This window comes from Rhinolophus hipposideros (genome assembly GCF_964194185.1).
Source record: "Rhinolophus hipposideros genome assembly, chromosome: 6".
In the NCBI taxonomy this organism is placed as follows: Eukaryota; Metazoa; Chordata; class Mammalia; order Chiroptera; family Rhinolophidae; genus Rhinolophus; species Rhinolophus hipposideros.
In genome coordinates this window covers 7,589,267-7,733,445 of record NC_138052.1, presented here as the reverse complement: position 1 = coordinate 7,733,445, position 144,179 = coordinate 7,589,267, and the positions used below count along the sequence as shown (strand labels likewise).

Here is a 144,179-nt window from a genome sequence, read left to right as displayed (position 1 = left end):
AGTGGACCCAAAGGGGCCAGATAATCACAGAGAAGAGTAGCTAGAGTCCTGCCCAACCTGCCCAAATGACTGCTTCAGATACCTAAACCATAAACTTTCTTTAATAGGCTGATCTGAGTTTTCTGTGATTTGTTACCCAAAACCTCGTAGTCAGTATTGGGGCCTTGACCAAGATCACACAACATGTTGTTGACAGAACTGGCATGTTAACCTGACACTCTCGGGGTCCCATTGACAATCATTTGGACTGACCCTTCACCATCTGGTCATGACCTTTCCTAGGTTTGTTGACAGCTCCGTCTGCCAAACTTCTTGGGTAAGAAGTTCCTATGAACTCACTTTCAATGGGCAAACAATGCTTTCAAAATCAAGTTTCTAAGTGGCTTCTCTCATAAATTGCAAGGGAGAATTTATGGAACTAAGATTTGATGAACTAGTCTACCCCTTCCGGGAAAGCCCGATGTCTCAAAGTCCAGACAGAAGGGATGAGTGGGTCTCTGTCCACACTCTGCTCTTCCCTCCATTTATCAAATGCATACTGAGTGTCTCCTATGGGCAGGCCTTGGGTTAGTTGTGGGCTGCATTGGTACCTGAAGCATATACAGTGCCTGCCTCGTGGGGCTTTCAATCCAGTGGAAGACTTTCTGGATTTGGTGATCATGCAGAGGGTCTGGTGGGAGCAGGAGTACAAGGCAGGAACTGCTCATTCAGACTGGAGAGGGGAGTGAAGGAATCTGCCCGGGCCTGTTCATACTGGGGTTCTGCAAGGAAACCAAGGTCACCTACAGCCGTGGGACACTGTGGCTGCTGTGTGCCCCGTGCGCTGTAGTGGACCGGGTGTTGCTATGCCACGGACAGGATATTGGTCTGAGTGGTTGGATCTCGGGCAAGTGCATTAAATGCTCAGACCCTCAGCTTTCCATATAATAAATGCGTATGCTCGCTTCATAGTGTTCTTGTGATTGATTCCTAAGGTCATGTAGGTCAATGCATATTCTAGTAACTAGCGCATAGTAGGTGCTCCATAGATTTACGTATCATTTTCTAAGGCACCCTGATAGCATCATGCCACCCCCTTCATATTTATATAAGAACACCTGCTCAAAAACAAAACAAAACAAACAAAACAAAAACAAAAACAAAAACCCTGGACTAACCATTATTAGGGGAGAAAAATCGTTATTTCCTGAACCATCCTTCCCCTAAGTCACAAAGTTTAATCTCGAGATTTATTTCCCTACTATGTAGTTTTGGGGAAAATGGTATCATTTACTGCAGTTGGTACGGAGCCTGCTGAGGGGAGCTGGTAAGGAGAAATGAGTTGACCTGCATGAAACCTGGCTCTGTGCTTATTAGCTGCTGTGTGATGTGACCTTGGATAGACACTTCACCACTCTGAGCCTCAGTTTCCTCTTCTGGAAAGTGGACTTCTTTTTCACCTACTGCTGAGAATTTAGGCATAGGATTTGCTAGAGTTGGGTAAAGGTCAGTTTTTCTCAAAGGCAACCTCACTGGATCAGACATTTGTTTTTCTCTGTGTTGTCTGTTTTCTTTGATGTAAATGCATCTTTCCCCCATCAGAGCACTCTGAGATTAGTTAGGAGCAAAGGAACATGACAGAAAGGGGCCAAAGGGACAGGTGGCACCAAGCCATGGCAGAGCCTCAGCCACACTTGGTGACTCTGGCATGGCCAGTATGGCTTCTCAGAGTTGTGAGCACTTTACCTGCCAAGTAAAAGCTCTACTTTTCCAATGACTTGCTGCTCTTCCAAGCTGGTGGATGGCTTCCATTTTGAGCAGAACATGGGCCCTGAGGAAGGCAGCTAGCTCTGCTTCTACATAACCCTCTGTGTGTGGCCTCTCTGGGGAAACTGAGGCAGCCCAGCTCCTGTGCCCACATGACAGTGCTGTTGGAGGATCAAATGAGAAATGGATAGGAATGTACCTGAAGGACGCCAGGTGTCGTCTCTCTTTGGCACTTGAGGCTTGACTAAAGATTGGAGCCATGGGCTCCCTTCTCCCATATCAGCCTCACTCTCCAGTGACGGAAGATTTCTCATCAGATTGAGAAACTGGGATGGAATCGATTTGATGCCAAATCCTAAACAAAACAAAACACAATTGTATTTCCTCCTCATCTGATGGACCGAGGTGAGTGCAGGTCAGGAAGTTCTGATCAGTTAGGAGGACATGGCAGCCGTGGGGCGTGAGCGAGCTCATCCTGCTCTCAGGACACGCAGGGTTGGAGCCACAGCCCATTTCTGAGTCAAGCGGAAGATAACAGATGAGTCTGCCTTCCTATTGTAAGGCCAGAGTGTGAGCGTTCCCCCACAGCCAGGAAATCCCTCAAATGCCAACAATGGACAGAGACAGCAAAGTTACTATAGTTGCCCCAAAAGAGTGGCAAGGGACCACATGTGGGTTTTATTTTTGTGATTTGGTTGGGGGAAGGGTGGCGGTGGAAGAGGCTGCCTCTGTTTTTGAGTGATTTTACTTCCAGAAGAGGATTCATCTACACCTCCCTTCTTGAGTATAGGTGATAGGGAGGAAACAAGTAGAACCAGAGAGCAATGTGTCTATGTGACAAAAAGAGAATTGCAAAAGTAGAGAACCAAGTAGAGGAAAGAGAAGAGAAGAAATGTAAGAAGATAGAAAGACTTCAGAGGAAATTAGCAGAGAAAACAAAAAGCTATGCTGTCAGTGGCAGGCGGTTAAAAAGATGAGATTTCCCCATTCCCATCATGATCACTGAGGAAAGGCAGTGTGCACAGCCAGGAGGCCATGCTGGCTGCAGTGGCTGGAGAGAGCTGGGCATAAGGAGAGAAGGTGAGGACAGGAAATGACAACATGGGAGGAAAAGCCCTGTGCTTCCAGCAGCAGTGGGGCAAGGGCCCGTGAATGAGGGCAAAATGAGACAGAAGGAAAGAAACACCCGCATTGGCACTGCCAGCTGGTATGACATTAGCCTTGGGCCCCAGAAGACTGATGGGAAGGGCCAGGCTTTGTTTTTCTGAAACCACTCTTCTCCCCCCACCCCCACCACCCAAGCTCTGTGTTCTTCAAGAGGATAATAGCGTCTTCCCCCAGGAGGTAGGCACTCCCTGGAGCCTGGAGCACCTATGAGATGAAACAATTAAGTTCACAAACTCATCCTAGAAAAAGTGCCACTTAACTCATTGCTGAATATCACTATGGTCACCTTTGAAATACTCGCCTTTGGAAGCTGTGCACCAACGCTAGCACCTGGTCCACACTTCAAAGCAATTTTGGAACTCTTTTTTCTGGAATGGCCATCAGAGCTGTTGTTGTATCACGGTAGGTGTCCTGAATGTCATCAAAATGTCTTCCTTTCACTATTTCCTTTATTTTCGGGTAAAGAAAAAAGTCACTGGGGGCCAGATCAGGTGAGTAGGGAGGGTGTTCCTGCTAAAAACTCCCTCACAGATAAGTGCCATGTGAGCTGGTGCATTGTCGTGATGCAAGAGCCATGAATTGTTGGTGAAAAGTTCAGGTCGTTTTCGTCTTTTTTACACAGCCTTTTCAGCACTTCCAAATAGTAAACTTGGTTAACTCTTTGTCCAGTTGGTACAAATTCATAATGAATAATTCCTCTGATATCTAAAAAGATTAGCAACATCGTTGCAACAAGTTTGCAAATTTAATTGTCAGACCTCCTGCATGAAAGATTTACAGCTCTCTTGTGTTTTAGGAAATACTAGTTATAAAACAAAATAATTCTCTTCTGATGCAATAAAACTGACTGGGTTCTCAATTCCATGAAAATTGACTTGCCGTGTTGTCAAATTTAGCTGCTTCCCTTTCCTGCAGCTGGTGACCAGGTCCACGTGGCCAGCCTGCATCCCTCTCCTGGGCTGACCCTGCACCCTGAGGGGTCAGAGGGCTGTTGGTAAAGACCTTCTTCCTTTACATGCCCAGTGAGGGGCTCTGCCAGCTCTGGGAAGAAATAACTCCCCGTGTCTCTATGAAGCATTAAAATTGATAGCTGAGAGGCAACTCTCTATTAGTCCTTTTCTAGAGTCTACAGAATTGGTTTTGCTTTTGAAACATAAATTTTTTCTGAAGGCAGAGAAACATCAGTGATTTAATTGAACAGACTGAATACCAGGGTCCTGTTGTGCAGGGTCTCCTGCGGGGTCTCTGCTCCCGCTCCCACCTAAGAATGCAGGATATGGTGAGGCCAAAAAGGAACAGCCACGGAGTGGTATGATGGGGGAGTCACACCACTATGGTCTCACTGGAGGCTGGGTTTACATGATGTGTGACCTGCTGTCTGTTTTGCTGCCAACCAACCGACTCTCCTCGACTCTCCTCCACTCTCCTCGGCTCCCCTCCGTAGCTGTGGCAGTTATATCAGTGGCCAATGGCTCAACAGCCACAGCTGACGGCCAACCAGCCACAGCTGATGGTCATCTACTACCCGAGCCAGCACCTCTCCACATGAGGCCGAGAGCCTAAAAACTGCTCTGTCCCCACAGGTCCATAGTAGGAAAGGTTCTTCTTAATAGAAGAATCCAGAGGTCTCAGCACCACAAAGTGTGTCTCTCACTCCAAAAATTTTAATTTTTCAAATGCTGCAGATGTGTTTTCTCCTGGTATACGTGTGTGTGTGTGTGGGGGAGGGGTGGGTAAGGGAGGGAGGTGCAAGTGGCAGAGACAGTTAAATGCTCTCCAGATTCCAGGAGACACTGCTGGAATCTCCATCTCCGTAGATAACACCATGTGATTGGGTTCTAAGCAAGGGCAGTGATGTGTGTCACTTCTCGGATGGGGCATCCTGACCTCCTGCAGTGCTCCTCCATGCCCTTTTCCCTTTCTGGCAGTTGGAATGGAGGTGACCTTGAAGGTACCTCCGTAGGTTGAGTTCCTTGAAAACAGCCTTTGAGATGGAGACCTGCCATAGGTGGTTATTACAAAGCGATCTCAGGAACAACACATGTAGAGAAGAGCATGGCTGGACAGAGCGACATGTCCCACTGAATTTAGTCCCAGTAGAGACCTCAGCTGATCCCACAGGTGCTGTGAGGCTGAGATGGCCCTTCAGAGATGCCCCAAATTAGGAAAGGGAGTCGGGCCTTTGTATCTCAAGCCACTGGATGTGATGTGGGCTTTCTCCGGGAAGAGGGTAGCCTCAGGTGAGACGGCCCCCTTCAGCAATACCAAAAGAGGATCTCAGCTATGGGTCCCAGCCCCCCAGAGAGAAAACACTCCAGCACCTAGGCTCTGAGGGGAATCTGGGGGCAACCTCAGCACCTACTGTGGAGACATTGGAAACCTGAACTGAAGGTGGCAGTGTTCTGTCAGTCAGGGTCCCTGAGTGACTGTTTCCTTAACTCTCACAAAGGTGGTGCAGAGATAGAGACGTGAGAAAGGCACATCCCACTCTGATTTCCACTGAGATCTTCCCTTTAACATTGTAAATATCCAGTGTAAAGATAAGTTTGTCATAAAGAAAAGAAATTGCAATGACTATTCTGGGAAACTGGTCAAGGAGGAAGTTGCTGAAAGAAAACCTGCAGTGTCCAGGTCTTGCTGCCTTGTGTCTTCCCCCAAATGGCCAGGTTTCGTGACTCAAGCATGGAGATCGATCTCTTTTCTTCTTGTTATTCACAAGTTAGATGTTAGCCTGGGTTTGGCAGACTGAGCTCTTGAGTTTTTTCTGATGTTAGTCTCCATATTTTTAAACAATATGCTTAATCCAGCGTTTCTTCATTTAATGTTACCTAGTATCTATTTATTTCCCACTATGGAAGATAAGCTTCTAATACTCAAACATCAGGCTCTGCATCTACCTCCTGTCTCCAACCATCTCAATAAAATTAATAATTTTTGGTTAAATCAATATTCAATATTCACATTATGCTTTTTATATAAAAAGCTGATGGTATTGGTATTCTGTTTCATTTTTGTGCAATATTTAACTTTCCTAAGAGTTAATTATTGACTTGAAAAGTATTAGTTTTCTCTCTACCTGTGATTAATTCTTCCCATACCTGTGAGCTACTTGAAAGTCTCTCTCAATCTGGCCTGGTAATTAGGTATTCTGTTAGTTCTTGGCATCTTCCCTCGTGGAGCCCTCCACCCTCTAACTTCCATCTGGACAGGTTGCCACAGGCCACCTACACAGTGGTTGCCCAGGGACTTTCCTTCATTATCTTTGTCTGAGCTTTTCAAAAGCCTAAGAAAATATTTGAGATATGAAAACAATTGGCTTCAACAATAAAATTGTAAATTAGAAATAAGCAAACATTTAATTAAATCGCATAATATCATGCCAAGTAGTTAATTGCAACTCAACTCAACTCAACAGTGCTCTCAGCAGCTCTCTGGCTTGGATCTGATCTGCACTCATGGCTGGATCCTGAGAAGTCCCTAAAGGCAGTGTCCATAGGCAATTCTCTAGTTCTTTCACATGGGTAAGAGCTGCTGTGGTAAACAAAAGAGCTGGACATGTTTGGCACTTATTCAAACTTATCCTCACAGAAAAGGTTAACCCGATGGGGAGCTTAGACTTTTTGGAGTTATCTTCTTGCTAGCCCTCTGACTCCTTGCTTCATTTTGTCACCTGTCCCTGTTACCTACCTCACTCCTCTGGTGTGATCACCATATATTTTCTAAAGTTCAGGTCCATTTCTTAGCTCTAGTCTTTATTTCCCCTTCTTGGACAAGGGATTCTACACATGATCTTGCGGGTGTCAATTTCGTTGACCAAAGTGGCCTTCAGCTCATTCCTCCTCCTATGCTTAGCTCCTCCTCCTGTCCCTGGAGGGAAGCCAGATCAAGAAAGAAATCTTTCCAGTTGTTTATTCCAATGAGACTATTATCACATGGCATTCTGGATTTCTTCCCTTTGCATTCTCCACCCTTCTCCACCATGCTTTCAGTACAGGAAGCCGATCTGTATGGACTGCATTATCTAGTCCCTCTTGCCCTATGTTTCCAGTTGCATTTGGCCAATGGAGGCTCTGCAGGTAATCTGTAGCAGGATTAGAGTGAGAGCAGGGGAGCTCCTGTCAGAGTGACCTCTCACGTAGCGTTTTTGGCTTTGGAAGCTGCTCCCTCTCTGTCAGCTAGCACTATAGCTGTTTCTAATGTGAAAAAAAGAGTTATTAGCACAGGCCTTTCTGTAGATGATTATGTTGCTCAACCCGAGGAAAGAAAGAAATGCCACATTCTTCCTATAACTTAATTTTTATTTTGTGTCTCCATTTTCCTGAGAATGAACATATGTGATTTCAGTCAAATTTGTCTTCTTTCATTTTCCTTAGGTCTGGACCTACTTTCTTGGGTTATAAGCTTGGGAATTGAAGATCTCAATGTTATCTACCCATGACAACACTTACTGAGATGCCTCTGATTCTATCTGGTCCTCTCTCCACTCAGGCCATTGCTGAGTTAGCCCTTGTGGTCTCCAGAATTATTTCAGGCCTGCTCTGCTACCTTGAACACAACACCTGACCTTTCCTTTCTGAAGTCTTGACTTTATCTTGGACTTATGCTTAGGAAAGGGGACAAATTGTCTGCTCGGCTCTTAATTATCTCAACCTTAGCTGAGGGTTCTATTATTTTCTACACTGGAGGGATCAGGGCTCCTTTCTTAGGGACTTTCAAAATGTCAGCTCTCCACCTTTCTCCCACAGTAGGAAATTCTTCCCTAGTTTGAGAGGTAAGTGACAGAAAACCCCAATTTGTGTCCTCTTGGATGCTCCTAAATTGATTGTACATGTCCTGAACCATTTCTCTCACTTTCAGGTCCTATAGACTTTGGAAGCTCAAAATCCAAAAAGGGACTGCATGATCCAGGAGGGAAGTTGGAAGGATTAATAGGACCAAGTGGCACACCGAAGAGGAAAATGGATTACTCTTTTAAAATTCTATTCTGCTTCTCCAACTATGCCCAACTCCATCCCCAACTATATCTCTTGGATAACATGAGGGAGAAGTACTAACAAATGGTAATCAATGACTGATTGAGTACTCCACAGCATAGAAGAGAAGAAACTGAGAGTGACATATTGGGGAAGGGAAGGTATGAGAAGGACCTGTTGGGGAGAAGGATGTCTGGTCCATTGGATGGATAGAGCTGAGGTGTACTGAGGGACTTCAGAGAACTGGACTTGGAAATATACACCAGGAATGAGGCCCCAGGTCAGTATTTGTTAGGACTAATATCTGCTTGGAGAGGCTAGAAATAGGTAGAAGCAAAAAACAGTGCCATCTGAACCTGAAAGAGTGAGAAGACAGCCTGTTATCAAGTTTGAAGATTGAACCCAGGGCCATATAAAGGGGCAATAACAACACTAACTTTTATGGAAGGCTTATGATATGTGAGGGACGAAGTGTGGCTCATTTAATCCTCACAACAACCGAACAAGGCATTGTGTATAATTATTTCCACTTTTTTGATGAGAAAACTGAGAGCTTGATGCCTTAATCAGGATCATAGAGTTAGTAAGTGACACACTAGAATTTGTCTGCAGTTCTGTGTGCTTCTAAACCTGGGTCTTAACTACACTTTCTTTGTATTACCTGATCTTATTTTTGCAGCAGAGAAATGGGTGGTTGAGTCAGTGACAGCTTCAGGAGTGAGGTGGTAACAATGGTGATAATAAATAGTGATAATAGAACGTATTAAAAACTATCATCATTGGAAATTTCCTATGTGCCAGAAGTTCCCAGGCTCTTCTACACATCCTCACTTCTCTCCACACTTTCAGAAGCAAAGATTGAGTCACTTGGTTAGGAAGATGTCTTACACAAAGACAAACAATTCCCAAGGCTCCTATTGCCTTCAATATAAGTTTTTAAAATGTAATGGTTCCTCAGTACTTGCTTGTTCTTTGTTGTACTAGGACTCTATTCAAAAGTCACACTACAGTTAAACTTCAAGAGAATTCTGTTGACTTGGACATTAGAAAAAGGTGGAGTAGGCAGCCACAGACTCTTGTTCTACACATACATATTGAAAAACAAGCAAAAATTGTCATAACCAACATTCTCAAAACTCTGGAAAGAGAGTATAAAGCTTGCAGCAGTCAAGTAAATTTTAAATCAAGAAAAATGAACTTAAAAATGCTCCTTGCTTTCAAGGAAGTCTTAAGTGACCACGAGCTAAGGAACAGTGAGCGCACACAACAAAGAACGCAGTCTATGAAAAAAATTGTTTGGAAAAGTTACTAGACAGACTATTATAGTCTTCAACAATTAAGAAAAAAAGCAAACTCTAAGGTAGAGAGAGAATCTCATTTCCAGAGTTACCATACTATAATGTGCAAATGTCCAGTTATCAACAACAAAAAAATTACAAGGTATACAAAGAAACAGAAATAAATGCCCCATCAAAGGAATAAAATAAGTAGAATGAAACTATCCCTGAAGAAGACCAGACAAAGGACTTACTACAGAAAGACTTTAAAACAACTGCCTTAAATATGCTCAAAGAGCAAAGGAAAAACATGGACAAAAAACTAAAGGAAATAAAAAAATAAAGTATGGAAAAATAAGAATATCAATATAGAGACAGGGATTGCTTTTATAATAGAAACCAAACAAAAATTCTGGATGTTAAAAATACAACAATTGAAAAGATAAATAAATTAAAGGATTCAACAACAGGTTTCAGCATGTAAAAAAAAGTATCAGTGAACTTGAAGATATGACGATTGAAATTATCAATCTGAGGAGCAGAAAGAAAAAAATGAACAAACATGAGTATGGCTTACAGGATATGTGGGACACCATTAAGGAGATCAATATATGTATTATGAAAATCCCAGGATGAGAAGACATAGAGAAAGGAACAGAAAGGACATTTGAAGAAACAATAGTTAAAAACTTCCCACCTTTTATGAAAGACCTAAATCTAAACATTCAGCAAGCTCAACAAATTCCAAATAAGGTAAAATGAAAAAAACCCAAACTGAGAGATCATAATCAAACTGTTTGAAATCAAAGAGAAAGAGACAGTCTTGAAAGCAATGAGAGAGAAGTGACTCATTACATACACGGGATTCTCTATAAGATTAACAGCCAATTTCTGAAACAAACAAACAAACAAATAAGCAAACAAGAAACATGACAGCCAAAGAGAGTGGGATGACATATTTAAAGTGCTGAAAGAAAAATAAAATTGTTAATTGAGAATTATTTCTATATCCAGCAAAACCGTCCTTGAACAAAGAGAAGAAAATTAAGACATTTCCAGATTAACAAAAACTAAAGGAGTTTGTTACCACTAGACCTGCCTTACAAGAAATCTCAAGAGGATTCCTTCAGATAGAAATAAAAGGACACTAGACTGTCACTGGAAGCTGTATGAAGAAATAAATGTATCCAGTAAAGGTAAATACACAGGCAAATATAAAAGCCAGTATTGCTGTATTTTTGGTTTGTAAATCCAGGTTTTTTTTGGTATGTGATTTAAAAGACAAATGCACAAAAAATAATTATAAACCTACATTTGTCAACATAAGAAACATCCAAACTTGTAGAGAAATTTTATAAGATTTTATTTAAACCAAAACTGATGGCAATTTCCAGGAAGCAAGATCTCAAATGCTCTGGAGAACAGCAGGTTTTTTTTTTTTTTTTTTTTTTTTTAATGCAATTGAAATTAAGGAAGAAACATAAGGAAGCTTACATGAAAGTCGGAGAAAACAAGGAAAGGATTTGATTACAAGATAGTTAACAAGATTATGTTCTCTCTTGAGGTTGATTACAGCTTATTTCAAAGCTGTGTTAACCTAGATGCACAGAAACAATGGACATAGCTTGCTTAAGGCAAAGATAAACATTTTACTAAAAACGTTATATGCCTGGGGTATGACTACCCCTCATGACCTACCCATTGAAGAAGTTATAATCAGACCAGCCTGTGAGGTTAGTTCCATAGGACCACTTTATTGTCCACATGTTATTGGGCACACAATGCATAATCTATAATACCAACAACAACATAAAGGGAGTATGGAGCTACATAGAAGCAGAGTTTTTGTATGCTATTAAAGTTAAGTTGAAATCAATTCAACTAGATTGTTATAAATTTAGGTTGTTAATGCAATCCCCATATAAGCCACAAAGAAAATATCTTTAAAATATACTGAATAGGAAATGAAAAGGGAATCAGTACAGGTCTCTCTCTCTCTCTCTCTCACACACACACACACACACACACACACACAATCCACTAAACACAAAAGAAGACAGTAATGAAGAAAATGAGGGACAAAAATGATATAAGACATATAGAAAACAAATAAAAAACGACAGAAATAAGTACTTCCTTATCTGTAATAACTTTAAGTGTAAATGGATTAAACTCTTCAGTCAAAAGGCAAAGACTAGCAGAATTAAAAAAAAAACCTAAAATTTTATGCTTTCTTAAAAAGATTCACTTTAGTTCTAAAGACACAAAAAGGTTGAAAGTAGTATAATAGAAAAAGTTATCCCATGCAAATAATAACCAAAAAGGGAGTTGAGATGGCTCCATAATTGTCAGAGAAAATAAACTTTAGGTCAGAAACAGAAGGGACAAAGGATGACATTAAATACTGATTAAAGGTTAAATTCACCAAGAAGGTATAACAGTTATACACATATATGTGAACCAAACAACAAAGCTGAAAGTAGGTATATGAAGTAAACAATGACAGAGTCAAATGAGAAATAGATAGTTCTACAATCATTGCCAGAAACTTTAATACACCACTTTCAAAACTGAATAAAACATAGAGATGAAAGATTACTGAGAAAATACAGGGCATAAACAGCATAATAATCCAATCAGATCTACAGGTATGAGGTGTGATAAAAAATGTGGTGAATGTTTCAATGTAAAAAAATGCATTAGAGTAAAAGACACATTGCTATTAATCCCCCTCAAAAATACTCTACCTTACTTCGAACACACTTATCCCATCATTCTTGTCACTTTCTGGAGCAGTTCTGGAAGTCTTTTTTCATGAGTATCTTTACTTCATCCTCTATCATGACAATGTTCCATGTCTCACAGAGCTTCTTGTACAGCAATTTCGGTCAAATTAAAACATTACAGTGTGTTTTCATCCACCTTACTCACCGGATTTGGCACCATGTGATTTCTGGCTCTTCCCCAAAATCAAAATGACCATGGAAAGAAAAGGTTTTGAATCAATTCAGGACATCGAAGCAGCCATGATTAGCACAACTAAAGACACTCATGAAAGAGGACTTCCAGAACTGCTTCAGAAAGTGGCAAGAAAAATGGGATAAGTGTGTTTGAAGCAAAGAGGAGTATTTTGAAGGGGATTAATGGCACTGTGTCTTTTACTGTAATAAATTTATTTTTATTTAAACATTCACTGTATTTTTGAACACACATCATATATACAGAACACTTCACCCTAAAACAACAGAAGATACACTCTTCTTGAGTGTACATGGAACATTCTCCAGGAGAGATCATTTGTATTGTGAGATTCTCACAATAAAAGTCGCAATAAATTCAAAAACTTTGAAATCATACAAAATATCTTCTGATATCACAATAGCATAAAGTTAGAAATCAATAAGAGAAAGAAAACTGGAAAATTTACATATATGTGGAAATTAAACAACAATTAAACAACTCTTAAGCAACCAACAGATCAAAGACTAAATCACCGGGGGAATTAGAAAATAGTTAGATATGAATGAGAAGTAATACCAAACATACAAAAAGTTATGGGATTCAGTGAAGGTAGTTCTCAGAGGGAAATTTATAGCTGTAAATGCCTATGTTAAGGAAAACAAACATCTCAAATCAAGAGCCTAACTTTATATCTTGAGGAGCTAGAATAAGAACAAATTAAACCCAAAGATAGCAGAAGGAAACAAATAATCAGGATTCAAGCAGAAATAAATAAAATAGAGAATAGAAAAACAACAGAGAGTATCAATGCACCCCAAAATTGATTCTTTGAAAAGATCAATATATATATTGAAAAGATAAATATATATATATTCAGCATAGCTAAAATTTTGTCAATTTGAGAGAGAGAGAGAGAGAGAGAGAGAGAGAGAGAGAGAGAGAGAGAGAGAGAGAGAGAGAGACACACACACACACAGAGAGAGAGAGAGAGAGAGAGAGAGAGAGAGAGAGAGAGAGAACAGAAATAACTAAAAGCATAAATGAAAGTGAGATCATTACTACTGTCCTTGCAGAAATAAAAAAAAATTATAAAAGAGTACTATGTACAGTGATATGCAAACAAATTAGATAATCTAGCTGAAATGGACAATTTCCTAGAAATATACAAATTGCCAAAACTAACTCAAGAAAAAATAGAAAATCTGTGCAGAGTTATAAAAAAGATTGAATCAGTAATAAACAAGCTTCCCAACAAAGGAATTCTAGGACCAAATGTCTTTAACTTGTGAGTTCCACCAAACATTTAAAAGCAAATTAACTTGAATCCTTTCTAAGCTCTTCCAAAACAAAAAAGAGGAAGAACCACTTCCTAAGCAATTTTATGAGAACAGCATTACCCTAATACTAGGTAAAGACATCATAAGAAAAAAATATTACAGACAAAGATACCCTATGAACATAGGTTAAAAATGTCAACAAAATACTAGCAAAGTGAATTTAATAGCATTTTAAAAGGATTATACACCATGACCAAATGACACTGCTCCTAGGAATGAAAGAGTGCTTCAACATAAGAAAATCAATCAATGTGTTACATCATATGATAGCATGAAGAAGAAGAAGAAAACCCTAAACATGACCATCACTATTGGTACAGAAAAGGCAGCTTGACAATTTCAACATCATTTCACTATGAAAATACTCTGATAACTAAGAATAAAAGGGAGCTTGCTTAACACAATAAATGGCATTTATCAAAAATCTACAGCTAACATCATACTCCATGGTGAAAGACTAAAATCTTTTTTCATAAGAACAAGACAAGGATGTCCACTGTTATCACTGCTGATAACAAGAAAAGGACAAGAAAAGGAAATTAAAAGCCTCAAAATTGGGAAGGAAAAAGTAAAACTATCTCAATGCATAAATGACTAGAGTCTATATCTAGAAAACTCCAAAGAGTCCACAAGAAAACTACTAGAGCTAAGAAATGAATTCAACAAAGTTTCAGATACAAGATTAACACAAAATCAGTTGTGTTTTTGTACAGTAGCAATGAACAATTCAAAAAGGAAATTAAGGCAATTCCATATAAATTATTATCTAAAAAAATAAAATGTTTAGGAATAAATTTAACCAACAAAGTTTGAAAATATTTCCTTGCTAAAAATTTCCTTGACAAAGTTAAAATTTTCATACTTCCAAATTTCAACTCTTACTACAAAGCTACAGTAATTAAAACAATGTAGGACTGGTATAAAGATAGAGATATGGAGAAGTAGAATAAAGAGTTCGGAAATAAATCCATATATCTATGGGCAATTGAGTTTTAATAAGTGTTAATTCATTCCAAGAGGAAAATATTGTCAGTAACAAATGGATTTGGGATATCATAATTGTCAATGAAAAAAACCCAAGTTGGACTCCTACCTCACACTTTATACAAAAATTAAATAAAAATAAATCAGTGGGGCTGGCCCGGTGGCTCAGGTAGTTAGAGCTCCATGCTCCTAAATCCAAAGGCTGCCGGTTTGATTCCCACATGGCCCTGTGGGCTCTCAACCACAAGGTTGCTGGTTCAACTCCTCGAGTCCTGCAAGGGATGGTGGGTTGCGCCACCTACAACTAGCAACGGCAATTGGAAGGACAACTTGAAGCTGAACGGCACCCTCCACAACTAAGATTGAAGGACAACAACTTGACTTGGAAAAAAATCCTGGAAGTACACACTCTTCCCCAATAGAGTCCTGTTCCCCTTCCCCAATAAAATATAAAAAAAAATAAATCAGTGACCTAAATTTAAGGACTAAAGTCCTTAAAAGAAAATAGGGGTAAATCTGCATGACCTTTTAATTGTCAAGAGATTCTTAGATATAACATCAAAATCGTGAATCACAAAAAAAATATAGATAAATTAGCCATATAGATAAATGTGCACCAAAGGATATTATGAAGAAGTTGAAATGACAAACTATAGAATGGGAAAAATATTTGTAAATCATATATTTGGTAAGGGTTACTATCTAGAATTTATAAAGAACTCTAACCACTCAACAACAAGACAAACAATCCTAGCTGTTTGTAAAAACAATTGGAAAACAATGGGTGAAGGACTTGGGCAGACATTTCTTCCAAGAAGATATGCACATGGGTCAATAAGCACATGAGAAGCTGCTTGACATCATTCATTACCAGGGGAATGCAAGTCAAAATTGCAATAGGATACCACTTTATAGCCACTAGGATGACTGATTTTTTTTTTTAAAGAAAAATAACAGTATTGGTGAAGATGTGGAGAAATTGGAACTTTTATACATTGCTGGTGAGAATGTAAGAGGTGGTAGCCTCTGTGGAAAACAGTTTGCCAGTTTCTCAAGAAGCTAAGCATAGAATTATAGGTACTCGATTACTCAAAACATCTACTCCTAGTTACATATCCCCAAATAATTGAAAACAGGGACTCATGACTCAAACAGATATTTGTATGCCAATGTTAATTGCAGTATTATTCACAATATCCAAAAAGTGGAAAAAACCCAAGTGTCCAGCAACACATGAATAGATAAGCTAAATGTGGTACATACATAAAATGTAATATTTTTCAGCCATAAGAAGGAATGAAGTTCTAATGCATGCTATGACATAGATGAATCTTGAAAACGTTATGTTAAGTGAAAAAGCAAGAGAAAAAAGGATAAATATTATGTGATTGCACACATGAAATATCTTGACTAGGCCAATAGAGACAGAAAGTAGATTAGAGGTTACCAGGGGCTGAGGTGGAAGGTAGGGAAGAACGTGGAGTTATTGCTTAAGGATTACAGAGTTTCTGCTTGGGATGATGAAAAGTTTTGGAAATATATAGTAGTGATGGTTGCACAACATTGTGAATGTAATTAATACCACTGAATTGTGCACTTAAAATGGCAAATTATATATATATATATGTATATATAGCCAAAAAATGTATACACATTTTAAGAAAGGAAAAACTATTAAAATTGTAATAATATACACCGATAACAAAAGATGAAGACAAGTCACGTTTGACTTCTGCAATTACAAGAGGTGCTCAAAGTGGTTACCATCAGCGTCCAGACACTTCTGATTATGGTGAACTACTGCTTGGGCAATGTTGACCAAAGTGTCCACTTGTATACATTTTTGGGCACCCCTGATATATATATATATATAATTTTAAAAATTAAAACATAAAAAATGAAATTCTGTCACAAACATTACTGGCAGTTGCTGCCCCAGCATATATTCCGTCATTCTTTCTTCCCAGTACACGCCCAGTTTGGGGCAGGAATGTGACCCTTCTGGGTCTATCCATGTAACAAGCACCCAGGACTTAGACCCGATTAAGAGTGGTCCAATCACAATGATCTTGCCTGTGATTGGCTGAGCAAACCAGGTTTAAGCCAATCAGCACATGGGATTCCCCGAGGACTACTACTGGTCCAGCAGGAGTGGTCATGTAACCTAAATGCCCCAACAAGACTAAAGGGAAAATAGGCATTTCATTGTGAAGGTTTTCTTTCTCCTTTCCTCCTGTTGAACACTGGAGGGAGTGCATTTCTTAGCTATATGCTTCTTACTGGAGACATTTATGTGGGGTGGGGTGGGAGTAGTCCTTTGAAGAGTGAATAACTTTTTCCCTTCTACTACATCTCACCATGAATATTCTGAAAGCAATCACGGTCATTCATGTTTTGGATTTATATTATGTAGGTTTCACTGTATGTTCTGCTCTGCCTAAGCCGGGGGAAGCATACTGAGGCTTTGATCAGAGAGTCCCCTGAGATGGGACCTGTTCTTTCTCTGCTACTGTGGAAGGCCAGTCCCCTTCTATCTGGAGCCTTAGGGACTCACTCCAATATCATTGCAAAATAAGTCGCAGGGGCTTTCTGACTTTGGGGAAATTGGCTGCTTATTTGCTATGACATTGCAGAATAAAACAGAGGGAGAAAACAGAGGGATGTGGGTTCTGCTATTCTAACAACCTCATATCCTAGATTCCACAATATATACCTTGGTTGAGCTGCCTGCTGTGTGATTGATTCTGCCTGACTAGTTTCCCAGTGGGTCCCCGCCATCAGAGAGAAGTCGGCAGGGGTCTGTCTGAGCATGCTTATCTGGATATTTGTTTTTCTGTTTTATCTTCTCAGTGGAGGAAGTGGCAAGGGGGCTTATATCTTCACTGTCTATCCCAGCACTTCTTAATCCATTGAACAATGAAGCTGCCACTCACAGTTCTTCCTCTGACATCAGTCAGTTTCCCCGAGGAAAAGATGTATTGTTGAATAAATGATGTGGTAACAGCTAGGTAGTCATGTGGAAAAAACACACACAACAACCAGAACTGCAATATCACTTGAACTCCAAATAAATTCCAGATGGGTAAGAGTTTTAAACAGAAAACCAAAATCAACCAACCAACCAAACAAACAAAAAACCAAGAAGAAACTATGGTGATAAACTTGAACAGCCTGAAAAACTTGACATAGTTTTTGAAATTTATAAAGTGCTATAATTTAGGGAAGAAGAAATAGAAAACTCCAACATTTCAATAGACACTAAATAAATAGAAAGAATAGTTAAATACTCCTTCCCTGCTAAAGACCCAAATCCAGAAAAATGTTAACTCTACTAAACTATCAATGAAGAGATGTTTCTTATCTTATTCCACTTATTCCTGAAAGTACAAAAAGATAGCAAATTGCCCGGCTCATAGTTTAACCATTATTCCAAAACTGTGTAAGAACAGAACAAGAAAATTGTAGACACCTTTCACTATTTAGAACAGACAGAAATTGTAATCAAATCCAGGATGCATTAACACGTTCATTCAACATGTTAAAGAAAAGTTTATCTCAAGAGTGTAAGGATCCTTTTTTTTCACAACAGGCTTGCCCAGAGAATTCAGGTGTAGTGAAAACCACCGCTAAATCTAACCCAAAATGGGAAAGGAAAAGACACACATCAACATCGTTGTCATTGGACATGTAGATTCCGGCTACTGGTCACCTGATCTACAAATGTGGTCACCTGATCTACAAATGTGGTGAGATCGACAAAAGAATCATCAAAAGATTTGAGAAGGAGGCTGCTGAGATGGCAAAGGACTCCTTCAAGTATGCCTGGGTCTTGGATAAACTGAAATCTGAACGTGAGCGTGGGATCACTGTTATCTTCCTGCGGAAATTTTCGACCAGCAAGTATTATGTGACCATCACTGATGCCCCAGCGCACAGAGACTTTATCAAAGACACAATTACAGGTACATCTCAGGCTGACTGGGCTGTCCTGATTGTTGCTGCTGAGGTCGGTGAATGTGAAGCAGGTCTCTCCAAGAATGGGCCGACCTGTGAGCATGCCTTTCTGGCTTACACACTGGGCATGAAACAATTAATTGTTGGTGTTAACACAATGGATGCCACTGAGCCGCCCTACTGCCAGAAGAGATATGAGGAAATCTTTAAGGAAATCAGCACCTACATTATGAAAATTGGCTACATCCCTGACACAATAGCATTTGTGCCAAATTCTGGTTGAAATGGTGACAAGATGCTGTAGCCAAGTGCTAACATGCCTTGGTTCAAGGGATGGAAAGTCACCCGTAAAGATGGCAATGCCAGGGAACCTGTACTGCTTGAAGCTCTGGATGGCATCTTGCCACCACTCATCCAACTGACAAACCTTTGTGTCTGCCCCTCCAGGACGTCTGCAGAATTGGTCATGTTGGTTCTGTCCCTGTGGGCTGAGTGGAGACTGGTGTTGTCAGACCCAACATGGTGGTCACCTTTGCTCCAGTCAATGTTACAACTGAAGTAAAATCTGTTGAAATGCACTGTGAAGCTTTGAGTGAAGCTCTTCTTGGGGACAATGGGCTTCAATGTCAAGTATGTGCCTGTCAAAGATGTTCGTTGTGGCATTGTGGCTGGTGACAGCAAAAATGACCCACCAGTGGAGACAGATGGCTTCATGGCTCAGGTGATTATCCTGAACCATCCAGGCCAGATATGACCTTGTTATCGATTATCACACAGCTCACATTGCTTACAAATTTGTTGAGCTGAAGAAGATTTATCGTCGTTCAGGGAAAAAGCTGGAAGATGGCTCGAAGTTTTTAAAATCTGGTGATGCTGCCATCATTGATATGGTTCCTGGCAAGCCCATGTATGTTGAGAGGTTCTCTGACTACCCTCCCCTAAGCCATTTTGCTGTTTGTGACATGAGACAGACAGTTGCTGTGGGTGTCATCAAAGCAGTGGACAAGAAGTCAGCTGGAGCTGGCAAGGTCACCAAGTCTGCCCAGAAAGCTCAGAAGGCTAAATGAATATCTTCCCCAATACCTGCCACCCCAGTCTTAATCAGTTGTGGAAGAATGGTCTCAGAACTGTTTGTCTCTGTTGACCATTTAAGTTTAATAGTAAAAGACTGGTTAATGATTGTAATGCATCGTAAAACCTTTAGATGGAAAGGAGAATGTTTTGTGGATCATTTGTTTTGTGTGAAGTTTTTAAGTTATTAGTTTTTAAAATCAGTGTTTTTAAATGGAAATAAGTTGACCAAAAATCTGTCACAGAAATTTGAGATCCATTAAAACAAAATTTAATGAGAAAAAAAAGAGATTAAGGATGAGTCACCATTTAAAAAAACTCTTAATGTAGTTATATCACTATATGTAAAATAATTGAATAAAGTTCAACTCCTCATTATTTTCTAATTATAATGTATTAAATAATATACTTACAGAAAGGCATACAAATTATAAGTGTGTAGCTCAATTAATTTTCATAAACTAAAAGCATCCATGCAACCAGCACCCATAATCCTAAATGTCACCCCTTACTAGTAAGTGACTCTCACCCCTGACAAAGATGATACTATCTTTATTTTTTTAAAATTTATTGGGGTGACAATTGTTAGTAAAATTACATAGATTTCAGGTGTACAATTCTGTATTACATCATCTATAAAGCCCATTGTGTGTTCACCACCCAGCGTCAGTTCTCCTTCCATCACCATATATTTGATCCCCCTTACCCTCATCTCCCTCCCCCCACCCCCCTTACCCTCTGGTAACCACTAAACTATTGTCTGAGTCTATGAGTTTTTGTTTCTCATTTGTTGATACTATCTTGACTTCAGATCAGCAGAGCAAAGATACAGCATTTAATAAATGGTATTGGGACAACTGAGTAGCCACGTATGAAAAATAAAGTTGGATTCATAGATTAGTTTTGTGTGGTTGCACTTCCAATAATTGAAGTCCTACTCTTTTGTGTCTGGCTTCTTCCTCTCAACTTGGAGTTTGTCAGATTCATCCATGTTGGGTGTATCTGTAGTTTGTTCATTCTTATTGCTGCGATGTGTTTCATTGTGTGAATATAAGGCATTTTATTTACCTAATGGGTAATTTGATGAACATGATGGTTGTTTTCAGTTTGGAGCTATTAATAATAATAATGCTGCTATAGATATGTTCATACATAGTTTTTGGGAAACAAATGTGTGTATTTCTGCAGTGCATAAGTATCTAAGAGTGAAATTGTGATCGTGGGGAATGCATATATTTGTATATTTAGCTTTATAGATACTGCTAAATAGTTTTCTAAAGTGATGGTCTTAGGTAAAGTGGGAGTCAGAAGCAGACCCAGGATGAGTAGTTCTGTGCATGTGATTTATTAAGGATGTAGTCTCAGTTGAAATGGGTAAAACAGACAGAGAAGAGGAAGAACTCCAGCAAGAGTGGGATTTAAGGCCAAGTTCTATGAGCAGAGCTTAACTGATTCCAAGAGAGGATTTGGGAACCTAAAATTCCTCAGCCTCAGTGTTGTCCCAACCCGAGGGTAGGTCCCTGGGCATTCATACTTCTGCAACTATCAGTCATTGGACTAAGGGCTGCATGGTAGGGGGGCATTTCTGGCTCTCCACCCATGTGGGCAAATTGGTCCCAGTAGCATAAGGCCCATCCTCTGAAGAAGAGTTGTAGGTATGGGCAGTTGGAGGCCAAAGCAGTGAAGCTGGAAGGGAAGCACAGACAGGGGTGGAGGGGTCTGGGTGGAGTGGGACAGTGTCTGCTGCAGTGGCTGTGCCCATCTCTACTCCCAGCAGCAGTTGGCCACATCCTTGTCAAAACTTGTGTTCTGTCTTTTTCAATTTAGTCATTCTGTTAAGTCAACAACCATTTAACAATGAAAAATATTTTAGCAAAACAGAACTAGAAAGGTACTTCCTTGTTTGACAGAGTTTATAAACCAAAAATCTACAATAAAGATCGTACTTACTGCAGAAATTTTAGATGCATTCCCTTTAGAATCCAGAAAAAATTAAGGATGACCTCTCTCGCTGCTAGATTTTACATGGTATTGAAGGTTTTAGAAAATATGATTAGATAAGAAAAGGAAAAAATAATAAATGGAAGAAGGGGATAAAAATCTATTTATAGATGCTTTTATACATAGAAAACAGCAGAATCAGTAAAAAAAATAAAGTTAATACAAAGAGTTATAGGAGCTTCTAGATACAAGGTCAATTTACATAAATCAATCAGCATCAATAACCATTGAAAAATATAATAATATAAAATAAGATAGTCAAAATAGTTATAAAGACTATAAATTATCTATACATTAACAGAGATTACACAAAATATCAATAGAAAAATATGTAAAATTTAAAGGACATAAAAACCTGAATACTCATGATTGAGTAGGTTAACTTAATAGAGGTGTTAGTTAATATTCTTTCCATTATTCTGTCAATTCGGTATAATCTCAACAAATATTCCATCTCGATACTTTGGGGAGTTCAACAGAATTATTCTTAAATGTATACAGAAGAGTAAATATTCATAAATGATTAAGATGATTTGGGGAAACAAGAGCAAGGAGGGGAATTTACCTGACTATTTACAAAGACATATTGCCATAATAAAAACAGTGTGATATGCTGTAAAACCAGGCAAATGGGCCAATGGGACAGACTAGAGATGGCTCAGGGACAAACCCTGCATGGGTTTGTATAACATTTGTGTAACATTTGAAGGAAGATACACATAGGTTGACAAGCAGATAGCAATGGGATAAGCCTCCCTTATCCCATGCACAATAGGGGAGTCCAGCTGCGGTAAAGACCTAAATGTGAAAAGTAAAACCATAAAGCTAATGGAAGAAATAATTGAAGAATAAGTATGATGATCAGGGTCGTCCCTCTTTAAAAAAAAACCACCAGATTGTTTGCAGGAAAGGAAATACAAATGACACTTAAACATACAAAAAGACCTTCAACTTCACTTAGGAGAAGATTAAATTACAGCTGTAATGAATACAACCATTTTCACTTACCAGATTGGCAAAAATGCCAAAGTTCAATACGGGTTCAGTTGCAGACAACAGAATCATCCTATCTGGTTTAAGCAGTGGTTTTCATACAGGAATTAGGTGTTTACAAAGTAGTTCAGAGATCTGTAAGAGAAAAATATAAGGCACTTTCCCAGAAAAAATTCCCACCTCCATAGTCACACTGCCAAGATGGGGAAGGCTGTGGCTACTGCTGCAGAATCACATGAAAACCTGCCACAGTTGCTGTAGAAATTGCTGAATCAGGAAACCATTTATGAATGAAAAAGCTGCCACTACAGTAGCTGGCTCTAGTAGCCCAGCCAAATGGATGCCTCATGCTTTTTTTTCATCTCTATTCACAGGCTGCAGGCTCAGACCAAAGTCTTATGGTAGCACATCTGGTTGGTAGGACTTGAGAGCGCTGTCTGGAGCCCTAGCTGCTAGGGTATCTGGAGGGGTGAGGGTAATCGTTTTCAATTCCCCAGGCTTAGTGAAATAGAGGGGCAGAAATGGAGGTTGAGGGCTAATCCATGGATCCACCAGTGGTTCTCTCATGAATCACTGGGGGAGGTTGCCCTTGCTAGTCTATAGTACACTGGGGGGTCCTGGGCGTGGATATTTGTGAAGGGGCAGTTGTGTCTTTTCTGATCACTCTGTCACAAATATAGAGCTTTATCTTTCTTTAAACACAAATATCGTGTTTATGGGAATCTGCCAAAATGCACCTTTCTTTGCCAGAGACTTTTCGAGTTTGCTACTGAGCCTGGAGACATATGAGATTTATAATGACAGAATCACAGAAACGGCCAACGTGATCTTATTGTACGAACATATGCTCCTATATCTTCCTTACAGGAAAAAATAACAGAGGTGGAAAGAGCCCGGGACTGAGTCAGGAGTCCTGAGCTCTAGTCCAGCCTCTGCTGTATTTCCCCAGGGCAGGAGATACGTTTTCCGTCTGGGCTTCAATGAGATGGAAAGCCAGGACTAGTGTTTCCCCTACATGTTAAAGCCACTCAGTCTTGTGGTGAATGGACTAATAGGGAATCGTATGAAGTGAAACATAAAAAGCAGAATTGCTCTGGTTGAGTTGAGAGGAGCCCCGTGTGAGGAGGCGAGCTGTGACTTTCTGCTCCTCTCAGCTTCTGCAAGGGGCTTGAGGAAGTTCTACAGAGCACATGAGTTGGAAAGCCATGAGACTGGCCCCTTTCCAGGTGACTTTCAGGCCTCAGGTATCGTCTGTCTCTGCGACACCTAAGATTCCAAAGGCCTGTTCCCTCAGAGACAGTCCAGAAACACACCAAATAGTGCCCAGATCCACATACATGGCTCGCAGGCATTTGCTCTAGACCCTTAAGTAGGAAAACTATCCTTTCATTTTATTTTTCTCAATTGAACTGAATCAGGCTGTGTGAGCTGTGTGCCCTCAGTCATTACTAGAGTGCCCTGCTCGGACTCCTGCGAGCATCACAGCCTTGCTGGGGCCAGAGCACCGGGTCTTCTCAGCTGTCTCCACAGTTTCCACTGCTCTTTGGTTCTACCAGCCAGGCTTAGAGATGGGCCTCACTGTCAGTGCCCCATCCACCACTGCCCAAAAGGCTGTATTTCTCAGGTTTGAATCTCCGGGAATACTGCAACTAAATAGAGGGTGGATCTCTGCTCTGTGGAAGCCCCCAAACTCCTGGGGAAAAGCTAACCCATCCTCACCCCATTAATCACCAACTGAGAACAGGTTGAAAAGGCAGACACCGACATCCAGTGTGAAAAGGGTGTCAGGGAAGTGAAGAAAGGAGAGGATTTCAAGAAAAGTCAAATTATGGGATTGCAGATTGGTGCAGCCACTATGGAAAACAGTATGGAGGTATCTCAAAAATCTGAAAATGGAACTACCTTATGATCCAGCAATTCCACTCTTAGGTATCTATCCGGAGAAATCCAAAAATCTAATTCAAAAATCTTTATGCACTCCTATGTTTATTGCAGCAATGTACACAATAGCCAAAACATGGAAACAACCAAAATGCCCATTGGTAGACGACTGGATTAAGAAACCGTGGTACATTTATACAATGGAGTATTACGCAGCCATAAAGAAGAAAGAAATTTTACCATTTTCAACAACATGGATGGACCTAGAGCACATTATGTTAAGTGAAATAAGTCAGACAGAGAAAGACAAATACCATATTATCTCACTTATATGCAGAATCTAAAGAAAAGAATAAATGAATGAACTCATCAGAAACAGTTTTGGAGACAAAGAGGAAAAACTGAGGGTTGCTAGATGGGCGGGGGGGTAGGGATAAGGGGAAGGTGAGGGGATTAGAAAATAGTCAGTAACCACAAGATGGCCACGGGGTTTTGAAAATTAATTTGGGGAACGTAATCAATAATGTTGTAAAGATTTTGTAGGGTATCCTATGGACACGTGTCCCATTTGGGAGACCACCTCAGGGATGATGTAGATGCCTGATCACTGCACTGTACACCTGAAGCTGAAGCTGAACAATAATGAATGCCAACTATAATTTTACATATATATGTATATATATGTGTATGTATATATGTATGTATATACTTACAGAAGCAGAGTACCGCATTAGGAATAGAGACAGTGGAAATGTAATGGTTCTGTGCAATGTCAGAGCGATAGTGGATGGGGGAAAAGGGGTGCACACAGTGTGCGGGATATAAATGATAAACATCTAAGTAAAAAAAAAGTCAAATTAAACAAAGGACTCAAAGGTGCTTGGATTCCACCTGTGTTATTACTTATGCAAAGAGCATATTTTTCCTCTGGACAACTCTGAGGCTTGTGTATTCTCCTAGGTACCAATACTGTTTACCTAGGGATTGCATAATACAGTTTCTCACTGGACAAAATCACAACTCCCATCTCAGAACACACATCAGCAGAGTGTCTCATCAGAACCCGTGATTTCACAGCAGGCATCTGTCGAGATAAATGTATCTTGTTCCCACAACATTTTTGTGACTTTTCCAAAGAGCCATCCTTTACCCATGGAATGCATTTTTAGTTTGGAAGCTTGTTCTAGTCGATAAGAACTTGTGTTCCATCCAGGCTTCAGTGTCCCATGAAGTAGCTCTCTGTTAGCATATAGATAATCAAACTGGCAGCCCCATTTTTCTTTTCAATTTTATGATGCTTGCAGGTCACCTTTGATCAACCAGGACCAAGGACTGAAATCCAGCTCTTCCTAGGGATTGGGTGCCATTCTTTGAACATGTTGATAACGGGCAGATTTAAAATGGGCTTTTGAAAAAGATGCACAATAAATAATTCAAACTGGGACTCAGGGATTGAATATGTTTACCTGGGTAGTGAAATATTTAAATGCCATGTTGCTAAGCTGCTGGTGTGCGTGGATGACATACTTATTCAAGTCTATAAGAAAATTCGAATGACCACAACCACTTTAAATTGATTGTTTATCTGAACCTAGAAGAGTGAAGATGGTTGAGCAAAGCCTCTGTGAGCTTCTGGTATTGTCCCTATTAGATATACCAGGGGTGCCAACAAAATGTATACAAGTGGACACTTTGGTTAGTGTTGCTCAAGCAGTAGTTCGCCGTAATCAGAAGCGTCTGGACGCTGATGGTAACCACTTTGAGCACCTCTTGTAATTGCGGAAGTCAAACATGACTTGTATTCATCTTTTGTTATTGGTGTATATTGAATATTCCAATTTTAATACAGTTTTCCTTTCTTCATATGTGTATTTTTTTTTGGCACCTTCTGTATAAAAGTGATGAAGCTCATCATGTCTTTTCAGAGTCCACCTTCTGAGGGTGACAGGAGGACAGGTGAGAGAAAATTTCTGCATGATGTGGAAATGTCAGAAGCAATCAAGTGGCTCAGATCATGACTGCTGGAGCTGTGACTGGTTCAAGATTATCCTTAACTATTAACTTCCTTAATATTTCAGAGTGTCTATAATAAAAGAAGCATGGTGCATTTAATTTATAGTTATGTAGTCAGAGATTGTTAGACCTGAAAAGGACTTAAAGCTTCTTGAGGGGTTGGTGGTTCACAAGTTTTTGTCCTCTCCAGGCCCCCGGGAACCCCATTTGTGAAGACCCACCTCAGGGACAGAGTTAGTTAGAACCTCATTAAGGAAGAGTCCCCTTCCTGGATAGGGTGTTCCTCTTAAGTCTACCCAGCAGGATTTCAGAATCCCAGTGTGTGTGTGTGTGTGTGTGTGTGTGTGTGTGTGTGTGTGAGAGAGAGAGAGAGAGAGAGAGAGAGAGAGAGAGAGAGAGAGAGAGAGAGAGAGAGAGAGAGAGAGAATCCATTCCCCTCTTTCCTAATGGGAACGGGTGTCTGATTGTCCCATCCCTGTTTCTCTAGTATATGTGCAGTGGGGGCGGGAGGGCAGCTTTTATTTTGGGTTCATGAGTCTCAAACCAAGAGCAGCCACATCTGGACTCAATATATAGACAGTCCTGCATTGTTGCCTGTTATGGAGACCCCTGCAGGAGCCTGTACTTTGAGACTGACACTCTTACCTGAAGGGACTCCTGGGTTATCTCTTAGATACTTGCAGCATGTGGTCTGTATGTGACCCTTGAATAAATCAATGAAGTGCTTACTGAACCAATGAATTAATGCTTAAATTTATCAAAGCCTGCTCCAAGGCCCTGGAAACACAAAGATGAATGAGAGGGTCCATGCCCCCTTACAGGGCTCCCAGGAAGGACTTACATCAGAGGAGGAATGGGGGTGGACAAATATGCACAGAGACTGGAGGAGCTGGGTTGTGAGTGGGAGGTGTGGTGGGTGGCTGCCGGTTTGCATTGTCCAGAGGAGGTGGCCCAGGGGTCCTCGTGGGCAGAAGACCACTGTCTTTGGGCCACGCATGGCTCACAGGGCCAAAACCTTTTCTTTTCTGCAAAACCAGATTCTTCAAAAGGCTCCACTAACTATCCACCAAGGGATAGGGGCCAGCTTCCCAGCCACAGGTGTGTGGCAGATGAAGGGGTGGGAATGGGGGCTGCAGGAGCCGTAGGAACTTTAACGATGTTCCTTAGGGCAAAGTTGTGACTCTGCCTATGGTTTATTGACCTACCTGCTGACTTCTGTGTAAAGCCTGTCTATCCCATGGGAGGACTCATGCCAGGGTGGTGGTACATACTGGGTGACTCCCATATTGGGTGACTCACACAGACACACACACTGGGTGACTCACCCCAGCTCTCTCCTGGAAGAAGTTGTCTGAGCCCTATTTTAATGTGGTGGAAGTACTGTCTTTTCTGGGTTTAAACTCAGAAACCCACTCAAATTGTCTTCACAACAAAAAGGAATGTATTGGATCCTAAAACTGAAAATTCAGGGTAAGATGGCTCAGGCATGGCCAGGCCCAGAGGCTCAGAAGATGTCACACTTGGCGGCATCACTTTGCTCTGGGTACACTTTTCTTGGTCGGGTAGCACAGATGAGCCCACAGCCCTACTTTAATGGGTTCTTAGTACCTGTGACTTCTTCACCCAATCGTCCAAAGAGATCCTCAGAAGATTCTGATTGGCCACATGTTAGCTTTGCCTCAGGGTAGTCACTCTGATTGGCCAGCCTGGTCCCTTGTCCGAAAAGCAGGCCAGGAAGGCAGTGGGAAGGAGCAGTGCTCAGAGGCCAGGAGGAAGCGGTGTCAGGAAAACAAAAATGGCAGGTGAGCCCTATACTCTGGAACTGGAATTTCAGAACCAAAGTTGTGTTCTCAAAGAAAAGGGAACAAGTGACTTGGAAACATTCCCATGGGTTCAGACCTGGGAAAAATTATTTAAAGGCAAACAGAGATGCTTGATCAGTAGAGGTGTCCTTCTTAGCTCTTATGTTGGTGCAGAAGTAACTGTGGTTTCAGACTGTGAATTTTAAATCATTATAACTAGGCTCAAACACATCTTTGTTAATCAAAATAGGAGCTATTACAATCAACACATTTTTGCCAATGAGAAATATGTTTATTCCTGTAGCGTAAAAATCTGTGCTTTGGGATTCGATGAACTCTTGCAAAGCATTTTCTGCATCCTGCTGGTTGTGGAAGCATTTTCCCTGCAAAAAGTTGTTGAAATGCTTGAAGAAATGGTAGTCGGTTGGCAAGAGGTCAGGTGCATGTGGCAAATGAGGCAAAACTTCGTAGCCCAATTCATTCAACTTTTGAAGCGTTGGTTGTGTGACGTGTGGTCGGATGTTGTCGTGGAGAATTGGGTCCTCTCTGTTGAGGAATGCTGGCTGCAGGTGTTGCAGTGTTCGGTACATCTCATCGATTTGCTGAGCATGCTTCTCAGACGTAATGGTTTGCCAGGATTCAGAAAGCTGTAGTGGATCAGACCGGCAGCAGACCACCAAACAGTGACCATGACCTTTTTCTGGTGCAAGTTTGGCTTTGGGAAGAGCTTTGGAGCTACTTCTCAGTCCTACCACTGAGCTGGTCGTCGCTGGTTGTTGTATAGAATCCACTTTTCATTGCACATCACAATCCAATCAAGAAATGGTTCACTGTTGTGTAGAATAAGAGAAGATGACACTTCAAAATGATGCTTTTTTTTGATTTGCAGTCAGTTCATGAGACACCCACTTATCGAGCTTTTTCATCTTTCCAATTTGCTTCAAATGCCAAACAACCATAGAATGGTTGACGTTGAGTTCTTCTGCAACTTCTGGTGTAATTATAAGAGGATCAGCTTCGATGATTGCTCTCAGTTGATCGTTGTCAACTTCCGATGGCCGGCCACTATGCTCCTCATCTTCAAGGCTCTCGTCTCCTTCGCAAAACCTCTTGAACTACCACTGCACTGTATATTCATTAGTAGTTCCTGGGCCAAAGGTGTTGTTGATATTGCAAGTTGTCTCTGTTGCTTTACGGTCCATTTTGAACTCGAATAAGAAAATCACTTGAATTTGCTTTTTGTCTAACATCATTTCCATAGTCTAAAATAAATATAAAATAAACAGCAAGTAATGAGTCATTAGCAAAAACACATAAAGCAAAAAATGCACAATAAAATGATGTATAACATAACCACATTTCTTTAAGAATGTATTCCAATATCAAATGTCAAATTTCAACAATGCAAAGACTGCAATTACGTTTGCACCAGCCCAGTAGTAATACACTCAGAGAGAAGAGGAACCTGAGATTTGAGGGCAGAAGAGAAAGAAACCGAGTTGAGAAACAGAAAGTTCAGGTGTCCTAAAAACATCCAGAAATGAACTCTGAGTAAAAAACACCTCCTGCAACCCTGAGGAATGTCTCCAGAGCCCAGCAGTCCCCAGACCACAGTTTAAACTCTTCATTCTGAACTGTGAATTCCAGCACTTACTGTTAAGCACCGAGCTTGCACTTTGCAAATCATTTCCCCCATCATTTTGTTTTTCCAGCGACACAGGAGTTGCCCTGCCTGTGTACTATCTTATGGTGCCTGATTTCCTTCCATCTTTTTAAAATAATGCATTTCCACTTAGGTTGTGCTGTCCTCTGGGATTAATTAGTGACTGTCGGAGTTACAGGAGGTTTAGGTGACCAGCACCTCTTGACAGATGGCAGCTGGAAAAAAATGGGAAATGATTGCAGAGACAGTAATTATGATTTTCTGGGTATGAGAAGTTTATGAAATATCTCCAGGGTTGAAGCTCCCACATTAAGTTCTTGGGGCCTCTGAGCCCTGTGGCTGGGCAGCAGCCATCCATCTACCTTCTGAACTCTGGTTGGAAATGGCATTTCCTAATACATGGAAGGCCAAAAATAAGTAAATAAATTAAAAAACTGAAAAAGAAAAAATAAAGAAAAGAAAGAAAATAGAAAAATAGACAAAAGAAAGTTGATTTATATGCAAGACTTGTGCTCCCTAATTATGCTCTAGAATTAATTGAATACCCTGTAGCTTTTTGTACTGCATATGCTAATGATGACCAAAAATGGATTCTCGTCTATATTTCTTTATTAACTTATCTTAAAGTGACATATTGTGAATAACTACCTCATGTACTGCTGGACTAGGCAACTTTATAATTTGCAATTCAAGCTGTTTTTTCTATTCAATTTGTTTCGGTAATTTATTTTTTCTAGGAAGGAAAAAAAGACCTAAATTATAGGAACTAACAGTCCCTGTTACCGGCAAGTGCTGGGGATTTGAAGTGAATAAATATGAAATGAGGCGATCACGACCTTGTGTGGGAGCTCAATGAATGGTCATGCTAGTTCAGTTTTATGGACCATATTGAATTAATTTAATTAGGGAATATCACTGCTTGCCTGGTAATTAGCACTGCTGAGATTTCTTTGAGGCCAGCTACAAGGATGGGCAGCGCAGTATATGAGCTCATAATGCCAACTTGCAGAGGTGGACACTGACCCGAGGTGGCCGCTCTGAGACACGAGGCCCCCCAGGATGACAGTGTGGGGGTTCTCACTTTGTCCTCTCACTGTTCCATCCCCTCTCTTCCCTGAGAGATAGACGCAGGGCTCAGGCAGAGGGAGGTCAATGTATTGTATTATTTCTTGCCATATTGCAATTAATTTGATTTTTGTTACAGAGTCTAATTATTAGTGTTCAGCTATGAAAAACTTAACCTTTTGTGTCTAGGTCAGGAAGTACCTGCCCGAACCACAGCCACCTGCCCCCACAGGGCCTGGCCTTACTAAGAGCAGGAAAGAAAAGACTTTGTTGGCTGTGGGTATATCCCCAAGTCCCAAAGTCTTCCACCTGAGAGGTGTAAGGGTGAGTCTCTGGCCAGCAAACTCTCCTTCAGTGACCATTTAAAGCCTTCTCCAGCTCTACACCTCCGGTTGCTTGTGGTACTCCCCTCATCTCCCTTGATGGAGTATTTGGAGGACTTATCAGACAGGAATTCCCTGCACCCCAAGGAAGTTAACAAATTGACCTGGGTCCTGCTTTGGCCCCTACCCTGCCCTTCTTCCTCCCTGCCCCTCCCTCTTTTCTTCCCTCCCTCCCTCCCTTCCTCCTTTCTTCCTTTGTGAAGACCACCCATTGCTCAGGGCCAATTCCTCTGCCTTGTTTTAATTTCTAACCCTTCCTATCTCCTTGGGGATTTGAAACCATTGACTCCATCCCTTCTCTATCCTGTGTCGCCAGACCTCTTTGTGTTGGTTGCTTCTCAGCAGCATTTAAATTCACTCAAATCCACTAATATTAAGAAAATTCTTTGACTCACTTTCTTCAGCTACATTTCATAGCCGTGGGATTTCTCTTCTCCCATCACTTCCTACATTCATTGAAGGTGGCACCTGACCTCATACTTCCCTGAAAACTGCTCTGGCAGAGTCCCCATGGCCTGCTTATTGTTGAACAGGCCATTCTCAGTCTTTTGCCTATGGTGCCTTAGCCTTTGTCCCTCTCAGGGGGGAATAAACATAGTGGTTAAGAGCTTGGGTTCACAACCTCTCTGTGCCTCAGTTTCTTCATCTGTAAAAAGGGGATAGTAATAGTATATATGAAGGTGCTTAGAATACTGTCTGGCATCTCATAAGCACTCACTGAGTGCTATTTATTATCATTATTGACTGCTCCCTCCTAAACTCCATACTTGACCATGCAAATATCTACTTGACCATGCAAATATTTGGATTCTGATCTTAACTCATCAACACTGAGCTCATCATCTTCCCCACTTGTGTCTTCTCCAGTGTTCTCTCTCTCCGTCAACAGATCCATTGAACACAAAGCCAGAAGCCTGGCCCTGGCTTATGTCCCCACCTTCTCCTTTAGCACCCAGGGCTGATCAATAACAAACCCCTCTTCTAGAACTTTCTTAATATTTGTCAACCTCGTCTACTTTTCTTCATCTTCACCTCTAGTTTCTGAGAGCACACTGCCATTGTATCCTGACCTGCCTCTTAACTTTGAATCCATTTTCTGGAGGGGCCTGTTGAGAAACAGCCACATGTATGTGCCCCTGCTTGAACTCTTCAGGGTTACCCACTGCTCCCTAGAGGAAATACATTCTCTGGAGGTCGTGCCAGGCTCACTGTGACCTGCCTCTCACTGTTTCTCTATTCTAGGCTTCTCCATTTGTCCCTTAACCTGCTTTGGGTATAGCCTCATTGAAGTATTTGCAGTCACTTGAACATACACGCTGTTGGAAATGTGACCCAGACCCAGGGAGAAAGTACAGCAGACTCAGCCAGGAACCAACCAAAGAAAGATTTAGAGATGGCACTGGCCTTGACTCCTTTGAAGGAGACTTCCTGGAAGTCCACACACTGTTCCACACACTTGTGGGTCTCACTGACAGGCTTTCTTCTTGCTGCAAGGGAAGCAAGGAGGGTACCATATGAAGCTAAAAATCAGTCTTTACACGGGTCGAAGGGGAGCGAGTAGGGGAGATATAGGCACTGCACCCGTACGTGCGATGGCCCCTGCTGAGCTGGCATGTACAAGTGGAAAGGTGAGCAGTGGGGTGCTCTCGGCCTGGCCTAGGAGTCCAGTTCAGGTGGCCGTTTGGGGGCCTGTCCCTGTGCACCAAGCACCAGGGCTGGGGACCTCTTACTACAGTTCTTGCACTGATGTCCCTCGACCCACTCCCTGTGTCCACTGAGCACGGCTCCTTCCCCTCAGCTGTTCTCTGGGTCTTCTGGGGAGACAAGCTTCCTGGAGTCTGCTGTGACTCCCCAGTGCTGGGCCCCATCTGGCCAGTGGTGAGGGTGGTTAGATATTTGTGTCGGATGGGAGTCAAGTCTGGTGCCTGTTTCCCTTTGGGGGGATACACACCAGTCACCCCAAGGGTTCTCATGGAGCCCCTTTCACTCGGCTTAAGGTGAAGGTAGAAAAAAATGCAATGACACTTCAAAAAGTCTTTCTCTAGAGAAATCTTCACTCAAAGCTGTTACCTCTCTCACCCTATCCCCTGGGCTTTCCTTAGATGAGCGATGGGGTGTTTATTTTGGGTTACCCCCTCTTAAACAAGTAATGCGCAGAGGACAGAACTATAAGCCGGACAGGACCCCCAGAGTCTTAGAACACAGTGTTCTGTTGTCTTTCTTAGCTAGCAGCCAGCGACCCACACTGGAAAGAGAGGGACTGAGCTTGGATCCTGGACTTTCAGAAGGTGCCCTCGTTAGCGGAGGGACACAGCCGTGGGCTCAACTAGTGTCCGGCCCTGCTGCCTCCATCAAGGAATTCAATGTGCCCAATGAAAATAGAATGTCAGCCACAAATATAACAAAACACCTCTCATAGCCACATTAAGGAATTGGAAAGAAGAGGTGAAATCATTATAATAATGTTTAATTAAACCTAATGTATCAAAAACATATTATTTTAACTTGTAATAAATATAAAAGATACTAATGAGATTATACATACATATATGGAGCCAAAAACTGTGTACAAGTGGACACTTGGGTCAGCGTGGCTCAAGCAGTCGGTCGCCGTCATCAGAGGTGTCTGGACGCTGATGGTAACCACTCTGAGCACCTCTTGTAATTGCAGAAGTCAAACGTGGCTTGGATTCATCTTTTGTTATCGGTGTATATTGAGTATTACAATTTTAATACAGTTTTCCCTTTTTTAAAATGTGTATCCATTTTTCGGCGGCTCTGTCTATATTTCTGTTTTTGTACCGAGTCGTCTGAGTCCAGCTTGCGTGTTACTCTGACAGCACATCTCAGTTCACAATGGTCACACCCCAAGGCTCCCCAGTCGCTGTGGCCAGTGGCTGCCACGTAGTGCATGTCCACCTGGCACGAAGGGATGGGGTGATGTTGCCCAGAGGCTTGTTGGGAGCAGTAAAGTAGGTACGTGTTACATGGTAACATTTGAGATAATCACTAAGGGTTTTTGTTTTGCCATATTTTTGTTGGAGCTATTGCTGTCCCATGTGCTCTCTCTATGGGTCCTTGGGGGCAGCATTCATTGGCCCAGAGAACAGAGGCCACACATTACTTAGAGAGAAGTCAATTGCATTTTTAAATACCAAAAGCTATCTAACATTTTTTGAGTCATTCTTTGGTGGCTGATACTTTGGACTTCTTACTGTATTTCTGCACTGCTATTACTCTCCTTTTATAGATGTGGACAATGAGACACAGAGAGGTTCACCAACTAGCCTGAGGTCGCACAATAGCTGGATGGAGGAGCTGGAATTTAAAACTTGACGATTTACCTTCTGGTCTATGCCTCGTATATGTATAGATATATATAAAAAAAGATTTTACTCTCATAAAAACAGTCCTCTTTCTTGCCAAAGCACTTGGGTTGTACAAGTGTTGGGCATTTTGTGGAAAAGATTTGTGCAGTTCCTGGCTTTTGGAACTCCAAAACGAGTTCCAAGAAGTAACAGCCCCCGAGATGTTACATCCAGACCATAAAACGTGTAGAAGGTGGAGCGGGAGAAAGAATGCAGAGAATGGCATGAAAGGTTCTTTTCCAGTACAAAGGGGAAAGGTGACAGGCTGAAAACTCAGGAGTGTAGGGTGGGTTGGAACCAGGTAAGTTTGGGGCGTCCCAGAGCAGGGGATGTGCTTCTGGCTGCAGGCAGGTGTGGATAGGGGTTAGCAGGGTGGGTGTTGCACCTCAGTCCCCACACTTGGGGTGGGCCAGCTCCTGCGCTGCAGTCTCAGTGGACTGTGCGGGGGGGGGGGGGGCAGGGGGACAGGGGCATTGCGGGTGGGGGTCGGGGGAGGGCGCTCTGGTCCCCCCATGCCCATAGCTGGCTGAAGATTCTCAGAAGAGGGAAGGAGGGAGGGAAGCTGAGAGAGAGAATGAGGAGAACGAGAGTGAACGTTTTTGTTTTTTGTTTTTTGTTTCCTTTAAAGGGGCAATCACCTGAATAACACTTGGGCCAGGCGAGGGCAGGAACAGAGGAAAACATTTCTGATGCTTCTTCATCCTGAAATACCAGGGTCAGACGGTTGACTCTGTGCATGCTGCTGGAATTCATCTCAGACAGAGGCAGGCACAGAGAAATATCTCAGCTGAGTGGAGCCATTGGGAAATGTGCACTCCACAGGTCAGGGCTCCAAAGTGCGTGAGTGTGTGCATGAGTGCATGCATGTGCATAAGTCCCTTCAGCAAGGGACAGGCCTGACCACAGCCCCGGGCTCAGGCTGTCCCCTGCCCTCTCCAGGCTCAGGCAGCCTCCTGAACAGGTACTACAGGCCCCCAGTGCCCAGATCGCTCTCCCACTGCGCCAGTCTCATGTGACCCTCTCCCCCACCGCAGTGTTGGCATTGTGGACTCCCCTTGCGAGATGAAGAAACCCCGGCTCAGAGGTAAAGGAACTTACTCAGGGTCGCATTTATTCGGTAGGGTAGCCAGGGTTGGAGTCCAGATTTTTCTGTAAAACCTGTGTATTTTCTACAGCCTCACACTGTCTTCCTAAAGTTCAAAGTGTCAAAGGCTCAAAGTTTATCTGTATAACGCCGGGATCCTCAGCAGGGGAGAGAGTGTCTGAGAAAGTGTCTTCGGTCAGGTGTGCTCTGCAGAAGTTGGTTTCCAAGTCTTCTGTCTGAGCCAGGGCTAAGGGAGCACGGGACAGGGCTTCTGTGTCCTTGTTCTGTTGCGTGCCCTGATAGCTGTGTGTGGCCTGGTCCACAGTATTGGCTGCCATGAACCAGGCTGTTGTCAATCACCCATTGGCAGCAGGGAGGGCTGGACTGAGGAGTCGTCCCAGTGGCTCACGAGAGGCTGAGGCAGGCCCCCACCCCAGCCCTCACCAGGCTGCTGGTGTAGGAGAGCGTGCAGGGGTAATTTCATGGCTGATAAAACTCTCTGTACACCAGACTTCACAGACAAATGAGAGCACGGCTCTTCTCCTTTTTACTATGACATTTATTTTCTCCTTTCATTGAGAGAGGTACGTGTTGCCGCCTTCCTCAGTCCTGCCCCTGCAGCCTGCGAGGGGAATCAGGGTTTTTGTGATCAAAGTGTGGTCACCAGAGAGGGCTCAAATTGCCTGCTCAGGGGCGCCCCACCACGTGGGGGGCCAAGGGGGCCAAGCTTTTGCTGTGAGCAGATGGGGCTCTGTCAGGCTGGTGCGAGGTTGCTGGTGGCTCTGCAGGAACCTAGGCCATTCGGAAGGGGCCTATCCTGACTGGGGTTGGAACGATGGGACTTGGTGTGATGGAGAAATGACCTCGTCAGCTATGTCTTCTCATGGCCATATCCTGCTTTCAGTGAATTCCCCAGGGTTTAGCTCAATCCCTGCCTATACCTGGAGGCCTTCCCGAGAGCCAGCTCACAGCCATCGTCTTTTCCCAGGAAGGTCATCGCAGTCACTCTCCTAACCCTGCTTTCAGCATGTCCTCATTGGAGCCCACTGTTAGCACCATCGCAGAGACCAGGACGCTGCGCTTCTTCTGGGTGTGATCCCCGAGCTGTACGTGATAGAGCTGATGAGCCCCACAGACCGTCTGGTCAGTACCTGGTCTGGGCTGGGTCACATGACTTCACTTTCAGAAGCTACGCTTTACCCGAACGCCCAGCGTATTTGGTTTTTCTCCCTGATTACCTTAGAAGGTACTATATATTTTTTCCTGTGCCCTTCTCCAAGTATGAAATATAGATACCTAGATACAAGCACACACAGAAGACAGAACACACACACACACACACACACACACAACAAAAGCATAAAGAGCTGCCCACAGGTAACACACACAAGACATACACAAAATACACATATGAATACAACCACATGCATATACATTTTAAATTTATTTTTTAATAATTTTTTTATTTTTCAATTACAGATGACACACAGTATTATATTCATTCTAGGTGTACAACATAGTGATTAGACATTTACATAACTTACAAAGTGATCAGCCCCATAAATCTAGTATCCACCTGGCATAGTTATTACAATATTATTCACTATATCTCTATGTTGTACTTTATATCCCTGGACTGTTTTGTAACTACCAGTTTGTACTTCTTAATTCCTTCCCCCTTTACACCCAGCCTCCTAAATCCTCCTCCCATCTGGCAACCATCAAAATGTTCTCTGTGTCTATGAATCTGTTTCTGTTTTGTTTGTTCATTTATTTTGTTTTTTAGATTCCACAAAAAAGTGAAATCACATGGCATTTACCTTTCCCTGTCTGACATACTCAGCTCAGCACAATACCTTTCGGGTCCATCCATGCTGGCGTAGATGGTAAGTTGTCATTCTTTTTTTATGGCTGAGTAATAGTCCATTGTATACGAGGTCTAACAATTAAGTTCGTGAACTTGTTGCAATGATGTTGCTAACCTTTTTTTGATATCAGAGGGATTATTCATTATGAATTTGTAGCAACTGGACAAACAGTTAACCAAGTTTACTATTTGGAAGTGCTGAAAAGGCTGCTTGAAAAAGTTAGACGACCTGAACTTTTCACCAACAATTCATGGCTCTTGCATCACGACAATGCACCAGCTCACACGGCAGTGTCTGTGAGGGAGTTTTTAGCCAGTAAACAAATAACTGTATTGGAACACCCTCCCTACTCACCTGATCTGGCCCCAATGACTTCTTTCTTTACCTGAAGATAAAGGAAATATTGAAAGTGAGACATTTTGATGACATTCATTCAGGACATCAAGGGTAATACGACGACAGCTCTGATGGCCATTCTAGAAAAAGAGTTCCAAAATTGCTTTGAAGGATGGACTAGGCTCTGGCATCAATCCATAGCTTCTCAAGGGGAGTACTTGGAAGGTGACCATATTGATATTCAGCAATGAGGTATGTAGTACTTTTTCTAGGATCAGTTCGCAAGCTTCATTGTCAGACCTCATTATCTATCATCTATCTATCTATCTATCTATCTATCTATCTATCTATCTATCTATCTATCTATCTATCTATCTATCTACCTATCTAATTTATCTATCATCTATCTATCTATCATCTATCATCTTCTTCTGTTGGTTTTGTTTTCGCTGGAATACCTGACTACTACAGGAAGAAACTATCTTTTTAAGGCAAAACCATTTGGGCTGCAGGTGAAAGATGTGGCTGGCCTAAGGCCATGAGGGAGGGCCAGCTTGCCTCCTTGAGTGCGAGGAGGTAGGACATGGGAAAGCAGAGCCTCAATGCCCAGTGCCCTGTGCGACCTGGCCACATTCCATTTGCTCTAAGGGAGCCAAGATGTTCCACCATTTGTTTACACTGAATAAAGAGATGTACAGTAGCATGAAGGATTATTTCTCTGGGGAGCAGTGACCTCACTCCATGGGAACATGGAAAGTGCTGGTTGGCACAATTCCAGGCAGGCATGAAGAATTATTGGCACTGGCATCCTGAGAAGTGAAGCTCTGAGCACTCTCTGGGGCCCAGGCTGGTGGGGGTAACCCTCTTTTATTCCCCCAAGGTGGGCAGTGGGGAGTGACGTACAGGTAGGGAGGGTCTGCAGGACTTGACAGGGCTCTGGAATGTCCTATGCTTCCTTAGCTGACGCAGATGTCATAAAACAAAGGTGAGACCACCAATCCAGAACCTGGAGAGTGGGAGTGGAGAAGAGGAAGGGGAGCTCCGTGGCTGGAGACCGTCCTGAGAGCTCTGTGACTTGGGCGCCTCTCGGCTGTGCCTGCCTTGGATCACGTGGAGCTGGACAGATGGCACCGAGCCCTGGCCCACAGCATGTGTGCACCAAGCCTCAACCCACCAATATTTCCAGCCATTGTGCCATGTCACACACTCAATGGGCCCTGTGTTCAGGTGACAACTAACCCTCTGCTTCCAGAAAGCACTGTGTTCTCTTAAAAGTACACACCTTTTTCCATGCCGTTCCTTCCGCCTGGAGTGCCCCCACCCCCACTAACCCCACTTCTCCTCCCAGTTCCCTTGCTTCCTCCTCTTTCCCAGAGGGTCAAATTCCAGAATTTGTAAGGGCTTGTGTCCATGTCACATCCATACTGAAACCGTCTTTCGACCCTTGACTACCCTCTGCATCCCAGTAAGTTGTATGGTTACTGTAGCTCTTATAACACTGAATTGCAGTTTTCCCTGTGTTTGGATTTTTGAAAGTTGCCTATGAGCATTTGGAGGACAGAGACTAGTACCCTCTGGAGCTGGACAGGCATGCAGTATTCCTGGGTGGACAAATGGTCTTCTCTACACCCGAGAGGCCACGTCAGAGCCAGGAGATCCATGGTCAGAGGGTTCTTGCTAAAACCTGGCTTAAATACCTCCAGCCACTGCAGAGAGCATCCTGGATTCCTAATGTTTCTAGTGGCACCCAAGAGTGAGGATAAGCGGTACCACTGGTCATTTGCTTTGAGAACTTTTGACAGAAACTCGTGTTCCATGGTGAGCCAGGCTGGACAGGTGTGTACTAAAGCTGAAAGTCTCACCAGCCAGCCCATACTCTTACACCTTTAGATAGTTTCCATTCTATGTTTTCTGAGTCCCCCACCCCACCTTTTTTAAAGAATACTGGTCATGACTGGCTACATCAATTTCAGGCCCACTAATGGGTGACCTGCACTACTGGGCAGACTGGCCCCTGTCCTGGCCTCTGTGACTAAGCCACTTCTCTAGAATCAGTATAGCAGTGTGTATGTGTGTCTCATTCCTTTATGTGTGCATGAATTTGTGAGCATGTAGGAGCGTGCGATTGTCTCAGTGTGTGCTGGTGAACATGTTTGTGTGTCAGTTAGTGAATTGTACAGGTAAGTGCTTCCCTTACAATAGAATAGACTTGACAACTTTTCTTTCATTAATCCATCCATCCATCATCCATCCATCCATCATTAGAGTCCCTGCTATGTGCTTGGCTCTATGCTGGGTCACTCTAGACTAATGGTGCAGTCAGGTGATGAGAGGCTACTACCCAGGTGGAATTCATATTCTCAGCACTTTGTAGCCCACACTGGACTCCTGGGTCCAGGAGAAAAGGGAGTGAGTGGGGGGAAGACCCCTGCAAAGACCTCCCACCAGCACATCATTCTCCAGAGCCTGAGCACCAGAGCCTTATCCCAACAGCCTCGGCCCCACAAGCCATGCTCGCCCCATGGGACACACCACCTGCCTTCAGCATCTCCTTGGGACCTTCTGCGTTCACTTGTTCCTTCCTCCCCAGGTGAGCTCAACCCCCAGGCCTCGCTCACTGCCTCTTCTCCACTGCTGTGTGCCCTCTGGCTCTGCACACATATTCCCTCTGCAGGGAGGACCCTGGCCCTCTGGTAAATGGCCAGACAATGCCGATTCTTTAGAATCAGCTCTTAGGGACCTTCCCTGTGGGAAGCCTTGCCTTCCTCTCCAAATCTCCCCAGAGTGCTCAGGAGTGCTTATCCCCATTTTTGCAGAGCACGTGCTGGAACACCCCGCCATCATGTTCTCCCTGAGCATCCAGAGGCCAAAACAGGCACATGCTTCCCCACATCCACTGCCTGGCACGGAGTGGGTGCTCACACAAGTTTACCTAATTGAGTTAGTACCTCCAGAGCTCACGGCCACTGTGCTGACGTGCTGATGCGGGGATTGTTAGGCAGCTCTCAGCAGGTGACGGGGGTAGGGATCAGGGCCTGAGCAAACCTTAAAATGTACCTTTGCTGTCCTCCTGGAGCTTGAGCACCGGCGGTTGCTCAGCCCCGGTGTGAGTCCTGCCTCCACCATGCTCTGGCTGTAGGGCCTCATGCAAATTATTCAACTGACTCATGCCTCAGTTTTCTCACCTTAAAAGTGGACACAATTAGACCATCCTCACAGAGCGGTGTGGTGCAGGAAAGTCCCGTGTGTAGTGTGGTCCTACACCCTAATGCGTGACAGTTACTGTCGCTAAGAAAGGTGGGCCTCTGGGTTACTCCAGCTCCTCACACGTCCAGCCAGCCCCTCTCTCACCACCCACATCCATCTTCCCCCGCACTGGCCTTCCACACAAATCACCAACTCGCTCTTGGATTTCTGTGTTTCTCCTTGGGCGGGAAGGACAAAGCTGATTTAAGTGTGGGGAGCCTGTCGGTGGAGCAGAAGCGGGAAATTAGGATGGAAACCATTACAAATTAAAGCCTGTCACTTCTTCAGCGTCCACTGCCCCCTCTTATCATGATTAAAGTCAGCTCCTTCCCGAGAGGCCCCCACGTGTGCGGCGGGTGTGTGCCCCCTAGCTCCCGTTCTGGGGGCTTCTGCCCCAGGACAGCGCTCCCCTTCTTCTGTGGGACTCACCTGGCGCATTTTTTCCCTCATTCATTCAACAAGTATTTGTGGAGAGCGTAAGAATGTGTCTGGCAGCGTTCCAGGGCCCCGGGAGAGAGCTGCCTCGGAGACCCAATTTAGTTTGACTGGGAATGGTGACCATCGGGCCCTTTCAGCGCTCAGGTGTTACACAGACTGGCTGTGGAGAGAACAGGGAGGGCTGTTCAATCCATCTGCGGAGATCCCAGTGCACAAGGAAGGCTGGTGGCTTGCAAAAGGCTGGAGGCAGAGGACTCTGGCAGGGCAGGGAGGGGCATGGAGGGAGCTGGGAAGAGCCCTGATAGGTATGTCGGAAGGATGGAGTAGAACAACAAAAGACGTATTAGGGGGTAGCAGCCTGGAAGGAAAAGAGCAGAGCCGAACTGAGCAAGGAGCCTCCAGCCCATGGTGACATCTGACCATATCTCCACTAGCCTATGGGACAGGGGAGGGGTTCCAGAGCAACTGCCGTCTGTCCCAGAGTCTTGTATGTCCTGGGGTCCTGTGTTGGGGAAATGACCATGTCCTCCCATCCCTAGCCTGCTTAATTATGGACTGGGGATAGCAGAGGGAAGAGAGTGGCTTTGCCTTAAAAGCTGAGCAGACCTAAAGGAATCAGTGTCAGGCAACCAGCATACCCCACCCCACCCCTGGTGCCGAATCCTTTCTTGAAGAGAGTCTGAGTGGTACATCTCCGTGTCTGCCACAATAAATGAGTTTTGATGGCCAAAAAGAGGGGAAATACCCCTGTCCCCTATATTTTATTCTGGGTCCCAGAAGATCTTGAAGACGTTCTGCTATGGAGGGAAGGCTGGCAGGAGCACAGTGGTCCAGCAGCCTTGGGCTGCCCAGAGGCTGGGAGGTAGGACCTCAGGGGTTTTACCCTACTGTGGGGTTCCTGCTACAGGAGGGACCAGAGGTCATGGAAAGAATTGTTGAGTGCCTCCCAGCCTCAGGGTCTGCAACAGCATGCTAGACAGTAGGGTTGGACAGGAGAGCAGGTGTCCCAGAGCTCCTTACAGGTCAGGGACCAGGGCACAGGTATGTACAGACTGAGGACACTGAGAGGTCAGATTGGGACACTTTGGGCAGGTATAGGTGCTACCATGGAGTTTCCATTAATTAACTTTTAAAATGATAGGGAACATGCTTGGTTCTTATGTTAGACATTGGATGGGAAGGGGGAAAAGAGGTATGCCACTTGTCTTTGTTCCTTGGAACCAATTGTCTGGGGGTTTGATGTAACCTGTGTGCTGACCAGTTGAGGGGTTCAGACCCAAGGCCAAATTATAAGAAGAAAACTGACAACTGAAGGTGGGTACAGTCCTCTCACAGGAAGGGTACAGCAGCTCTGTTAAATTAGCCCTGACACAATTCATGACTGTAAACTCTGGACACAGCATTGAAACAACTATGGAAGGTATGGGAGAGTGACCGAAAGCAGGGGACACTGTGGTGAGGCTTCAGGAGATGAAAGGTGTGGGTGAGGCTTTCCCTGTACCAGCTGGAGCTTGGCAGCAGGGTGAGCCATCAGGATGTGAAAGTGGGGACAGAAAACCCAGAGTCTCACTGGCTTGAAAAACAAGGGGACAAACTTGGGGCAACCACAGCTGCTGGAAAGTGAGGGGGGACATCTCAGAGAGGAGAAAGATGGGGAGAGGGCTCAAATTCTGTGGATAAACTGTCCAGATCTCCCACTGATCTCCAAACCAGGCAAGGAGTCCAGCTGAGCCTAAAGGGGCAGAAGAGATTTGTGGCCACCAGCGTTAGGGAGATGGCTTTCTCAGTGTGAGGCCAGCCAAGCTGACTGCCTTGAAAAAGAGTCAGTATCACGGGACAAAGCGGGTGCAGAGGAGGAGGAAACTTTGCACTGAGGAGCCAGGACGGGACCTGGGATGCTGAGCAGGAGAGGAGCAGGCGGGGAGGGGAAATGGAGTAGTGGCCATCCACTGTTCACAGGGTCACTGTGTGCAGTGGGTGCAAACATGCCATGTGATCTCAAGGGTGACACGGGTTCTCTGAGTTGATGTCACAGAAGACAATTCTCAGCTTCACATAAAGAAGCATTTGCTAAGAAGGAGTCTTGTCCATGGAACCGTCATTGGAAGTCATAGTCTCCCCACAGTGACATTTTAGGGGGACTCTTGTAGGCAGCGTGGGGATAGGAGCAAATTCAAATGGACATACTAGAAAGGCTCTGGGATGGGGCAGTCCCGGGTTTGAATCCCAGTCTGGCTGCAGATACTTCATCCTCAAAAAGGCGAACTTTACCTTCTCAGAGCTCAGATTTGCTGGGCCTGGGACACGAGAGGTGCTCCGTGAGGGTCCAGAAGTCTTGAGAAGGACTTGGGGTGATGGAGGCAGATAAGATGAGGGTGAGGGTGGGCAGGATTTCATGCCATGCACAAGGCTTTGTGGACAGGATAAACAGTCTGATTTTTTTTTCTAAATGACATGTTTCACAATGGTCACAAACAAGGCCATTAACTGATTCGGTTTCACTGCTCATTTACTCTGTGTATGCATTCATTTTAATGTCCATCCATTCAAGTGTTCACTTCCTACTATTTCTGCATCCTGAAGTTCATTTATCCCGTTTGTTACAGAGCGAGTCCCCAAGATATGACCACGGAGCCGAATTGGACAAATCAACAAGGCCTTTATTACAGATTCGAATCTGGGCTCAAGCCTCCACTGACACAGCAGTGAGCAAGAGCCCCGAGCACTGTTTCCCATCCCTTTTTATGTGTCTTGGAGACAAAAAGGGGTGCTGTTTTCTTTCTTTTTTAAGGGGGATGTTCTCGGGGGTAGATTTCCTTAAGGGGATGTTCCCAGGGGTAAGGGGATGTTCCCAGGGGTAGGTTTTCCTTAAGGGGATGCTCTGCTTATCTTTGCTGCAGCAACAGGATATCCAGTTTTGGGGTAAGCTTAACTGGGTACATGTTTTTAACGGAAGATATGTGCGGGTGGCCGAAAATTTCCCACAGCACTTTTGCTCTGACCTGCTTATCTTCCATTGTTAGGTAGCTTGTCTAAGCTGAATTGAGGCACGGGGTTGTTTTTTTTCTTTTCTTGACCTCCTTGTCACACCCTTCACTTCTTTATTGCCTCTTTCACTACCCAGTCCTCTAAGGGGCCGGGGCTTCTTCCTGAGGACGGCGCCGCGGCGGGACCGGACACTGGAGGGCGCGCGCGGCACGCGCGTCGGGGGCGCTCCTGCCGGAGACAAAACCCGGCGTGGCTAGGTTTTTGTTCTTCCCCTCCTGTTGCACCGATGGCGAAACTGTGGCCCGGAGAAGGGGATGGTTTGCCCAGTGTCCCCTAACGCGAGGAGGGTGGAAGGGGGGCTCAGTGCAGCAGGGGGGAGGATATCGCCGCGGGTGGGAGGCACCGGAGCGTCCCCGGAGCCGGCGGCACGAGCGAGCCGGAAACCAGGGTCCGCGTGGCTGCTCTAGGCCGTGGACCCTCCGGGAGGGGGCTGGAATCTGAGCCCCCCGGTCTGGCGCCGCCCTCCACGCAGACCCTGGGCTGGCGGTACCGAGGGCCAAGCGGGTGCGGTGACGGCCCCCGCGGCCCCCGCAGCCCCCGCCCCGCACTTCCCACCCGGGCGGCTCCCGAGCTCGGAGCCCTCGCGCTTCCCGTCCTGGGAACCGTGCGGTCCGCGCTCCAAGGCGGAGGCGCCAGGGACGCAGAGGTCCGCGACTGGCCCGAGGCCGCGCGGCCGGACAGCCGCGAGCAGCCCACTCTCCGGGGCTCGCGGGCAGAACTCGGCTGGGGCGGCGGAGGTGGGCGCGGCGTCCTGGGGGGCCGTCACTGTACCAGTCAGTGCCCTCCCGGGCCAGGGCACAGGGTCTAGGAGCAGTGAGGACTGTGGGTCCTCGCTCTTGTCCCTCCCTTCTGAGGGTCCCTAAGCCGGCTGAGAGCCGAGTGGGGGTGGGGGAAGGTCTGTGGCATGGTGGGGTCCGAGGCTGGCAAAGGCTGGGGCCAAGGCTGGGGAGGGCGGTGCATGGCCTCTTCCCCCGCTGGGACATGAGACGGAAATGCTCCCCTTTCTACTCCTGCTGGCTCTGTCCAGGGTCCAGTGAAAACAGGGCTGACCTGACTTGGGGATTAGGAGCACGCAGCACTGTACTTGTCTCCTGGAAACAGGGTTGGGATGCAGCTGGGGTGTAGCTGCGGAGGGGTTCTCCGTGTGCCTGGGGGAGCTGTTGAATCCAGGTGGGAGCTAGCCCCAGCTCACCATCTCTTTCCCCAAGCTTTCCCTTCTCTGGGCTTCTTCTTTGTGAGACCTAAGCCCCACCCGCATGGCACCCACCAGCCACATGGAGTCCCTTCTCCATCCTCATTCTGCGCTGCTCCTGCGTCACTGGACATCTGCAATTTGTCCTTACTATGGTCCCTCACGTTCTGCGGCCTCTGGGTGGGCTTCCCTGAGCATTGTAGCCGGGAGACCACTTCTGCCCCTTCTGAAGTCAGGGAAACTGCATCCACTCCATGCCCCAGCAGGCTGGCATCACGCCAAGTCTTTACAAACAGTGTCTTGTCTCCTTTAGTCCTGGGACAACCAAGAGGTGGGGATTACTGACCCCTTACAAGTGTAGACACCATGCTTCGCAGGCAGGTGAGGGGATCCCACAGCATTAGAGGAGCTGCGATTTGGATCCGGTGGTCCTGGATCTACAGCTCTTGGTTCTGCCTGGACCACCGAGCTCTTAGCACAGAATCTGAGGTAGCTATTAGCCAGTTGTCTTGTTTCCAGGGATAGGCTCAAGGATCTTACACAATTTTTATCGCCTTTCAGAACCAGAATCCATAGTACTGTTTTCACCTTTGTCTCCTCTGCCCAATTACACTCATTGGCTTCTTTTCCCCGTTCGGTCAACTTTTTCCCTATTTGATCAACCGCTTTGTCTGGTTTCTTGGATATTAATAGCTCAGCCTTCCAGTCCCAGTGAGTGCCCCCTTATTCACTAAGGAGTTGTGTGGGTCCGTCTTGGAAGCATTGTGTCATCAGAAGGAAACCTGGACTGGGTCCCCTGTGGTGGTGGCCTGAGCTCAGCTGGTGCTCAGAGTCAGGATGGGCAAGTGAGGCGGGCAGGACATGGCCTGTGCACACAGATGCATTTGCCCTCTCTGTCACTCCCGGGGCCCCTGCACGGGCCTGGCTCTTCTCCTTGTAAGACTGCCCAGGCCAGAGGGTTTTCTTGACCCCTCATCTCTCTCACCCCGGTTCAATGACTGAGTCCCTTTGACTGCTTTCTGATCATCACCTCGGCCCTCCCTCCTCTGCTTCACGGCTGTAAGATCCTCATGGTCCTCTGTGTCTCTTGCTTCCTAACTGGCCTTCCCTGGCCACCTGCACATCCCCCTCCACACACCTGTCAAAGGGAAGCATTCTCAATTTGGGGATTTCTTCATCATTCCGTCGCTTAAAGCCCATTGTTTCTTTTAGAAAACCCTTATGAAGTGCTTCTCCTGTGCCAGGCCTGAGTCTCATCCACAGGACCAAGCCCAAGTTCCTAGACCCTCAGCAGCAAGGACCCTGCCGACCCCCAGCCTTTCCTGCCTGTCCCTGCCATTTGTTCCATCCCTACCCAGTGTCTTGTGGCTTCCAGCACCCATACCTCTGTACCCTCGTTCACTCTGTTCCCCTCAGGAAAAAAATCTCCCCTCCTGCCACAGGGCTCTTGATCTCCTCCTTTGGTGGAGATAGGTGGGTATTCTTGCCCTATCACTATCTTGTGGTCATGGGTGCCCTCCTTTCGCAGCTCTGCCCCCTGAGGTCCCGCTGCACCACCCACTGCCCTCCTATCCCTACACTGGGTTCTCCAGTTGCTCAATCACTGCTGTTTTTTGACTTCTGAGACATGTACCGGCCTCCAGATCTGCTCTCCACTTTCTCAGTAGTGTCACCTTTCAGGCTGGTGAGCTGCCTGATACATGCTGGCCTTGGGTTTCTTTGACTTCCTCTTCTCTGGGGACCGTCTCTGGGGGTCCAGATCAGTTGTTTATACCCCTCCTCTGTCGAGAACCTCACCAATACTGAGAACCCTCCTCCTCCCAGCCCCTCCCTCAGCTCTCTGCCCACTCGCTGTCCATCAGCCACTTTGAGACCTCCAGGCCCTCTCCATGTCCTCCCTGTGGCAGCAGCCCCTTTCTCGTTTTTCTTGACCCAGATTAGAGTTCTTGGTGTCCTTGAGTGCTTGCTTCCCTGTGCCAGGAGCTCCCTCACCTTCACAAGGTAAAGCCCCACTCCTGGGTGAGCCAGCCCTGCCTTCGCTCTGCTTTCTCCTCACTGCTCCTGCACAGCCAAGCATTGCTGAAAGAGGCACAGGTAGGACAGGTTCACAGTCCCTGACCTCAGCTGGGGCCCCATGCCAGTCCCGTGAGGATGATTGTGCCGGGCACACTGGCTGGGGTGCTGGACCTTACCCACCGTCAGCCGCTCCTGACCCTGATTTCCAACAGGCAAAACAGAGGATGGCAACAGAAGGTGACAGATTTGTCACAGGGCAAAAACAGCCGTGCTGGAAAATCATCCATTCAATGAGCTCTGTTTGCCGAGAAGACTCGATGGCCCCAGGGTGATACGAGGAAAACCAGAACTGGAGGCATTCATGAAGACAGACAAGCCACGAGAGGCAGATCCCGAATGGGCCAGCAGTCAGAGGCACTCAGAGACCAGGGGACCAATTGACGTTACCACCCAAAGCTCCAGGAGGGACATCACAGAAAAGATACATAGCTAGAAACAAGCGTGGATGAGATGTGTTAGGAAAGGCTGAGCAGAGAGGAGAAGTAGGCCCATGAACCCCCTCGCACTGAAGGAGTCAGTGGAGGATGGCCAGAGGGGTATGAGGGGAGCAGGAGACGTAGGTGCCCATATGACCAAGGGAGAGAATGCGGGTATCCAACAGTTAACCGCCCAATAACCCCAGATGAAAAACACATTCCCCAGCTTTTCAGCATGTAGAGTGACCAATAAGATGTAAACATGTCATTAGAGAGGGTTTCTGAGAAAGCCTTTGCCTCTCCTGTCTTCCTCCTTGCTGTAGCCACCTAGAACTTGGGTGCTCCTGTAGCCACCTTGGACCATTTGGCTACTAGAGGAACAAAATCACACGCTAAGGAGAACAGAGCAGGTAGGAACGAGGAGGCTGTGTCTCCAGGGATCCTGGAACACCATGTAGCTTTGGAGAGCCCACCTCTGGAACTACGCGAGGAGGCTCATCCCCCGTTTTGCGGAAGCCACTGTAGTGAATGATTTTCCTAGCAGCTGAGGGCATGGGTCAGGGCAGTGAGGAGATCCTCGGCCTGTGGGCTGTGTACGACGTGGTCATTAGTGGGTTGTGGAAGACCTTGTAAGAGCAGCAGGGGTGGGTGAGGCACAGACCGTCGTGGTCTGAGGGGTGGATGGGATGAGGACATATAGGCAGGGGCAGCAGCTCTTCTGTGCAGGTTTGGCATGTAGCTAAGCAGTAGGCCAGAGCTCTTGCTGCGACAGGAACGCACTCCATTTCATCTTGTACCTTCTTCCAGACCCAGAGGGGCGGGGAGGGAAGGCACCTGAGTGCCTCCCACCTTGTTACTTAACTGAGCTGTATCTCACCCTCTTAGTGGGGCGTGCCTTCCCACGACAGGTAGGTGCTCTGAGGGCAGCTCAAGATCGTGCCCATGAAACGTTCATCTCCGTCCCCAGTGCCTTTTCCATCCCTGACCTGATCCCCAGAGAGTGTGTCTCAGGCAAGTGCAAGGTGGTGGCACCTACAAAGCTCAGGGGTTTGGGTACAGGCTGCTCTGCCTCCTGGTCCTGCCTCTACCACTTACTCTTCCAGGGACCGTGGGCTGATTCGATTCCTTTACTCTCTGACTTCAGTTCTCCATCTGTCAAACAGACTAACATCTTGAAATATCTGTGTGGGAGTTAAAAGAAGTAACATGAGTCATCCTACCTGAGCCTCCCACCCTGGGAACTTCATTGTCTTTGAGTTCGGGGAAGTAGACCCACCATGCAGGGCTGTTCAGCCACGACCCCCCACAGCCCAGACACCACTTCCCCCGACAGACACCTGCTCATGACGGGCCAGGGATCTCAGCTCTGAAATGGCTGTTGAGGAATTTTTCAAGGCAATTTGTTTAATTCACTTTTTTTGGAAATATCTGAGTTCTGAACATAGAATAAGAATTGTTCCAGAAATAATTATGCTGTTCAAATCCCTCACGTTTGGAGCTTTGGTGGAAAAAGATGCAGAGGGTGGGGCTGAGATAGGCTTTCCTGGCCTGGGAAGGCCTGGGGAGCATGAAGGGGCTGGAAGATGTCCAGGGGGCTGTGTGACCACGTCCCATGTCTTGGGGTGCCAAGCATGGGGTGGGTATCAAGAGAAATGAGTCAGGCCTTCAGTGTCCTCCTCCTCCAGAATAAAAGGTCTGGGTGAGAGGAAGGGGAAAGGCAGGGAGGACCCACGTTCTGTCAGCTGCGCCTCTGAGGGGGACTGTGATGCTTCCTCATTTGACCCCGAAGGTCCTGCCAGGAGGATAAGGTGAATGCAGGCTGAGGCTTCGCCAAGCACGGCTCCCTAACGAGACAGAAAGTTATTAGCTGGACCAGATCTGAGCCCCCATCTGACACCACATCTGCTTTTCCCCGAGTGCTACCATGGGCTGCTGTCCCTGAGGAAAGGCGCTGGAGCCTCCAGGAGCAGCCACCCCCTGTGTGTCCCTGGGTCTGCTGGGCCCTGGGGAGGGGGCTTCACTTCCAGGCAGGAGCCCCCAGGACCACAGGACTGCCGCCACCGCCATTTAGAAGAGGAAGACATTTTTAGATCCAACAGAGAAAGAGTAATGCAGTTGTAACAACTGTTGTGAAAGGAAATGTTTTCATTTAATTTTCCACAGAGCAGGCATTCGCTGTGCCATGATGCCACGAAAGGTGGGCAGTCACTGGGAGAAGCATCACAGGGCCCACTGTCTCTTAATTTTAGATGGCCTACATGCTGCCTGTTTGACTCAAGTGCGATTTCAGTCTTCAGGGTCCAGCTGGCTCCATCTGTGCGGAAGACCCTGCTTCCAAGGCTTGCTTATCACACAGCTGCCTGTGGCTCCTCACTGAAAATTGAAGGTAAACTTGGCTTACGCCCCCAACCCCAGCGCCACACGCTAGCAGCTCAGTGAGCACTGTTTGAGCGTAGTAGGCGTTTGGAGTCTAGCCTGCACCCTAAATAAATGTTGAAGCTTTTCTTTAAATACAAACCTGCTTGCCGTTAGAAGTTTTCTTGGAATGAATTTCTACCTGTTTTATACACCTACACTCTCACATCAGGTAATGCTTTTACATGGAAATGTTTAAAATGCATCGCATTCTTCCCAGTTCAGTGAAAAAGTTGACTCCGCAGGCTTGACTCTTTCCTCAATGCCATGTCCGTTGTCCCTGTTCCATGATGTCCTCTCTCAGGTGGCCCTCACTGCTGCTGTCAGTGAGTAGGTTTGGTCAGGACAAAAGAGGGCACCATGCTGGGCAGTTCAGTAGTGACCTCAGGGCAATGAACTGCCCCAGGCCTGCACCTGCAGGCAGGCCATCCCTCCCCTTAGCCTCAGGCCTCCCCTCAGCTACCCATCATCCATCTCAGAGGCTAGTTGTGCAAACCGTGCTGCCAGAGTGGTGCAGAATGAGCACTCAGCAGATGGTGGCTAGTTTTATTATTATTTATTGTTACTCAGCAATCAATGATGACTGCCAGAGGAAACAAAAGAAGTAACATTTCTTCAAGTTTGAAAGAGAGATGATGAAAACCATCAAGAGGTTGAAATAGATTTTAGCAATGTTTCTCCATTTTATCCGGTACTGATGGGCTCCCTGCTGTGAAAGATGAGAATATCGTTGCTATTTACACTTTTCCTGTATACTCTCTTAACACCTTCCCGTTGTTTGTTTTTAATTTATCTGGACACGCAACATCCATACTGTTAATTCTGTCTGTAAGCAGATTTCCTTTAGTTGTTTAGTTATTAATACAGATGTAAACAGATTCTTCGATCACCACCCATTTTTTAATCATTCCCCTATTTCCAAATTCTTTATTTTAATTCCTCTCTTAATTGTCTAGATTTTTAAAACATGGTTTTTAGAGGAGAAACTTATGATTTTGGTAACCTTTGAATTTTTTTCATTTGGCTATGTTTACCTATTATCTAAATGATTTTTTCTTTTTTTTTTTTAAAGACCTTTATTAAAAATATGAGGTCTGACAATTAAGTTCATGAACTTGTTGCAATGATGTTGCTAACCTTTTTTTGATATCAGAGCGATTATTCATTATGAATTTGTACCAAATTCATTTAACCAAGTTGACTATTAACCAAGTTGACTATTGGTTAACAGTTAACCAAGTTGACTATTTAGAAGTGCTGAAAAGGCTGCGTGAAAAAGTTAGATGACCTGAACTTTTTGCCAACAATTCATGGCTCTTGCATCACGACAAAGCACACGGCACTGTCTGTAAGGGAGTTTTTAGCCAGTAAACAAATAACTGTGTTGGAGCAACTCCCTACTCTCCTGATCTGGCCCCCAAGGACTTCTTTGTTTACCTGAAGATAAAGGAAATATTGAAAGGAAGACATTTTGGTGACATTCAGGACATCAAGGTAATACAATGACAGCTGATGGCCGTTATAGAAAAAGAGTTGCTTTGAAGAGTGGACTGGGTGCATAGCTTCCCAAGGGGAGGACTTCGAAGGAGACTGTAGTGATATTCAGCAATGAGGTATGGAGCACTTTTTCTATGATGAGTTCACGAATGTAATTGTCAGACCTCTATAGCTACCATACAATATTATATTAGATTCAGGTGTACAGCATAGTTACTCAACATTTATATACCTAAAGAAGTGATCACCATGATAAGTCCAGCAACCGTGTGACATCATACCACATTATCAAGATAATATTGACTATATTTCCTATGTTGTATATATTTCACCCCATGTCTTATGTATTTTATACCTGGAAATTTGGACCTCTTAATCCCCTTTGCCTTCTCCCCTCTTTTTAATTTTTCAATTACAATGGACATTCAATATTATTTTACATTAATTTCAGGTTACAACATAGTGTAAACATTTGTATAATTTAAGAAGTGATCCCCCTGACTAGACTAGTATCCACTGGCACTATAAATAGTTATTACCATATTATTGACTATACTCCCTGTGCTTTACTTTACACCCCCACGATTATTTGGTAACTACCAATTTATACTTCTTAATCCCTTCATCTTTTTCACCCAGCCCCCAAACTCCCTCCCATATATACCCCAAGAAAAATCTAGTATCCATCTGATACCACACATAGTTTTTACAATATTGACTGTATTCCTTATTCTGTACCCTGCATCCCCATGACTACTGTGTAAGAACCAATTTGTACTTCTTAATCCCCTCCCCTTTTTTCACCCATACCCCAAACTCCCCTCCCATCTGGCAACCATCAAAATGTTTTCTGTATGTATGAATTTGTTTCTGTTTTCTGTTTGTTTGTTTTGTTCTTTAGATTTTATATATAAACAAAATCACATTGCATCTGTCTTTCTCTGTCGGACACTCCACTCAGTACAGTACCTTCCAGGTCCATCCATGCAGCAGATGGCAAGAACCCATTCCCTTCCCTGGCCGAGCAATATTCCATTGTATCTATGTGCCACCTCCTCTTCATTCATTCATCCATCGACGGACACCCAGGCTGCCTCCACATCTTGGCCATTGTAAACAATGCTGCAAAGAACATATGGATTCACATGTCCCCTCTAAGTAGCATTTTGGGTTTCTTTGGATAAATACCCAGAAGTGGGATTACTGGGTCTTTCTTTGTCACTTGTTATAGCCTTTGTTTTAAAGTCTATTTTGTCTGGTATAAGTACTGCTACACCAGCATTTTTTGTTTGTTTGTTTGTTTGTTTTTGTTTCCATTTTCATGAAATACCTTCTTCCATCCCTTTACTTTCTGTCTGTGTGTGTCTTTCAATCTGAAATGAGTCGCTTGTAGGCAGCATATGTAAGGATTTTGTTTTCTTATCCATTCAGCTCTCCTATATCTTTTGGTTGGAGCATTTAATCCATTTACTTGGAATGTAATTGTTGATAGATGTGTAGCTATTGCCATTTTATTATTCATAATTTTGATGTTTTTTTTTTCCATCTTAAAAAAGTCTCTCTAACATGATTTGGTGGTGATGAACTCCTTTAGCATTTTCTTGTCTGGGATGCTCTTTATCTGTCCTTCAGTTTTAAATGCTAGCCTTGCTGGGTAGAATAGTCTTGGTTGTAGGTCTTTGCTTTCTATCACATTGAATATTTCCTGCCAATCCCTTTTGGCCTGCAAAGTTTCTGTTGAGAAATCAGCTGACAATCTTATAAGTTACTAGTTGCCTTTCTCTTGCTGCTTTTAGGATTCTCTTTTTGTCTGTAACCCTTGCCATTTTAATTATGATGTGTCTTGGTGTGGGCCTCTTTGGGTTCATCTTGCTTGACATTCTCTGCACTTCCTGGACTTGTATGTCTATATCCTTTTATATCCTTTGCCAGGTTAGGAAAGTTTTTAGTCATTATTCAAATAGGTTCTCAGTCTTTTGCTCTCTCTCTTCTCCTTCTCGTACGCCTGTGATGTGAATGTTACGCTTGATGTTGTCCCAGAGGTCTGTTAAACTGTCTTCATTTTTTTTTTCTTTTTGAATTCTTTTTTATTTTTGCTATTCTGATTGGGTGTTTTCTGCTACCTTGTTGTCCAAATTGCTGATTCAATCCCCTGCTTTATCTAGTCTGCTGGTGGTTCCTTCTAGTGCATTCTTCATTTCAGTTACTATATTTTTCACTTCTGACTGGTTCTTTTTTTATGGTTTCTATGTCCCTTTTTTAATGCTTGCTCTCTCTTTGTTGAAATTCTTACTAAGTTCCTTGAGCATCCTTATAACCATTGTTTTGAACTATGTCTGGTAGGTTGCTTGCCTCCATTTCATTCAGTTCTTTTCCTGGAGTTTTTTCATGTTCTCTCATTTGGGATGTATTCCTTTGTTTCCTCATATTGGCTGCTTCCTGTGTTTGTTCCTATGTATTAGGTAGATCTGCTATGTCTTCCAGTCTTGGCCAGCTGGCCTGATGTTATAGAGGTCCTGTGGGGCCCTGGCACAGTCTCCCTGGTCACCTGCTCTAGGTGCTCCAGGAGTGTCTCTTGTGTGTATTGTGTGTGCCTTCCTGTTGTAGTTGAGCCTAGATTGCTATTGGCATGTCCATGGGTGGCATTGGCTCTCAGGCTATTTGGCTGTGGGGTTTGGACACATCCACAGCTCATGGGCTGCTGTGCAGAGGGGCTGACCCCACTGAGTGGGATTTGACCCAGTGGGCTCTGAATCCTATTGAGACCACCCTTTGTGTGTGCCACTTGTGGGGCTAATTGGGCAGTGCTCTGCTGTGGTCTGAAGCCAACCTCCAAGTATGTTGGTTCTGGGGCATCATGGGAGGGGCTCCAGGTAGGCTCAGGTCACCCACTGCTTCACTATTTGGGGTCTACCTGGTAGGAGCTACAAAGCTATCATGGTTGTTTTCTGTCTGTGCTAAAGTTGGAGGTGTGTGGGGGAGGGCACGCTGCAAAATGAGGATGTCTGCCACCATCATTGGGCCTCGGGTAGCTCCACAAAAAGCCAGGACACCCCAAGGCTTGTTGCCATCTGCTGCCACCATTAAGATTCAGCCACTGATAAAGGCTCATTGTGTGAGTTAGACTCTCAGGGAATCATCAGAGTGGGAAGAATTGTTATCACCAAGTTAATGTGAATTCTGGTTTGGTGCTAGTGCTGAGCCTGAAGGAACTCAGCAAAAGTCTCAGAGAACACCGAGGCCAGCTGCCGCCCGCCTGGGTCCTGCAGACTCCGATAGTTTTTCAAGGAGTGCATATGGACGGGGCTGACTGCTCTCAGAGAATGTGCTTCTGGCATTAGGGGAGTTAGGTAGGGTGGGGTCCCAGTGAGTCAGCAGGGTGGATCTGCGGAGATCACAAGACCAATCAGATTCTTATTTGTCCATGATGGGGAGGGCTCAACACAGGAAAGATGGCACCCGCCTGCAGGCTGCATGGGAGAAGAAGCTCACACAGGGAAAATTGCTACTGTCCTCTAGTCCTCCCCCTGAAGCTATGCACCTTAGTCTGCCCTCCTTTACCTCTGATAGCCTTTGAGTCACCTTCCCTCTGCTGGAGCTCAAGGTGAGTGCCTGCGAGTGAGAGAGTCTGTGCATGGGCTGTTTAAGAGGATGTCTGGGTTCCCCGCTGCCTTCTGTCCCACCTGGATGGTCAGAATCACCACTGTTTTGCACAGCCAGATGTTGTGGGGGCTCCTCACCCCAGCACCAGTACTCTGGGTTGGGGAGCCTGGTGTGGGGCTGGGGTTTCTCGCTCCTCTGGGGGGAACTTCCATGGCTGAGATATCCCTCCTGATTCCCAACCACGTCACAGAGGTTTGGGGCCAGCCCATTTCGTGTCTCCACCCGTCCTACCAGTCTTGATGTGGCTTCTTCTTTATGTACTTAGTTATAAAACTTCCATTCAGCCAGCCTTCAGATGGTTCTCCAGGTTGATTGTTCTATAATTTAATTGTAATTTTAATGTGTTCACAGAAGGAAGCAGGCACAGTGTTTACCTACTCTGCCATCTTGGATCTCCCCTATTGCCTAAGTGATTTTAAAAGATACCTTGGCTTTACACTTACAAGATATCTTGGCTGGTACTCCACTTTTTTTCTCTCTGGACTTGTTGATGTTGCTCTGCTGTCTTTGGGCATTGCTGATGCTATGGAGAAATTGGAAGCCAGATTGATATTTTTTACCTTCTAGGTTATTGGTTGTCAGTCAGGATGCCTACCTAATTCTTTCTTTATCCTTTAACTGTAATAGTTAAATAGAAAATAAGATATGTTATGTTCTTTATATAAAGACTTCCTTAACTAACATGTGCTTTTTAAATCTATAGATTATTTTTCTCTTTTATTTCAGAGATTTTTTTGTTATCGTCTCTTCTATGTTTTGATTGATTTGTCCACTTCCCCTCACTATTTCTTCCTCAATTTTTCTCTTTTCCTTTTGTGTTCACTATCCAGTCACTTAACCTCATTGAACCTCAGTTTCCTCACTGTAAAATCATGATAACATGACTGTCTCACAGGGCAGTTTCCAGGATTAAAAGACTTAATACATGTAAAGCTCTCAAAACAGTGCTCAACCTAGAGCGAGTTGAGCACATATACAGTTGGTAATGATTATTATTTTTATGATTTTTTATTGTTATTATTAGTCTTAGCAAAGTGGTTACTTTAGAGGATTCTAGAGCCATATTGCCACATTTTAGCTGTGTGATCTTGGGTAAGATAGTTAATCTTTCTGTGCCTTATTTTCCTCCTTGGTAAAATGGAGATAACAATTATCCTGACCTCCTAAGATTATTTTGAGGATTCATACTTGGTATTAGTAAAGTGCTTAGAACAGTGCTGGCACATAGTAAATGCTCTATGTGTTGTTAAATAAATATCTTCTCAAGCCTTTCCTTCAGATGAGCAATTACTTTCAGTGTTGTTTTTTTTGCTGTTTCTTGCTGTTTCCAATGTATTATTAGTTCTGTAATAATGCTGTTTTGTTATTAATTTGCTCCCATATGTCTCTAATATCTCTTTTCTATTGCCTTCTGTTTTATCATTTTGATATCTTGAGTTCTCTTATTATATATTTTGGGCCCTTTTAAGTTGCTCTTTAGTTGAAAGCAGTTGCGGGCCATTTATTGTCACTCCTTGAGTTATGTTTTCTTTCAGGCTGGGTTTTTTTTTTTTTTTGTCTGTTCTGGTGTGCTATGCCCCTTTCCTTATGATGGTTATTTCTGTGTGTGAAGAATGCTTGTTTTTGCTGTTTGCTTGTATAATGGAATCTTGGCTCCAGAGCCTCGACCTGTTCTGTTTAACACTGTGCTGAATTTGCTCCATGATTCGAGGCCTGTTTACTGTTTACTTCCTTCCCTTCAGAGCTTCTGTGTATTCCACGTTTTACTTGGGTTTCTGCAGCCTGAGGGCATGCTGGAGAGTACAGTCTCTCTGAGAGGACTTGGGTCAGAGTTGTCCTCAGATTGCTGAGTTGTTTGATGCTGGACTGAATTCTTCATTCCTGTGAGGTGACTTCAGGTCTTCCGCCCGGCATGGCTCTTTATTTCCATAGGCAGTGTCCATCTCCACATTCACCCATTTCTCCTCAGAAGCAGCAAGCAGTTCCACTTTTCCTCAGTAAGGGAAGGATTACCCCCAGCCCGACAACCTCAGTCTGCTTCATTCTAGGTGGGAGGGTGTTGGTGAGAAGCCTTGGGATTGTGCAGCCTCACCGGTGTCTTCTCTGGGGTGGGGCAGGTAGGACGGGTGGGTGGGTACTGCCTCTCTTCTGCTGCTTGCCGTGGTTTCCTGTTTGGGGCATGCAATGCACTAGGCTACGCCCCACTCCTACTTTGGTTGCTATTGGCAAAGGTTTTTTGAGGGGAGCAGGGACTTTAACTGATGCTTTCATTAGTTTTTGCTTCTGTGGTTAGGTCCCAGGCAGGGCAGTTCTGTGATGCAGTTTCTGTCAGCCAAATCAACTGGAAACCCAACTGTCTTTTGATTAATCTTTCCCTTTTTTTGTCACTGCCTCCCCAGCGATCTTTAAAAGACCGTAACATTATCAAATCTATGGAGCAAGCCAGGAAAGTGCCTCTGAACTTGAATAAGGGCTTTAAAATGTGGCTAATATATGCTCTTGCCTTCTCCCCCGACTGAAGGAAGCAAAACAGCGGCCCTGACACTGGGTTGATTCCAAAGCCCTCCTGTGATTGCAGAGAAATATAAATTCTCTACTGTCTCACAGGCTGGAGGACAGCAAGGGTCAGGTTGGCTAATTTTAATTATATTTAGTTAGCATGTCTTGAAGTTCATAAATCTGACTGCCAATAAATTAATATATCATGCTGAGGGCCTCTGGCCACACATTAATCCACTATGTGGGGAGTGCCACACAGAACAGCAAACTCCCGGAAGCTCAAGCATTTCAATTTCACTGTAAGAACCTGTCATTAAAGAAGCCCACACGTCCCACTGTTCACACATGAGCAAGGGTACTTTGCTGAGTGTGAGCCCAGTCCACTGTACCCTTGCTTCTGCATGGCTGTCCACCCCACAGAGCCTCTAAGATGGGTGCCACGTCTTTTGTGTCTGTAAGCCAGATCCAGTTTCAGGAGGGTGGTTCTTTGGTGTAGGAATGTTATAGTCAGGCTGAATTAAGATGCCCGAGGCCTTGGCCAATGACCTCAGGAAGGAGTTAAAAACACTACCTTTTATAGGTTGGGGAAGATTTGGGCTTGATCAAGGCTGGACAGGGTGAGGCCGCTGAGGTGCCAAACTTGTGTACACCACTTCCATTTGATAATGGGGTCCTGTTGTTCACACCCACCCTTTGGCTTGGTGAGTCAGACAACATCTGGTTCATGACATGTGGCTAAGGCTGCATGGTAGCTTGGTAGCCCATGGTTAAGCATTCAATCTTCACTAAGACCCAGTAGCAAGCCAAAAACAGTTTGTCAAAAGGAGAGTAGTTATCTACAAAGGATGACAGGGCTTTGCTCCAAAATCTTAAAGGTCTGTGCCATAATTCACCTGCCAAAGGCTCCAAACAGCATCCCTGTCTACCACGGATAAGCCAGGAACCACTGGGTCTGTAGGGTCACGTGACCCAAGTGGCAAAGCAGCTTGCATGTCAGCCTGACCTATGGTAGAGCCTCCTTTGCTCAGAGCTCCACTGAAAACTAGCAGTTTGGGTCACTCAGTATACAAACTGGACTCACACACCAAAACGGGAAGTATGCTGCCTTCAACCTCCAAGGAGGTCCCGCTAGGTGTGATGCCTCTCCTTTGGCAGTAGGGGTACTAGATGCAGCAATCTGTCCCTACATGCTCAAAGGGCTGGCTCAACACATCCTAGATCACTGGATCCCAATGACTTTTACTGAAGTGGAAGGACTCTGAGTTTTTGTGGGATTTCCCACTGTCTGGCACATAAATGTTTTACCAATGTGTCTAGAGTCATTGCTACTTCTTGATCACTGGGTTGAGTCAGCACTATGTCATTCATGTAATGGACCAGTGTGATGTCCCATGGAAGAAAAAGTGACCGAGGTCCCTGTGGACTAAAGTCCAGCATTGGGGTGGAGAGTTGATGTGCTCTTAAGATAGGACAGTGAAGGTGTATTGTTGGCCTTGTCAGTTGAAAGCAAACTGCTTCTGGTGGTTTTTATTAACAGGGATGGAGAAAAAAAGCATTTGTCAATGAGTAGTTGTACACCAGGCACCAAAGGATGTGTGAATTTCAAGCAATGAAACTGCATCTGGTACAGAGGCTACCATTGGAGTCACCGCTTGATTAGCGTGTTATAATCCACTGGCTAGACAGATACAAGATCCACCTGTCCTCTGTACAGGCCAAATAGGAGCGTTGACATGGGATATGGTGAAAATCACCACGCCTGCATTCTTCAAGTTGATTGCACAAATATTTGCAATCCCTCCAGGATTGTGATATTGCTTTTAGTTTACTGTTTTCCTAGGTAGAAACAGTTCTAGTGACTTTCATTTGGCATTTTTCACCGTAATAGCCCTCACTTCACAGGTCAGAGCACCCATGTGGGGATTCTGCCACTTTTTGAGTGTGTCTATTCCAATTATGCATTCTGGAACTGGGGAAATAACCACAGAGTGGGTTTGGGGACTCACTGGACCCACTGTGAGATCGACCTGAGATAAAACTCCATTGATCACCTGACACCAATAAGTCCCCACTCTGACTGGTGAGCCACAGTGATGTTTTGGGCCTCCAGGAATTAGTGTCAGGTCAGAGCCAGTGTCCAGCAATGCCTCAAAAGTCTGATCACTTCACTTTCCCCAGTTCACAGTCATTCACAGTCACCCTGAAAAATAGCCATAGGTTTCTTTGAGGGAGGAAGAGAGAAAAATCAACAGTATAAATTTTGGCAGTAGAATGGAGTCCTTCATGGGGATCCGGACTCCCCTTTATTCAAGGGGTTCTGGCTTGATCACTTGGCGTATCTTGAGAATTGGTCGACTATGGGGACTTTCTGTTTTGGTAATTCAAGTCAGGCTTTATACCCCAGACCTAGAATTCTTACACTTGCGCAGATCAAGTCAGAATTTAATAGGATGCCCATGTATTTCTTTTCTAGGGACACATGATCCACTAACCAACACCAATAGTATCTGTGCGTCAGTCTCTTCTGATTGCTGCTTGGACTCAGGTGTCAATTGTGGTCCTTAGTCTAGCATTAAAAGTTGTCCACGATCTGGCTCCCACTTGGCCTTTTAGCCTCAGTTCTCTTCTCGCCCTGTCTTGAACTCTGGCATCCAACAACGCTGACATGTACACACCTTCCCCCTTCCCCCTCTTCCCTCATCTCTGTGCTCTCATTAGTGCTGTCCCCTCTGGCCACCACTCTGCAATTCCACTGTGACCCCCAGACCTCCCTTACATTTGCTGTCCCTACACTTCCCCCCAGTGTTTGGTGCTTGCCAGTGTACTTGTCTCTTCCACAATAGGCTGTGAATTTCTGGAGGAGAGGGTTGTGTGTGACTGTCTTTGTGTCCTGATACAGCCGCCTGCTCAATGGAAGTGTGACTTTGCACTGTGGTGCTGAAAGTGTCTGAAAGATGCACGTGACCCGTCTCTCACTGGCCTGTCCAGGTGAGAAAAGTGGACATTGGAGTGCACTCTCATGGGTTTAACTGAGATGTAAAAGGCACATGCCCAAATTTCACTTAAAACTCTTTCCATTCTGCATATCCAATCAGTGATGCTGGAGTCGCTCTATACCCATCATGGTTCTTCAATTATTTTGTTGTTTTCAATAATCTTTGCTGTCTGTCAACATGATTCCTCATTGATTTTTCTAATTTATCAGGTGTTTCCCACACTACATGAGGCTGGCAGGGGCAGGGTGTGGTGGGGAGTAGCCAGTGCAGAGACTTGTTAGGTTGTGTTCATGCAGAATGTTGGGGAGGGGCTACCCCCTGGCTGGGCACAAGGTTGGTGCTGGGCAAGAATTTTAATAAAGGCAAGAAGTTGGTACTTCTGGGCTCCACCACTTCCCCCACCGAGGGCTGGGCTCTGCTCTTCAGCCCCTGGGAATTCCTGCATCAAGAGGTGAATTATTCAAGAGGATAGGTAGTAAACAAAGAAGTGGAAGAATTCACTTTAGCATTAGTATCTGGAAGTGAGCAGAGATTCCACTGGTGGCAAGAAGCAGAAGCTTAGTGCAGAAACAAGAATAATTACAATGCAAATTAATTTTAACCAGCCACATCTAACCTGAAGCAAAAAAACAGTGCATGTTTTTCCTACTACTTTTGTTAGTCTACTGATTTATTTATCTATCTGTCCTCATCAGGGGCTGGTAATGTAGCATACATATTTATTTATTTGTTTGTTTTATTTTTTAAAGAGATTTAGTGACTTCCTGTTATTTTTAAGGTTATATATTGAATGTTATTTCACAAAAATACATGTGATTTTATTTTGTGTTTGTCCACAAATTCAAACTTACAAAATGCATTTATCTTATGAAGTTGTTTACAATATTAATTTTAAAAGTTATGTCAAGGTTGCAGGAATCATATTTTGGGGGCAATGTAATCTTATTTCAGAGTTTAAAAAAGAGAAGTTATTTCTGGGATCATTTCAGTGAAGAGATATATTAGAATATTGAGGGCAAGGTCTGTTTTGAAACTCCACCTTCTCCCTCCAGCCTCTCTCCTGGCCATGTCCACGTCCCTCAGGAGTCTCAGGAGAGCTGAAGTGAAGGGCAGTGGACCAGGGACCTTGCGACGGTCTTACATCTGTCTAATTCCCCATCAGTTAAAATGTATTTCTCACTCTCTCTTTGACATGAAACTCTTGTTCATGCTGCTGGCTTTCCTTCTAAGGCCCTTTAGCAAACAGATCCTCTCAATTAGAAACAGTCTCTTCTCAAACACCTTATTTCTATCTTACATCATATATCTCATTCTTCATTGTGTTTATATGATTTTGTTTACATACTCTGTCTCTCCAGACTATAAGCTCTCTGACTGTAGGATTCATGATTAATTTGTCTTTGTATTACTCATATAATTACTGCTAATAATCATAAATAGATGGCTTACATATATTTATTGTATGAGTGAATAAATGAATGAATGAATGAGTGAAATCTCAGATCTTAATATTCTGAAAAAAAAAAAGCTATCTGTTACTTATTTATTTTTAACCTAACAATTAGCTCAGGGACAAGCAATTAGACACAGGCATGTTTATTGCTTTTGTCAGGAAGAAGTAACATTGTTGTAATATGAAAAGATCCCTTTACAGAGTCTACCACCATTAATTGGATGTACAAAGAAAAAATTATGTCACGATGTATAAAATAAGCAGTTTGGCTTTGCCCAGAGGTAGTCAAAGAACATTTTGGGACCATGTGTCAAGAAAAGGGCATAAAGTCAGACAGCTAAGAGCATCTGGTAGGTACCACAATCACTCAGGTTTTATACGGACACAAAGCCCTGTTTAAACATGAACTAGACACTGCATATATCAAATAGCTTTTGTAAGATATTGGATGGGGGGCCACTGAGAAACATAAAAATTATTCCGAATTAGACAAATACTTCACGAATAGAAAACAACCGCTGTTAAGGCGAGCTCAGCCAGGAAGGGAGGCAGATGTGTTAACAGAAAATTCTAAATGGCCAGACAGCTGCAAGGATAAGCACTGTGTCCCAGGTCTCAGAGCCCTGAGTCAGCCTGTGGGTGTCAGGGCTGATGTCCCAGAGGTGGCAGCATCTGAGTCGAGAGTTGAAGGAGGAGTAAGAATTTTCTGGAGAGACTAGTGTTTGCTGGAGAAGGACATCCTGGGAAGAAAGAACCGCACAGGATAAGTCAGTAAGTGTGTATGTGTGCGCACCTGCTTTTGTACTCGTGTGTGTGCATGAGTGTATGTGTGTGTGCACATGCACCTGTGGGTGTATATACAAGCACGTGTGTATATGGGGAGGTAGAGGAGATGAGGGAGAGAAAATGGCTCATTTGCAGACTTAGGGGTAGTCTTTTACCCTCAAAGAGCACTCGTTTACTTATCCCCATCTGGTTCTGGAAGGAATACCCGAGGCTTACAAAGGTGGGCCAAGTACAGTCCCCTCAATCACTGAGCACACAATTATCACTTGGCAACCTTGTGCTAGGCTCTGCTCTTGGGGTTGGGGATTCAGAAGTAGACAAAACACATGAAAATACCTGCTCCTATGGGCCAACATGTCATAGGAACAACAGACGATAAACAACGCGGGTTAATTAAACCTGCACGATGTCAGAGAATGACAAGTGCTAAGAAACACAAAGCAAGAAAGAGGGTGGAAGATGTGAAGGACAGGCTGAGGCTGTTCCTTTGAACCAGGTGGCCAAGGAAAGCCCCTTTAAGTGACATTGAGTCAAGAGCTGAAAGAAGGGACCTGTCAAGTGGTGTCCCCAGGTTCCCTTGTCCTTCGACGTGCAAATGCCATTGGCTCCAACCCCAAGAGACATGTATTGCAGACTCTCCCTCCCACTATTAACAGCCAGCTTTCCTGTTTGTGACAGACTTTACTGAAAGAGAGGACAATGGAAGGGTTTCACTTGGCCAGGTTACCTGCCTTCCAGGCACAGCCTGAAAGCTCCTGCTTCTCTTGGCCTCAGGTCCATGGCTGTCACAGGAGGATGTCCTTTAAATAGTCACAACTTACACACACCTTGAGGAAAATCTATTACGAATCTACTCGTACAGCTTGATCTCCCCGGGGCCCATCACATGCTTCTCTGGACAGTTCTGCCAGCCCTCTGAGTTATTCAACCCAGAACAGCCCTGTCCAGTTGGATGTTCTGTGATGAAAGAGGTTTTATATCTGTGCAGTGCTGGAAATGTAGCCAGTGCAACTGAGGATCTAAATGTTTAATCCAATTTAAGGTCAATGAGTTAAAATGTAAATAGACATACCACACTAGTGGCTCCTGTATTGGACAGTGCAGGTCTCGAGTAACACCCTGGGAAGCCTGGAGGTGATACTCTGGGCTGCTTGTTCAGATGAGATTTGCAGCTCATGTCTCAGCCGCTTTAAGGGCTGCCCACCAGGTAAGATAGTCTTCTAAGTGTCTAGTTCCTGGATCTCACACACACACACACACACACACACATACACACACACAGACACCCCTTGTGAAGGTTAAAAATAATACTTTTTCTCCCACCTCCTAAGTTCTAGCTGAGCTAACAATCAAATTAACAGAGATTAACAGGAGAAAAATCAAATTTTAATACGTGCACACAGGGAATTCACATTAGCATGAAAATTTCAAAGAATTTGCAAAATTGGGTATATATGACACTTTGGACCAAGGAAATAAAAAGGGAAGGGGGTCTTAGATTTTGAAAATGAAAAGGGGTGATTTGCAGGAAGAGCAGAATACGCATGGCAGGTAAATTTTTGCTAGGTGACTTAGAAACCAATGGGACATGGGGACATCTAGTCAGTAGGCTTGGAGTTTTCTTGTCTAATACTAAGGCAATTATGCTAAGGTTCCCTTCCATCTGAATCTCTTAGGCAAGAAAGGGTGGATGGTCAAATGGGGAAGACTCTTTCTGAGTCTTTTGTTTTTTAATAACCAGCTTAAAATCAAAATCCCAAAAGTCAACTTTGGAGTGGTAGAATTTTGGTTTCCTTTACTCTCTGGGACAAACATTAATTTTCAGAGAGATTCTAAACTACACCTTTAAGATGGAAGGCTGCTATGCCCACAGTGGAGTTGGAGCATTCATTTACACGCTCTCTTCTTCTTCCTTCACACTGTGCCTAGTAGGTCCTGCTGGGAAGTGGGAATCTGTTTCACTAATGACTCTTAATGACCTCTTGTGTGGCCACAGTAAGGCCAACAGGAGCTTTGAGGCATAGCTTTGGCTGCCTTTGGGGATGGGCTGGTTAAAATAACAGAATAGCCTGTATTGAAAGAGGAACAGAGAAAGATATGGGCCAGGAAACACTAAGCCAGGAATAGGACCCACCATGCAAGCCATGGCAATGGGCACTCTGAGGTGGTACCTCAGATTTGACTGCCTGTAGTGTAGGTATCCCTCTGAGAGAGGAGCCTGGGCAGCTGCACAGGACAAGGGACAGGTTAGTACAGTGATTAGAAGCACAGCCTCTACATCAGAACAATGTCACACCAGTACCAATGAGCACACCTGTGCCTCAACCTTGGTGACTAAATGCCATTCTCCACTTAGAAGAACCAGGGATGCTTGGAGAAGTGAGGATGTTGCATGCAATGGCTAGGACAGCAAAAACACAAGATGAGCATGACTTATATTACAGAGTGTGCAAAAAATCACAGGAACCTGTCAAGGGGACAGGAGCCAGCTTGAGCAGGAGGCTACTGGCCACATCTAGGACAATTTGAGCGTCACAATAAATAATGATAGTAATGGATTATCAGACAAGAGAAAGATAAGAATCCATGAGTCCCTACTGATGGTAAGTGATAAAATGGAGGAGAAGAGAAAATCAACTACGGTAGTAAATCAACTCATAACTGTAGAAAGAGTGATGGAGTTGGCAAGCCACCCCTCCCCACTTTGCAGTGACACCTGATGCAGGTAAGGAGCATCAGTGGAAGCTAAAGTGATGGGTGAAAGTTCGATGACAACTGCCTTTTACATACTTTCAAAGCAACTCCCCACAAATAACTTACAAGTTACAAAGGAAAATAACTTTGTAGTGGAGAAAACTGGCAGATATCATCTTAACCAACGATCAAAGTTAATATCACCAGAAATGGGGCAAATCAACATCACTGAGAACATGTCATCATCTCCAGGGATTCCTGCCAAAAATGTATAATCTGAATTTAATTATAAGAAAGCTTGGACAAACCCAAATGAGGGTGGTTCGGGATGGGGTGGAGCTCTGCACTAGTAAAAAGTGCTGATATAAGACAAAGAAAGACCAAGGAGTCATTTCATAGTAAAGGTGAGTAAAGACATGAAAATTCTTCACCAGAGAATAATAAACGAGAAGAACATTATTGAGAAATTGGTGAAATTTTAATAAGGTCTGTAGCGTAAAAGATATCATTGTAGCAATGTTAAATTTCCTGATTCTAATAATCATATTTTGGGTGTGTAAGTGAATATTATTCTTAAGATTCCCATGCTAAAATATTTAGGGGTAAAGGTACGTGCCAACAAGATACTCTCAAATACAATATTCAAACAGCCAAGAGAGGGAGAGAGAAAGAATGATAAAGCAAAAATAGGGCAAAATGTTAATAATTGGTATATACAAATTCTTTGTAATATTCTTTCAATTTTTCTGTAAATTGGAATTATTAAAAACAAAAAACCTAGCCTTTGATGTCAGGTTGCCTGGATTTGAATCCCAAGCACGGCCACTTACTAGCTGTGTGTGTGTGGGAAAATTACTAAACCTCTCTGGGCCTCAGCTTCCCCATCTGTAACATGTGGATAATAACAACACTCTCTTCAGGGTTGCAATGAGATTAGAGTTGACACATGTGAAACACTTGAGTGTCTGGCACATGGCACACACTGGACAGGTGGTGCCTGCTATTGTTTGTGACTAAGAGAGAAAATCACGGCAATGAGGAAGGTGAGATAAAATATTCTCTTGGAGACTCAGAGTGAGGACGAGTGGGAGGAGGTGAGCAGTCCTCTGGAAGGCACTTTATGTCCTGGGACCCAGGCCCTGGCCCCACCCTACACTCAGTATGGGGGTGGAGATGCACTGCACCTGCATCAAGGTCCCACTTCCTGTTGTTAAGATGAGACACTGTCTATTTTGGAGAACCAGGCAGGTGGCGGGTGAGGTGCTGTTCTGGGACGCTGCTCCTCTAGCCCAGCTGGTGAGAACATGGCATGCTGTGTCCCCTGGCATGGGCCGCTTAGCCATGCCTGAGCAGCAGCTGATGTGTTTGACACCTGAGTTGCATGTGGCACTACCAGATGCCCGGGCTGGCCACTGGTCCCATGGTGGTGCAGAGAAGGGCCCTCACTGCCTTTGGGTCTGCCCCTGTCTAGCTGGTGAACTTCAGCCTGCTACCCAACTCCTCTGACCTTCAGTTTCACCACTGAGGGAACCAGTTTGCCACCCCAAAATATGCCTTTTGGGATATTGATCTTAAGCTGGTTATTAAGAAAAAAAGACACAAAAGGAACCTTTGACCTTCCCCCTTACCGGCCTAAAGGAATTCAGATAGAAAAACCCGCTTAAAAGAAGGGGGCTATTCACCTTAGCGTAGTCCCTTTATCACTTATGGATTAAGTGTGGTGGACCAGGAGAAATCTAGCAGAGCCTGTTTGCTGGACTCCCCTCTGTGTCCCATTGTTTCTGGGGGGCCCTGCAAGAACTTGTTTACCACAGGTTTGCTCTTTCTCATCTCCCTATGAGTTGCCTGCTTTCCTTTTGGAATCTCAGACCCCTCCCTCCCTCTCCTTTGTCCAGAATGACATAGAAGCCTCAACGGCCCATTGTGTTCTGAGGTCTCATAGCCACATGGAACCCCCATGTGTACATATGTAATAAATTTTAAAATTTTATCCCGGTAATCTGTCTCATGTTAATTTATTAGTTCAGCCAGAAGAATTTAGAAGGTAGGAGAAAAAGTGCTTGTTGACACCCACACCACCTACCATAAGGATTATAATACCCACCTCTAGCTATGCACTGTAGCAAATAACAAGCAGGTAATATTTGCTAAGCATGTTGACTGTGCCAGGCATTTGAGGTAGATTATCATTTAATCCTCAAAACAAACCTCTGATGTAGGTACTATCATTATCTCAATTTTAGACACAGGCCCTTGAGGCTTAGAGAAGTTAATTAAATTGCTCAAGGTCACACAGCTAGTAAGTAGTGATGCAGATTCAATCCAGGCTGGGGGGGCACAGGGTGGTAAACACTGTTCTTTTATTGCTGATAATAACTCTTTCCTCATTTCTGAATATTTTTATCCCTCCTCTTTCTCTTTCTCTCTCTCTCCTTTTTCTTTTTCTTTTTCTTTTTCTTTTTCTTTTTCTTTTTCTTTTTCTTTTTCTTTTTCTTTTTCTTTTTCTTTTTCTGTAAAAGTGGAAAAGTGCCCAGAGAGATTAAGTTACTCTTTTAAGATCACAGGGTATACAAGTTGCTCAATTTTGTCTCAAACTTGGCCTGCTGGCAAACGCTTGAGGGGTCCAGGAAGGTGTGCTCTGACTTGGCTAGGATATCAGTCTGGTGGTCCAGGATATGTGGTAAGTTCAGTTTCCCCAGTGTCCAACGTAATGTGTCCTCACCCGTCCTAGGTAGGTGGTAGGTTGGAGACAACCTGAAGGCTGTCATCCCAGACCAAAGCTGCCCCTACCCTCAGAGAGAGGGCTTGCAGCCAGTGCAGCTTCTGAAGTGCCACATGAGCACCTGTGAGAAGGGGCAACCCCGGGTTTGCTGACTCATCTCAAGGGCATTAAGGACTGGTTCTTCCATCCCCAAATCCAGATAAGCAGCTTAAGCAGAGATGAACAGTTCCCTGCACCTGGAGCTGGGTAGGCCATGGAGGAATGTAAGCTCAATTTGGCAGGCCCCTGGCACCCACATGCTCTGGGAGCAGCCGTGAGATCAGAGAGCTGAGTCGTGTAGATGTTCAGGGCACATGTACACTCCCAACCCACTCACCCCACTGATGGACAAGGTTGCCCTTACCTTCCTATCACACACTGACAATGCCCACTACAGACCCTCACTACAAAGCAGTAACTTCCTACCATGGGTGAGAAGGGTGGAAAAACAAATTTACCTCCCACTTTTCTAAATTCTTCAGGCTTAGAAATTAACAATATAATTAACACGAGACAAATTAACAAGAGAATATGTCCAAATTTATTTCAGATGTACATATGGGGGTTACATAAGAATATGAAACCTCAGACACAGGTAGTGATTGAGCATTGGGAGGGACACCTTGGTGGTGGAGGTTCCCCCCGAAGAGTGAGGGTTCGCAGCTTCACACTGGGCTCCCTAGCCCATGGGTCCAGTGCCAGTAAGAGGAGTCCCCACAACATGTGGCTATGGCAGATGAGAATCAGGAGGAATATTTAAGCCACTGAGTTCCTCCCCAGAAGAGCAAGGGACCCCAGGACCAAAATGGGCTCCCCAACCCTAAATACTGGTGCCAGGAAGAGAATCCCTAACAACATCAGGCTGTAAAAATAAGTGAGGATTCCATCTGTTCATCCTGGTGAGACAGAAGGTGGCTGGAAACCCACATGTCCTCTTAAAGGGCTTATGCACAGACTCACTCACTTGAAAGCACTCACCCTGGGCTCTTGCAGAGGGGCAGCCATTTGAGAGGTACCAGAGACATACAGGGAAATACTGAACTGTGTGGCTTCAGAAGGAGGGCTAGAGGGACAGCTGCCATTATTCCCGTGTGGAGTCTGCTTCATGTGTAGCCTACAGGAGATCACCATATTTTCTGTGTTGAGCCCTCCCCCACATGGCCAAATCTGAGACTGAATTGACCTGGTGATCTCCCCGTGCCCCACCCTGGTGACGCCCTGGGATGCTCCCTGCCCATCTCACTCACATCACCCAGAGTCACTCTTGGCACCTGGGTGGCCAGACTTGCTCTGCATGCTTTGGGAGGCTTTTCTAGCGCAGAGGGCCTGCAGTGGATTGTGCAGCTCCCTGGAACACTTTTGGCAGCAGGCAGTTAGTCCCAGCTTGTGCTGCAGCCTTTCTTGGGTGTCTCTTGGAGATCTGGGGGCCCAAGGCAAGAGGTGGCTGGCCTAGGTATTCTTTGGGAAGTTTGTGGAGTGTCCACAGGCTTGCTACTGGTGCAAGAACTGAATCTGCATTAACTTTGTGAATACTACTTGTGCAACCCTGGTGACTCCCTGAGACCTCACCCTGCTCAACTTGGGCAGCATCACCAGCGGCACTGTCAACAATGGGACAACCAGCTCAGCCACACACCTAAGGAGGCTCTTTTAGCAACTGAGCCTTATGGGCAGCAGGCAGATAGCAACAGGCCTGGGGGGTGGGGGCTGGGCATTTTGCTATGCTTCCCCAGGTCCAATACTGTGGCACCCAGCCTCAGTTCACAGCAAGGTCACCCCACAGGCTTCCAGGTCCAGAAGAGGCTGCAACCAACTGCATATAGCTTTATAGCTCCTACCAAGTAGCCCTGGACAGGTCATAGGCTAGGCTAAAATTGGCCTGCCTGGGACCCCTCCCAAGAGACACCAGAAACAACACACACAGAGATCATCTTCACACCACACCAGAGCACTACCTGGTTAGCCCCACAAGCAGCATACCCAAAGGGTGGTCTCAAAAGTCACAAGAATCTGCTGGAATGAATCCCCCTCTGAAGGGTCACTCTCACATAGCAGTGCATATGTTGTGGGCATATCCAATACTCACAGCCAATCAGCCCGAGTCAAACCCACCCACTGATGTGCCAAAAACAATTATGACTCAACTATAAAAGAAAAATACACACAACACACACAAAAGATACTCCTAGAACAGATGGCATAGGTGACCAAAGAGACTGAGCCACTGGACTACACAGAACACATACTACATGAAGCCAGCAGTGAAGACTGACATAGGAGATCTACTTAATACATAGAAATGAACACAGAAAGGCAGCCACAATGAAGAGAAAAAGAAAGATGTCCCAAATGAAAGTATAGAAGAAAACTCTAGAAAAATAATTAAATGAAATGGAGGCAACCAACTTACCAGAGACAGAGTTTAAAATACTGCTTATAAGAATGCTGAAGGAACTTAGAACTTCAACAAAGAGATAACAAGCATAAAAGAGGACATAGAAACCATAAAAAAGAATCAGTCAGAAATAAAGAATATAATAACTGAAACGCAGAATACACTAGAAGTAATCAATAGCAGATTAGATAAAGGAGAGGATTGGATCAGTAATTTAGAAGACAAGGTAGCAGAAAACATCCAATCAGAATGATAAGAAAAAAGAATTTTTAAAAAATGGAAATTGTTTAAGGGTCCTCTGGGACAACATCAAGCATAACAACATTCACATCATAGGACTACCGCAAGGAGAAGAGAGGGAGCAAGTGATTGAGAACTTATTTGAAGAAATAATGACTGAAAACTTCCGTAACCTGGCAAAGGAAGTAGACATACAAAATCAGGAAGTACAGAGAGTTCCAAACAAAGTGAATCCAATGTGTCCCACACCAAGACACATCACAATTAAAATGGCTAAGGGTAAAAGACAAACGGAGACTTCTAAAAGCAGCAAGAGAAAGACAACTAATTACTTACAAAGAACTCCCATAAGACTATGAGCTGATTTCTCAACAGAAACTTTGCAGGTCAGAAGGGAGTGACATGAATATTCAAAGTGATGCAAAGCAAGGACCTACAATCAAGACTACCCTACCCAGCAAGGCTATTGTTTAAAATTGAAAAAGAGATAAAAAGATTCTCAGACAAGAAAAAACTAAAAGACTTCATTACCATCAAGTCAGTATTATAAGAAATGTTAAAGAGACTTCTTTAAGAAGAAGAAAGGGGAAAACAAACAAATAAAAAATCCAAAATATGAATAATAAAATGGCAATAGCTAGATGCCTATCAATAATCACTTTAAATGTAAATGTGTTAAGCGCACCAATTAGAAGACATAGAGTAGTTACTAGCTGAATGAATAAGAAAACAAGACCCATACATATGCTGTCTACAAGAGACCCACTTCAGCTCAAAAGACACACATAGATTGAAAGTAAAGTAATGGAAAAGATAGTCACACAAATGGAGACAAATAAATAAGGAGGGGTAGCAATACTTATATCAGACAAAATTCACTTTAAAACAAAGGCTATCATAAGAGACAAAGATGGATATTACATAATGACAAAGGGATCAATCCTACAAAGGGATATAATCCTAGTAAACATCTATGCATCCAATATAAGAACAACTAAATATGTCAAGCAAATATTGATGGGCATAAAGAGAGAGATTGACAGAAATACAATCATAGTAGGGGAATTCAACACACCATCGACACCAATGAACCATTCTTCCAAACAGAAAATTATCAAGGAAACAGCAGCCTTAACTGACACACTAGACCAGATGAATTTAATTGATATTTTCAGAGCATTCCACCCCAAAGTAGCAGAATATACATTCTTTTCAAGTGTACATGGAACATTTTTTAAAATTTATTTTTATTTTTTTTATAGTTTTATTTTATTTTATTTTATTTTTACATCCCTCACACCGTGAACCCCCCTCCCCCCATCCACCACCACCCTGACCTCACACCGAGCCATCACATTATACACATAAAATTATAGTTGGCATTCATTAATGTCCAGCCTCTGGTGTACAATGCCATGACCAGGCATCCACAGCATCCCTGAGGTGGTCTCCCAAACAGGACACATGTCCATCGGACACCCAACAAAATCCCCAAACACTATTGAATAAGCTCCCCAAAGTAATTCTCAAAAAACCCTGAGGCCATCCTGTGGTCACCAGCCGCCCCCCAATCCCTTCACCCTTCCCCCCATCCCCAACCCCCTCCCCCCCACCCATCTAACAACTCTCGGTTTTTTGTGTCTCCAAAACTGTTTCTGATTAGTTCATACACATATTCTTTTCTTTAGATTTACATGGAACATTTTTCAAGATAGACTGCATATTATTCCACAAAACAAGTCTCAATAAATTCAAGAAGATTGAAACCATATCAAGTGTCCTCTCCAACCATAATGATATGAAATCAATTACAAAAAACCCTAAAAACCCTAGAAATCAATTACAAAAAACCCTAAAAACCACACAAGCACATGGAGGTTAAATAACTTACTACTAAACAATGAATGAATTAACGAGATTAACAGAAAAATCAAAAGATACTTTGAGACACATGAAAATGAAAACACAATTAAATGAAAAAAAGGAACTGGAGTAGCAATACTTACATCAGACAAAATAGACTTTAAAATCTATGGGACAAAGTGAAAGCAGTCCTAACAGGGAAGTTCATAGCAATACAGGCCTATCTCAAGATACAAGAAAAATCTGACATAAACAATCTAACTTTACACTTAAAGGAACTGGAAAAAAGAACAGCAGACAAAGCTTGAAATAAGTAGATGGAAGGAAATAATAAAGATCAGAGTGGAAATAAATGAAATAGAGTCTACAAACACAATACAAGAGGTCAATGAAACAAAGAGCTGATTCTTTGAAATAATAAACAAAATTGATAAACCTTTAACCAGACTCATCAAGAAAAAAAAGAGAAGGCCCAAATAAAATCAGAAATGAAAGAGAAGAGGCAATTGAGACCAGAAAAATACAAAAGATTGCAAAAAAAATAGTATGAACAATTATATGTTAACAAGTTGGACAATCTGAAAGAAATGGATAAATTTCTAGAAGCATACAATCTTCCAAATCTGAACCAAGATAAAACAGAAAATCTGAACCAGCAGATTACTACTAATGAAATTGATTCAGTAATCAAGTCTCCCCCCCAAAAAAGTCCTTGACTTCACAAATGTTCAAAGAAGAACTAATATCTATTCTCAAACTTTTCCAAAATATTCAAGAGGAGTGAAAGCTTCCAAGCTCATTTTATGAGGCCAGCATTACTCTGATTCCAAAACCAGACAAAGCCATCACAAAAAAAGAAAATTATAAGCCAGTATCCCTGATGAACATAGATGCAGAAATCCTCAACAAAATATTAGCAAAACATTAAAAACATCATACTCTATGGTCAAGTGGGATTTACTCCTGGTATGCAAGGTCGGTTCAATACCCACAAATCAATTGATGTGATACACTACATAATCAAAATGTAGGACAAAAATCATATGATCATAATAGTAGATATGGAAAAGGCATTTGACAAAATCCAGCATACATTTATGATAAAAATTCTCAGCAAAGTGAGAATAGAGGGAACATATCTCAACATAATAAAGGCCATATATGACAAACCCACAGCTAACATCATACTCAATGGGGAAAGCTAAAAGCATTCTCCTTAAGAGCAGGAACAAGACAAGGATGTACATTTTCACCACTTTTATTCAACATAGTATTAGAAGTCCTAGCCACAGCAATCAGTCAAGAACAAGAAATAAAGGCATCCAAATTGGAAAGGAAGAAGTGAAACCGTCATTATTTGTGGATGACATGATACTATATATAAAGAATCATCAAGATTCCACCAAAAAAAAAAAAAAAACTATTAGAACTGATAAATGAACTCAGTAAAATAGCAAAATACAAAGTTAATATTCAGAAATTGGTTGGATTTTTATACACCAATAAGTAACTATCAGAAATTGAAATTAAGAAAACTGTCCTATTTACAATTGCATCAAGAAAAATACCAATGGGTATAGGCAGTAAACACTCCAACATTACCCATAATAATTAATATTTTTTCTGATGTATCTCTTCGGGCAAGGGAAACAAACAAAAAAAATCAACGAATGGGACTATATCAAACTAAAAAGTTTTTGCACAGCAAAGGAAACCATTGACAAAATGAAGTCAGTTACTGAGTAGGAGAAGATATTCACCAGTGATACATCTGTTAAGGGGTTAATATCCAAAAAATATAAGGAACTCATACAACTTAACACTAATAAAAGAAACAATTCAATTAAAAAATGGATAGAAGACTTGAATAGACATTACTTCAAAGAGGACATACAGATGGCCAATAGATATGTGAAAAGATGCTCAACATCCCTAATTATCAGAAAAATGCAAATTAAAATCATAATGAGATATCACCTCACATCTGTCAGAATAACCATGATCACTAAATAAAAAAACAAAAATTTTTGGCGAGGCTGTGGAGAAAAGGGACCCTCGTGCACTATTGGAAGAATTGCAAATTGATGCAGCCAGTATGGAAAACAGTTTGGAGGTTCCTCAAAAAATTAAAAGTATAACTACTATAAAGACCCAGCAATTCCACTTTTGGGTATTTATCCGAAAAAAATCCAATACACTAATTCAAATAGATATTTGCATTCCTATGTTCACTACAGCATTACTTACAATAGTCAAGGTATGGAAACAACCTAACTGTACATCAATAGATGATTGGCTAATGCAGTTGTACATAGATATAATGGAATATTACTCGGCCATAAGAAAGAATGAAATCTTACCATTTGCAACAACATGGATGGACCTAAGGATATTATGCTAAATGAACTAAGTCAGACAAAGAAAAAACAAATACCATATGATCTCACTCATATGTGGAATCTAAAGAACAGCATAAACAAAAAAACAGAAACAGACTTGTAGATACATAGAACAAACTGATGTTTAACAGATGGGAGAGAGGCTGGGGGCTGGGTGAAAACGGTGAAGGAGTTAAGAAGTGCAAATTGGTAGTCACAAAATAGTAACAGGGATGTAAAGTCCAATGTGGGGAATATGGTCAATAATGTTGTAAATCTATGTACAGTGTCTCGTGGGTACTGGATTTTTTTTGGGATCACTTCATAAATTGTATAAATGTCTAACCACTATGCTGTACATCTGAAATTAATACAAAATAATTTTTTTTATTAAATTTATTGGGGTGACAATTGTTAGTAAATTTACATAGATTTCAGGTGTACAATTCTGTATTACATCGTCTATAAATCCCATTGTGTGTTCACCACCCAGAGTCAGTTCTCCTTCCATCACCATATATTTGATGCCCTTTACCCTCATCACCCACCCCCCACCCCCTTACCCTCTGGTAACCACTAAATTATTATCTGTGTCTATGAGTTTTTGTTTCTCATTTGTTTGTCTTGTTCTTTTTGGTTTATATACCACATATCAGTGAAATCATAGGGTTCTCTGCTTTTTCTGTCTGACTTATTTCACTTAGCATTATACTCTCAAGATCCATCCATGTTGTCACAAATGCTCCTATATCATCTTTCCTTAACGCCGAATAGTATTCCATTGTGTATATGTACCACAACTTCTTTATCCATTCATCTATTGAAGGACATTTTGGTTGTTTCCATGTCTTGGCCACCGTAAACAAAGCTGCAATGAACATTGGAGTACACGTGTCTCTATAAAGAAATGCTTTTATATTTTTGGGGTAGATACCCAGGAGAGCGATTGCTGGGTCATATGGTAATTCTATTCGTAATTTCTTGAGGAACCTCCACACTGCCTTCCATAGCGGCTGCACCAGTCTGCATTCCCACCAACAGAATACAAAACAATTTTGAATGTCTACTATAATTTAAAAAAATAGTCACGGGTGATGTAAACCACAGCATAGCAAATATAGTCAATAATATTATAACTATGTACAGTGTCGGATGGATAATAGACTTACTGGGGTTATCACTTTGTGAGGTGTGTAAATGGCTAATCACTATGTTGTTTTGTACACTTAAACTAATATAATGTTGTATGTAATCGAAACAAAAAAAGAATGTGAGACCTCAGAACACATTGGGGTGTTGAGGCTTATATGCCATTCTGGACAAAGAAGAAAGGGGGCAGGGTTCTGGGATTTCAAAGAGAAAGCAGGCAACTCACCGGTAGATGAGAAAGAGAAAACATGTGGCAAACAAGTTCTTTCTGGGCCACCTCTTAGGGTTGGGAGGTGAGAGTGGGGTGGGGAGAAGGGTACACTCCGTTATGCTCCACATGTGACCACAGCAGGAGGACCAAGAGGTGAGAGGGTGGGGTCAGCTCCCAGTGAGGAAGATGTTTCCCACACTTAGAACTTTGCACCAGGAGTCACCATCTCCCTCCCCACCATCCCGAGGCTGGCTGGTCAGGTGTGAGGGATGTACAAGGACCAGCATCAACTGGAGTGTGGACTTTAGGAGCCCATGGGTTGGGTTGGAGAGATAGTTTGTCAGACACTCAGTCCTTTTTTTATCAGACTGAAGTCCGGCTGGTTTTCCGTTCTGAATACCTCTTGTGTCTGTCTGCTCCTTTTCATCTCCAAATTCACATGCTCTGAGTGCTAGCTCACTATGGTTATGGCTTCCTGACCTGCCAGCTTTCTATTTGGCCCTTTCTTTATCCATCTTTTGGCCCTTTCTTTATCCATCTTTCTCCCTTCTTCAGTCAGTATGATTGCTTCAAAATGGGAAATGTTAATGTCCCTTCCCCCTCTTCCCCTGCACATGGGGAATGTCCCTTCCCCTTCCTCTTTGCATGGCTTTTTGTCACACTTAAAATGAAGTCTCCAGCCCTGACTATAAGACCCACCTTGCCCCTCCTCCTCTGTTCCCATTCTTCCATGCTGGCCTATGTGACAGCTGGTTCTGATGCTGTCCCACCACAGGGATTTTGCTCATGCTGGTCCTCCCTCCGGATAACTGTCCGCCACTGGCTCCCCTTCCATTTCTCTCAGTTAACTTCTACCCAATCGTTCACTCTTAGCACAGGCATTGCTTTCCATGAAAATCATTCTTGATGTCTCCCCGCCCCCCCATTCTGTCCTCAGTAGTCATGTCCTGTTTTAATTACACACTGTTTATATAATAATTTCTCCCTTCCATGTCTGCTCTCTCTCTCAGGTTGTGAGCTCCATGAGAGCAGGCACCAAGTCTGCTTTGCTCACCACCTAACTAGTTGGCAAAAGAGTGGATGACCAGACATACCTACTGCATAGTTAACTGAGAAATATTTGAGCAAAGGGACCCAGAAGAGGGGAATTTGAGAGGTGAAGGGCTAGCCTGCCCCTGCGGATAGGATGGCTTTCCAGGGTGCATCAGGGTTGGCTTCCAGCAGTCAGTGATGATAGAAGGGTCCTGGCATGGGAAAGCTCGTCTCTTGGGTGCCTCCTCCCTGGTAAACAACTCTCACCTCTCTTCAGTGTAAGGATCTGTGACCTGTTTGGGATGGAGTTACAGGTAAGAGAGAGTGGGCTCAGACCCAGGGGCCAGGCAGGTGGTCCAGACCCTGCACAGCTTAGATGGCTGCGGTCCCCCTGGGACAGGAGTTTACTGTCATTATTTCATTTCTTGAGCATAAATTATGTGGCTAAGAGGGAAGAACTATGTTCATTAAGACAACTGCTCTACATGTAATGTTAATTTGGACAAATATTCTTGTTTCCTTGTAAAAATAATAGTTTACCTTTTCTGAAGATGGCTTGATATATAGCCATAATGAGAAACCAAAAATCTTGCTCAACTATCTCTCTGTGGCTTGAGAGCTTACACCCTGACATCTGGCTGATGGAAATCTGGTCTCATCAGTTACCTGTGCTAAAACCCCAGGTGTATGCTGACTTAGCTGTTCTAAATCAGATAAATATTTAGTCAGTGTCTAGTTCATTTGATCTCCTCCACCCCAAGTTAGCTTATCCCCCATTACAATCTAATCCCAACCTTCCTTTATTAAAGGGGCTTTCTTAGAGCAGAATATTTGGGTGGACTAAGTAATGACACAGAGCAGTGCTTCTCAACACTGTCAGACTCAATACCCCCTTTGTAGAAAATATTTTGTTACACTCCCTTAACTATATGAAATGAAATTCAAAGATAGGAAGACTTACCTGTACACATGATTTTTAAAAAAGTCAATAAAGCCCTGACCATAATAATGTAGTAAAAAGGAGAAATAAAAGGAAAGCAATCTATAATAAAATGCTATGTCTTATAATTTGCAAATGTCAGGCTTGACTCTTAGAAAATATAATGAAGTTATCAGATGTTTGCACCTACTTAAAATGGATAAATGTGGATGAAGAGAAAGGAGACAATGATTTTGTTGAAGATTTTTCTTTATGTTTGACATTTTGAAGTAAGCGCTACAGAAGAATACTTATACACGGAATGTACTTATTCATGGGGTCTCTGTGACAGCCACAAATGCAGATTTATCCAGGTGTTTTGTGTTGGAGATCAGTCAAATACCTTGAAAGGCATTGCTAATGTGACAGGATTTTCCCAAAAGAAAAGCAATTCTTCCCTTGAGTCACATGATTCTTGTATTTGAAAATTCAGTGTATATGAAACTGGGTAAATATGCTTTGTGTCTATATGTACAATGATGTAAAGTTCAAATAATAAACAGGTCTCTCTCCTATATGAATGTCCAGTAGCACATTCAAAGGTGGGTTGAGACCTGTCCACGTAGTGCAGAAGGGCGACCCATCATATCGATAACCTCAAGCACCCAAAGTTCTAAAACACCCCTAATGAGCAGCAATCCCCAGGTGTAGAGCCACTGATGGAGAGTGAGGGTTGGTGTGGCCCAGAGGAAACAATCCTGGGTCTGCATTTCTACCTCTTTCTCTGTCTTTGCCCCACAGGCTATGAGACAACCATACCAGTAACAGCAATAATAAAACTCGGAGCACTCAGGGCCAGCTGGCCACCATGGTAGCTGCTCTACCTTCATGATTAACCCACATCAACCCCCTCAGGTGGGTATTATTATTCCCATTTTAAAGACGGAGTCAGTGAGATGCTGATGTTGGGCAACCTACTTAAGTTGTTAATTCCTTACCTTTCTCATGTATTAAAAGAGGAGAGTGACCTCTATGTATTTTCAACAGAGGAAAAACAAAGACAGTGGATATAAATGTTTTCATACCAATGGGCTATGGAAGTTCTAGTGTAGGTTGATATATCTTAAGTGTGAAATAACTCTAGAGTAATTAGTTCCCTACTGTGTGTGGCACACAGGAGATGTCCACCGGTGATCAAAAAGAAGCATAAAGTGATTTATGTTTCCTGTTACAACCAGGAAGTGACTCTTGCAACCATTTTGGATTCAAAATGTTTTTCCTGTTCTGACAGAAGCGGAGATGGTGGATGGTGCCAATGGGCTGTGGAAGAGTGATCCCTTGGTTTGCAGAGGCTGGGAGCTGCAGCCTCAGGGAACTATCCTTACAAAGGTAGAGCAGCTGATGGCACAGAACAGAGCCTGCTGAGTGAAAGCGCCCTCCAAGAAATCAACAGATACTTAGGGCTCTCTTGTGAGCAAGTGCATAGACAAAACCTAAGGAAGCTCCTTGATTTGTGATGAGGATAGTAAATTAAGAAGTAGATACTCAAGAGCTCATCACCCAGAGCACAATGGGAGCCAAAACCCTCTTTATAAACCAAAGTTGCTGTTTCCCTGGCAAACTCTGTTTAAGTGTCTTTATCAGGTCATTGGTGAAAAGGCATTGGAGGCTGGTATAAAGTATTGAAACTCCTCATTGAGTGTGTGTGTGTGTGTGTGTGTGTGTGTGTGTGTGTGTGTGTGTGTGTGATAAAACATTCTAATTAATTAAGGTGAGGGCTCTCTTTCTCTTTGCTGGAAAAGGAGAAGATCCCTTATTGGTGGATTAGGTGTGGTTTTACTTCTCTCCACTTACCCCTCTTCCTGTTCCAGCCAAAGGAGCTATACGCAGAAGATTCAAGGCTAAATAGAAAAGCAAATGTATTTATTACCAGCCGGACAGCCCCTCCTCCCACTCTGCATTATCTGTCTTCAATTTGCCCAGAGCACATGCTTTGGTTGGCAGGGCCAGAGCACATGTTTGGAGAGGACCCAACCATGACAGGGGAAAGCATGTGTCCTGTCAAAGGGCTAGTGGTGAGCCCTAAATCTGTCACATTGCAATCCCAGGCTCATGTGGACATGGGACACAGGCTAAGTGATGCCCTGAAAGAAGGAATGTCCCTCACAGCTGAAGACCCGCTCTGGGATCTGCCTCCAGGATGCAGAGTAGCAGCAAAGTTCGGAGTCAATCTGCATGAGGAGGCTTGGGGAAAGCCCAGGGTCTCAGGATGAGCTTGTACATTCTGCTCCAGGGACAGATTAGGATGGTGGCCAGACTTTGAATTTTGGATGTGAGGGATCAGCCCTGGTTTTCTGGGGTATCAAAGGAGGGGATCTCAAGGTAACTTTTGACTTGGAGAGAAAAAGAATGACAATTTCAGCTATTTGAAAAGTAAAAGGTGGCCAGAGTATTTAGCTAGAAGTCTGGGAGATCTGCCTACCTTATGCTGCCTTGGCAGAGACCTCTTGATCGGAGGATGGCCTCAGAAATAGATGCTGGCAAATCCTGTCCAAGGTCATTGCCAGGGCTCTGGATTATGACCTCACCTGTGAACTAAGACTTCCCAAGGAGGCATCCCTCTTGTTCCTATGGTAGCAAACCGATAAAAGCATCAAACCTCATGCACTAGCAAAGAGATGGGGACATTTTCTCCTTTCAACTCTCCCCTGTGTTTCAAGCAGCAGAAGGTGCTTTCTGTTTGCTGGTGAGAAGTGGGGATACTTTAAAAGGCTCTGAGCCTGGGTGTTTAGCGCATGGCTAGGGTTTCATTTATGTGTACATGTATTCACCAAGTATTTATTCAGCACTCACGCTACCAGGCACTGTGTTAGGCAGTGCCAACCTCTTGGGAGACAATTCTCCATGGGTCTCTTACATTTCTTGTATCTTGTGAGTGAGACACAATCTGCCCTTTGTTCTGGCCAGTCTTTTGGATGTTTGTATAGCAAGCAGCCCTGGAAGATGGAGATTGTTGCTCCAGAGAAGAGGGCAAGCACCTTCTCAGTAGCCCAACAAAAGAGACCCTGGTTCTCTTAGCTGAGGCTCCTTTTCTGGAACTCAACCCACTGTGTGGGCAAACATCCACCTGGGACCATTTACATTGCTCACTGGGATTTGGAGACAGAGAGAACAGAAGCAGATATGCTGATGTCCATACTCTTGCTGTACTGTGGCCATACACCCTGTCTCTGAGGAAGGAGTCCGTCTTCTGTCATCATCCCCGGAGGTGTCACAAGATGACTTGTTAACTTGCAAGCTGGAAAAATCTCCGTGCCTTCACAGTTCCTCATAAGCTTATATCCTTATTGAATTTTATACTCATTTTATATTCATTTTAAAACATCTTAAAATTCAAATATTTTATCTTCGTTTTGTTGATTAGCACCAAAGCAGAGAAGTTAAGTAACTCTTCCAGGTCACAGAGCTAGTTAGTGCCAGAGGGGAGATTTGTGTTCAACTCTGTGATTCCAGAACCATTCTCTTTGCATGACATGTGGACATGTTAAATTGTAAACATAAAAGTGCCTGTAGTTCTATTTGTGGCACTGAGACAGTTAAAATCCTGTTGTCCCTTAAGTCACCCCATTGTTATGATGATAAGATAGCTCAAGGTAAAAAATGGAAAACAACTGAGCAGCGTCTTCTCCAAAGGAACACAAACAGGATACAAACATCAGGTGTTCATTCCATTAAGGAAACGTTTTTTCTCTCATATTCACATGACAGTTGGCTTGAAGCCCAGCCTACTGCCCTCCCTGTCCTGTGGTAAAAGGATGAGATCACTTTCCCAGCAAGCAGGATGGGTTGGGTCATGTGAAATCCAGACTAAAAGATGGGGAAGCTGGAATAAGGGGCGTGCCCCAGGACAAGGGATGTCTCCTCCCTTTGGCAGGGCCCCACAGTGACAAGCCTTTAGAAGCTCCCTTGCACATCTCCACAGTGCGTGCCCACATGTGTCCTGTTTAACCTGATCATGGCGTAGCCTGATGGTAGAGACTGACCTGTTCCTCCAGTGACTCCCTATGGTCCATAGGTCAAAGTCCCATTTCTTAGTCTGGGGCCCAAGACACTCCATAGACCAGCCTTTGTCTACTGTGCAATGGCCAGGCCTCCCTTGCCCTCTGAAGCTTTCCCTAGGTCCACCTCTTCCCCCAGGGGGAACTGCCTCTCCCTCCTTGGTGTTCCACATTGATCTGTGCTACTTCCTTTACAGCATCTAGACTACTTTAGGTCCCTGTATTTCACGTTTACCTTCTCCACCCAGCATGAACCCCTTGAGGCAGGGTTCAGCGAGGTCATCCCCACACTTAGATGGCTACCTAAGACATGTGTGTGTGGGTTGCAGCTGTATAATCAGACACACACAGGTACATGGTCTATCTGTCTCTGAATCTGAAAATTCATCATTAAATGTTCTTGTTTTGGGGTTCAGCCCTTTTTAAAAACACAAACCAGTCAAGAAGGGTCAGTTCTGACATGATGTCGTCTAGCCAATAATTTTCCTCTTTGATAGGAGGGACCGGGTGGCTGGTTCCTGAGTGCTTGAGGTGTGAATGAGGTATGATCGATCTGAAAGCTACTTCATTCTGCTAACCATCCTGCCAAGGGCCAGTATAGTCTAGGATTCCACTTGGGTACGAACCACCACTCTGAGCTGCCTCTGTCCCAGGCCAGCTCTCACCTGGAATGGGGATGTTGACACAGGAGCCCAGGTCACCATTGGCCAGGCCGTCCTGCTGGCAGAGACCTGGCCTGGGTGCTCAGACCCCAGCACTGGGTCGTTCTAGCATCCCCGAGGCCTGGTGCACCTGATACCCTCCCGCTGATTCACCTCAGCCTGTGGCAGGAAGGAGCCTCCTCTTTCTACCCTGCTGGTCTCTTGGCCCTTAGAAGCTGTCTGGCCTGCAACAAACCCTTCAGTCTTTCTGAGCATCTGTTTCCACAGGTCTGAAGGGAGGATGAGACCATCCACCTGCGAGTGTCACTGAGAGAATAAAAGGAGGAACCATGTGTAAAGGGCTAGGATTTCACATAGAGTGTGCTAGTTCCCCTTCCTTCTTCTTCTAGCCCCCCTTCTCCCCATCTCTTCCCTGTTATGTCCCCCTCTTCCTTTCCTCTCCTCTTTCCTCTTTTCTCCTTCAGAGTTCTTGGAGATTTGGTGTGTGCATTGTTATGCGTATGTGCCAGGCATGCTGCATAGACTTCAGTGTGTTGTTGGGGAGGAATCAAAGATGAGGAAAGTGCTCCCTGACCTGAGGGGAAGGTGCATCATTTATTTGCACACCAGTGTGTATTGCATGCACAAGTGTATGCATACTTGTGTACGGATGTGCACATCAGCTAAGTTGCTTTACTCCTTGGTGTGGTAGCCTTGCCTCTGCAGTTAGCCTAGGCCAACTCCATCCTGGGTGGTATCTGGACTGGTCACCTTGGACAACCCAAAGCTTTCAAGTCACACTGCATATGACTCTGAATGGGCCAGGGGACCCAGTGGGCCAGGAGCAGGCTGTGCTTCCAGACAGTTTTCCAGGACACTGGGTAAGCAAGGAGGGTGAGGACCAGGGGAGGTGAGGGAGATGAGGTGAGGGGCCAGGGAGCCAGGCTTTCATGAGCCAGTTCTCAGAGAGCAGTAAATTCAGAGGGCTGCTGGACCAGAGGAAAGAGGGAGGGAGAGAGGGATGGAGGGAGGGAAGGAGGAAGGGAGCAACGGAGGGAGAGATGGCGGGAGGCAGGGAGGGATGGAAGAAAGGAGGGAGGGAGGGAGGGGTGACCAACATTCCTCTTCCCCACAAAGGCACTAGCCCTCAGGGAGGCCCAGGGGCTCTAGGCTCATCCTTTCCCTGGAGCCTTTTTTAAAGCAAGGCATGTCTATGTGTGGGTTCTGGGTACCTGCTCTAGACAGTGATCTGTGCTTATAATCCTTAAAGATGAGGCCATATACCCACATATTCTCAAAAACCTGAAGGGATGTCACAAAGGGAAGTGATGTTAGAAGTCATTTAGTACTTCCCAAATGTGTCCTGAGGAGCTCTTGGCCCACAAGTTGGTGGTAGGTATTCTGGGAAGAAATGGGATCTCTGGACACACACACGCTGCATTCATCTCCCTGCCCACCCGAGTCACTGACACATGGAACACTAAAGATGCTGGGAAGACTTGCACGGTTTTAACTTGGCTTAACATGTCACTTTCCAAACCTTTCTGTGCACGGAGCACCCTTTGTGTTTGGACTGTTTATCACCATTTTGCCAAGCTACGTTCTATAGATCAGAGTTTGGGACATATGGATAGAGCCAAACCCTTCATTTTATAGATGAGACAGTGGAAAGCCAGCGAGCTTGGGTCACCCAGGGAATGGTCTCACCTTTTGGCTAGGTTCCTTCCATCACCTGCTTCTTTTCTTCTCTGTGTGACTTTGGATCCTATTATCTATCTAGGGAAAGTGACTGAGGACCTTTTTGGTGACTCCCAGATGTAGATGGTGCAGCCTCCAGAAATCTGAACCCAGGGAGTTCCTGGTAGCCGGGCTGTGGTCTTTAATCCTGGAGCTGCTGGTCTCTGGGTGATTGCTGAGCTGCTGGGGGTCTGAGAGAGATTCTCAAGAAAGAGGATGGTTAATAAGTTTATCTTCCTTCTCTGCTATTCGTTTTAAATTACGGTTACTGCTCAGGAAGCATTTAGAAGTGATGCCATGAGGAAATTTGCTAACCAGCACATACACACTGTATATCCTGTACCACTTATCCACGTCAGAAGACATCACTGAGCATGGGACACACTTGTGCCTGCCATCAACCCTGAGAGTTACTATCATGGAGGCATGTCCACTAGAGGAGCGAGAACTTTGAGGTAAGAGAGGTCAAGCAAGTTGACAGGGGTTCCAGGACTAGGAAGGGAGCCAGGGCCCAAACCCAGTAAGTGGGGCTCTACAGTTACTGGGAGACTCTGTGCTCCAACCATTGTTCTTACAGCAAGGATGGGGTTCACTCATATTTGTTTAACAGGTCCATGTTTTCCAATACTGTGCATTAGAGAATCAGTGCTTCAGCCAGAGACCTGGGGGCCGGTGCAACCTATTTCTAGAGTGATATTCCACCCTTACATTTGTTTCATGAAGCTGGTGCCTGTGTGGGGAAACGGAATGCTACTCATGAGTCCCTCCCTCACTCAGTGGGCTCAGGAGCCCCTGTGCTGTCTGGGCTGGGGCCTGACAATGGAGCCAGAAGGGGACTGTCTGGTCCCACCATGCACGTAAACTATCAGAGACACACAGTCATACAGGTGAAAAGCCAGGCCTGGGCGGCGTTTATTCTTTGACAATTATAGTAATGCTAAGTACTCAGTTACATTTCAAATTTATTTCCAATCACTTAGAGCTGGATCAATGGGAGACAAAAGTACCTTTAGCTCTGTCACCTGCTGTTCCCCCAAATGTTAAGGATTGATATTTGATGCCATTGTCCCCCGTTAGCGTACTGATAACTCACTTCCTTGCTTGCCCCACCCCCAGGCTCACCCACCTCACTCACAGCCAGCACAGGCTGTCACACCACACTGATGGCAAACTGCACTGCCCAGGAGGACCCAGACTTTCTGCCTTTGGCAGAGCAAAAACCGCCTTCCTGGGCGGTCACAGCATCCCTGGGTTCCTGGGAGAGGCCTCTTCTGGCTCGATTTCTCCTCCTTTCCTCCCAGCTGTCTGGCCTGGCATCTAGTGTCCCCAGGCCGGGGACATATCTTGGGCCGAGGTGGGTGCTCCTGCAGTCTGCGTGGTGGTGCAGGTGGCAGAGTGAAGTTGTGGAGGAGGAGGCACTGAGGGAGGTGAGGCCTGGTGCCCCTCAGATAAAGTACTCCTTTCTGCTGCTGTCACCGGCATCCTGGAGGGATGGGTCGCCCTGCAGGGCCACATCCGCGCTCTCAGCAAACTCTGTGCCCTTGGCCTCATTGGTGTGGTAAGTGCCCTTGTGCCGGTACATGTAGTGTAGCGTGAGGACGAGGAGGCCGACCAGGACGAAGGCCACAGCGGTGATCACGCCTGCAGGTGGGAAGAGAGGCACAGCTCTGTCTGGAACCGGAGCAGGGCTTCAGGACACACATGGGTTGGAGCAGGACAGACGCGTTGCTGTAGCAAACACCAACCCCAGATGGGCTGGCTCATTCCTGCCACTCTTCTCCTTGCCCTGTGTTTGCTCACCCCTCATCTGTGCCCATCTGAGTTACCCCTTCTCTCTCTCTTCTCTCTGTCCTCCGCCCCCCCCCCTCAGCACTTTGCAGACTGAGGCTGGAATAGCATCTCGGCCTTGGTCCCCGCTGGGGACAAGGCACAACGCGCTGAGGAAATCAGACCGCTGTGCATAATTCGTATAAGGCAACCGTGTAGGTTCGCCTAAAACTGAGGGGCTCAATGGACTCAGGACTTTCAGTTTTAAAACCAGGAAAATCCCAACAGATGGGTTTCCTGGGGCACGGGACTTAATGTTCTAAAACTAGGAAGGTGCCTGATACACACTCCTCAGGGGGAATGACGAGGTGATGGATTGCGTCCCGAGCTGCGGCCACCCAGAACAGTTGGGGTGAAGTGCAGTTTTTCTGCTTGTTGCCCCGCCCCAGCTCCTCTGTGCTCCTGGGAAGTAGGGTCTTCAAAGAGTCTGCAGGGGAGCAGGGGTTGGCCAAGCAAAAAATTAAAGATGGAGGGGATCCTAGAGGACGAGTGTGAGGGCGTGGGATGTGGGGAGCATTTAGTTCTTCGCTTCTGTTTGAAGTCAGGAGAAATTGGGGTGGGCGTGGAAGATGAGGTTTGGGGGCTTGTTCAGTAGGAGCAAGTCAGTCATGGCCTTGGGCCATGGGTGAGGGGATGACTGGAGAGTTTAAGCGGCCCCCAGGAGTGGGGGTTACAAGTTTAGGCATTTGCTTTAAAGCTACAGAGCAAGCCCTCTTCCTTGACTCAGAATGTAGGTTTATTTGGGGGTTTTGAGGCTGTTGGAGAATATGGGGAGGTTAAAACTGTTCTTACTAAGTCCCACCTTCAAGGAACAATTTCCTAAACTTCCTGCTGCCTTCAGGACAGCACTTCTGTCTGTATGATGTTAATAATATTGTGTAAGAAAATGGAGTGGTCAGTGGTCCAATGAGCTGGAGAACATCAGAACTGAGCAGCAGTCTTGGAGGGCCTGCCTCTACTTATTGATATCTAATTGTAAAATCCTTGAGCTGTTAATGAGCTGGGCAGATATAGGAATCTCAGAAGGAAACAGTGGGTTACACCTTCCAAATCTAGTCCTTCCGAAAGCAGTTTGGTCCCAATGGTGACCAATGGGGCCAGTGCAGGGTTCAAAGCAAGGCTTTAGGATGGGGGGTGGGGACATGGGTCCAGGACATGGAATGAGGTGGGATGGGAGACTGAGGAGAGTCCAGGGAGCCCTGGTCTGTCCAGCCGCGCCGCCTCCCCCGTTAGACTGGTTCTAACTCCAGCTCCGATTTCTGTGGATCTATGGCCTTGTGAGGGCCCTGACATGGGCGCCCTCAGTGGCACTGCTCTCACCTACCCTCACCTACTAGGACACTGTGCTGGACATTTTTTTACAGGGCTAGACTCTTCCAATCCCCATTCGAAATCACCTTTGAGAGAGGGAAAGCCCTGGCCACGCCCCTGCTCCCAAGGCGGGTTCTCTCCTTGGTGTTTCCCCTCACCCTCCTGGCTGCTTGAAGGGCCCCAGGACAGCTCACCTGCAATGACGGCGATATCCAGTGTCCTTTGGTCCATCGTGGGGTCAGTGTCTATGAACAGAACAGAGGAGTCTAAGTTGAGAGAGGAAGCTGCCCAACCAGTAGTATCTCAGCTGAGTCTGTACCTTCTGCACACATGTGAGCAGCTCTGTGAACGGGGGGCCCAGAGTGGACAGGGAACTGCGTGTTGTGTGGACAGTCCTCTGGCCACAGGTTACACAGCCGGGCCCAGGCTCTGCTTGGCTGTGGACGGAGGTGGAGAGCACAGGTGAACCACCAGTGGGGCCAGACACAGTTATGGCATCTCTGGGGCTACACGCGTGTGAGGGATGGACTCCCTGCTGTATCCCCGTGGAGAGCGGCGCCTGCACCTGGCTGGCGCTTTACAGACTCCTGTAGAAGCACGAAGGTGGGCCGCACTGTTGTGTTTGGTGCTGGCATCACCTGTCTTTTGGACCTCAGCTGTTCTCATGATAATGGTACAACCAGACCATGTGTGGAGTGTCCACGAGTGTGGAGTGTCTGTGCAGGCCAGGTGTGCCCTTTGGTTGCCGTCCACCTGCTATATCATGTGATCTTCACAGCAATCCCATGCCGTGTGTGGTATTATAAGCCCATTTCACAGGTAGAACACTGAGGCTCAGAGAGTGACATGCCCATAGGCACACGGTCCAATGGCAGCTAGGGCTGAGCCTGTGCTCTCACCTCTTTTCTGTCTCTTGAAACCTCTCTGGTAAGGCTCCCATCTGGACGTTTCTATAGGTCTCTGCATCCTCTCCCCTGGGGGAAGGGCCACCCATGGCACTCTCCAAATTACTGAGTGTGTTTTTCTGAAGCTCAGTGGTCTGGCCAGAGGGCTAGGATCTCAAGCAGAGCAGGAACCTGCATGTTACCTCCTCTCTCCTCCGGGACACGAGAGAGAGCAAGGATTTATTAGACCACAGAAATACCAATGTTAACATGGAAATCCCATGTTCCCATTACAATGACTACACAATTAAAACAGAGAGGGCTGTTTCATAATAGTCATTTCCGTTCAGGAAATCACTTTAATCATAGTGCAATAAGGTCATCCTCCCTAGCATAGCTGCCAGATGCCTCTTTCTGATAAGAGGCAGTTGATGCCACAAGGGACAGTACCATGTTTCCCCAAAAATATGACTAGGTCTTATATTAATTTTTGCTCCAAAAGATGCATTGGGCTTGTGTTCAGGGGAAGTCATCCTAAAAAATCATGCTAGGGCTTATTTTCGGGTTAGGTCTTATTTTTGGGGAAACACAGTAGTGGAGTGAAGCAGAGGCTCCAGGTTGGAGGACCACAGGACAGCCAGGCTAGGGGCTGTGGGGCGAGCATGCATGCTGGAGGTGGGCAGAGGGTAGAACAAGGCCTCAAGTCAGCAAAGGGAGTAGGCACCCACTGGGAGTTGGGCAGGGGCACAGAGGGACAGGCGGGTGAGGGGGAGCGGTTGAAGCTTTTCACTGTACTGAGACTTGAAGCAGGAGGGGCAGGAAAGTTCAAGTGGATGTGGGACTCTGCAATCCAGGGTGGACAAATGCAACCTGTCATTTAGCATCCAACACATGGTAGGTAATACATATTTGCTGAATACATGATTGGAATAAATGCATACATACAAGAATTCACGGACCCAGAGTCTGCTCTTCTGGACTTTATTCAATCACTAAGCACCTCACAGCTCAGGAAGAAAGAGTAGCACTTAAATTGCCATGGATGGTTATACAAGCTCCAATACCCAGGATGTTGTTAGGAATTTTCTATCTGAAGAAGCATTGCTTTTTTTGTTATCAGATCTGCATTTTATTTGTTTTTATTTTATTTTTAAAAATTTATTTCCGACTACAGTTGACATACAATATTATATTGGTTTCAGGTGTACAGCATAGTGATAGCTATTAGATACCTACCTTACGAAGTGCTCACCTCGATAAGCCTAGTACCAACCTGACGCCATAGTTATTACAGTATTACTGACTATATTCCCTGTGCTTTACATCCCCATGACTATTTTTTAAAACTGGCAACTAGTCCTTCTTAATAGTCCCTTTCACCTCTTCACCCTTCCTCCCAACTCCCCTCCCATCTGGTGACAACCAATTTGTCCTCTGTAGCTATGAGTTTGTTTCTGTTTTGTTCATTCATTTATTTTGGTTTTTAGATTATGCATATAAGTGAAATCATATAGTATTTTTCTTTGTCTGACTTATTTCACGTAGCATAATACCCTCTAGGTTCATCCATGTTATACTAACTGGTAAGATTTCCTTCTTTTTTATGGCTGAGTAATATTCCACTGCATATATGTATCATCTCTTCATCCACTCGTCTATCAATGAACACTTAGGTTGCTTCCATATCTTGACTATCGTAAATAATGTGTCAACGAACACAGGGGTGCATATGTCTTTTTAAATTAGTTTTTTGGATTTCTTTGGATAAATACCCAGAAGTGGGATTGTTGGGTCATAAGGTAGTTCTATTTTATATTTTTTGAGAAACTTCCAAACTGTTTTCCATAGTAGTTGCACCAATTTGCAACCCCAACAGTGCACAAGGGTTCCCTTTTCTCTACATCCTTGCCAAGGCTTGTTGTTTGTTAATTTATCGATGATAGCCATTCTGACAGGAGTGAGGTGGTATCTCATTGTGGTTTTATTTGCATTTCTCTGATGATTAGTGACATTGAGCATCATTTCATATGTCTATTGGCCATCTGTATTTCCTCTTTGGATAAATGTCTATTCAGATCTTCCGCCCATTTTTTAATTGGATTGTTTCTTTTATTAATGTTAAGTTGTATGAGTTCCTTATATATTTTGGATATCAACCCATTATCAGATGTATCATTGGTGAATATCTTCTCCCAATCAGTAGGCTGTCTTTTCATTTCGTTGGTGGTTTCCTTTGCTTTGCAAAACCTTTTTAGTTTGATGTAGTCCCATCTGTTTATTTTTTCTTTTGTTTCCCTTGCCCAAGGAGATATATCGGTAAAACTATAACTAAGGGTAACGTCTGAGAGTTTACTGCCTATGTTTTCCACTAGGAGTTTTATGGTTTCATGTCTTAATACTTATGTCTGTAATTCATTTTGAGTTTCTTCTTGTATATGGTGTGAGAAAATGGTCCAGTTTCATTTCTTTGCATGTATCTGTCCACTTTTCCCAACACCATTTATTGAAGTGATTGAATTTATCCCATTGCATAGTCTTGCCTCCTTTGTCATAGATTAATTGACCATCTAGACTTGGGTTTATTTTTGGAAACCTCATGTGGATGTTGGCAGTAAAGTGGCTGAGTTGTGCGACAACTCTGTTCTTCTGAATCCCCAATGTGACCACCCAAGTGCAGGCCTCACCACAAAGTCAGGGCCAAGGCCAAATGGCCAAGTGCAGGGACCACAGAAGCTTCCTGTGAGCCATGGGTTCGGAGAGGGAGAAGAGAGGGAAGGGCTGTCCTGCTCCTACACTCACCACTGTCCTTGGGTGCAGGGAGGAGTGGGGAGGCAGGCCAGTGTGCTCATGGAGGTCTCGGGAAATTCCAGGTGTGGGAGGAACGTTCCTGGACTATGGAAGTGACCAGAGCTATCCTGGAGGTAGGAAAGGAGGAGGAGCACTGCGCTGGTTCTGTGCGCATTTACTAGGCTAGGTACTGGGTGAGACTGCCACTTAAGCAAGCAGCATTTAATCCCACAGCAAGCCAGCATAAGGGACGTATTCTCCTTTCTTTAAGTTACAGGGAATAAAATGTATGCTCAAAGAGGTCAAGTAACTTGTTGAAATCTCAGAGCCACAAAAGGACAGAGCTTGTATTTTAACCTGAAATTCCCTAGCACAGTAGCACCTGCTGCCAGGGCTGGGAACAACTTTTCTCCTGTGCCACCTGCAGTTTGGCTGCCGCCTACTCCCTACTGGTGCCACAGGTCCACAGGGTGGCCAGCTGCCGGTCCTCTCTTCAAAGGCAGCGGTCCCTGGGAGGCAGCAGGGCACACAGGGACTGCCTTTCATGTAGGCGACCTTCTCTGCTCCAGCTGGCAGTTCGGGCACAGCTAACAGAATGCAGGACTGTAGCAGCAGCTGGGTCCTGGGGAGGGGACGGGAGGTGGTGTTTCTCAGATGTTGACAGAGAGCAGTGGTCAGGTGCTGGCCCCAGGGACAAAAATGGACCCTCCTCTGTGGCCACCAAGACCCTCCCTTCTCTTGTGTTTTCAGATGAAGTTGTGCTGGGAAGTTCTCTTCTTTTCCTGCAAGGCTCCATCTTCACACCTCCCACTCCTCCCCGCTAGTGGCTTTTCCATTAGCAGAAGCCTCAGGGGTGGTGGAGCGAGTGCCCACATCCTATGTCCCATCGCCCACATGGTCCAGCAAAGGGGAGGAATTCCGGCACAGGGCAGAGGACTCTGGAAGCCTGAATGCGTTTGAAAGTGAAGATGGCTTTAGACTAGCAGGCCGGGGTGTTCTGGAAAGAGTATTATTTTATTCTTCAGATCATGAAGGGAGACACAGGTTTGTCATGGACTCCTCAGAGCGTTCCTGCTGTGACACAGTGTCCATGCCAGCTGTGCAGTGGCAGCCACGTCTCTCGCCTGATGATTGGCCAAGCTCTGTGCTACTCGCAGAGAGCCTTCTATTTTAAGAGGCCCACAGATCTGCTTAGAAAAGTCAGCTGACCAAGTGCTCTCAGGCCTTTGTGTGAGTCTGATTTGGGTTCAGGAGGAGGAGGGCTATTGGAGGACGGACAGGAACTTTTTGGTCACGGAAAGTTCTCCTTGGCTTGCATTGGAGTTTTCTCATTTCTGCTTCAGAGTATGGCCTCAAATTCCTTATGCAAGTGAAGTAGAAATCACTTGACATTTTAAGTTTATTAACTGACTTTTCTTTTTGGTAGGAAAAAGGTCAAATACATTTACTTTTCTTTGATGGTTTGTTGTTATCGTGACCTGAAAAGATGTAGCAGGCACGCTACAACTCAAAAGGATTGGCCGGAGGATACAAGTGTCCCCAAAGAAATAAATAACTTATTACCCGTCCCTCCACCTCTCTTGCAAGCCAGCCAGTGCTGGCTGAGCAGTGAACACCTGCCCAGACCTCGGCTCTAAGGGGAGTGGAGAGGACGGGGTCTGTCCTCAGGGAGCTTATGACTCGGGTGAGTCATGAATACCTTTCATTTTTATGAGAGGTTAAACTGCTGACACTCTCTGTGTGATAAAGTGTAAAACTGAGCAATACAGATGTGCCGAGGGTTTTGTAGAGGGGACTCAGCCATCATACTCAGCCCCAGCACTTCCAGATTCTACCACCGTGCGGAAGCTCATCATTCCGTTTGCTCTTTCTTTCCTTCAGCAAGCTTTCTCCAGCACCTACTATGTCCCGCAATGTGCTCCCTAGGTAAGGCAAGGCTCCTGCCTTCAAGGAGCTTACTGTGCAGCGGACAGACGCAAATGCATCCGTGGGGACATTTAGAAAGGGTCGTTCTCTTATGTTCTCACAAAAGGCTTCCTGGAGGACGAGGTCCCCGGGTTGGCCTGCTGAGAGCTGGGGTCAGCAGTGCCAAGAGGAGAACTGAGCACAGTGTTAAGAGAAGGACATGGAGGGAAAGCTCACGGGGGAGTAGTCAGCAGAGCTTTTGGTCCTAACTGCTATGATGCCTGGTCCCTGCCTGTCAGGGGCTGGGCTCCAGACAGCAGCTGGTTGGATGCTGGGGGGGGTGCTTAACCTACCTGCATCCTCCAGCACGGCCACCCTTCCCACCTGTGCAAAAAGCATGTGTCCATTTACGTGGCTCACAGACTGAATTTACAGGGCAAGGTGGTACCTGGCCAGGCAAGGCCTATCAGAATTTGATCACCTTGGTCAGAATGTGCCTGCCGGTCTCTAGGTCAACATGATTGCCTTCACTGTCCCTGCATGCCACTTTATAAACAACCTCCCCATTCCCAGGGCTGTCCAAACGCTGTGCAACGTAATAGCGCTGCTCTGACACCCTGTGAAATGATCTAACCATGCTTTCCTCCTCCTCAACCTTGCTCCTGTGTTCCCTGCTGCTCCCGTGCCTGCTGCTGCTGCATGGAAACGGGGACGGATGCCTGGAGGGTCCTGAAGCCTTGCAGGCTGCAACACACCGGCCATGTCAAAACACTGCATGGTGGTTGAAGTGCTGAGGCCCTTGAGGCCAGATGCGAAGGAGATGTGGCCTCTCTGCTCTTGATAAGAGAGCATTACCAGCATCAGGAAACTGGGGAAGAGCAGAAACTCAACAATCTGCAGCAGATTGTAGGCAGTGTCAGGGAGGGAATCTCTTCCATGTGTGATTGTTGGAACCTTGCTCGGGCGTGTTTCACATCTAGGCATTTGTTTGGGGATATGTTCACTGGAGGGGCCTGGAAAGAAAGCTGAGGAGGCCGTGACCCACAACCCAGAGTATTTGGTTCCAGGGTTTCTCACACCTGTATCTCCCTGCTTTTGTCCCAGAGGGTTTTTCTTTTCTTTTTCTTTTTAAACAGCTTTATTTGAACACAATGACCAGCCTGTCTGCCTCAGTTGAGCTATAGGGTTTAAGTAAAAGGAAAGAATGCTATGTCTCCATTCTTGGGCCAGAGTGTAAAAGAAAAAAAATGGGAGCATGGTAGCACTGGAAGGAATGTACTGACTTATGAAAAAAGAGGAAACAGATTGATGTATTTATCATCACTGAGTACAAAAAAGGCAAGGCCCTAAGGAATAGGAGTTCAATACCCTCAGGAATCTGATCAGTTTTCTCAAGTGGAACCGTGTTCCACCTTCCCCATCCTGAGGTGGGATTACACCTATGGTGTCGGGTGGAATTTCTCAGCCTAATAACCTCAACTTTGGAGTCCCCTTTTTCTCATCTGCAAAATAGAGGCAGAAAAACCCCTATTTAATAGGGTTCCTGTGGGGTGGCATCTAAGGCTCTGGTTCTCAAACTTGAGTGTGCATCAGCATTGCCTGGGGATTTGTCATACCACAGATCACTGCACCACTGTCCCCACCACTCCAGATTCTGAGTCAGCAGGTCCGAGTGGGCCGGAGAGTGTTATTTCTAACACATTCCTAGTGATACTGGTCCAGGAGCTCTCCTCAGACAACCATGAGCTTGTGACCGTAGGAGTGGCTGTAGACCACATCACTCAGTTCAAGTGCTATTACCCAGCACTCCTTGGCAAGAACTGGGGGGCCTGGTACCCCTGCAGCAATGCAACTCATCAGTGACAGTCACAGCTGCCAGCACCACAACTCTGAGCTCTGTGTCCTTTCTTCAGGAGCTAGCTGAGATAGTTGGAAGGCTGGCACAGTGAACTCTGAGCATTTTTCACCTCTGCTGCCTCTGCGTGGCCCCAGGAAGAGCTGGGGGAGGGGACAAAGGGCCCTGTGCCAGGATCTTGAAGGGGCACATGCCCTCTGATCAGTGACTGATCAGGGACTGCAGTTGTCCCTGTCCCTAACATTTCTCAACACCTAAACTATGTCACCAGCTATACTTGCTTACAGGAACTGAATAGGGTTCCAACTGCAAAGACCAAGGTGCCAAGTACAAAAACCAAGATGCTGATGGGGCATTACGTGCAAAAGGGATGTGAACAAAGGGGCTGAGTGCAGCAGAAGGATAACTGTGCATGCCTAAAAGAATGTAATCATTCCATGCCACAGCCTGTAAGTGCAGAAGGCTACTCCCAGTTGAGGAGAACGTGCTATTATTTGACCATGAACTCATGCTTCTCCATTTTTTGACCAAAGAATAAAGTTTCTGTTCTGCTTTACTGAACTCAGTCTCTTTCTATTGATGTGAATGGCACTGGACAGAAAGACCTTAGTATGGGTCTCTGGCTCATAAGGGTCAGTAACACAATTTCCCCATCCTGGCGCTTTGGAAATTCTGAATGGGTTCTGAGCTGTTCAGGGACGACCATTTATATGCTGAGCGATTTCAGTGAGTCTACAGAAAGAAGGACAATCACTGCCGATGTATTTAAGTGTCCCCGGGCTCTGATGGTGCCCCAGGGAGGTGCTTTTCCAAAGGAAGGTATCTAGGGCACCCAAATGGCAAAGTAAATGGATACTTGGAGATATTTTGAGGAGTCGAGTGGGGCTGTGTATCCCTATCAGCGTTTGATTGGCTTCCCAACTCCGAGCTCCACCCAAAGTGGCTGGAACACAAAAGGCCCTGGGCACTCCGGTTTCCAGCCCCAGCTCCATCTAAATGTGCGGAGAATGACGGCACACAGGGAGCCCCACCCGCTGGGCTCAGAGCTGGGTGCCTGCCTGAATACCTGTGAGGTGAGCACACGTGTGCATTCTCCGTTGGCCAGGTGTGGAGTGGACAGAAGAAGGAGTGAGGGGCAGAGAGACCAAGCTCCGCACCCCACCTGGACCATCTTGGGGAGTGCTGCAGCCCTAGCACCTCAGCTTTGTGGCATTGCCAGTGTGTGGGCTCCTTGTATGCGTGAGCGCCTGGTGCCTGCATGGTCGCTATTTGGATATTACTTATTGTCATTGTTGGCAGTGTTGGCATGGGCTCCATCAAAGTGGGATTCTCAAGAACAGGCACCTTTAATGCTCCTATACACAATTTGGCAAATGTGTCCAAAATTCCATTTCTAGTAATTGATCCTAGAGAAATAATCTGAAATGGAAACAAAAATTCACGCTTAGAAAAGTGTATTGCAATATGGTTTAAAATGGAAAATAAACGAAAGTGAACAATCTAAATGTTTCACGTTAGGGAATTGATTATGTAAATTATGATATGCCCATATGATAAAACATTATGCAGTTATTGAAGTGACGCATGACGATTCTTAGTGACGAGAGGAAATGCTTACAGTGTGATTTCAAGAAAAGGAATAGGACCCTGTAAATACAAATTATGTTAATTATTTTGAAGTCTTAGAAAAAGGAATGAAAGGAATTACACTTAAGATGTCGAGGTGGTGGCTTGTGGGTGGGGAATAGGGGTCATGGTGGCATTATTTTCTTGTAAGGTACAGTTTTATGTACCTTCCAAACTATCTACAATAAACATGTGTCACTTTTAAGGACAAAGAGTGGGAGTGGGCCTCCAGAACCGGCTCTCAGAACTGACCTCAGACTCGAAGTCCATGCAAGTCCCTCCCTGCCTGCCTTGCCTGCCCCACAGCCCACCCCATTGGGTGTCTATGATCCTCCTGCCCCCCACAAGTCACCTGTGCCGTCGCTGGACAGTGGGACTGTAGCCACATTCTCTGAATGACCTGAATCTCGTGTTCTCACACCCTTTGCTTGACCTGGTAAAGAGACACTCCAAGCAGATGTTTTCAATTCCAGAAATGAAGTTCACAGTGGGGAGAGAGTTGGTGCACTCAGTGACCAGAGCTCCTCTCGTCCATCTCCGGGGCTACCCTTGCGGATGAGGAAGTAGCTGTGGCCTGATTGTAGAAGTCCTCACTTAGGCACTTGTTTCTGCAGGTGGAGATCAAGGGAGGCTCTGGCCTCTCAGGGACCAGGCCCGAGGTGCATATGAGAGAACAGTGGGCTGCTGGCTACAGTTTTGCTTCTCTGGAGCTCCTTCAGGTCATTACGGCATCCTGCTCAGCTGGCTTCTTAAGGGTCCCTGGGTTTCAGTATCTTCCTACAGACATTGGAAAGGTCCCTCTCTCTTCCTAGACTGGTTGAGAGTCCTCTGGCCAGAATTCTCTAAAGGGAGGCCTCAGTTGTCCTTCTGATTTCAGTCTTAGGGGAAAGAACCTTATAATGGAAATGCACAGACTCAGTTTCTCCCCTTGGCCTCCTGTTTCCTCATCTCTCTCATCTCTTCCTTTTTCTTTATCCCTGTGGCCATCTTCGATTTCTTCATCCTCATTCATGAGGGGTTTAGAATGAGTCACTCCAAGATGTGCTTTGTGCTATGCAGATTATTTCTGAGCTAAAGGCAATCGAGACCCTACAGGCTCAAGAGAAACTTCTGCCCCCCCTTAATTACCTAGAAAAATTTAAATTAGAGGCTTTTCCCTTAATTGCAATGACTTCCTCCCCTCTGAAATCCCAAGGTGCCTTATCTCATCCTGAGCTCAGTGTCACATATAGGCTCATATACCTCATTTTCCCTTTCTGTCTCTGAACCTCTCATGTATATGGTGCCTCTGACTCTCTCATGTATGTGGGGGTCCCATACATACATCTGTAATTAAATTTGGTTACTTTCTATTGTTAATTTGTCTCATGTAGATTTAATTATTAGACTAGCCAAAAGAAAAGTTTCTTCTGCCCCCCATATACATATCTCTTGCTTCTTTCTTTTTTTCCAAGGTATAACGAATTTCCCATCAATGATTTTGCCCTGCACTTTTGGAATCTGTGTCTATTTCCGTATTTGTAAAGAAGTTGCTGGGTTTGGCCTCTTGAACCAATGATCTCTGGGTGTGCCTTGCAGAGAGGTGCACTAAGCTGAGTGGGTGTCAGAGAGCTCAGGCTGGAAAGATCCTTCTTCTCTGTGAAAGCCAACCGCTGTAACCTCAGGATAGTCGGGATGGCACCTCAAGGTCAGAGAATGTCTTCTCTTCCAAAATGACTGTGGGAGTAGGGTTAGAGGAGTTAAAATAATCTATTGCTAACATTGTAGTGAGCATGTGTTTATCAGTGGCTGGGTTCATAACAGCTTTGAGTCGGAAATGACCTTGAACACTCATCCTGGCCATCCTGGCCTGGTTCTTCCATTGCGCTACAGCCTTCCTGATCACAGCCCTACACCATGTCCACAGCTTCCCGGGGGTATCAAGCAGGCCTTGAGTCTAGCTCTTTTCCCCGTGTTCCGGGAACCCAGCTTTCCATCTGGCCCTTGTCTTAGTAATGTTATCTGTCTACCAGAGCTCCACACACTGGCCTGGGGCTGCCCCCACTACTTTTCACGTTGTTTTGGAGGAAAGTGAGATACAAATGGATTATAGCAAGGCTTTGTTAGCAAGTTAATTTTGCATACCTCCTCATCAAGTTAAGCACATAGATATTCAGAGCAACTACTCGTTCACAGTTTCATTTCCATCCTGGTCTCCTACCGTCATGCCTGCAGCAGGGAGGCACCAAGACGAGCAGGGGTGGAGAGGAGGGCTCTGTGGTCGGGGAGGCAGCTGAGGGAGAGGAAGAGGCCTTACCATGGGCACGGCTTCTCTCCTCTCCTCCACGCTTTAAACACGTTCTGTGCTTTTGCCCTTGGCAGAGGCTGCTTGGTGGGTGAATTCTATCACTTTCCAGTTTCTTTCAGGAAGACAAAAGCCTAGTCAAAAGAAAAGCTTTGGCCTCACATCCATTTTATAGCTCCTAAGTGAAATAAACTAGTCATAGAAAGACAAATGTTGCATGATTCTACTCATAGGAGGAATCTATAATAGTCAAATTCATAGAATCAAAGAGTGGGACGGGGGTGGTCAGGGGCTGGGGTAAAAGGTAAGGAGAGTTGCTAATCAAAGGGTACAGAGCTTCCGTTAAGCAAGACAAATAGCCCCGGAGATCTGCTGTACAACGTCGTGCCCATAGTAAAATATAATGTATTGTACACTGAAACAGTAGTTAAGAGAACAGATCTCATGTTGTGTTCTTACCACAATAAAATGAAATTGAAGAAAAAGACTCCCCTCTTGTGCTCAGCCCGCCCTGCAGGAAAAGGGCCCACTCCCAGCCAGCTCTCCTCTCCTCACTTTTACTTCAATGGCCAGCTCTGAGCTCAGTGGGAAGGGGTTGCCAAGAGAGGGGGAATCTTTCTGCTGAAATTGTGACATGGCTGTTTCATCTAGGCAGGAGGGCTTTGGTGTACAGGCTCTTTCTGAGGGCACAGTGATGGCTCAGGGAATGCCCACCCTGCACTGTCCCTGACCCAGGAGGGCCTCCAGCTGCTCAATCCCTCACCGACCCCTGCCCAGCCTGGATGGGCATCTCTTGAGGGGGGTGCTCTGAAGATGGTTCATGCCCAACTACTCCGGGCCTGGCCCTGAGCAATTGGAACTGTTTAGGGTGTGCAGCTGCTGCCCTGACCCAGTTTTCTGGCAAGTGCCTGAGAATCCACGACACTTCCTCCCAGGAATTCCCATGCAGCACAGCTCCCCTTGAATGGGGGGCCAGGATCTCTTGGGCACCAGCCCTGATTGCTCTGGGGGCTCCCTCAGGCCCTTCTCACTCGGCTTTGGGTGCAAAGAGGCCCAGAGCAACTTGGATAGGAAGGAACAATGCAACACTGTCTTCTCCCTCAGCTGCCCTCAGGGATGCCCTGGGTGGTAGCTGTCTGGCTCCCTGAGATGACAGCTTGTGGGTGACCACACTTGTGCCATGAACTCCACTTAGGATGTGTCTAGGGTGTGTTTTGAATGTGAGGGTACTTATTGCTCGTTTTCCTTAGCTTTGAGTATTTCACTGAATTCCTACATTAGAAAAGACCCATTCCCCATCTCTCTCTCTCTCATGCACGCACAGACACACACACATGCATGCATGTACACACACGTCCATGAACACACACACACACACACACACACAGCTTTCTGTGTTGTGCAGCCTTGGCAATGACCACCTGGTGCTTCTCTAAGGCATAGCCCTGGCACACTTGGCAAGACTGTGAGCTTCTCAGGTTTGTTGTGTCACAGCACGTACTTGGTGGGCAACATCCAGGTGTGACAGGAAGATACTTCTGTAAGGAGAAGCTGTGCTCTTAGTGAGATGTGTTGGCCCAGATAGAATGCCCGACCTGGAAATGAGCTAGTGGTGCTCTCCCCAATACTGAGTTCAGGGTGGGGAGGCGCGTGGGGACCATCTCTCTAGCCTAGAAGAGAACAGTGGCCAGGTTTGTAAAGCCTCTCCCTGGGGGTGACCCTGGACATCTGGCTGCCTCTGAAGCTTTATCTGAAGAGAATGTCACCTTTCCCAGAATCCCATGAAAGCATGGCGCCTACCCATGGGTCATCTATGTGGACTTTGTTTGCTCTCCCATTCATACCTGAGGCCTGGGCCACCCCTCTGGCCTCCACTTACCTTGTGACCCTTATTCCTGAGGCTCTCTCTTCACACTGAAACCCCACTTTCCTGGTCTGGATAATGATGTAATTGCCACCATTTTGGGGCTGTCTTCATAATTGCATGCATCGTTCCAATTTCTCACAAGAATCATTGAGATGGATGTTGTAATGACTTACTTTGCAGTTGAGGAAATTAAGGCCTAGCAAGGTTGGGTAACTTGCCAGAGGTCACGCAGTGGTTATGGGTGGGACTGGAATAGGGTTTGATTCCAAAGCTCATTCTAGAATTATCCATTCAACAAAAGTTCACCAATGGCCTCTTGTGTTGCTTGTTTTAAAGACAGAAATCTAACAGTGGACAAGCAAAGCCCTGCCCTCAGGGGCCTCCATTTTAGAGGAATGAGCTGGTGACAGTGAGTTAAAAACGTGGCTCCATCATATAAGGCCAAGTGGTGATAAATGCTATAAAGACATTAAGAAAAGAGAAGGGCAGGAGGGGCATGCTTTCTCAGAGAGGGTGATCAGGGGGGCCTCTCAGAGGCACTTTCTGGGCTGTGCTGTGGACTGAATGTCTGCGTCCTCGCAAAGTTCACGTGTTGAAACCTAGTTCCCAATGTGACGGAATTAGGAGACCACTGCGAGATGATTATGCCATGAAGGTGGAGTCCTCATGAATGGAATTGGTGACCTTATAAAAGATACTCCAGAGAGCTCACTCACCCCCTCCCCCACGTGAGGACATAGTGAGAAGACAGCTATCTATGCACCGGAAAGAGGCCCTCACCCGATACTGAATCTGCTGGTGCTTTGATCTGGGTCTTCCTAGCCTCCAGAACTGTGAGAAATAAATGTCTGTCATTGAAATTGCCCAGACTATGGTATTCTGTCATAGCAGCCAGAAAGGACTAACACAGGCTGAAAATAAGGGAAGAAATGGGCCCTGGGGACCTGAAAGAGGAGGGTTCTGGGAAGACATCAGCCAGGGGAAGGCTAGGTCGGGCAGTCTTGTTGTGACCATGGGGCCAGAACAGAGCAAACAAAGGGCCAAGGGCTGGGAGGTGCATGAGAGCACGACAGGCTGGAAGGTGTGGCCTCGAGCCACGGTGAGCAGTGAGCTCTTACTCTGAGAGGGCTGGAAGGCCAGGGCGGGCCTCCAGCAGGAGCCGTACGGGTGGTGCATGTTTGAGGTGCCTCACTGTGGCTGCTGCACAGAGGACAGACTCTGCATAAGGATGGGAGACACTACAGCCGTGGTCTAGGCAAGCACCTGGTACAGGTAATGAGGAACAGTAAGATTCTGGATGTACCTGGAATGTGGGGATAGCAGGATTTACTGATGGATTGGATGTGGAGTGTGCAAAGATAAATGTCAGGGTTTTGGCCGGAGCAAGAAGGTTGGGGTTGCCATTCACTAGGAAGGGGAGCCTGGGGGAGGACGTCTGGTGCAGGTGGGGGTCACTGCTGGGTGCAGGACATGTCATGCTTGGGAGCCTATTAGATGTGAAGGACAGGTGCAGTGTAGGCCACTGGACATAACGTCTGGGGGAGAGGTGAGGCCTGGAGACCTGGCTGGGGTTCTCCAGCATCTTGATGGCTTTTCATAGCCATGGGTGGTGACAAGACCCCAGGGAACGTGAATGGAGAAGAGGAGTGAGAGCTGAGCCCTGGTCTTGATGGGTGGGGCCTGGAGAGGAGGAGACCGAGAAGAAACAGTAAGGCAGGAGGACACCAGAGAGAGTGGTGTTTGGGGGATCGTGCTGTGTACCCCATAGCACTAGGTGGCCCAGTTACAGGTTTCCCACTGTCCGCAGCTGCCCTGTGGCCCCTGGGACCTGTGTGTGCACTAGACTCCATCACCTCTCACACAATCATAGACCTCACTGCTGAGATCTCCTCTCCCGTGTCATCAAATTGTCCCCCTCCAGGTCCCCCTGACAGCATGTTATTCTCCAAACTTAAAAGTAAAACCTCCCTTGACGCTCTGTCTCCCTCCAACCGCTGGCACTTTCCTCTGCTCCCCTTTACAGCAAAGCTCCTCAAAAGGATTCCCACACTTGCTATTGTCTCAAATGCTACTTCTTCATTGAAATAAGCTGAAGGGAAGCCCTCCTCAGAGTGCCAGTGCTTGGAGAGAGGAGAGAGGGAGAAGGAACTGAGCAGAGGCAGGTAGTGGTTTGCTGGACAGAGAATTTGTGTTTGTGATTATGGCACTGGGGTGGGACCAGTCTGTGTGAGTGTGCTTGGGTGTGTGCATGTGTGAGTGGGGTGTTTCCAGCCATGGTCAGCTGTCTGACTTCAGGTACACAGGAGCGGTTTGTATGTATTTATTTAAGCCTGGGCTATTAGGAGAGAAAGAGAAATGGTTAAGAGAATACACCTATCCATTCAACAGCAAACCACCTGGGGATACAGTAGAAAACAAAAGTGCTGAGAATTCTGGTCCTCCTGGAGTTTATGGTCTAAAGAAGGGATACAGACAGTTAAAAGGAGAACTAAATAAGCTATGCAGTATGCTAGACAGTGCTAAGAAACAGTGAAGTAGGAAAGAGGCCAGGGACCGGGTGTGGGAATTGCAGTCATGAAGAAGGCAATGGAGACAAGTACTGGATGTCTGGAAGAGTGTTTCTGACAGAGGGCCAGCAGATGCAAAGGCCCTCGGACGGAGCAGCCCAGTGGATTTATGGAATAGCCAGAGGCTGTGTGATGGAGTGACGGGAGTGTGGGTGAGGCGCAGAAGGTACAGTCAGGGCATTCACGGAAGCCAGATAATGAGGGCCTTGAGTGCGCTGTTCAAGATCAGCGCTTCCGCCGAGGTAGACAGGAGCCATGGGAGGATTCTGAGCAGTGTGACGTCAACTGACTGACTGCTCTGGCTGCTGTGTAGAGGAAGGAGACCAGGTGGGGTGGGGGCGGAGGTCATGGTAAAATCCAGAGGAGAGAGGATGGACTTCAGTGGAAGAGATGAGAAGTGGCGGGATTTGAATATATTTTCCAGGGATTGCTGACAGGAGTTGAGGACATAAGAGGGATTATAATGATGGACTATGGAATCTAAGAGGCGCAGTGGAGGAAGTGAGGAGATGCAGGGTGGGGGACAGTGGGAAGTGATGAGACCACTCGATGTGGGGTATCCAGGGGGCTGAGGAATTGCTGGAGTGGAGATGTGGCATCAACAGGGGCATAAGCTAGAAATGCCAGAAGTGGTCAGAGAGCAGGATGGTTGAAATGCACATGGTGGAAGTCACGGGTAATGTCCTGCTCTGGTGTGTAACTGCAAGAGCTGGTGGCTTGTGGCAAATGGAGCAACTGAGATAAGTTGCCTGTGTGTGTTGACAGCACAAGATGGCGATGGAGGTAATACTTGAGAGAGACGGCAGGAAGAGAAGATGACGTGTGCTTCTACAAGGAAGTGGCTTTAGGATGATGGAGTAACAGGGTGTTGGAAGTGGCCACCACTGCCACTCTGCTCCCAGTGGTACCAGACTGGTGGAGAGGAATGGCCACCACCTGAGAGGGTCAGCAGTAACCTTAGGGAGCCAGGCTTCCACTGCCAGCAGCGGGTGACAGTGTTCTAAGAGCTGAGGTAAGGGGGTTTGGTGGCGTGGACTACGGTCCCAGTGGACAGAGCTTTTAGGGAGCCAAGGGACTGGGAGAGCGGGGATGAGCTGCGCTGTACAGGGGAGGTCAGGGTGGGGGTGGTGGAAATGACTGGAAGTCTTGGGTGTCCAGGCATCCGTGGTGTCTGTGTGTCAGGGGCTTGGGGCATTCTTCGAATTGTCTGTGTGCTCTTCTCTCCCATGTTATTCTGTCCCCAGAACAGACTCTCCGGTGATTCAAGGGCTAAAGTTACTGGCATCGAGGCCGCAAGGGCCCTGAGGTATTGAGTTGTCTGTCCCACCCACTGCCTCGGTGTTTGGGGGCAGGCCAGCTGCATCTGGCAGATGGCGGTTGGTTCCTCTGCTAACGATCTAGTCTAAGTTCCACGGCCTGACATTTCAGAACCTCAGCAATCTCACAGCCCTCATTTCAGGTCTCTTCTAAATTGGTCTTTTGTTGTTTCTCGTGTGTTGCCGGCTGGAGGGAAGGAAGCTCCTGGGAGGCGGAGGTGCTGCAGCCTGCTGTGGACTCTGGGCTTGCACCTCCTGCTCGGCCTTGGAGTTAGGTGACGCCATCTTCTCCCAGCAGCCTTCCCTGACTTGTGCACAGGGCTGTGTGCTCCTTTCACTATACCTGCAGGAGCGGCAAGCTGTCTCACTGATATTTTAGGCTTTGCAGACCATGCATGGTCTCTGTTGTGTATTCTTCCTTCTTATTATTTGTTTGTTGGTGTGTCTGTTTTTTACAACCCTTTAAAAATATAAAACCCATTCTTAGCTAGCTGACTGTACCCAAACAGGCTCCAGGCTGGATGGAGTCTGCAGGCTGTAGTTTGCTGAACAACTTGTTCAACTCACCCTTAAAATGCTTTGCACACTAATTTTTGAGCTACTAGAGGGCAAGGACTGAATTTTATGTCTCAACAGTTGACACAATGCTAGGTGAATGAATAAGTGATGTTGAATTAAAAAATCCTCTGACACGTCCCAACTGACTCTTTTATCATTTTATTCTAGACACCTGCATCTCACATGTTAAATAAATAACCTCCCTAAGACGCAACTCATCCATTAAACAGTCACCCCACAGATGTACGCTGAGCTTCCAATGATATTAATGGCTGTCATTTATTAAGTCCCTGGTATGCAGCAGGCCTTTGCAGAGTCCTGGGGACACAGAGGTAAAGCCAACATCCTGTGTGCGTGTTGTGTGTGTGCGTGCATGCCTGACTGTGCATGCATGTGTGTGCACGTGTGCTCACACATGTGGTTCAAGCACACGCCACTCGGCCTTTGTGCAGCCAGGGTCACATTGACATGCCGGCTGTGGTCCCTGCTCTCCAGCTGGATCGCGTGTGTTAATCCTTACCACCTCTCTGGAGGACTTAATTCACTTAAACAATCATATAATTGCATTTTCAGCATAATTAGGTACCTAATTACACGACTAAATGTCCTCGATCAGGCTGCATGTGTAAATAATGAGGATTCAGTTAGCCACACTTTGTTATTGGAGTTCCAGAAGGCTCATCATTTGGCGAACAGGAGGTGGAAAAGGTTTTTCTCCTTCCTTCACTGGGTTTGACAGGGAGGATCTGCAGAGCCCTGTGTCGTGCTGGGAAAGCCAGCAGGGTGGCGGGGCAGCAGGAGGTGCTGCCTCAGATACCCATTCAAAGCCTCAGGCAGAGCCTGCCAGATGACAGCATTCAGTGCTTGCATTCTAAAGACAGACAGTAACACTTCCCCACAGGACAGCAAAGGGGAGGCCGGATGGACCCAGAGACAGCAGGACCTCCGGTTTATGGACAAAGAGGTAAAGGTGCAGTAAAGGAAGGAACGCCACAGGAGCAGGAATCACGTGTCCTCTGTCCTCCTCCCAAGCCAATGAGGGGCCACCTCAGGAGCGCACCTTTCCTGGCTCCTGGGCAGGGTGCTGGGCCTCCCTCTTCCTACGTGTGCGGCCCATCGCCCAGGGAGGCTGAGGATGGCATGCGATGGTGCCTTCGGACAGTGTGGGATGAGTTTATACACAACACATTAGCTGATATCGCGAGGGTTACTACCGTGACTTGTTTTCTTCTCCTGGAGTCATGTGTGAAAAGGGTGCTAAGGAAGAGAGGGGGCATTTTGATTTAAACATTGGGAGCATGTTTGCTTGGAGCAGTGGTGACGAGCAGGGCAGATGCACGTCAACAAGCTGCTCTTTCCAGAAATCGTCCTCAAGTGCTCCCAGGAACATCCAGGTGCGTGGCGTCGGGAATGAGGGCTGTGACGCCAAAGCGCTCCAGTGTGAGTCCTGGCTCCCTGCGACCCTCTGACCTCAGCTCACTCGTCTGTGGAGAAGGGTGAACCCGTACGGGTCCCAGCGGGCAGTGCTCTACACGTGAAAACTCTTCCGAGCAGCCTCATGGACTTAAGAGTAGCTCTCCTTCACACACACACACACACAGACACACACCCCCCACGTATGCACATATGCTCTCCACATACCCCCCCCACACCACACGTACCAGACACCCCCCAAACCACTCACACACACATACCCCCCCCACACACACACAGGGTCCCTGGATGCAGGATTCCTCATGCAGAGGTGCAAGGGGCCAGTTCCTGTGACTTTGCAGGGCAGGGAGTGTTTGTTTATGTTCTGGAACAGCTGGGCTTCCTGAAGCCCAACACACTTCCCTCTGTGTTGTTAGACCCCCTCTGTCCTCTGGGTATCAGGACAGGAAAGGAGCTTCAGGAAGTCACTGATTCACCTAATTTTGCATCAGGCAACAGAGCCGGGAAGTTGCCTGCTCCTGGTTCAAGCCTCTGTGCTGTCTTTGCGCTTAAGGAGGAAAAGCTGTGTCTCTTCACTCCCTCCGCCCCACCACCGCTCCACCCCAGCCTCCCCTATTTTCCTGGCCCATGGAGGTACTCTATAGCATGTCCCAATCCATCACCCTGGCACGCTGCTGCTCCGTCTCCCCAGCCCCCCAGTTCAGGTCTTGTGATTCAATCTTCCCCAACATTAATATTTCAAAAGCAAAGAAACCATAAACACATACGTAACTCTTCCTTCCATTGGTTGAAATCCCATGACACAAATCAACTGTCATCTAAATTAAATGTTTCTTTCATAGAAAGTGATAAATGCCCTGGAGACTAATCAAAGAAAGCCAACAAACTTAGACTTTTTGACCTCAGGATTCTGTAGGTGGCATGGTTCAAGTCTGACAACTGGTTACTTTAATGACCACAGTGATGGTGAAACGGCTCACCCTGCTCTTCGTGCACTCAGTACAAACGGATGCTTTGCCCATCTGCTCAGTGATCTCAGCACTTCAAAAGGGGATTTGAAATCTAACTCATAGCCTTAGGGGGAGAAGGGTAAGTACAAAACACGATTTTCTATTCTGTCAGACTGGTGTGCTAACTTCTTAAGGAAACCAAGTAACAGTGAAAACAGCAAAAAAGACAGTTGCCAGCTGTAGGGTTGGGTCTGTTTGAATGATTGGGATTAAGGACTTCTGGATAAGCCAGATGGTCTAACAGATTTCAAATAATTTTCTTTTTAATATGAATGATTTTATATTGAAACAAATGCAGTTTTTTTTTATTTCACACCTTTCAAATAACTATTTTGAATTGTTTTTGGGAAGTGTAAAAGCTACAGTTTTAGGAGAAAAAAGAACAACAAAAAAAAGTGAATGACTAAATCCAGTACATATCTTGAGTTTATTCTCCTCTCTTCCTTTTCCTTGTCTTGTGACTTCTTCTACTAACACTATGACATTCAATATCACTAGTTAGCTTTATTATTCATCTGCTTGGTGAGTAATGGGCAATTAAGAGTCTTCAAGATCAGGTTAGAGAAGCTGGGTCTTCCCTTGTGATCAATGAGCAGTGAGAGATTATAGAAAGAGGGATTCTCTAGAAATTCTGAAATGACATGGGGATGAAGTAAAGCAGAGGCTTCTCTCCTCCACGTTCGTAAGAACACTTGGGAGCTCCCAAGAAAGGATCAGCACGACACAACGAGAGACCAACAGGGCTGAGATGGAGGTACGGGTGTGAGGTGGGGGCTCCAGGAAGGCGCACCCGACAGACAGGGCTGGGAGTCTCCAGGGTTAGAGAATTTGAAGCTCAAGTTGATGAAGGAGACATTGGTGTGATGGGAGGGACAGGAGGGTTATGAATAAGGATTTATTGTTTTGTATTTAAATATGTCCGGGTATTGAATTACTTCCACAATTACAGAATTATTTAGAGTAATTTTTAAATTATTTAAAAAATAATATGTGTTTCAGATTTTAAAATTTACGTTGAGAAATAGGTTTTTAGTCATTGGGGGAGGCATTCGTGAGACGGATAGAAAGGATGAGTGAGAAGGAAATCTCAAAATCTTCCCGGGGAGGCTTTCTAAGACTAGGAATGCTCCATCTCTGTAGAAGTCTTTGCAGCTGGGGCCTGGGTGGGACTTGGTGGCTGGACTCGCTCACAGCAGCAGCAGGAGCCTGTGGCTCATGACGCTCAGCTCTGGCGGTACGTTAGAATCACACGGTACCCTTTCAAAAACACACATGCCCGGGTCCCATCCTCCTCGGGGTGCTAGATAAAATGCAGGATTCCAGTTAAAATTCAATTTTAGATAAGCACCATATTTTAAAAGTATAATTATGTCCCAAAAATTGCATGCCAGCTCCACAGACTATTCAGTTCTTTTGTCAACTCACAAGATAAACTGCGAGTTTCCTGGAGGGGACACACCCAGAGGGCAGCACTGGGGTCTTCGGGGCCTGAACCAAAGCCACAGGCATAGCCAGCCAGAACCCCCAGTATCATCTCGCACGTCCACATCCCATCTGTCCCCCGGGAGACCCTTGAAGGTCACACGGACTCTGATTCTATTTCACATTCCTGGGTGCTGGCTCATGCTGTTCCTTCTGCTAAATGCCCACTCCTGGCTTGCCTGGTCAATGTCCACACATCAATCCACACTGGTCCAGCTCCACCCACAGGGCATGTCTGTTCTGCCCTCCCAGGAGCAGTGACCTCCTGTCGCTGTGTACAGACTCATCAAACGCATCAGGATGCAGGGAAGGCCGTGGCATCTTTCTCCCGATGACCCAGCATTTTGCAAGTTGGCCAGCACACAGTAGGTGGTCATCAAAAGCTTACTGCATGAAAGCTCCTCTCAGCAGTTCAGTGAAATGCAGCAGGAAAAATCCAGACCAGTAGTTATGAAAGCAGGCATTGCTAAACCCCACTGGCTCAAGCACCTACCAGATGCCAGGCAGTAAAAACCACCTCCTGCATTTATCTCCCCGCACTTCAGAGAACTGTTACATATACTAGTCTTGGGACGCTAATGATGACCAGTGACGCTCTGACTGATTCCAGGGAAGGGATTTGAGAAGCTTCCCTCCTGCCTTCCTGACACCAGCTCACCTGGGCAGCCATCCTGGCTAGCCCTCCTGCCTGCCCCTCAGACTGCCCTTTCTCTGGCGTTTGTCAGCCTTGATATCTGGGAGAGGCTCATTTCTCCATATTTCAGTTGAAATCGCAGGCCTGGAGCTCAGTCTCCATCTCAGGGCAGACCACCTGCATGGCCCTGCTGGGTATTTGCGTGAAGAGCTGCTCCTCCTGGCCATGCTGCCAGCCTGTCCTGAAATGTCTATCTGCTCTGAGGAGCTGCCTTGGTCTTCCACAGGTCTTCTGAAGGCAGGCCTCACTCCTCTACACCCAGCCTGCGGGGGCCACCTTCCAAGGCAGGTTCCAGTCACTGGGCCCGGTGCCCCGAGACACTGCCTGCCCTGCCCTCTGTGGAAGGCTGCTGTCTTGGCCTTGTCTAGAGGGCCCTTGGGCTCTGTATGAATCTATATGCATGAGACATTGGGCAGAGGGCCTCCAGGAAGTCACTGGGCCCACGCTGGCTGCTTTTTATGGGTCGCTCTGTCTGGGGCTTCCCCTGAATCTTAACACACTGATGATGCTTCTCACTGAAACCTGCTTTCATGGGACAGCTACAAGTTCGTCATAGCTCTCATTGGTTGAAATCCCTAAACAGCCTTGCCAGCACTTCCATCCCCTCTTTATATAGGAAAAGATTCAGACTCAGAGATAACATCGCTTGCCCAGGACAGAGCCAGGATTCAAACCCAGACCTGGACCCAAGGGTCCACGGATGTCCCACTGCCATGTCTGGCCCTTCCCTGCCTCTGGGGTGAGGCTGAACTGGTGATGGAGTCCCGGTGGCGGGCAGTGGTGATGGGCTCGCCACCTGTGGAGTCCGGGGGTTCCCAGGGGCAGTGGGCACAGAAGCTCTGTGAGGCAGAGACTGCCAGCCTGCTTTACAGACCACAACTAAGGTCAGAGAGGCCAAGTCACTTGCTCAATCACAGACTACTAACCCAATCTGTCCTACCACAAAGACAGGAAGTTTAATAGTGACCCAAGCTTAAAGGGAAAGAAGTTAACTTTTGAAGGTAGAATTTCTCTTTTCAAATGGGGTATGTGTGGTGTGGGGGTACAGGTGGGGCGGTGGTGAGCTCTTTGACCTCCTTCCAATCACAGCTCCCAGGAGGGAGGAAGGCAGCTGAGCTTTTGAGGCCAGCAAACTGGCTTCAAACCTGATCACACATTAGACAAAACATCCAGCACCTTCTTTTTCCTAGTCTCAGGGTCCTACCCATAAGATGGGAGCAGTAGTACATGTCTCACAGGGAATGTCTCAAACCACACACCTAGTCCTGACACACGTGGGAGGCACAGCTTCCACTGCCATGTTGGGATCCCTAAGGCCTCTCTAGAGTTGCTGTCTCCATCCACCCTCCTTGCCAAATCTTTGTCCTCAATTGTTCCCCATAAGGTCCTATTGCCTGTGGCCATGGGAAGTCTGCTTTGGTGTCTAACAAAGAAAAGAAGCTCCCTGGATCTCACTGCCTCTATTTCTAGGGGTGGGCCCTGGAGACAGGTCTGAGAAAGCAGCTGGTGAGTGGCTGGGCCCAGGCCCGCGTTATCAGCACCAGGCCAGCCCAGTGTGGGCCCCAGGCTCCCCTGTAACTGCCTGATAAGCGGCTGAGCTCTGTTTTCTCTACCGCTGGGAGTCTTATCAGAGGCAAGCCTGGGTGAAGGAGCCATTTCCATCAGTGTGAATGAAAGGGAGGAAAGAAGGCCCCCTGCAGAATAATGCCCTTGCTCTTAGACACAGACAAACTGGCCACCTGCCTGAGGCAAAGATCTGTATGCAGCTGCTGCAGACCTCACTCCTCACTGCCCAGGACAAAGCACCCCACGCACCCCCTCGGGGAGTGGGACCCACATATGTGGGGTTGAAGCTCACAGAGACCTGAGCTGAAATCAATGGCTGGTTCTCTAAGGGCACTGACATTCAGGTCTCGATGTGTGTGTGCGTGTGCGTGTGTGTGTGTGTGTGTGTGTGCGTGTGCGTGTTGGGGATGGGGGCAGGCAGTGCTAAGCATGAAGCCATTTGTCACCTTCAAGCTGTAGCACACAGAACACATGGCACCATTGAGAGGACACTGTCTGCCTACAGGTGACACCTGAATTAAAGAGCTGGAGCTGCCATTTGCTGTTGGTGTGGCCTAGGGACGGTTAGTCATACCTTTCCCAGGAACACAGGTCACCCAGCTGTATGAGGGCCCAGACTCTCTTCTCAGCAGGTGTAAAATAGCATACTTCTTCTGGGGGGCCCAGGAGTCCCCCTGGCGCCGTGGCACAGAGAGAGCTCAGTAAATGCCAACGCCCTCTCCACCCCTCTGCTCTCCCCTTCACCAGCCTGTGGTGAGGATGGAGGGAGATAAGAAGTGTGAATGTGAGTGACTCCAAGTACACACAGATGGGCAGGTGGCCAAGCTTCCAGTAGCACCATCGAGAGGAGGTGAGAAGTCAGTCACTCAAATAGCAACTGGGTTCTCACCCTGGGGTCATGTTACCTGAGGGGAGGAGGCCTCAGTATGACCTGCTATGCCATGTTTAAGTGCTTTTGGTCTCCTAACTGGTCTCCCCCAAGTCTGCTCATCACACTAAGCAGAATGGCAGGCAAATACCTGTAGAGCAGATGAAAACACCCTCCCAACACCCTCAGTCTGATGAATTGGACTTCCCCCAGGGCGGGGCAAGTCCTGTCAATTGTCACCTCTGACAAGGGTGGGTGGGGGACAGACTGAGGTGGTGGCATCCTGGGATCTAACCTGAGCTGTAGGAGCCTGAGCTGGTCTCTTCACCTCTCTAATTTTGAGGAGAGTCTGTATTTCTGCGCTGTGCTTTCTTCTGCCAGGGAAGACTGGGTGAAGCTGAGCATGGTGTGGAGATAACCCTTCTTTGGCAGGTGGTAGCTTGGACCCCAAAACCAACCTTCTCCACACCCTTTCCATGTTCTCTTCTACACACCACTGGGTCAACCTCTGCACCCCGGTAGGGAAGGATACTGCTCCGGGCTCTCTGCTGGGCTGGCACCCCACCTCACATGGGCCCAGAATGCCAGTGAAGCATCAGTGCACATCCCTCTGGCCCTCGGAGGGCTTCTCACGTGTCCTCAGTCACACTCCTAGCTGCTCCTTGAGGGTCCTGTGGGCTGAAGGTGTTGGAGACTGGGTCCTGCACTCACACTCATTCCCTGGAGCCCAGCCCTGTCCTGCAGAAAAGCTTCACCCAGAAGGTACAACAAGCAATGTCAGAGAGGCTTGTGAAAGCTGGTGTGCGTGCATGTGTGTGTACACACAACTAAGGCTGCTTTTAGTTCTCACACCACTGAGAACAAACTGGGCCCTTGACGAAGTCCCTCCTGCCCCCACCCCTGCATTGCAGGCACTCCTCAGGCGTCTTCCACCATCCTCTTCCTTCCCTTTCAGCTCCCACCAGAAGGCACGCTGGCCCAGGGCCCTGCTCTTAGCCCCTTGCTAGAGAATTAGCTAAGATGCCGAAGGGCTCTTCTCTCAGGTCATGAGCCTAGTTCTAGCAGGGGGCTTGGAGGCCCCAGGGCTCAGGAACATGGTGGACTTCCAGCAGCTACAACAGGTGCTCGCAGCTCGTCCCGTTGTCTCTCTGCCACCTCACCTGTCTGATTTCATCTCCTAGTTTCTACTCCCCGCCCTTCTCTCCCAGCCACACTGGCCTCCGGGGTATTCCTGATTAGGCCAGGCCTGCTCCCGCCTCAGGGTCTTTACACATGCTGTGCTCTGCCACCTCTCTCTTCTCTCAGATATCCCCGTGTTTGCTCCCTGGTTTCGTTTCGGTCTTTCTCAAATATCACCTCCCCCAGTAGAGACTTCTCTGGCCATGCTCTTTAAATGACACTCCCTCTCACCCCTTGGCCTTCTGCATTTCCTTTCCTGGCTCGACTATCTTCCACAGCACTTAGCACCATCTGACAATGGAGCATTCTACCCACGCATCTTGTGTCCATCTGTCCATCCCCACTAGAATGTAAACTCCACTTTGGACTGCTGCTGGTTTGACCATGTCACATCCCCAGGGTCTCAGCCAGGGCCTGACGCACAGCAGATGCTCAATACATGTGCACGGAATGTGACTCCTGGGCTACACGCTTGCTGGTGCCGGTGGCAGAGGCAAAGAACAGGGTGTAGACGCAGGGAGATCACAGTTGAACTCAGAACACACCATTTTATAACTGGTCAACTGTGGACACACTTCCTTCCTGGAATCTCCATTTCCAAACCTAAGAAGAGAGGGAGGTCTCAGTGGGTGAGGTGCGGTGCACACCTCCCGGCCTGGGCCCTGGGTGAGAAGCGCTGCTCTCTGAAGGCAGGGGTGAGCTGGCTGGCTCTCCAGCCGCAGGTCCAGTGAGAGCCTGTCTGATGTGTGTGTGGCCGTTCTTCCTGCACCTGCCCTGTTGCGGTGAAGATTGTCTGATGGGAAGCAGACTGTATTTATAGAGGGAGTGAGGTGAAGGCAAGAGAAGAGACTACAAGAGGGACCCTTCCTTTGGCAGCCTGGGCAGGTCAGGTAATGGAAACCAAGGTGCTTCACGCATGCCCCAGTTAGCCAGGACTGGCTGAGTGGGCCTCACTGGCTGTGTCTGGTTCCTGGCCTCGGCTAAGTTCTTTCTTCCATGGCTTGTCCATCCTGCAGCTGTGGTGTCCCCAGAGAGAGGTGCAATGGGAGCCAGGTGGGCTCTAGGCCCAGAAGTTAAGCCCCGAGAGATTCTCTTGTTGGTTTAAGTCAGAAGTCTGACAAAGATTTTTTGGTAAAAGGCCACATAGCAAATAGTTTACGCTTTGTTGGCCATATGGTCTCTGTTATAACTCGGAGATTATTGCATGAAAATAACCACAGGCACATGTAAACAAATGGGTGCATCTGTGTTCCAGTAAAACTTTATTGACAAAAGCAGGCCACAGGCTGAACTGGACCCGTGGGCCTTAGTTTGCAGGCCCTGGTTTAAGTCTCTGTGTCACTGAGTCTCTCTCTTCCCTTTCAGGCTAATACTTTCTGTGTGCTTGCCCCACGCTAAGCCTTGGCCTCCACCTACACCTTCTCATTTAAGGTGCCCAAGGAGTCAGAGCCACTGAGGGGCCTACAAGCACCTTCAGTACAGGTCTGTCATACCTGACGCCTATCCTTCCAACCCACGAGCTGCTCAGGTGTTAGAACGCAGACACACTCTCCACAGCCGTGGCCACCGGCGATGGGTCACAGAGGCTGGCTGCTCCCGGGGCTCACTGTGCTTGGAACAGCTGACAGTGAGGTGATGAGGACACAGGTACCAGGTTGTGGAGGCCGACGTGGGTGAAATCCCTATGTCGAGGTCACCCTCGCTGGTAGAATCAATGCAGTAGCTGGTGAGGTAGCCTGGGTGAGTCTTGCCTCTGACTTAAACCTTGTGCAGGGTCGAGGCCCTGTCTGCTGGTGAGGGCTGTGGCCTGGGCCTCTTTGACTTCTGTGGCCGACCACACTGATGGGTAAGGCCCTGTCACAGGGATTCTCCAGGGAATCCCGAACTCCGGGATGCCGGGTCCCAAACAAGACAAATGGCCTATCCATATGGCCATCGCCCGGCTATCCTATGGGTTTGGTCCAAGGAGGCTGGAGGAGATCTGGGCAGCATTCTGCAGCAGACAAGGGTCCCCGAGTGAAGGTTGTTGGCTCAGGAAAGACATCATGAACTGAGGCTGAGGAGAACGCCACCCTCTGCTCATTTCTCCTGAGGGAGGGCCCCACTCATGGGAGCTCAAAGAACCACCAGGACCTGGGGACAGGAGGCAGGGCAGTGAGAGGTCAGCCTTTTATCCTCCCAGACAGTAAGCCTCTATTCTCACAGCCAAGGGACAAGGAGGGCAAGAAACGGCCAGGAACTCAGATAATTGTGCCTCTGGGGTATACAGCCTCAGAGGCAGCTTTTACTAAAAGCACCACCCTAGAAACAGAGGGATTCAAGGACAGTGAAGAGTTGGGTGGCGGAGATCAAAGCTGAGGAAATACATGGTCCAGAAGTGCCCCTGCCTGGGAAACACAGCCTCACAGGGTGTCTGAGATGTGAAGGAAAACCATGGGTTTTACCTGCCTTTCACTAGCGTCCTCAAAGATATATTTTGACTTTCTCCAGCATTGTTTATTTTCTTAGTGAGTAACAAACATTACTTCACTCAAATGAGTTGTTTTAAAATAGCATGCTCCACAAGGTCTTTTCAGAAGCTCCACCATTCTTAAATAGGAAATAACCCAGGGGTAACTACCAAAGCCTGGCTTAAATAAGTAAACGTCGTTAAAAAGCCCATTTGAACCAATTTTTCTCTCAATGCTCCTATGAAAGAAAACTTTTTCCTTCGAACCTTCCCATCTCCTATGTGTATGAAAGGTGGGGGTGTGCAGGCGTTCAAAGATGGCTAAGGGGTTGGACCCCCTGAGTTCAAATCATAGCCCTGCAGCTCGCAACTGAGTCCTGTGTCCTGAAGATGGAAGGTAAGCCCTGCAGACACACCTCCCAGGCAGGGAGGATAGGTAATGATGAGTGACTGTTACTGGATGACATTTCCTTGGCACAAGTGACAGGCCAGACCGTTCTAGTCCATGGCGGGAGCCCATGTAATGCTGTACTTTTATTTTTACATCCTTGCATCTTGTCTCAAATTAGGTCATTCTCCAGAGTTAGGACATTCTTGGCAAGCAGCACCGATCACTGATAGATAACTTCTTCGGCACACGAGATCTTAGTTCCATAAGGTAAAACTATATCTAGGTGAGGAGAAGTTACCGTAATTTAATGTTAGCTATCAATATTAGCTAATATTAGTTACCGATTGACCTTCAGCAGGTGATATTACCTGAAGTCATTCTTTAAACATCTGGACATCCATTTAGCTATTTCAGTGAATCATCACAACAACACACAGGCGATTTAGTGTGAAACCTGAAATCATTGGATAAGAAATTTCTCACTAGGAGGCCTGGATGCTTTCTTTGGTTACTGTCACGGTGTGTTATCTTGCTGCCCCACGAGCCCAACAATGCTCTGAGGGCGGGATCTTGTTGTATACTTTGCTTCTCAGTCCCTAGGACAGCACACAGGATGGGTGCACTGTAACACTACGTGTTTCTATTGATGAACCAGGGTGTATATGGTGGTTAGGAAACACTTGTGGATAAACTGGCTTCATAATAGAATTTTCCTTTCAGTTTCCTTTCCAACTTTTCAGACTTTCTTCACGGAGTCTGAGTATTCTCTAAGTTTGATAAGAACTTATGGAATTAATTGGTAAAGTGATTGACAGCTGTATGTACACTGTGGTCTGGCTATAGGCAAACATTTCACCATAGTGAGAGCATTTGATGGCTTCATGTGACGGAAATGTCTAGTATGGAAGGATCCTCTGCGATCCAAGCCCCAGAGTACCATCAGTGACAATAAAGCAAATAGTGATTGGGCATCAGCTAACCATTCTGGAAGGCGCCAGAAGTTTGCAAACTCTGTTACATGAAGTCTTCGGTGCCCAGAGATGACTTAAGAGTGAACCATCCAAAGGGGTTCTTGGGGTGTGGTCACCAGACCTCTCACCTCCAGCACAACTGTATCACAGGGGGTTTTATCTTTCGTATTTTCAGACCTCATCTACAAATTTATTTTGTAGAAATGTCATTTCTGATGAAGATAATTGCAGTGGAAATTTGTGGCTGTGACCGTTTCTTGTGTATGCTTTTCGGGGTGGGGACCCTAAGTGGGAAGGCACTTCTTTCAGAGGTTCAGGGATACATGGCCTTCATTGCAGAAGGGACCAGCACCGTTACCTGCATCTGAGCCAGGTGTGGTCACTGGCCTGGAGCGCCCAGTGGCTCTGAATGGTGTTTTGACTACCTTTGCCCACTGATGTTCTCGGGTTTTACCCCGCCGCCCCTTGAGGCTGAAGACCCTTTGAAGACAAGGTGTGTCCTCTTGTCTACTGTGTGGCCTAGCACAAAGAAGGTGCTCACTGAATTAACATCAAAGTGCATCAGGCTCGGTCATGGCAATCCAGAGGTGGCACACTGGACTGAAGAGACCAGAAATGGATAGAAATGGCTCGTGTCACCTGCTACCCAAGGGTCCCTGAGGACTTAGGCCTTATAAAGGACCCCAGGTCATGTAATAACAGGCTGGATGTGAAGAGGGGCATGTATAAGGGTCACATCTGGAAACTGGTGCAGAATTTAACTTCTGGTACATGATTGTGCTGCACAGATAACCTGCCAGAGGGAAGGCTGCCTTTACTAATAGACTTGTTACTAGATAGATGTCTTTGTTAAGAACCTGGGGTGGGTTCGGTAGGGAAGGCATGGAGAGGCGATGCTGAACGCAACCCTCAAATAACCCAAACGACCTTACTGAATGATCCCAAACTGTGTGCCCCTGTCTGCCCCATGGGGTTAAAGGGGTCTGGCCTGAACAACACACTAACCTCGGGTAAGATCACAGACAGAGCTTTAAGAAGCAGAACACACTGCCAATAGCCAGGCACAATGCAGACATTCTACGCTAAGGCACAGATGGGACCGGTGCCTGAAAAATGATGGTGTAGAAGCAAGTTCTAAAAGCGTGCCCAAGGCCAGAGATGCCGTAGGCAGCAGCTCCTCCTTGTGTTTTCTGTTATCTCCGACCCGTAGGACCAGACGCCCGAGAGAACGCTGCTCTGCTTGAACATGGGGTGACACCAGTCTGTCACTGAGCAATGCAAGGAGGTGCTAAGAAGCACGTGTGTGTGCGTGTGTGTGTCTGTGTGGGGCAGGGAGGGTGGGCAAGGTACAGGGTAAAGTAGGCTCAGCGTCAGTCCTTCTTTCCAGTGACTATGCAGTCCCACCATCTCAGCATCACCCTCCATCCCGTCCCCTACTTAAGAATTTGATGAATGAGTTTCTGTGACACAAGCAGTACACTTCAACAGGTAGCAGACCTGCGTCCCAGTCTTGCTCCACCTCTTACACCTGGCTGTGTGAATTCTTACAAGTCCTGTGACTTCTCTGAACTTCACTTTACTTCTCTGTCAAAGAGGGAGGGTAAGACCCTTTGAATGAAGAAAAGAAACCGATTTGAAAGTGCCTAGCAAAGTATAACACACAACGCAGTGATGGTCCCACAGCTTGTGATACTGCAACAAAAGACAAGGCTTTCAGCTCAGGGGAGGCCCTGTGGTGGAGGCATTCCAGGAATTGGTGGGGGCATTATTCTCTCCCAGTGCCCTTGTGGTGAACCTGAAGGCAGCTGCCCACTGCCTGGCCGGGGAGAGTGGGGCCTATGTGTCGGTTGGCCACGGCTGGCAGGACTCACACAGTCACAGCTGTGCCCTTGTGTGCCACCATGAGCATTTTATTACCAGCTGCTAGGCCACCAGGTGGGGGTGGCAGAGAAGGCAGAGCCTGCACAAGTGGCCTGGGGTCGGGTGGATAAAGAAGGGCCTTTTCTTCTGAGGTGGGGTGGGGGGGAGAGTGTCCTCAGGGCTGCCTGGAGCTGGGCACACAGGCAAAGGGAAATATGGGCAAGCCCTTCCCAACATGACGGCTGCCGAGTCTCAGGTAGAGGGACATACCTGGCTCAAGGCTGGGCAGTGCCAGTGATACACAGTGAGGCCTAGGAAATGTCCTCTTTGACCCTCACTCTCCGTATTTCTAAACTGGCATCAATAATCACATCCATGTGACATCTTCAGGATTAAAGCGAGGTACCATGTACATCCTCCCGGGTGTGGAGTAACACAGAGAGGGCCCTCCTGAGTCCTATTCACCACCTGCCTCTTTGTACCTGTGCGAAAACGCGCATCATAGCCTCTGTCCCAGTCCTGAGTGAGCAGTGCGACCCCAGCAGGCTCTTCATGGCTCCTTGCGGGCGCCTCCCCAGGTGGCCCGCTTTACACTGAGGTCCCCATCTTTATCCCTGCCCAGATCTTTCCCTGAGCGACCTTTCAGCTCTCACCTGGCTGTCACACGAGTATCAGAAAGTCACCCTGCTCTAGAGAGAATCTTCCTACATCCTTCCTCCTGGTCTTTATGTATAATTCTACAAGGAATAAGAATTGCTTCGGTAATAACGAAGCAGGGCAAAGAAAACTTACTGTCAAGTGAAGCGTAGCCTAACGTCCTGGCTTAAAAAGCTGAGAGAATAAGAGAGCGCTAGAGATAGAAATAGAGGTAGAGACAGGCAGAATGAGTCCTGGGTATCCTCAAGCATTTACTTTTGATTCTGTACGTCTCCGGAGAGCAGAGGCGAAGGCAGGCACAGAGGCAGCCACTGCAGGTGCCCAGCCCAGGGTCCTGCCAGGGCAGAAGGGTGAGGATGTGAGGTAGGGCAGCCAAGCAGAGGCGTGTCAGAGCACCTAGAACACAGCAGTCGGGTGGGAGGCTGGCAGTGCAGGGACCAGCAGGTATCAGCCCTTGGCCTTGGACGGGCTGAGACAGGGCCACAGTGGGGACTTCATGGGTCCCTTCTCCTCTACAAATTGTTTTTTATAGTGGCATTGGTGTAAAGACAAATGTAATGTTTAGTCTTAAAAGTTCACTTTTTTCCTTTGGTGTTTAAAAGAAGCAAACATTTTTGTGGGTCCCTAAAAACACTGTGCTCAATGTGCAAGTGGAGCTTGGCTGAGCCCTTCCTAGAAAAACCCTCAGTCTGTGACATGAGCATGAGGGGTCAGCTGTGGCTCTCAGCAAGTCACATTGCCTCTCAAGTTTCAGTATCATCACATGCAAAATGGAGATAAAAATACCTCCCTCAGGGCTGCTAGGAGTGAAATGAGATAACTTATTCAAAATGAAGCTTTGAGTCAGCGACAGAATCACCAAAAGAGGAGAGTGGGTCAGGGTAATTTAGAGAATTTGTAGAAAAGGAGGGAAAAAAAAGAGAGATTGTGAAATTAACAAAAAAAGAAAAAGGAGTACTCCAGTTTTCCAGTCATAGCTGAAACTAATTCACTAATAGACGAGCTTAAGGACAGCAATGCAAATGACAAGTCAGTCCCAGGGCATAGTCACAGGAGGCATGGCCCAAGTTCCCGAAAGGAGCTCAGGCATGGGGTGCAGGCTGGGAAGAGGGGGAAGGAACCCTCCCAGGAGAGAGAGGGCCCAGCATTACAGAGCACTGAGTTCTCTGCAGTGAACTCGGTCAATGACAGCACCAAGGAAAAGAAAGACGTGACTGTGAGTGAAGACATTGAAAGGCCGAGCATGTGAGGGCCAGGTGGGAAGGGAAGGGGGCCCCACAAATGCACAGATTAGGGCACATAAGGGGCACTGGATGGGGAGACATCAGTGGGCTGGGCCAAGGGGAACTCAGAGGCAGGGCGGTCTCATACTGGAATGAGGGGGATGTAGGGGAGTCTGGGACCCACAGCACTCTCTGTGTAGATCAGGCTTTGTCTACAGGTTGGAACTTCTCATTCATTCATTCATTCATTCATTTATTCATTCATTCATTCAGTGTTTTTAAAAAGCCTTCTCTTTTCCATGGAGAATGAGACAGTGAAACAAACCCTTTTTGCTATGGCGCTGGTGTTCATTCAGGTGAGGCGGGGGCAGCAAGGATGGCCTTCCCAGTGTATTATGTAAGGAAACTGTGTTTTCTAAGCTGCTCTCCACATATTGCGCCAACTCTTTGATAGAAACATGAAGGGACAGGTTTTGATGGAGGCAGCTCTCGTAGCTCAGGAGGGAACAGCTACCCAGCTATTGCAGGATGGCTCCCCTACTGGGTCAGAGGGCCTTGACAGGGCTCCAGGACCTGGGCAGACTGTGCCATCCTGTCCTTGGGTACTATTTTCGTCGGCAAATGGGCAGAGATAAGACCTTGGAACGAGGAGGAGCTGGGCAGCGGCAGGGAGCTGGCACTAATTTTGGACACACTCAAGACTTAGTGAGCAGCAGTGATGAATATGAGCCAGGACTCTGCTAAGAACTTTATCTATTATAATACATTTAACTCTGAGAGCAAACCCTGAGGGAGAAATAATTATTATCCCCATTGACCCAGCCACCACAGCTATAGAATTTGTGGGGCCCAGTGCAAAATGAAAATGTGGGGTCCCTTGTTCAAAACTTAAGAATTTTAAGATGGCAACAACAGAGCATAAAACCTAATGAATGTGGGGCCCTCTGAGGGTGGGGATCGGCGTGACGGCAAACGTTGCACCACCGTGGAGCCAGCCCTGTCCTTTGATGATGACCTGAGATTCAGAGAGGCCAGGCAATGTGTTCAAAGCCACAGCCAGGTCAGAGCGGGTCCATATGCAAACCCAAATCCTTGAACTCTAAAGCTGGTATTCTAACCTCCTTATTACTGGCAAATTGATGCAAAGTGTATCTGGGCTAAATGGCTCAAAAAATACGGAAAGAGGAACCTGAACTTTAAGTCTCTACTTGCTAACAGCTGTGTGTAAGGTTCTAAAGAGGACGAGCATCTTAAGAGAAAGTGCCATTTCCAAGCCAGTGGACTTTGCTGCCCAGTGAACACAGAAGCCACAGACTGAGACCCAACACAAAAGGCAGACATGGTGCTTTATCTGGTTTAGATCCGGCAAACCATAATTTCCTTCTCTTTAAGGCTCTGCTGAGAATGCATGTGCCCACAGCTACCGATAAAATGTGAAGATTCTCCTTTCCAGGGTCCAAGGGGGAAACATGGCAGCGCTGGGGTCAGCAGGCAGCTGCACAGTTTAAAGCCTCCTAAAAACATGCACTGCATGCAGGAGAAGGGGGGCGCGGCGTCCTAGCTGTGCTCTCTGCAAGTGATGTGCCAGTCAGTAGGCCACACTCAAAGTAGAAATAAAACGCCTCCATCGGGATGTGACTGGCGCAGTGAGCTCACTGGGCAGCCTTGCCCAGGGGCTCACCCCTCTCAAATGCCCTGAAGTTCCAGCTTCCTTCAGACACCTGGCAGGGGTCAGGGGGTGTGTCCTCTGAGCCCCATACAGTATTTGGCCACAATGTGCTGGCAGTAAGAGAAAGGAGGTGTGGCTTTAACTTCTAGAAGGAGTTTGCTAGAGAAGCAGAAACAAGAGAGAATATAACTGTCACAAAGGGTTACTCATCATTAAATTCTGTCCCATAATCCCAACATCTCTGCCATGTCTGGTTCTGAGGCTTGTTCTGTCTCTTCACATCGTGCTGTTTGCCTTAGGTATGCCTTGAAAGTTTTCTGACAGCCAGAGATGATGCCTTGGGTAAAAAGAGCTGCTGTGATGTGGTGGAGGGTGGGGGAGGGGACACACTCGACCGCCCCGTGATCAGTTACTTCTCTCTCTGTCTTTAGTGAGCATGTGCCTCTGGACTGTGCGCTTCACAAGTGCTTCTCAGTTTTTGTCTCTCCCCTTAGGTAGGACAGATGGCTAGAGGGAACTGGAGTTGGGTGTTTCTCTTTTCCCCAGGTCTGTTAGGCTTTGATAATACCATACTCCAGCAGCTTAGGCTCTGGCTAACTAGTTTCCCTGAGTGCAGCACTTGTTAGGAACAGCGCAAATGGTTCCTTTCCCCAGCTCCTGCTGAAAGCTGGTTTCTCTGATATGTATTGTGGGAACATGGTCGAGCTCCAAGAGGTAAATTTCACAATACTGTGGAGCCCCCTCAACCCCCTCTGGAGTTGTACCTCTCAGAGTTGTCCACATTGAGCCTCCCTCAATTTGTCCATCTTCAAGAGTCATTAATGAGAGGTGATAAAGACGTCTAGCCAGAGGAAGGGCAGGGCTTCAGAGCCGGGCAGGTGGCAGCAAGTCCTGCTCAGCCTCTGTCTACCAGGTAGGGCAGGCCTGTCCACCCAAACCTAGTGGCTCATCAGTGAGGTGGTGATAGCCACACAGGCTCTCTGTTGCTGCAAGGGTGGGTGAGGGGGAGTCCTGTAGGGCCCCTGCTGAACCTGCCACCTGTGCTGCACCCAGCTCCCTGGGCACGAGAGGAAACAGGCTCTTGTCAGTATCTGCCAGGCTAAGGTTTGCACACTAACATTTGTTCTGGAAGAATGTATTACAGTTATAATTTATAATAACTAAGGGCAGGAGCCAGCAGTCCCTTCGAAGTTCAGATTACGTAAGGATCTGAAGAAAACCCTAGGCAAAGATGGGGGTGGTGAGGGAGGCAGGGAGAGAAGGGGAGGGTGGGAGAATATGAAACAGGACTCAACGCTGAGTGGGAAGGAGAGGTGCTGACCGCCAGGGCCAGTCAGTTGTGTTCCTAGAATCTGTTTTGGTTTGAACTTTCTGTGTATTTCAATTTATTATTTACTGACATCCATATATATATATATATATATATATATATATATATATATATATATATGCCAAGTTCAGGATGAAGAGCTATTGAGGGCATGATTTTTAACGGAACTTTTGGCATTTGGAATGGATACAGGCCTGGGGGCATCGGACTTTGGGTCATCGGTGCAGCCATCCCTTTATTTCTGAGTTACTCCCTGAGCATCTCTCTGTGCCAGCCCCCAAGTAGGGGGATGGAGGGGGTGGGGGTGGGGGTGGGGGTGGTCATGGAGCCCCTTGAGAGGTCAGAATTCTGAGAAGGGGCCAGATCCAGGAATCTGTCAGGACGGGAAAGTGTTCCAAGGACTCCAATGGGTGGTTTTTCTAGTGTCGGGAGGGCCCAAGGAGGTGGGACTGCATAAACTAAGCCTAAAGTGATAAGCAGGCATGAAGCAGACAGACAGTGCACGTGTGTGCATGTGTGTAAGTGGGGGAGGAGTTATCCAGAGGGTCCAGGGATCGTGAAGCCGACGGTCGTGAAAGTGAAGCTGGAGAGTGGTGGGACGTGAGGAGGGGCCATGAGAGGAGCCTCCAGGGGCCGCGTGGGCTGGCTGCGGGAGGCACGGTGCAGCTGGCCCATCGTGGGTTTGGGCTGCCCACAGAAAAGGGAGTGATGGCAGGCAGTGGCAGACCAAGGCTGGACCACAGGGCTGGCTAAAAAGCCATGGGGTTGTCTGGCAGGTTCTGAGTCTCTGTGTCACACGCAGTCGCTCTGTGTGCAAAGCTACAGCCATGATTTCCCAGGCACAGCTCCCATGGTGGTAGGGCCGCAGACTGCAGCACCTGGTACACACGGAGAGCAGGCCCCCCTCAGCTTGGCCTTTGTGGCTCTTGCGTCTGCAGCCTGGCTGTGGCCTTACTACTTGGGAGCCCTGGTAAGGCACACCCCTGAGCATGCAGTAGTTCGTCTGCAGAGCAGGTAAGAAACTGCTTGTGAGACCAGGCTATGAACTACGGCCCATTCAAGGCCCACCACAGGCTTGCCACATAGGAGCTGCTGCTGGCATTGTTGTCACATTATCAAAAACAAAACAGCAGCTGTCTGCAAGGGAGACTAGGGGAATTACCAGCACCTGCAGGCCAGGTTTGCGCTGATAAAGTCTGTTAATAACAGCCACAGATACCACTACTGCTGGGCACGGTGCCAAACCCTTAGTCTCTTGTTCATCACGTGATTCCTGTGAACTAGCTGTTATTACTCCCACGTGCAGATGAGAAAACTGAGGCCCTGAGGCATTGTGTACTCCCCAAAGCCTGTAAGTGTCGGAGGTGGGATCAGACCCAGAGCTGACTCCACCACACGTGCAGGACTCTGGTCCCGGCTCTGCCTCTAGCGTGTCATGAGGGAGGGATGGGCATTAATTTTGGGGGCATGTTTCCTCATAGGGGGCAGGGACCTGACAGGAAATAGGCAAAGGCCCTAAGGAGGTTCTTCCAGAAATAGACATACTATCTTCTGGAGGTCTGAAAACCTGCAAAGCCTCGTTTGTAATAACAGAGACACACTCAAAAGTTGCAACGTGTTTTACTCATCAGATTGGCCAAGATAAAAACAACACCCCGTCACCCCTGCACAGTGAGAAGATGTGGGAAAATGGCAACTTTCATTGGTGAGTGTTAGAAATTGTGTGACCTTTTAGTGGGCAATTTTTCAGTATCTATTAACATTTCAAATGCACACACTCTGTTCCAGAAGTTAAATTCTGGGGAGAGGGGGGATTTATCCTAAAAGTATACAATACATGCATGTAAACACTCTACGTACAAGGGTTGTCATGGCAGCACTGTGTCTGGTTAGAAAAAAATCAAATAAAGACTGTATACAACCTAAATGTCCATTCGAGGAAGGCATTGGTTAAAGAAAATAACCAATTCATTCACATATTCACATAATCCATACTACCAAAAATAAGACCGGGTCTTATTTTCGGGATTCCCCGAAAATAAGACCAGGTCTCATAATAATTTTTGCTCCAAAAGACTCATTAAGGCTTATGTTCAGGGGCTGTCTCCTGAAAAATCATGCTAGGGCTTATCTTCCAGTTAGGTCTTATTTTCAGGGAAACACGGTATGCAGCCCTGAGAATGGGGAGTTACTCTACATATAGCGATAGGTTATACTCTTTAAAACATATGCTTAAGAAAAAAACAAGATGAAGTAGAATACATAGAATAAGTTTCATTTTGTAAAATAAAAGTAATTGTATATGCATACAATACTTCTAGAAGGGTTCTAATAGATCAATAATGTAACCGCCCTTGACATGGGCAGAAGGTGTCTTCCTCTTTCCTATTATTAACTCTTCATTCATTGTTAAAATTTGTTTTTAGCCCGTGCTTGTTGGGCCCATTGTGTTCACTCCATCTCTAAGAAGGTGTTTTGATTGGGCCTTCAGAAGGCCATCTGCCACCCAAAGAGGCAAACAGACTTGACTTGCCAACCTCTCCGCACCCCGCCCCGGCTGGTGAGGGTCCTCTTCCTACATGTGGTAGATGGGCTGATGTGCTCCCACTGCAGACACACAGGTCTCTTTCCCAGGGCATACTGCAAGTCCCCAGAAATAACTGTCCAGCGTGGCAACCTTGGAAAGCCCAGATGCTATGATTCCCTACTTCACTGATATCTGGAGAGGCTGGGCAATGGCTGAGATGGAATTTCATTTGGCACTTGATGCAATCCTATCTGCTCTGTCAGAGGTGGCAAATTCTATATAAAGCTCCCAAACTTAGCCATCTCCTCACTGAGCGTTGACCTCTTCTATCCAAAAGCAAAGCAATGGATTTCTGCACAACTCATTCGCAAAAACTGGCATTAGGGCTTATGGGAGTCGGCTGAGCCCAGCAGGGTAGGGCAGGCCTGGCCTCAAGGGAGCAGCAGGTCCTCTCCACTCTACCCTCTGGTTCTGAGGAACACCTATGTAAACTGACACATCCTGCCTGAGTTAGCAGCCACAAACAGGCCCCATGGTTCTCCCTCAGCAGAGATCCTGCCATAAATCAAGTCCTAAGGGTCATCTGGAATGGTATGCAAATGAGGGCTGCATCCCCATTAGTTCCGGAAGGGCAGTGTTTGCTGTCATTGGTCAAGGTCTGAAACTTGAATCCTAGAGAACTGCTGGGGGAGGGGGCAGTGGCCAGGCTCTGGGGCTGGCAAGCAGGCCTCTCCAGACTGGGAATGGCTGCAGGTCTGCCCCTCCTCAATGCCTGAATTAGAGTGATTGCAGCGGCTCTGTCCCCTCAACCCTGGCCCTATACACACGCCACACATGAGCTCACTAGTGTTTTGACTCACACACACATATACACACATGTAAAAACATTAACACACATGAGCTCACAGATCCATAATCTCATGGAAAACGAACAAAGATGTCTGACATTTATCTAGCACTTAGTATGTGTCCACGTCTGTGCTGAACCATTTATACACACTGAATTCTCACAACCCGAGAGGAATATCCTATTGTTCCCAGTTTGTGGATGATGAAACTGCAGCTAAGCGAGGCTGGCTTGCCTCAGGTCCTTGGCTAGTAAGTGGCACCCATGGGCCCAATGCAGGCAGTGAGGTCCTCACTCTGTGACAGCAGCCTGTGCATACCCAGACCCAGCTGAGCCCAGTGCACACAGAGGCACACAGCACACAGAGACCTCGCCCTGCTCATCCATGCTCCAGCTCACCCCAAGGCCTCACGACTACCTAGATTTTAAAACCAGTGGGTGTCTCCCATACCCATATTATTACCATATTAATTACTTAACGGGATTACATTATAGACTGAAACTGTCTCCTCTCTCCCGGTTTCTAGTGACTTTGCCTAGGCTGGGGGAAAGAGGGATATATATTCATTATTTTGTTTAAAGCAAAAGTTTAGGTTTTGATTGCAAAGCCCAATGGCAGAAAAAGGGTGGTGGAGGGAGGGCAGCAATATTTCTGAATATCCTCGCAACGACTCTCTCAGAGTTGGGATTTCCTGTCAGCAATAAAACTTCCGAAAAGAAAGAAAACAGGCCTTGAGGAATTACAAACCCCCAATGGTCAAGGCGAGCGCTCCCTTCCCCTTTGGTGTGTCCCGTCCCACACCAGACAGGACAGGAGAGCAAGCACAGGGAGGGTGGGTGGACCCGGAGTTTTCTCCGAATGCGCCCCGTCCTCCCTGCCCAGGCGGCCTGGAAACAGCTTGTGAAGTTCTTTCTGGGCTGCTTAAGGCTCGGCCTCTCCTCCTAGGTGTAGGTCCTTTATTTATTCTTAGCAGAAAGTTCTTGCCACAGATACTTCCCGACCAGCACGCAAAGAAACAGCGAGCAGACGCGAGGGCGGGGTGCCTTCAGGCCTCTCCAGGCACATCCCGCGCTCCGGGGTCTGGCGCAGGGCACCAGGGTCAGCCGAGGGGGCGCAGGGTCCCTCCCGCCGCCAGAAGGGGACCCCGCCCAACCGAGGCACCGCGGCCCTGGGACAGCACCGGTGTCACGGCCCGAGCCCCGCGGGCACTTCATCCACAGAGGCAGGACACGGCCACAGCCCCGTGTCCTTGGCCGCGGCTCGGCCCCTGCATCCCTGCCTGTCGGGCCTGGAGTTGGACCCGGGCCCCGCGGATCCCTCCCCGCGCCTGGTACTCACGGTGGGTGGTTGGCGACGTTGCGTTGGGGCTGCTCATCGCCAACGGTGCCGGGCGCGGCCGGGCAGGGGCCGAGGGGCCGGCGGATCTGTGCGAGGGTCACACGGGCCTGCTCCTGACCCTCACCGGCGGGAGGAAGCGGCCCCTGGGTCACACTCCTCCGCGCGGGCCTAGGGGAGGGGCTCCGGCCCCAGATAGGCAGACTTCATTTATTTTTTTCTGCAGACTTGGCCGGTGGTGGTGGGGGTTCCACCCTTTTTTTTTTTTTCAAACACACACCCGCCCACATCTGAACTCTTCCGTGCTCCAACTTTCCTGCGCGAGAATCACATTTTTCTAACTAATGTTTCTGCGTCCATCTGCAGTTACCAGATACAGAGGTTGTGGTTGAGAATTCCCCTGTGTATAAGACTGAAAAACTCCCAGATGTGACATGAAGGCCTGCACAGGCAGTGTCTGGGACGGTGACCAAGTAGGGACAGACCTGCGTTTGAATCTTGGCTGGCTGGTCTGCCACTCAACTGGTGTGGCCTCTGAGAGTCCAGGGCATTGGTGGCCTGAGAAGAGTTCCTCCCTTGCTGGCCCCTCAGGGGCGCTGTCCAAATTCATGGGCTAATGTTTGGGAAAGATTCTTAGAAAAAAGGATTTTTGGACAAAGGCCATGCAATTTATTTGGATCACTTTTGTCTGAGGCTTCCAGACATAGTGGAGTTTGTGGAGAATTCACTTTACTTAGACAACTGGACTTTTATTTTGACACTCTGGTTATTCAAATGGAGTCCACCCACATCCCCCACAAGGAATGTTGTGTTAAATGCAGCATTATAAACCCCACCCCCAGAAAGGCAGGGTGCTGAGACCACTTCACCCTTGTATTAAATCGCAGCCCCAGAAGACACCCTCTACTTGCCAAATCTGATGACTGATTCTCCCTGTGGGGCTTTCTATTGTGGCTTACCTGATGGTCCTCAATGCATTGCCCGAACCACCCAACCCCCTTCCTTTCTCCCAATAAGGCTGCTTTGTTGCAGTTCCAGGGCACCGAGCTAGCTGTCTGCACATAGTGTATACAGATGGTGGTAGAATCCACACTGAATAGAGTAAGAGGCTGCCCCCTGGAGGTGTGTGATGCAGACGCCCTGCTGGGTCCACAGGGGCTGGAACCCATTCCAGGCATCATTCACTGCCTGTGTGACACAGGGAAAAGTTTCATAATTCTCTTTAGTTCAATGATGAAGAACCTCACATTGCTTGGAAGTCTTTAGTAAAACTTTCATACTGGCGTGTACATGTTGACTTCAAGTAAACTACGTGCAGAATGTCTTTGGCTAGGTGTGGACACTTTTGAGTCTTGATTTCCTTGTCTGTAACATGGAGACAAGAACACATTCCAGTGTTTTACAGAGGCAACATCTCTAAAATAACGGTGGGCAGGAAAGCCATTTAATAGAAGCTAGTAATAGTTACTCTAACAGTTTAACGTTTTGTTTTGTAATACATATAGGTCTGTATTACAAATACATATATGAGTACAAACACATATACAAATACATAATACACATAGGTCTGAAATACATATAGGTCTGTATCCCTTGTGTCAGAGTTCATAAATTAAACAACTTCAGTTATCTGCAATGCAGTTGGGCTGGAAGGAAGTTGAAAGACCCTCCAGGTGACCAAAGAACAAGTCCACAGGTCGTCATACCTCACTTATAGGAGGACTTCTCAGAGACTCAATTACAGCCCACTGGCCTTTAGACATAATCATAAGACATTTGCTTATTTAATTTCTCGGACTAGGACAGGTTAAAAGCAACACAACATAACAAGAGTTCCTTATAGAGAGCAAGCCAAAAAACACATTAACAAACTAACTAGTCAGGGTAGAAGGCTTGACAAACTATAAAGGTCAGACATAAGAGCAAAGTAGCATTCATTATACACCAAAGCGTCTGGGCTCTGGCCATGAGAGGGGGGTGTGACGGTACCAGGGCAGTCAAGGAGCCAAGGCGTTGGGGTTCCGTCTGGGTTTGCATCTTCACTGTGTTCCAGCTACGTAGCTTTCAGCATTTTGCTTAACTTCTCTGAGGCTCCATTTTTTCATCTATGAAATTGGAGCAATCTGCAAAATTAGGCTGTTGTTAGTAACGCATTAGATAGCTAATAATTAATGAGATAATATGATGTCTTACCCAGCACATTGGAGTTAATGATATCATAATATTGGTCCCCTCCCCCCCCAGGGGCACCACTGGTTTACAGTAAGAACCCCAGGGCATTCTGAAAAAAGATAAATAATGTTTAATAATGAGTAGTCATTTAGCTACCAGGGAAACATTTGATGTATTTTAGAAGATTAAACATGGAAGAAGTGTCTAATTTTAAAGAAATGAGGGCTATTTTAAGAAGGTAAAATAATTATATTAAAATTTATATATTATATTATAATTAAAATTTAATTAAATTTAATTAATTTAATAATCTAATTATATGAAAAATTAGATTCTGTTTATCTGATATTAAGTCACAGAAATGTGTTATTAGTGTGTTTATGTGTTGGATATTTATTAATGAAGTAAAAAGAACTCAACAACGAGGTCTGCCAATTAAGTTAGTGAAGTCATCTTAGAAAAAGTGCTTCATAATTCATTGTTGAATATCACTATGGTCACCTTCGAAGTATTCCCCTTGAGAAGCTATGCTCCAACTCCAGCACCTAGTCCACCCTTCAAAGCAATTTTGGAACCCTTTCTCTGGAATGGCCATCAGAGCTGTCATCGTATTACCCTTGATGTCTGAATGTCATCAAAATGTCTTCCTTTCAATATTTCCTTTATCTTCGGGTAAAGAAAGAAGTCACTGGGGGCCAGATCAGCTGAGTAGGGAGGGTGTTCCAATACAGTTATTTGTTTACTGGCTAAAAACTCCCTCACAGACAGTGCTGGGTGAGCTGATGCATTGTCGTGATGCAAGAACCATGAATTGTTGGAGAAAAGTTCAGGTCATTTCATCTAACTTTTTTACTCTGGCCACAGAAGTTTGTCCTTAGGGAGAAAAACGTGTGGGTATCTTTAAGAAAATTAAGAAACTCTAAGAAAACTGAGGGTGCTAGTGCTAAAAGGAGCCTCTCAGTAAAACCCTCTTCTTTCTGAGATTGGGGGCCCATGGCCGGTCAGGAAACTCCTCTTCCACTCACCCTAAAGCACGGACCATATAATCCAGAAACATTGATCCCTCAGCTGGAGTTTTTCCTCCCAGAGGAAAGGCTGATCAGGAAACAGATGGATTCAGACAACAGAAGAGGAAATCCTTCCTAATCCTTTAGAATATTCATCCTGGTCTTTCATTTTTAAACATTGATAGACGGTGATATATGATAACCAAGCCTCACATCAGAACCAGAACATGGAAGAAAATGACCACGGTGAACAAAAGGAAAAACTAACCTCAGTAAAAGAAACAGAAGTAATTAAGAAGAGAACTTAAACAAAGAAATGAGGCAGAACTTTAATATGCTCAGAGATGTGAGAAAATATTAAAACTATAAAATAAGAGTAGTGTGCTATGATAAAGAAAAAGCAAATAAAAAGAAAGAATTCCTGAAACAGTGCAGTGGCTGAAATGAAAATTTAATTAAAGGGTTAAAAGTTAAAGCTTAAGAAATTCCCCGAGACTGAGAGCAAAACAAGAGAAAATAGAGAGAAAAAATAAGAGATGATATAGGAGGTCAAACTAGTATGAATTCCTCAAAGAATAAACAGAAAAAGTAGAAGGTAAAAAAATTACATATAAGTTATACAGAAGACAAATGTTTTCTCCTTGGGCCTTTTCCCCATTCTTGTGCATTAGCACAGAAACATAGTTTGACTTATCTGTTTGGCAAGTTGGCAGCTTTTAAGCTTTTCTGGCGAGATGCCTTCTACAGGAGTAAGTCAGACTGGCATCATGAATGCAGAATGTTGAGACAAGAGTGACGTAATCCAGGGAGTTTTGACTTTGAACCTGAAATCATGCCTTGCTAAAAGATCAATTGTCTGTGAAAGAAGAATCAAGATGTCTTTGTTTATGTAAAGACTCAAAAAGTTTACTTCTTACGTAGAAGAAAGCTGTTGGAGAATAAACTGTCAGAACAAGGGAGAATGCCTAGCCAGCAGAGCCCCAGGATTCAGGGACATGGGTGTGGCCGGAGGGCAGGGCCGGGAAGTTCCATGGCTTTCTTTTAGTTCTGGAGGATGGTGAACTCCAGGAGGGATAATAGGCTGCAGGAGACAAGATAATTGAGCTACTGGACACACCTGAAAATGTGGTGCGACTGCATACACTGTTTCCCCACAAGAGAAAAAAAAATGTTGGCTAAAACCCCAGAAAAACAAGCAAAAAACTACACAAACAAGTCATGGTCCCATCATGAAGCTAACTGAAATATGGCATTTATTTTGGGCCACTGATGGAGTATGAGAAAAGATCATTCATTTCACCACGTGTATGGGGGCATTTTCCTTTGGGAAATGGAGACCCTAAGAACAGGAGATACAAGCCTCCCACACCACTGGGCTATTTCCTCCCTCCCACACAGTGGAAATAGCTCCACAGAGACCACACACAATCACTATTAATTGGTATTCAGGTTCAGAATAGCCTATAGAAAACAAACAAACAAACAAACACACACAGACCATTAAGGTCACTGAACTGACGACAGGTATTGATAACATCGACATTTTGTAAGTCCAGGTCCATGGGTGATGGGGGGAGTGGGAAGAGGAGAAATGTGGACGGAAGGGGAAGAATGTTGACATTCTCACTTCACACAGAGGGCATTGAGATGTAGATGGCATCAAGGTTGTCTGTCCTAAGTGCCTTGCTAAAAGTTACAAAGACAATCAACTGAGAGAAGAACCAAATATAATACGACTCTCCCACATTTGGAGAACACTGGGAAAGGAAGTGGTCGTGTCAAGTCCTAACACGCCATCATTTCTTTCAAGGGTGAATCATTTAGGGTCCTGGAGTGACAACGGTGACACAATTAAAAGGAATGAAGGTACAGAAAGTTTTGAGAGGCTGGGCCCTTGCATCCTAAGATGACCTCTATGGTCAGGTCTCAAAGAGCAGGGTAGGAACAATGTTACGAGAGCTGGGCCTGGGCCTTCTGTGGGGAGCTCCTGAGAGTTGTTGCTTTCGAGAAATACAGCCCCACGGAGGGAAGGTGGCAGCAGGGGAGGCTGTGGAGTGGTTAACCCACTTCTTTCTCCACCTGTCTCATGCTGAAGCCTTCTTTGGCCTAACCTAACTGGATGCTGTGCTGATGAAGCCCTTACTGGGTGGGGTAAATAAAGAGTAACCAGTAGGGGACGTCAATACACATTGTCTGAAGCTGGCAAGTCAAAAACTAAAACATTAAAAAGACCTCAGCTGGCTGAGAAAATGGGCTTGACTTAGCAAGATGAAATTTCACAGCAATTTATTTAAGTCCCTGACTTTGTTTCCAAAAAATGCACATGGACAATACCAAAGAGACACAACCAAGCTCAGTCTCCCAGCCTCAGCTCTGTCCACAGCATGATTTAAGGGGTGTGTGTCAGGGAGGCGTCTCCATCTCTGTGATCTCCTTGTACCCTGTGGCCCTGAGCACCACCCCACAGGCAATTCCAGCTGAGGTTCTAACTAGAAATGATACCCCATCTTTTCCCAATATACCATAGAAAATACATTCCTTTCACTTGAGTCACCACCCAGTGTGCAAGCTTCCTAGTCCCTTCACCCACTCAGCTCTTAAGACCCTTGTGGGAGTCTATCGCCCTTACCTTCTGACTCTCCAAACCCTTCCACAGGTGCTGCAAAACTCACAGCTGTACCAGCGAATTTCTCTGTATTCTATAACTTTTTGTTAAATGTCACCTTCATGTCCATGCTCTTTTAGAACCCTGGCTTACACTAATAACATTCCTTTCTCTTTAGTCCCCTCAAGTGGAGAATGTTTTGTTTTAATTGCTCTTTGTTTCTATATCTGTATCTATGTTTATGTCCACATTGACATTGACACTATGAAACTCAATTAAGTTCGTGAACTCATCCTACAAAAAATGCTACATCCCTCACTGATGAATAACACTATGGTCACCTTCGAAGTACTCCCCTTGGGAAGCTATGCACCGACGCCAGCACCTAGTCCACCCTTCAGAGCAATGTTGGAGCTCTTTTTCTGGAATGGCCATCACAGCTGTTGTTGTATTATCCTTGATGTCCTGAATGTCATCAAAATGTCTTCCTTTCAGTATTCCTTTACCGTCGGGTGAAGAAAGAAGTAATCAGGGGCCAGATCAGGAGAGTAGGGAGGGTGTTCCAATGCAGTTATTTGTTTACTGGCTAAAAACTCCCTCACAGACAGTGCCATGTGAGCTGGTGCATTGTCGTGATGCAAGAGCCTTGAATTGTTGGTGAAAAGTTCAGGTTGTTTTCGTCTAACTTTTTACTTAACCTTTTTAGCACTTCCAAATAGTAAACTTGATTAAATGTTTGTCCAGTTAATAGAAATTTATAATAAATAATCCCCCTGATATCAAAAAAGGTCAGCAACATCATTGCTAAAGTTCACGAACTTAATTGTCTGACCAGGTATCACATCACACACACTATTCAGGAGGAGTGAAATTGCTGGGTTATCATAGAGCATGCATTTGACTCTATTAGATGTCAAATGATTTTCCAAAGTGCCAATTTCCATTGCCACCAGCAGTATACGGAGTTCCAAACACTTGGTAATTTTGAGTCTTTTAAATATAGTTATTCTCTTTGTTGTGTAGGAATATTTCAATGTGGTCTTAATTGGCATAAATAAATAAGTACAAAATCAGAAAAGATGACCAGTGAGGCTGAGTACCCTAATAAACTGAAAGTGCTCACCGGCAATTAGATTGACTGCTAGAACTAGCTTGACATCTATGTTTGGTGTGGACTTAGTGACATTGCACTAGTTATCGTCTCTCTTTTATCTGTAGCTTTCTCATGCATAATGTGAGCATGACAGCTCTCACCTTTCAGATGTGTGGTGAAAATTAAAAATAGTATATATAAAGCAGCTGGGACATAGGAGATACTCAAAAAGTAGTAACTCGTTTTTCTTATTCTTTTTACCCATCAGGGGTTAACTTTTGAATGACCCCCTGTGATAACTTGTATTATCATCCAACAAATGCTTACTCTTCCCTTCCCCAGCAGGAGACCAGTGTACAGTCCTGCCCTGTGGATTCTGGGCTTAGCCTGAAATTTGTTTTGGCCAATGGAATGTGAGTGGACATGACCTCAGCCTCATCCCAACAGAGGCTTGGAATGTGCTTGCATGATTTGGCTTGGCCTCTTGGCCTCCAGTCCTCCACTATGAGAAGCGCACACCCCAGGGAGCTGCTGCTTCTTTAGCTAAGCCACACTGCTGGAAGCCTCACTGGCTCTTCCTATTCCATCGAGATGCCTTGATTCAGCTGTATATGACTATGCTGAAAATTGCTGGCAATGAAAGTCTGAAACATCAGGATTTCATTGAATATGGCAACAATAAAAAATAATAACCATGAAATATATTTTATTTGCAGATAAGACGTAATATGACAGTGGATGGATACTCTGTATTCATTCCTGAAGCTGTTAGTGTTTTTCTCAGAAACATGAAACAATCAGTGTGAAAGATCTTTCTGCTTTGAAAAAAAGAAAAAGCAGTTAAAGAAAACAGCACTGTTTTAATTATAGTTTACCCTGCACTGGTGAAGCTTAAAGGGTGGAAATAAATTCCCAGAATTGCAATCTTGAAGGGTAGCAAAATGCTACCTCAGAATATAGAAATATTTGCAGGGAGGGGAATAACATTTAGACATAATCCAGTGCAACTCTTTTATCCACATTTAATAAGGAAAGGGTTAATACTATTACAGATGTGAGCTATTCACTTGCCCTCCCATCCACCCACACACTCACCTATTCATTTACCCACCCATGGAGCCAATCATTCATTTATTCAGTAGTTGCTCACTGGTGGTCCATTGTGAGCAAGACACTGTGCTAGGTATGGAGGATACACACATCAATCGGATATAGAATTGCCCTTAAGAAGGGCAAAGACAAGCAGTGGGGAGAAACACTTGACAGGAAATGTCTTCATAGTGCTGTACGTTAGGTGCTACCTGATGTCTGGGCAGGGCTCCCTCTCTGAGAGGCTGGGGCTCAGTGCACAGTGTTCCCACAAGATGTCCAGACCCTGACAGAGAGTACGTCTAAGTCTTAGAGTTCTCCCTCAGCCCACAGCAGTTGGCAGAGTGGAGCATACAGATATGGTGATGATTGAAAATAATGGTGTGGAGGTAGCCAAATCTTCTCCTGTGGGTATCAAATTTTTAGGGGCCTCGACTGCCCAGCCCTGTGGCTTTATCCACCTGGGTCCATGTCATAGCCCTTTGACATACCTGGGCAACACTTTCTGACCTATGCCTGGTCTCCTCCATTCAGCCATTTAAAAAATGTCTTTTCTACCTAGTGTTTGAGGCAAAAACAAGCACTGTTTTCCTTTTTAAACTTTAGTTTCCTACTTCAGTTACCATTCAGACTGGGATATATCCATCAACTCAATGTCATTTCGAAAATTATTTGAGTAATACGCATAAGGCACTAAGAACAGTTTTGGCAAATTGTGAGTTGTCAACAAATGTTGATATTATTAGCTGATGTATCTTTGTTTGCTTTTTTGAAAATTTCTGAATGACAGAGTCTTTAACAATGGAATTGCTGAGTCAAAGTGCAGATAAATTTGAAACACAGAGAGAGATACCTGCCAATTAACAATTGTCATTTCCACTCCCATAATATGAAAGTCTCAGTTTCACCAGTCTAGATCAATGATATATTGTATTAATTTGTAACTTTCATTGTACTGTATGAAAAATGGCATCGTACCACTATTTTGATTTGCATTTTCTTGATTAAAAGTGAGACTGCACATCTATCAGAGCTATTCTTGTATAGCACGTGTGTGTTCTCTTTGTGAATTGCGTGTTTACATCCTTTGTCTATTTTCCTTTGTGGGCATTCTCTCTATTCTTACTAATGTGTTAGGACTTTTTAAATACTGTTGATACCTATTAATCGATATACCCATAGGGTTGTACATTTAAGAGTTGTGTTAGCTATAATCCAGTTAAACATTTCTAAAATAACAAATCAGACCCACAGAAACAAACAGACCCACAGAAAATTCAGGTATTGGATTTATTAGACTCTATGAACTTTTAAATAATGAACACTATAATAATATATCCAAGGAATTAGCTGATAAATGGAGAATTTTATCAGAAAACTATAAAAAATATTGTATGAACATTCTAGAAATAAAAATACAATAGCTTATTAAGAACTGAATAGATGAGTTTCACAGCAGACAAACTTACATCAGAATTAAGCTGGAAATCAGGTCAGTAGAAAATGGATAGATTGAGGCATGGAGAGAAAAAAGGACGCAAAACACAGAACAAAGCATATGAAATATATGAGGCATGGTGAAAATAGATAGAGTTATGATTGGAGTCCCAGAGGGAGAAGAGACTCCAATGGGGTAAAAGACATACTGGAAAAAATCACGGCCAGTAATTTTCCCCAGTGACAAAAGATATCGTTACAGTTTCAGTAGGTGCTATAAACCTTAAACAAAACAAATGCTATAAATAATCTATGCCTAAATACATCACAGGAAAACTGATAAGAAAACAGAGCGAATCCCAAAGGCAGCTAGAGAAAGAGTACGTGTCACCTTCAAAGGAGCACTGATTAGACTGAAAACTGCCTTTTTTATTTTGGCAGTAGGATTAAACTGATTTCTTTCCTCCTGAATACATTTTAACTGACAATCAGAAAAACAATACAAAGCTATTTCTATTTAGGGGGAAATCCAGATATAGAGGATACAACTGTATTGTAGTGACATGGCCCTTTTTGAAATGATTTTCCATCTCATCTCAACTTGGCATATTGTTTGTAGATTTAATTTATAGGCCACATTTATAGGTCTTCTTTGTATTATATATCTGTATAAAGAGATATAGAGAAATATGTATAGATATGTCTATATCTATATTGATATATAGATATAAATATAACCAGTCATGATATTTGTTAGTTTTGGTTCAGATAAACTGGAAGTTGCTCTTCAAAGTCAAAGACACTCACAAGGAGACGTGCTAATGCCAGGAGGTGTCCTAGGATGCCATGTAAGTTTGACAGCAGCTCAACTAGAATAAGGGTCCAGCTTCAAAGCATTATTTTAAGGAACAAAAAAGCTTACTTGTACATAAGGTATGACAATTAAGTTCACACACTCATCCTAGAAAAAGTGCTACATACCTCATTGCTGAATATCACTACGGTCACCTTCGATGTACTCCCCTTGGGAAGCTACGCACTGATGCCAGTGCCTAGTCCATCCTTCAATGAAGTTTTGGAACTCTTTTTCTGGAATGGCCATCAGAGCTGTCATATTACTCTTGATGTCCTGAATGTCATCTAAATGTATTCCTTTCAATAGTACCTTTATCTTCGGGTAAAGAAAGAAGTCACTGGGGGCCAAATCAGGTGAATAGGGAGGGTGTTCCAATACAGTTATTTGTTTACTGACTAAAAACTCCCTCACAGACAGTGCTGTGTGAGCTGGTGCACTGTCGTGATGCAAGAGCCATGAATTGTTGGGGAAAAGTTCAGGTCGTTTTCGTCTAATTTTTTACTCAGCCTTTTCAGCACTACCAAATAATAAATTTGGTTAACTATTTGTCCAGTTGGTACAAATTCATAATGAATAATCCCTCTGATATCAAAAAAAGGTTAGCAACATGGTTGCAACAAGCTCGTGAACTTAATTGTTAGACATTATAATGTGTACATTATAAAGTGAAATGAGAAAAGTGATCTTTAAAAAATTAGTAGGTTACTTTTTTTTTAGAGCAGTTAAAGATTTACAGAAAAGTTTAGCAAATAATAAAATGAGTTCTATGTACCCCTGCCCCTGCACGTGCAGTTTCCCCTGTTGCTAACATTTTGCGTTAGTGAAGTATATATGTTCCAATTGATTAACCAACATTGGTACATTATTAACTCAAGTTCATAGTTTATGTCAAAGTTGACTTTCTGTTGTAGAGTTTTTTGGGTTTGACAAATGAATAACGTTATGTATCCATTCCCACAAAGAATAGTTTCACTGCCCTAAAAATCCCCCGTGGTCCACCTATTTATTATCCTTGAACTTCTGACAACCACAGATCTATTTTGTCTCTGTAGTTTTGCCTTTTCCAGAATGTAATATGCACGTAGTTGGAATTGTATATTAGGTTGGTGAAAAAGTAATTGCGGTTTAAAGGTTAAAAATATTTGCAAAACCACAATTACTTTTGCACCAACCTAATAGTATGCAGTCTTTTCAGGTTTGCTGTTTTCACTTAGCAATATGCATTTAAGTTTCCACCATGTCTTTTCATGGCTTGATATCTCATTTCTTTTTATTCAATAATATTCCATTGTCTGGATGTATCAGAGTTTGTTTATTCATTCACCTATTAAAAATATCTTAGTTACTTACAGTTTTTGGCAATTATGAATAAAGTTGCTATAAACATTTCTGTGCAGAATCTGTGTGGGTATGAGTTTTTCAACTCAAATGGTAAACAGAGGCGAGCTATATTATATAGTAAGACTATGTTTAGTTTTGTAAGAAACTGACATACCGTCTTCCAAATTGGTTTTACGATTTTGCATTGCCATTAGTGATGAATGAGAATTTCTTTATGCTACATTTTTGCCAGCATTTGGTATTGTCATATATTTTATTTTTTTATTTTAGTAATTCTAAAATGTGTGCAGTGGTATTTCATTGTCATTTTAACTTACATATCACGAGTGACACATGAAGTTGAGCATCTTTTTACATGCATATTTGCTATCTGTAAACTTTCTTTGCTCAGAGGTCTGTCCAGGTTATTTGCCTAGTTTTTTGTTGTTGTTAACAATTGAGTTGTTTGTTATGGGTGAGTTTTAAGAGTTCTTTGTGTTTTGGATCCAAGTACATTATCAGACATGTTTTGCAAAGATTTTCTCCCCGTTTGTGTCTTATCTTTTTGTTCTTTTGACAATGTCTTTCACAGAGCAGAAGTTTTCAATTTTATTTATAATAAAGTCCAACTTAGCAATGTTTTCTGTCATGACTTTGGCATTGTATCTAAAAACTAATCGCCAAAGTGACATCATAGGAATGGTGGCAGCGGGCGCACTTTTTGAGTTCTCCTCCGGATCTTATCACAAACGGAACATATAACCCATCATAGGACTCTCTGCTCATCACCCAGAACAGCTAAGTGACTCATGCAAGGATTACTTGCAGGGCCCAGCTTAAGAGGCACAAGATTCAACATATCCAGAGGCCAACTCCAGACCAAACCAGAGTACTACCGGGTTTGACCTACAAGTCACACACCCAGAGGGAATTCTCTAGAGGCACAAGAGCCCATAGAGGCCAAACCACATTTAAGCGGTCAACCCTCACGCAGCAGAACACCCTGCGGTGGGCAGAGCCAAGTCTCACAACTAGTCAGTCTAGGAGTAACCCCACCTACTCACAAGAGAAAAGCAATTAAAGATCTTCTTTAACAGGACAATATACACAACACAAGAGTCACCTTTGGAGCACACACAGAGGAGAACAAAGTAGTTCAAGTCAAATGTAAAGGACACTTACTACATAAGATAACCCAGCAAGAACTAAGAACTCTAGGGGACCTACCTAATACATCAAAGCAAACACAGAGAGTCAGCCAGAATGGGGAAACAAAGAAACATGTCCCAAATAGAAGAACAGAAGAAACCTACAGAAATGGAACCAAATGAAGCAGAGGTAATCAAACTATCAGACACAGAGTTCAGAACACTGATGATAACAATGTTAGAGACCACATAAAGAAGGATGTATAAATCATAACGAACAACCAGTTAGAACTAAAGAACACAATTACCAAAATTAAGAACTCAATTGAAGGAATTACCAGCAGGTTAGATGAAGCAGTAGATCGAATCAGCGACTTAGAAGACAAGTTAGCAGAGATCACTCAAACTGAACAACAGCAAGAAAAAAGAATAAAAAACAATGAAGATGGGTTAAGAGACCTCTGGGATGACATCAAGCGCAACAACATGCGCATCATAGGAATACCAGAAGGTGAAGAGAGGAAGCAAGGGATTGAGAACATATTTGAAGTAATAATGTCCGAAAACTTCCCTAACCTGATGAAGGAAACCAACGTATAAGCCCAGGAAGTGCAGAGAGTTCCAACCAGGATAAACTCAAACAGATCTACACCAAGACACATTATAGGTAAAATGGCAAAGCTTAAAGACAAAGAGAGAATCCTAAAAGCAGCAAGAGAAAGACAGAGGGTTACATACAAGGGAACTCCCATAAGACTATCAAGTGACTTTTCTACATAAACATTGAAGGCCAGGAGGGAGTGGCAGGAGATACTCAAAGTGATGGAAAACAAAGGCCTACAACCTAGATTGCTTTATCCATCAAGGCTATCATTTAAAGTTGATGGAGAGATAAAGAGCTTCCCAGAAAAGAATAAGCTAAAGGAGTTTATTACCACCAAGCCAGCATTGCAAGAAATACTAAAAGGACTTCTGTAAATAGAAGAAAGATGAAAACAATCTAACTACAATTTTAAAAATGGCAATAACTATGTACATATCAATAATCACTTTAAATGCAAACGGATTAAAGGCTCCAATCAAGAGACAAAGGGTGGTTGAGTGGATAAGAAAGCAAGACCCTTGTATATGCTGTATACAAGAGACTCACCTCAGATCAAAAGACACACACAGGCTGAAAGTGAAGGGTTAGAGTAAGATATTTCATGCAAATGGAAATGAGAAAAAAGCTGGAGTTGCAATACTTATATCTGACAAAATAGACTTTAAAATGAAGAACATATTAAAAGACAAACATGGGCACTATATAATAATAAAGGGATCGATCCGACAAGAGAACAAGCCCTAGTAAACATCTATGCACCCAACATAGGAGCACCTAAATATATAAAACAGATATTGCCTGACATAAAGACAGAGATCAACAGTAACACTATCATAGT

At 45.5% G+C, this 144,179-nt stretch overlaps 1 protein-coding gene across 2 annotated transcripts; it reads right to left on the bottom strand.

The window, feature by feature from the left end:
- Positions 1–86,613: 86,613 nt before the first annotated feature.
- Positions 86,614–130,534, bottom strand: GYPC (glycophorin C (Gerbich blood group)). 2 transcript variants are annotated; one of them, XM_081051726.1, is made up of 3 exons: positions 130,014–130,534; positions 89,063–89,113; positions 86,614–87,371 (listed from the first exon to the last, which is right to left on the bottom strand). In XM_081051726.1, the coding sequence occupies exons 1-3, from the start codon at positions 130,048–130,050 to the stop codon at positions 87,175–87,177; spliced, it is 285 nt and encodes a 94-aa protein (XP_080907852.1). In that variant the 5' UTR covers positions 130,051–130,534; the 3' UTR covers positions 86,614–87,174. The 2 variants fall into 2 exon arrangements, with proteins under 2 accessions (XP_080907852.1, XP_080907853.1); XM_081051727.1 differs by having other exon boundaries at positions 86,614–87,984; positions 130,014–130,469.
- Positions 130,535–144,179: the final 13,645 nt, after the last annotated feature.

What these genes read in the sequence shown, in the direction of transcription:
- GYPC (XM_081051726.1), bottom strand. Translation starts at nt 130,050, where the DNA reads ATGAGCAGCCCCAACGCAACGTCGCCAACCACCCACC. An exon ending in AACGTCGCCAACCACCCACC is followed by an intron (nt 89,114 to 130,013) that starts GTGAGTACCAGG and finishes TTCTGTTCATAG; the next exon opens with ACACTGACCCCACGATGGAC. An exon ending in GGATATCGCCGTCATTGCAG is followed by an intron (nt 87,372 to 89,062) that starts GTGAGCTGTCCT and finishes TCCCACCTGCAG; the next exon opens with GCGTGATCACCGCTGTGGCC.